We start from the raw sequence: 138866 nt of genomic DNA, 5'->3' as shown, positions 1-138866 counted from the left end.
CAATCCATGGATATTGGTACAGTTTTGGAGATGGAGACTAACTAGTTTAAAATGTACTAAAGAAGAATGATGTGATCGACTGGAAGTAGCTATAGAAATTGTTGTGGTGACCAGATGAACATTCTTTCATGAGCATTTATAGGCAAATTTACGCGTACAATTATTAGACCGGTCTTAGTGTCCACGTGTATGATCGAGCTCACATTTCACGTGAAAATTAAGGTCAGTCCCGCTACCAATCTCATGTACGTTCTCATGTAGGTTCAATAATTGAGATATTATTCCTTAACGCGCATCTAGCCACTCACATGTAGCAGAACATCTCAGTCACATATTTGGATATTTATGTCACACATACAAGTCATACATAAGACTAATAACAGGGCCATACTTAATTTACGTCCAAATCAAGGTAATATTATACGGCAAGCAAATATCAACGATTGAATATAAGAGTTACCTCTTTACGATTTAAAATTTAGACTAAATTGTATATGTATTCAAATGTGAAAAATACATATACATTCTCAAAACGATTTGGTGCACCTAGATTAGAAAAGTCTTCAAAGAGTGACAACCGAACGTCTGAACTCTTCTTATAACACGACTGAACCAAAATTAAACTTCAAAAAATAAATACAAGATAATTAGGAAGAAAATCAATGTGCATGAATGTCTTGTAGAGTGCCACTCTTGTCATTTCCTCATACAATGTTTCCGTTTTGTTGATATATAGAGGAAATAATCTTTCTCTTATTGTCAGATTTGCGTATCTACAATATGAACTAGCAAATAAGTTCATTCCATTCCAACTGTCTCATCATTTTTCCATATATTTGGATTCAAATCCAACGGCAATTAAGCATAACTAAGTGCATATATAACCAATTCACCACCGGATGTAGAGTCTTATGATAAAAGATAAAAAGATATTTAATCAGGGAATTTGGTTTTGCCCAAGAATCAAGGAGGGGGACAACTGTGTCTGGTTGATTGCGAAAGGACCCCACGCGCCGCCGTGATTAGTCGGAAGTTATGGAAGGGTTGGCAGTTGCATGGGGAATGCTGATAGGCTCCGTTATTGGGTTCTAATTGGCAGTGTTGGTAGTAATCAGAGCTCTCGTCAGGCGCAAATGCCGAACGACGGGGACAAGTACTGTGTCCGCGTCGCGGAGGATCATAGCCGCTAGCGCTGCCGAGTCGGAGTCCAACCTCGGCCATGACTCGTTGCGAAGTTCGGAGTTTAGCAATATGTCGATGTGGCTCGAGGCGCTCAAGAAAAAAAGTGTCGTCTCCACTTGTGGCATACCCAAGTATTCATACGGGTATGTATATAATTGTAAATTATTCACATACACATACGTATAAGGTATGTCTTTTTTTTTTGACAACAACGTATAAGGTATATGTTTGTTGATTGGGGTTTTGGCAGAGATATGAGCGACGTGTGACTTCACGACGACTGTTGGGCACGGGGAGTTTGGGCCTGTTTACAAGGCCCAAATGAGCTCCGGCGACACTTTTGCGGTGAAAGTTCTTGCTTCTGATTCCAGGCAAGGCCGGCATGAGTTTTTAGTTGAGGTAATAATTATAAATTGACTGGGTATGTGGTTTGTTAGTGTGTGTGTTTTGTGAGTAAATCTTATTAGTTTGGAGACAGGTTTTGTTACTGGCAACTGGCAAGGTTACACCACAACAACGTAGTGAACTTGATGGGATATACAGCAGAAATGGAGTAGCTTATGCTTCTTTATAAGTACATGAGCAACGGGAGTCTTGATTTACATTTACATGGTAAGCATCTTCATTGCTCGATCTCATAGTTGAACGCAGCTTACCAAAGCGGTGACCGGCCATGGAACTTTCCATTGGTGAATCTGTGCCTGTTTATGGTCTTTATGTGTCCTGGTGTGCCAAACGAGTGCCGTATTGTTAGAAGGGATGTGCACATTAACTGCGAAGCAGCTCAGAGGTGGCAGCTAGATCGATCGAGCTCACGATAAAATGATAGTAAAGTTCAGGATATCTGATGATACCAAAACAAATTTGCATACTACCACTTTGCGACAAATTTCTTTGCTCCTTTTATATGTAGTAGTGTACTACAGTTTTCATAGTTTGCTTGGAAATGCAGCTGATAATCAGGTGCCATTGAGCTGGGATTTGAGGGTTGCAATAGCTCTTGATGTTGCAAGGGGATTGGAATACCTACATTATGGGGTAGGCTTTCGAGCTAGCTAGTTTCCAGGTTAAGATGCCTGATTTTAAGTTTCTACTCATCCAGCTTCACTCTCCTTCCATATTGCAGGCTGTTCCTCCTGTTGTGCACCGTGACATCAAGTCTTCGAACATACTGTTGGACCAGTCAATGAAGGCCAAGGTACTTATGTGCTCTTTTGTTATTTGTGTCATTGTGTGTTGTTGAAATATTGTATCACCCTGAGATAAGAAAGTTCTGGTATTATAAAACGAAATAGATTCACTTGAAGTTGAATACTACTAAACCTTCAGTTAATTTCACGCTACACGATTGTTTGTCTACTACAAGGATTTTGTTATATAGTTCTGAATTCTAATGCCCACATGGCTCATGCATCAAAACTAGGAATGTGGACTGTTACATAGTTTTCATGTCCATTCCTTCTTCAAAGTGAAACAAATGGAACAGTTTTAGTTTCTGAGATTTCTTCTTACTGCTTATCTAAAATCGTCTCCTATTTCTGGTAGTATCTCTATTATCACCCTCTGGTCAGTAATTCTTACTAGTAAGAGCTTAACTATGAACTATCGTCACATTGCGATCAGGTTGCTGATTTTGGGCTTTCAAGACATGATAAGTTTAAATCACGTTCATCTGATATAAGGGGAACTTTGGGATATGTTGATCCCGAGTATGTGCTTACAAGAATCTTTACCAAGAAATGTGATGTTTATAGTTTTGGAGTGCTGCTCTTTGAGCTAATTACAGGCAAGAATCCACAGCAAGGTCTTATGGAATATGTGGACTATGTAAGTCGAGCGGATCTTCACTGCTTTTTTTGTAAAATATACCTTGTATATGATTGTTGACCTTGATTTTCACTCCAAGTCTCCAATTAGTGATGATGAAGCATGAACACTCACGTTATATGATTTCCATGGTGATGAGTAGGCCACAATGGATGCAGCAGATTCACTTGCGTGGGAAGAGATTGTGGATCTTCGTCTAAATGGAGAAATTGATGTACAAGAACTAGCTCAGGTTGCTGATCTTGCTTACAAATGTGTTGGTAACGTCTCCAAAAAGCGGCCTTCTATGAGGGACATAGTGCAGACATTATAAGGCATTTTGATAGAGAGACGTACTACAAGGAAATGCCAGCAAATCCCAACTACAGCAGCTGGAGAAACTTACATTGAAATAGAGCTGATTGAGAAGCAGGATCACTTAATTGAACGCTGAGGAGAGAAAGTAGACAGCAAAGTCATACAGTGAAGAATTGAACTTGTATATCAATCTTTACTTTTCACTTTTACCCATCCCTCTGAGTATTTCATGGGAATGGGATTCAGATTGAAACGTTGAGGCTCATTTAATTCGATTCAGTCAGTAGATCTCTTTGTTCTTAGTATATTGCTACATTGTGTTGTTGGAATCAAAAACTTGTGCTTTTCTTATAACTGAGCAAAGAGTACAAAGCTGAGCATGTTATTTGTTTTTTCCGATTCTTACTGATCAAACATTTTATTATCAATTAGGAAGATTCAGGTACACCATGCTAAAAAAATCTTATGATGCTATTATCTAGTAGCATTAGAAAGGAAAGAGCATAGCTAGATAAAAGCCGAGTACACATATGATCCATGCAAGCAGGATCATAATTAAACAACTGAAACCACCAGTTTCTAGTTCTAGTTCTGTAGCACCCCCTTAACTTTCAAGTACTCCACAGCTTGGTCGTATATATCTTCGATCCCATACTTGAAAGTGAACCCTTCCTTCTTAAGCTTTTCTGAAGAGAGTATGGTCTTGGCCTTGGATGGAAAATCTCCAAACCTGCATTGCAGAAGGGCTATAACTGTCGGATTGTGCAGTAACTAAATGAAGTGCTGTACAAGTTGTCTGCAAGTTCAGTCATTGTGTTAAAAGGGCCATTCCCCTTGAATAGAGGACTTACTCAGTTGGGATTTTGTAGTCTGGATATCTTTTGCTGAGGAACTTTGCAACCTCGGGAACACTACTATTTTCAGCACAGCATATGTACCTGCCAGAAGCAGATTCTTTCTCTGCCAAAAATATATGAGCTCGGCAGACGTCCTCCACATGTGAAATGGATATTGAACCTGAGAGCATTTGCATGCCTTTCAAGCCATTTATGAGAAATTCATTTCCTGTTAAGAGTCAGATGGAGCATTAGAATGCCGCGATCCAAATACCTCAACATATTTAGCTATAGCTACCGGGCCTCAAGCAATGGACTACAAATTCTAGCTTGTGGTTCGATACCTGTAATTAAAGCTGTGGCGAGGCCTATACTGCTGGGGATGTCTGGAGTGAGAGAAGCACCAGCCATGAGAGAAGGAATCACAGTGATGAGATCAATGCTGTTTTCTTCAGCAAATTTCCAAGCTGTCTTCTCAGCTAGTACCTTTGAAACAGGATACCCCTGCAATGTTGAGGGGAAAAGCTTTTGTTTAGTCACCTGATTCATTTATCTCAATATAGGTCGCGTATTATCTCATTTCAATAAAACAAGACATATACTCTTGTAAACTACAACAATTTTGGTGATTTACCCAAGTAGGTGGCTTGGCAGTGGTCAAGAATTCAACATCAGACCAATCATTTTCGTCTGCGATCAAGCCTGTTCCAGTAAGAGTATTGACAGTTACTGCAGCTGCTGATGATGTCAAAACGACTCGCTTAACTGATTTGGCTTTCACACATGATTTCATGACATTTAGTACTCCTTGGATTCCTGGCTTGATCATGTCATTCTGTATAAAGGGAAAAATGAAAAAAGTACATTCTTATTAAGCTGAAGCCAAAACATACCAAATGCTAGTTTTAGCTAAGCAATTCCTACGAATATGTACCTCTGGATCCGGAGAGCCAAAGTGGACTGGTGTGGCAACATGGAAAACAAGATCAGATCCTGCTATAGCAGCATCGAAGCTCCCTTCATCGGTTAAGTCACCACGAAAAATTGTTAGGTCTCCTAACTCTTGGAGTGCTGTGAGGTGCGAGATCTTTTTCAGATTATCTGTGGGAAAATGTACAAAATTAAAAGACAGTTCACATTTCACACCACCATAAGTATACACACTTTAATAGTAAACATTGTACTCTCAGTACTAAAATTCTGGCTACTGTTGTATCTTTCTTGGTGATCGACAACAACATTATACATTTTTTTCAAGGAATCAAGTGGTCGAGCACATGATGATCAGAAATTATAAACACGAAAATATTACTAGTACTTATCATTTTCCAAGCCAAGCAAAAATAGGGTTAGGTTTCAAGAAATTAGCTAGGAAGAAGATTAGAAGAAGGTACAAGATATAATTCTGACCAGGGTCTCTAGCAGTGGTTCTGACGGCATAGCCCTTCTCCAGCAAGAGCTTGATCAGCAGAGACGCCACGAAGCCGGTGCCGCCGATCACACAAGCAGTCTTTTTTGCGATGATGGGTTCCGTGGTGGCCATGGCTTAAACTATTCTTCTGCTGCTTTGACCTTAAATTTGATGGAAGCTAAGTGACAGTGGACAGTGGACTTGGAATAGATAACAAGCAGAAGAGGTAGGCAGGAACTCGTGTATGAGTGTGGTGTATCAGTGAAGAAGTGTAAGCACTTACTATATAGAAGAAGAAGGTTGTTGCTCAAGTCTTTCATTACTCTGAGAATAAGGTGAGCACGTGAAGCACCAACTCTCTCAAATAAGCTAATACTAGAATTCAACCCATGTCAAATTGAATGTTGATGAACTCTGTTCATTCTCTGCTTATCAATTTAGTAAAAGTTCGTTAAGAAGTCGTCAACTCCTTACATTAGACATTTGTCTTAAAATTGAAATTACGAACTAGTAGTGACTAGGCAACTAATTACTTAAAATGTTAGCTAAACAAATCATTAAGTGGTACATCATACTGTTTTCCCTTTACGTTATATAATGCTTACTATTGGATTTAAGCTTTAGACAATGGTTATGATACAAACCCAATATAAACACCGTAACAAAGTACTTTTTCTTAAAAAAAAAACTAAAAACAGGTTAAATCAATTAACAATGCGTTGCGCATTTTGTAATAAGAAAAAGGGGAGAGAATCTCATTTGATTTCCTCACAAATATTTATATGAATTAACTTATCAAATTAGTATTTAAAAAATCAAGCCTCAACCCTCGGGCCAAAGAAAGTCATTCAGGCATTCTGAATCTAGTCTTATAACCAAAACTCATTTTCTCAACCAAAATGGGTGTGAAAATACTTATTAGTTCATTCATCATATGTTAATTTGAAAATTTATTTAATGTTCAAGAGATAGAAAGGTAAATAACAAAACTAAAACATAAATTAAATTTTTTTAAAATAATCTTTTATTTTGTAGGTAACTTCCAAGCCACTATATAAGATGTGGGAGGTAATTCACGCCCATCAAGTGTGTTGATGACCTGGGGTGGATCTGTTCAGTAGTCAAACTAGACTGCAGCCCCCCAGATAGAAATCTTGATAGTATTTCAAAATTTATATGTGCATTACATGTGTGATGGTACATCAGTTGAGTTGGCTAAGGATGTTAATCCCCACCTAAGAGACTCCCCTTTTTCTTTGTTCATTTTGGCTTTTAGTAATACTATATATATATAATAGTTAAAATGATACGTACATATATATGTACCTGGCACCAATTACTACCATTTTCAATCTCTAGGGTTTAATGAGAATAATTATAGTCATTGACGATGTGTTGAACTATCATGTCATTATCGATCTCTCCTCTCATGCACTTTGACATGTGCATAAATGTTACGAAAACAATATTTGGTTTCGCCAAAAAACATACACATGAATTAGTCTACCTTACTCTTAGATCATGGATCCACCTCTGTTGATGACTAGTATGATTTAAACAAACTACCTTAGTTTTATATGGATTATTTCAATAGGGATCCTATTGAAATAATGTGGGAGTAGCTACATTTAGAATCTTTGCATCTAAGTTCCCACTTAATTGAGTAATTATTTTGTGCAAAGCCGATGGGAAAGACTTTCAATGAAGCTAGAATTAAGCATGAGACAGAGTGACTTCTGTTTTCGGGTCCCCAAGTCCTTTGGTTTTAGCTGAAACATGTCCTCCCCAATGCTTAATTATTTGAGTTAGGTGAGATTTTACGGGTTAGCTGCTCAGCTAAACCTCGTGCATCACGTGTGATACGCTCTCTAACAGTTTGTTATGTACGTGTTCCGTACATTGGAAGATGGAAGAGATCCTTGTATCTAAAATCTAAAACTATCTATATACATATACGTACATAGAAATTTCTTCCTCAAAATAGAAAGAACATTTTTCAATTTTCAAATTGTGGCAACCAATCACGTAAAATACAAAAGAAAAACAAAGATATTAATGCAACTGAGTTTAGCCATTCATGGCTTTCTAATCAGAAAAGAAATAAGAGTGCTAGCTATGTATCTAAGAAGTAAACAAAACTGAGAAACTCTTCTTTTAATTGCCTTCGTAAATCACCACAAAGCAAGGTAGAATTGCTCTGGAATTTTGTATGTATAGATCATGGTCGTTCATAGCCACTGTACTAAACTGATCAAGATCCTGATCCAAAGTAGGGGCAACCTTCCGCTGAGAGCACACCCTCGACTTATTAATCTTCCCAGCAATCACTCTGCACAGTGCACACTATAACTGCCTTCTTCTCCCCTTGGCGTAAGTACTTTGCATGCTTGTCCTTGAGCTTGGCCGCTACAGCCGTGGAGGTAGTCACTGCCTGCCCCAACCCCTGTTCGAGATTCGAGCATAAACGACATTGATCAGAATTGCATAACTCTATCGTAGAACTAGAACTATTCAACTTGCTGCCAAGTGAGCATGACACAGTTGTGCCATAGTACATTTGAAGCTCATTCCCATTAGCCCCGCAATATGCTGGTTCGTTAGGCGTTCACGCCCCTGGTTTGTTTTCCTCTTCAGACCAGGAGAAGTTTATATCAGCCTCGGAAGGTGGTGCATTCCTAGCTTTTTCCATCACCAATCGTCTGTATTCTTCGAACTCACGACAGTTCTTCGGTGTATTCTGAACTTCAAACACCCTCCTGATCTTCAAGGCGCCTTGGTTCTTCAGCCCTTGCTGGCAATCGTGTACTACTGCTTCCCTTTCATCTCCATATAGTTCAGTGAGATGTGGACGACGACGATCTTCTTTTTCCTGATTTCGGTAGCGGTCTTCTAGATATTGCACTTCTAGCACTATATCATCATCACTACTAGAACGAGGACTACCATGGAAGTAGCGTATCGTATCATCAATGCACTCCGACGGAACATTACTTGGTCCGGAGTATTTGTTACCGGCCGATGAGTATGTGGGAACGTAACTTGACCTTGTGGATTTGTTTTCACTGCCTTTACGAGCACCCTCATGGCATCTTTTACTATATGCCTGTGCTCGGAGGCGCCGCCTTCTCACGGTAATGCCTTTACCGTGAAGCAACTTGTCTAAAATTTTCAGAAGCGGGGTACAAGATACCATTATTTTGCAGGAGATTGTGTTGCGCGGTCTCAGCCCTTGTAACCAACCTATTAAATAGAGCCAACAATATAAGAATGACATTATACCTAGATCGACAAGGATAACCGTTCGAAGTAATTTCGTTTATGTTAACTTACCAATTATGAAAGTTTTCCAGTTTTGAGAAGGAAATTAAATAATAGAGAATCTAGTCTGGTTTTACTCAGTCTTGATGCTAATACTGAGGTCATGGGTGATGTAGGACCTATCCCAGTCGAATGGAAGAAAAATATGAAGGCAGAACAGAAGTCTGAGCCCTATATATGGTATTCAAATTTGAAGGGAACTTGATTGCACTGTGACAGTGAAGAAGATTTATTAATGTTACAGAGTACAGACTTTAGGATGAATACAAACTCTAAAGTGAAGAAAAATAAAATGAATAACATCACCAGCACAAACACACAAGGCAACAGGACTACAGATACAACAAGGGACACCCAAACACAGACGCACATGTTATGGTCACATTCTCCTGTTTTCAGGTTGATCACTGATCACAGAGTTTATAACAGAAAGACTGAAGAGCTCAACATAGATGCCTGGTTTCCACCTAAGTTACGTCCCCGGAGGCACTCCAGGTCCATCACTTGAGAGTGATCCACAAATAGATTTACCTGAAATTCAGCACAACATATAAATGAGAAAATGGTATATGAAAGAGAAATTATAAATGACAACGAATGTTAAAAGTAAGTTTTACCCTTGGACCATAATGCTGGATGAACCACTCTGAGGTTCTTGGACTCGATGCTTCAAACATGGTCTTCTCGACACCAAGGCGCCCGATGACCTTTGCAATTATGTCCGCCCGTATCGAAGCAGCTTGTTTACAGACATCATTAGCATCAATCATTATCATGTCAGCCCCAGCTTCTAAGCATCTCTCAGCCCTTCTAATCAGTAGATCAACATCTTCAACAAACTCTGCAGAAAACAATTAAAGCAATGCTCATGTCATAAGGTATAGAATTTTATTAATATACATTTGTGCCAACTCTCCAGCTTGGATCAGAACATCCTCAATATAGAATTTCGTCAACTTAAAATTTCATTATCAAAGTCAGAAAACAGTATTGAGAAACGTGGAATGCAAGAAACAACAATCACTACCAATAAGAAAAGCATGCAGAGAGTTCACGCAGACCATGTTATACTGTGAACAAATATTGTACCACAAAAATCATGATAGATACATGACCACAGATTCTAGCCCTCTGATATGTTTTGCTGGCCTCCAAAGGAATACTAATAGTTAGCAAACCCCTTTTCTTATCAACAGCAATTCTACATTTGTTCTTCGGTTATTCAATTATTCCACATTGAGCCCCATTTTCTTCCCTTTCACCGCATTGAATCCCATGCTTACGTACACCTCTCATGGTTATATACTTATATGAAGAAAGAAGAAACATTGATACGTAGGTCTGAAATCTGAAAGATAGGTAAGTGGCAAGTTTCTCGATTTACTTTCTGTATGTTCTAATGCTCAAATTATTAATCGTCCCCAACAAAAAAGAAAATTCCACCAAGTTCTCTTCTGTTCTCTGGTAAATATGCAGGTAAAAGATCAGTCATTTTTGGTCAGTACCTAAGTTTGAACTCACAACAATCCTGCAGATTCACTGAATTACACACATCAAACATGTCCGCTAACCCAATTAACACTAATTTCTCAAAGAACCTACACACTTTAGTTACCTAAATCAGTAAACGTCCCAGTGCTATAAAGGTTGAGTTGATAAATGAACCTGATCTCTTTTTATCCGACACCTCAGAAGGTGATAGATATAATGCATGTGACCAGCATAGAAAGATGCATATCGAAAGTTAGCTATTCTGGAAACAGAAACCAAACAATCACCAAAAAAGATCGAAAACTGTTTCAGGAAAGAGCGCATATCATACCAGTCTACCTTGGCCGCGGCACGACATAAGCTCCAAATGCTCTATCACCAACAGGAATGTCAGACTTGTTAACCTTAACCGCAAACAGAGGCTTCACTCTCAGTCCACCGCTCTTAATCAACCGCACAAGTCTCAGAAGCATATCCTCAGGCACTCCGAGAGACCCCACATTCAGCTCAACTGTGTCAAATCCCAAGCTCTTACATTCCTAAAAAAACAAACACACAGCCTTAAACAACCAAACCAACTCCCCTAACAAAACAATACATTGTTTTTTCAGCACTGATCCAAAAACTCACCTCCACATACTCTTTAAAAGCCGACGGGCCTTTTCGGAGCAAATCCTCAGCCCAATCCCCACTGCTTACATACACATCATGCTTGTGAGCCACATCAATCACTTCTTTAACAAACGACTTGGGCATCAAGCTATATGAGCCTCCAGCAAACTTCATCCCATCCACAACGTCCCCCATTGACTCAAGAACATCCTATAAAACAAACACCAAGGATTAATTGCTTGTACCAAAACCCTAATCCCTAAAAACAAAGATATTGTAACTAAAATTTCACTCAATTTCAACTTAATCACTTAAATCAATCGTATTAAACTCTATAATTAGCAATAAAGATAAAGATCGGGTTGATTTGAGTACCTGAAGGACGTTTTGGGCGAAGAGAGAGGGACTGGGGCCTCGCATTTCGGTGAGGCCGTACCGGCGAGGCTTCTCCGGCCGGTCCTCGTTGTCGTGGAAGGTCTTCCACCAGTACGCCGACATCGTTGGAGCCGCGAATTTCGGAGATTGGGAGAAGGAAATGGGAAATAGGATGGGGGTGGAAATTTGTAGAGGGTTTTGGTTTTAGATAGATGAAAATGGGGATTTTTCCATGATGGAAGAGAAGTGTTGAGCTCCTTCTAGAAATGTTCAGTGGTCATACAGAAGGCAACTGAAACTAATTGCCACTTGTCAAGCTCTTGTTTTCTCTTTTATAAAATATTAAGACTACAGCACCATGTCTTCGAATAAAATGCTATTAAGATAATATTACGTCGTCAATCATGTGATATTAGTTTGATAAAATTGATTTTCATATAAGAGATAAGAGACATATACTTAATTTCAAATGTAACTTATGTCGAACATAATGGAGAGTTAAGAGTATGTACGAGTGATTGTATTTCTATGTGCTCCAGTTGCATAGTAGATTACCGATTTCTTAACCACAGGTTATGATGAACTTATATCACATGCGAACAAACTCTAACAATGCATATATACATCAAGGTTTCTATGTAACGTCCTCTTCATAAGGTTTTCTACATTTCCTGATAACTGATCTGGTACAGCTATTTGAGTTTAGGAACAGGTGCTGGCCACTTTGGGAGCACAAATGGGAAGGAAGCTCTCCCAAAACGAACTGCACTATTATATGGATTCTTAATGGTTAATCTAGTCTATCTCCTTGTACTTCCTTTGACGAATGTTGCAAGACACTATATGCGATCAAGCAATTGTAGATATAAAACATCGTCATTACTTGGAACGAAAGCTAACACCACAATTGAGTTCATCAAGTAGCTTCCCCATTTAAGCTCAAGATCTGGTGGAACTCCAAGCATTCGGCTCAGAGAAATTTTGCCTGTCAAGCTACGCCATTTGTGGCCTCCCTCACTTGAATGAGATAATTATACTGCTTGATATTGATATTTTTGATTTGATACAAGTCTAGCTATTTATAAGAATTGATTTGAACATTAGCACTATCATTAATGATGAATCCTAGCTGTTCTAGCACCATGAGTAACATGTTTGTTGTTTTACACAACTCACACACAGCTCACTTATACTAACACCCTCATCATCTTTCAACTCCCAAACACTTAAACTGGGAAATGCAACGGCATGCTCATTGTGACAGAATCGCAGACGTCTCTTTGGCAAACACTTGAGTAGGAAAAAATCCTCCTAAAATTAAAACTGTTTCTGGCCCTGGTGCAGCGATCGAGTGAAAAATATGCTGGATAATTATTGTTTTTGGAAGAGAAGTTGTAGGGATCCAATCCAATAATGAAGCCATCATTAGCACTCCACCAATACAACATTCCCTTATAAGCAAGGCCTCGATCCACTGCGATCTATACTATCCAAGCAAAAGTCACGAGGACTTTTTACGACTGAATGTGTCCATCTAAAGAGAAGATCTCAACGTCAAATTCAGATGCACTGAAATACTGATCGGAAAGTGGTGGAATTATTCGCACAATGGCAAACCTAAAATCAGCGTCAACTTGGATGATACGCTCTTGTTTTCGATCAACTTCTTCGTTATAATAGGGGTCGCAAATGAAACCGGTTTACTCTTACATCCTTGTGGCATTGAGGGCTGGGAGGAATTTGGACATATTGCTTGGTGTATGGATTGCAAATGTAGTAATCGCGTTGAAACGACATGGTTGCACAGCACAAAACTAAGTCATTATGCATGCCTACGACTATTGGCTCCTCATCATCATCTGCTTCTATGTACTCTGGATCTTCAAAACAAGGGACGAAACGCAAAGAGAAGTTGTGTGTTTTGAATGTGGGAACCTCAAGCTCTGGCAAGATTACAAATTCGCTCTTGACTTTTGCATCCCTGTAGATAAGGGTACGTCCATTGGGCGCCAGATTTCCGTTCCGGCGACTTTGGTGCCATAGAAAACGTACAGCAACGGAATTCTTCATCAGAAATGAGAGACGACCAACGAGTGCACACACATTTGCATTGAAAAACCATCTTATTGTGAGGAAACCGAGAAACGATTTCACCTAGTACAACATCAGGGAGATCATCAATATTAGTCTTGGACTTGCTTGGCCATGGTGTTTCTGGTGATCTTTTTTGCTTTTTTTAACGTTTAACTGAGATTCAGATGATGGAACTATTATTTTTGAAGCACTAATAGCACAAGGACTCATGGCGTCTGCAGCCAAACTGTTTCCGCAACAGATGAATACCTGACATTCTTAGTAGCTAGTTATTACATATACACACACACAGGGCCGGCCCTGAGAGATTCAAGGCCCAGTGCGGGAAAAAAAATGGGCCTGCAAATTGTCCAGATTCTGAAAAAAATAGGTCATTTTACACAAAATCTTAATAAAAAATGGGCATTTTTACACCAAACATTTTAATTGATTTTCATGGGCCCAGTGCATGCACAGCCTGCCCTCCCTTAGGGCCGGCCCTGCACACACACAGTATGTGTTTATGAATTCATGTCAAAGTAGCATCAGGAGAGGAGTCTGCAGCTGCCAGCGTACGAGTATTCCAACACTAAATAGCCAGTTCCTTGTCGTAGAAGGAATAAAAACCCTAAATGGATTCCTGATACATGCATATCATTGTTTATTATCAATTCAGTGTAGGGGCGGACAAGGTGACAAGCGACTGAAGGGCTCATAAAGTTACTTGTATTATACGAAATCCTTACATAAATTATGTGTTACTATGCAGCTTTAACTAAAAATGTAGTCTGATCGATAAACTGTTATTAAACGTTTCATATATTCATGTTATTCTAGAAATAAATTCATTTTTGTCAATAAGAATACAATACAATAAACTGTGAAAAAAAAAACAATGAAGTAGTCATTGAATGATCATGCCGAGTTTACTAATGAAAGTTTGAGTGCAGCCGCGCCATCTTTTATTTAAAAAAAAATTGTCCACTAGATAATCGTCACCGATTTCTAACTCTCTGGGTCAAATGTAAATGTCATATCTTAGTCTAACAAGTTAGAACACATGCATTGTCTATAGGATCAAGTACTCGTGACCTGTCTATTGCTAAACAGTTTACATTTTCGGATTGGAAGAACAATCTGAAGTAGGATTCTTCTCGGCTGTCACACACGTTAACCCATTTCCCCACCTGGAAATGATTGTCCGCTTTCCTTCCTCCCCATGAAACGAATTTGAATTCAGAAAAGCAAGGAATACACAAAAGAAAGTATAATAAAGAGAAAATGTAGAGACAAAAGATGCTTTTCTCTCTAAAATCACAGCTAATTTCACTTTCTCTGTGTCACATTCTCCAGGCATACCTCTCCCTCATTTATTCCTATTCCTCTCTATAAGTTTCACAACCTTCTTCTCCTTCAACCCAAATCTTCGAAAATGGGAAGAAACATTGGTCCTCTCGTGTGTCTCTTGGTCATGATCATGGATGCTATCGCCGGAACACTCGGCATTCAGGCTGAAATAGCCCAAAACAAGGTAACAACTGCACACCAGGTAGCTTATGTGCTACATAACCTACATTTCCCGAGCTAAAAGTGACATTCACTAACACTGTATTGTCAACACAGGTGAAGCATTTGAAGGTGTGGATTTTCGAATGCAGAGACCCGAGTTACCAAGCCTTCAAACTCGGCTTGGCTGCGGCTGTGCTTCTCGCACTAGCACACACCATAGGGAACCTGCTTGGTGGGTGCATTTGCCTCTGGTCAAAGCCAGACTTCAACAACGCCACAGCTAACAAGAAACTAGCTTTCCTCTCCCTCATTCTCTCATGGTATGCATACTTCAACAACCAAACTCACTAATCACAAACTAATTCCACCCCTACTCAAATCCTAAAAGGTTGAATTTTGCAGGATAAATTTAGCACTGGCATTTTCGCTGTTAATCGCAGGCGCAATGGCGAACTCAAAATCACGAAAAGATTGTGCATTATCACACCATCGAATACTATCAATAGGAGGCATCCTCTGTTTCTTCCATGGATTGTTCACAGTAGCATTCTACGTCTCCGCAAAAGCCACATTCAGCGAAGAGAAGCTCAAGAACCCTACCAACCACAACAGCCATCCTCCAGCTTAAGCAGACTCAATTTCAGGACACAATTTTGCTTTGTAATTCAACATTCAATTGCGAAATCTGAACATTGACGAAGAAATAAAAGAAACAAATTTGGGACCAAAAGCACATCTCTGATTAGATTAAAATTCCAAGTCATTTAACTACAAATTTCCACCATAACCACCCCTTACAAATTACTCTACATTTCAATTTCTAAGCAAAAACCAAAAGCTCATGTAGGCAATGGGTTTCAATTTCAGTCCTCGTCGGCCGCCGCAGCGCTCTTGGAGGTCTTCTTGGGGAGAAGCATGTTGTGGATGTTGGGTAAAACGCCACCGTTTGCAATGGTGACGGATCCGAGAAGCCTGCCGAGCTCCTCGTCGTTCCTCACGGCCAGTTGGATGTGACGTGGCACAATCCGAGTCTTCTTGTTGTCCCTGGCTGCGTTACCGGCCAATTCCAAGACCTAAAAAATAGAGAGGAAGTAAAACAATCAGAATCAAATTAATTTTCGAAAAACAAAAAAATTGACTGGTGGTAAATTAGGGTTTAAATAATTACCTCAGCGGCGAGATATTCGAGGACGGCGGCAAGGTAGACGGGAGCTCCGGCGCCGACTCGCTCGGCGTACTTTCCGGATTTGAGGAAGCGAGCAATACGACCGACGGGGAACTGGAGGCCGGCCTTGCTGCTGCGGGAGGTGGCCTTCTTGGCGGCACCGGAGCCGAGAGACTTGCCTCTTCCGGCCATTGAGATTTTAAGAGCGGTGAAAATCCGGAGAGGTATCTGAAGATTTGAACAGAGAGGAAGTGAGGGAGTTTGGCAATAATGATTTTGGTTTTGGAGTTTGGGGTTTTATTATATAGAGGAGAGAGGGGTTAGGGAGCCAATGAGAGGGAGTGACGCGGATTGGGGATGGTGGCCGTTGGATTTGGGGAGGGGTGGAGGGTGGGATTGGGGTTATTGAGGACGAATGAGTAGTGTTCACGCGGATCGGGATCTGTGGCCGTTGGTTGGGGAATGTCTGGACAGGTAGATGGTTGTGAAGTGTTTGATTTGACCTGGAATTGTTTCGGGGAGCGGGAAATACGTAATTTAAACGGATAACGATGACAAATTCAATTTTATTTTTTTTAAATAACAAATTTTCAACTCAGGCAATCCTTTCAGGTTACATTACACAATAAATAATTAATTTTACTTGAATAATATTATTTAGAGTTCCTGACATGATTTCCGTTCTATGCCGCCCTATATTTCAAGGGGCGCTTTTGTTTTCAGACTTTCATTATCGATTCCGCTATCTAAATATGTATCTCAATTCCTTGTCGATGCAAATCCCTGTGCATCTAGACCTTAAAAGTTAGGAAAGTTGTGTACTCTAGAGGCTGAGAGTCTCAAACTGATATCGTTTTCTTCAATGAGAGAAAAAAAAAACTAAATTGCTTCAGATGGAAAAGATAATGTGACGGCCCAATACAAGTTAAACAAGGCGCTCAAGCTTCTGCGTAGGACGTTGGAGCTTGTAATAGTAAAAAAAAAACCAACTTTACCATGGCTTTCAAGGGCTTGAAACATCTCAAACAGCAAGGGTTGTGAGCATGAACTTAAAAGTTATAAGCAATCCGTTTATGGTTCGTACATCCACCAAGTGAAACTGAAGCATAAATTCTTACAGCACCGTTATAGGTGGCATGATTAATGAGAATGTAGTCTACAATCTCAAATATTATACTTCACAACATGATCAACTAACATCTGTATGTCCTTTGACAAAACAACCATCAATATCATGGTGCGATTTGAACTCTTAAGACAAAATGAAATCGTTTAATACACTTTTCATACAACTCTTTCCACAAAGCTACGATGCATACCCTGAAAATTTTCCAGCGACCTAAATCCCTACACCACCAAATTTGGTGGGACTACAATCTCTAACATTATACTGCCGCAGACGATAAAAAGGCATCACCATTTATGGTACTCCCTTGACATGTCAAGCATATGAAGTAGTCTAATACAGTAATACATTGCCATACAAGAACTGAAGAACCTACTCAACAAATACCTCATAATAAATTCGGCAGCACCTTGAAAGGGAAAAAGAAGTAATTTTATCATCAGCAATGATACAGAACAGAAGGTTGGACAAAAATCAAAGCGAGTCGAACAACCAAAAAAGCCCTATGTAGGTAAGTCATAATTGCTGCGGCACCTTAAACAATGCACACCTCCTATGATCATATAGATACGTTTCCGTAAGGAAGAGTAACTCACTGCATCTACTAAGACAGAACAATATTATACTAAAAGTTCCTGTTATTTTTCCTGAAAAAATCGCACAAACTATCACACAATCATGTAGACAATGAACCACAAGTAGTTACATCACATGCAGAACACTTCCAAACGCTAATGTTATACTATATGTGAACCTGCAACTTCGATAGTATGCAGTTCAACAAGTACAGCAAATAAACCATCTAAAGATTACTGCAACATAAAGTATCCTTGAAACCAATTACAACAGCAGTTTACCACTCGAATCAAAATAACATTAACATTAGGCAAAATCAGTTCAAATAGAGGAGCACAACAGTGGCCACTTATAACCAAGCAATGATAAACAAATTATGCAGATACTTGTTACACATAAACTGACACCTAAACAGCAAAACATAACCTAAAAATAGGGCTTTCTGGATCCTCTTGACTTATGGAGTTACCTGACCAGCGACCACCATTCTAATGATCCGACTTGAACGCATCCAAGATCAACTTCGCCTGATCCCTCATGAGCTCAGTTCTCTTGACAAAAACTTCCAGCTCAGCAACATGCAATTTGCTCCACTTATCCTTCAGCTCAGCGCATTTCGATCCACCAATCAACTCAAGCCCCTGCTGCACAATAGTCTCCGACAACCCCAGCTCCTTGAAGCCCTTATCAAACCCAACAACCTCACTCGACGCACTCCCACACGGCTTCAGAAAAGCTGCACTCTTCCCAGCTTCCTTTGAAGGCTCCGGGGACGACGACAGCAGCTCAGCCTTCAGCGAAGCCAAAGCCTTGCTGTTCCCCTTCTGATTACTCTTCGCCTTCGCCTTCCCATTCGACTTCAGCTGCTCCCCCTTTCCGAATGAAGCAATAGTAACCTGCCCGGCTAAATCATCCCCGCCTCCCCAGACCTTCTTCGACAGCTCGAATGTCTTCGAGTCGTGATCCTTCGTCGGCCTGTGCTTCTTCCTCACATTGTTCTCGAATTTCTTCCTCATCCTCCTAATCTTATCCTGCAATTGCGTCTTCGAAACTTCCACCTTCAGCGATCGCTTAATGAACTCATGAAATGCACTCATATCGGCATAAGGATCGACTCCCTTCTTCGTCGTGTACTCGTTCATCCCTCCCAGTATGATTATCTCATCCTCATCGCTCCACAGCCTCTGAAACAGTTTCGATTTCTTCGACTCCTCCTCGACGCCGTCCTCTTCTGGCTCGTCTCCCTTCTTCTTCGCCTTCTTCGAGTCCTTCGCCTCGCCCTCGCCGCCGGGAGGCCGCTTGGTGCCGGATTTCGCCGTCGCCGGAGACGCCGCGGGCTTCGATCTGGGCTTGGTGGCCTTCGTCGGCGGCGGCGTGACCTCCTCCATGGGCTTGGAAGCTATCGGCTTGACATGCACTTTGCTCTTGCCGTCGGATTCCGACTCCGACGCGGTTTCGGTCTCGCCGGAGGAAGAAGACTGAGCCTTGGCGGCCGCGGTATCAGGCTTCTTCGGCTGGGGCTTCTTCTCTGGCACGGCCGCGGCGGGCTTCTGCGGCTCGGAGGTTTCGGCTTCGGCTTCGGATTCGGACTCGTCGGATCCGGATCCGGATGCTGCTTCTTCTTCCGAGGAGGCCTCCGCCCCTTCGTTTGATGAAGAAGCTGCCGGCGGTTCGTCCAAGACAGACGGGCGCTTAGGTGCCATGGAGGAAGAGACTGGGGAGATTTAGGGCTTGGGCGTCGCTGCAAATTTAGGGTTTCTAATTGAGTGAAGAGTAGAGAGAGAGCTGGCTTGGTTTTTATGCCCGAGCTAACCGAGTGTGAGCGTTGGCTTTTCCTCAAGCGGGTCGGGTTCGATTTGCTGATCCGTTTTCAGGTTGGAGTTGGGCTTGTGTGGGTTTGGGTGAACCTATTGGGGACGTGGAAGGCCCAAAATTATAATCATCTAATCAAGTGTAACGTGTTTACCCTAAAATCGGAAGGAAATGTATGTGCAGAGTAATGAGAAGTAAAGCTCTCGATTATTGTTATGTTTCTTCGGATTTTAAACTATTCTGATTGATAAACATATTGATTTGAATGTGTGTGATCGGTTATATGCACAAGTATGTAAGAACATAAGGTAGGTTATAAGCTAGAAAATATATATTTGATTAGTTCGTTTGCACCACTAATATATATATATATATATATATATATATATAATTTTTATTCAAAGTAAACGTTCATCCTGAAATTAAATAGTGAAGTTTCAATTTATATATATATTATCTTCTGCTTGATTTATGTATGAGTTTGCTTATATCGAATCATATGTAATATCAGTTTTTAAAGATTAGCTACGTACTTCAGTCAATTATTTGTCTCTGGTTTCTTTTGTAGCTTTGCCCTCAACTTAGCAAGTAGAAAGAGGAGTGACGGACTTCAACCCTAAAAGTGTACGTATGAGCTTCCTTTTGAATTTTGATGATCTTCGAGATTTTGGCTTGGTTGCCCGGTAAAGTCTTTACTAATTACTACGGTTCAAGTGTGTCTGCAAGCAATGGTATACGGTGTTCCTTGATCAAGGAAGATCGCAAGTTCATAGTGAAACATATGAATCGGTCTGGCTAGCTAGAGTGAACGACTTTGGCTTGTTGCTGGAAATTGGTGATGATTACCTTGAAAATGCTAGTGATCGACATCACTTAAATGGCTTTCTCAGGTTAAGTAGTTTACACATATTAATCTGTTCTGATCTATCTTATAAAAGGGCGTACTGTTAGTCTGGCTTTTACAAAAAATTACCTTGATCGATCTGCTTGTGTTCGGATTGTTTCACAAATGTGGATGCACCGAGGCATCATGCATGCTTTCGATCACTTATCAGGTTGTATGTTACTACGTACGTACGAGTACTTCAACTTTAAAGTGTTTATGATATGTTCATTGTGGATGCATATAATTAACCTAGTGTCCTAATGAAAGAGCTTCAGTTTTTCTTCTCCATTTACTAAAGTCTTCTTCTATTTAGATCGATATTGGATATCGCTTGATGCTTTTGGACAACGCTGGCATGGTATATATCGTGGTATTGTACTCAGACGGTCAGACCTAGCTAGGATCTCTCCAAAGTGCAAATAGCATATATATGCAAATGAAAATCGTCTCATGCATGGAATGTCAAATAAAGCTTACATACATAAATTTGATTTAACCAAGCTTTGCAATAACATCATTGAGGGTAGATACAGCTTCGGCATAGTACTTCTCTGCTTGTGGGGTGCTTTTGATCTTGGCTGCATAGTCCAACTGCAAAAGAAGATGAAATCGATCATGTATTCAAGCATTGCAGCTTTCATTCTCAAAGTATTTGGTGATTTGCCAAAGTTTTTGATCACTCACATTGTCAAGGTCTTGGAAGAGCTTTCCGGTGAGAGTCTTGAATGACTCCTTCTCTCCCTTGGGCTTGGTAGCGAGGATTGTCTTGAGGTCATATCGGAGATAATTAGCCCTGAGACGAAGATCGTTCTGGACATATGGCCATGCCTTCTTGTCTATGAATGACTTGACGGCAAGGATTTCCCTGGCTGACTCCTTTGCCCTCGCGGCAGCCTCAGCCGGGGTCTGTGGCTGCAAGAAGAACCTCTTCTTCAATGGCAGATCAAGGTCTCTTGCCTCATCCGCGGAGTCAGTTCCAGCTGCAACACACCAATTACTCCCGCATAAGTTTCATTATATTGTGATCGACGCTAGATATAACATGTTCTAAATAAACTCTGATGCAAATTTCATTCCATTAGTTAATCGTGTAATCACATATGGCATCATTTTGCAGCCGTTGCCTGTGGTTAGAATATATAAGCTCTACTACCTTCGTATATAATTAGACTTTTTAATATATATTGTGACGTAAGTAAACTGTAATGCAAATTCCATTGCAAAAGTAAACATTTCACAGAAATGAGATAAATTTGTTATGACAAGAACAGGGTTCATCTGCTTACGTAGTCCACCGGATAGCGGGGGAGGAGGACCGACCTTGATGGGTTTAGCCTCAGCAAGCACAGCTTGAACAAAAGATCCAGAGGCCAAACCAACCGCCACAAGACCGAGCATAGCGCGACGGCTAGTCTCCGGCTCAGCAGACACTTGCTGGGCTCTAATGGCGAACCCGGTTCTGGTCACGGCTAGCCTGGAGTTGTTACCAACTATGTTCAAGCGAGATGAGCCACTTAGATGGAGGGTGCTGCCTTCCAACACAGCCTGGGAGGAACCATGTAGACCAGCCATTGAAGCCATAGCTTGTGCCATTTTTGCTCAGTCTCCTTTCTCAGTTTCCTATGTTGCAAGTGATAATTAAACTGAGGCACAAATGTGGAAATATATTTTTTGGTTGGATGATATTTGATCGAGTTTTGTTCCATGCTTCTGTGATGTAGAGTGATTTTGGGAAAGGGCCTTATCTGCCATTTTTCTGGTTGGATAAGTAGGATATGGGAACTGGCCAATGGGAATTCGACATTGCTACCTTGTGGCATTTTCTATTTGACAAGTTGGATAATGTTCCAGCAAGGACTGTGTCGTTCTGACACGTAGATTGCCACGGATTATGATTATGATGTTGCTTGATTTAGTATCTTCGCTATCTTGCAAAACTAGCAAAGCATCATCGTGCTACCATCCTCTTAGTTAGAGAAAACTAGAGTGAAAAGTTTAAGAAGAGTACCTGTTATATTGACCACTCTAAACATCAGTATATATTCTGTTATATGGTATACTGCCCGTCAAATTTTGTTGAGGGGCAAATATGTTTGTCTACTAGTGAAAAATAAAAGAAACCAACAAAAAAATGTACTCTCCTAAAACTCCAAACACAACTCGCACTCACGCCCCACTGAGTTGATGAACTAGAAGGAAAAGATTGGAACCACATTTACAAAACCACAAAAAAAATAGAGCTGTTGAGGTCTTGAGGAGCCCTCATATGTAAAGATCTCAAACCATGCTCAAAGGATTCAAGTCATTCAACAACCCATAATTCATAATACGATTAATACCGACCAACCACCATTTGTGTATCAATTAAACAGAATCATGGTAGTGTGAGTGCGTGTGCAAGAAGGAATTGCAAAACTAAAATACTCAAAGTGCAGATCAATCCCCCCCCCAAAAAAAATTCACCAATCATTTTCTCTAATTTCTTGAAAACTTGTGAGCTAGCTACCGAGATCGATCTTCGCCGCTGGAGCCAAGCCCAATCCGACCACCAAACTTCTTCTTTCTCAAATCATCATCAACCGACAGAGTACGACGTAGTTACCAACCCTCTCCGACTCCACAAACTCCTAAAGCTCCAATATCCGCCTCCTGCAAGTGTTTCTAATGTTGAACCAACTAGTGTGTAATTGGGCCAAAACTCTCATAGTTGAGATTTGAAATGAAGAGTAAACTCAGTAAAGGCAAGCTACATCTCAAATCGTTCCTTGGAATTTCACACACAGAGGGAGAAAGCACAAAATAGCCCTTTGCAAATTGAATAATTACGTATGTTTAACGGTGTAATTGACGTCATGTACTAAATATGTGTAGGGACTCGAAAGTCATGTACCAATTTGAATATTTTGGAAGTTAGTGTATACATTTTCGGAGTGAACCATTCCTGAGGTACTGTTCTCAAAAAATTCCTTTCATATATTGACATGGATTATGATTATGATGTTGCTTGATTTAGTATCTTCACTATCTTGCAAAACTAGCAAAGCATCATCGTGCTACCATCCTCTTAGTTAGAGAAAACTAGAAATGAAAAGAGACGACGTTGCTTGATTTAGTTTCAAGTTGAATTTTGCTATTGTGATGAAAAAGGGATGAGACATGAACTAGCTTGGGGTGGTTTACAAATCTTTTATAAGCTTCTAAGTTTGAATTTATATCTCGATTTGTATCAAACATATGAAGTTATATGATTTAGTAGTTCAAATGGTAGACTATAGAATCTGCTTAAAGGACACAAATTTTGTTGGGAACTTGGGCTAAGTGATGTTGTTCAATATATTAAGTTATCTTATCTTCCGTATGTAAAAATTTTCATCAGACTAAATAAACAACTTTTTTAAGTCATCAAATATGCGATTATCTTTTGATGCTTACGAAGAAGTAGTAATATCAGATCCTTTTACTTTAAACAGTAATATTTTCACTTGTGGTAAAACGTATTTTTAGTCTTCCCTATAATTGCAATATGTGACTTGAAATAGTTGTATGCCAACTTATATAGTTGTATTTAGGGGAACAAGTAACAAATGCATTCTTCTCGGGGAGAAGCTTAATGCAATTTGACTTTTGATTTAAAATTCAATGAGTTGGACAACCCATTCATATAGTTTGAGCCACAGTGTGCGAAAACTTTTACAAAGATGCTTACTTATGTAATTTATTTTGTAAACATGTATACTAAATATGTAGAATTTCTAATCAGACAAAGTGACCAGCTACAATTCACACGTAAAAGTCTATTTGAATTTTACAAGCTACATGTGGAATTAAAATTCAAAATGAAATTTATAACCATAAAAAATATAGGTTCCTTTTCGGATTGGAACCTAAATGGAAAATTAAAGAAAATCAATCAAAATTAATAAATGAAAAATGGTCCATTCCTTCAAGGCTTAATAGCCAATTTGCTACCCTATAATTCACATTGTTGTCAATTTGACAAAATTAATATTTAAGGTAGCAAATTGGCAAGTTTTATAAAACTAGGGTAGTAAATTGGCAGAAATAAAATCTAAAGTAGCAAACTAACACCAAGGTATATCCCTCAATTCACAAGGTTCTCTAATTTGCAACACATTACACATTGGAGTTGAAACTTAGGTACCACTTCTCAAATCAATTACATCACTCTCACTCTTTGTTAATTAACTTTTATTTAGCAGTGCTAATCCCACTCTTAAAAAGGTTGTATTAGAAAATCAACCACTTAATTACAAAAATTTCAAAAACTTGGGTCCCTATCTTAGTGCCTGACCCGACCCGAATAAAAGCCAACGTCTTTGTTTTTGAAGAGCGTGTTAGACGCGCCAGATCCAATTTCAAATCTCTCTCTGTTTCTCTCTCTTCATTTTCACTCTCCAAACTCAAAACCCTAGCCTTTCCCCCAATCGCCGAATTCGATTTCTCTCTGGACTCATTTGAGTTCATCGGAGATCCGAAACCATCTCACGGCCAAACCACCGCCGATTTCCTCAGATCCGCGGCTCAAAACGGCGCCGTATTTGTGTTTCTTGGTCTGAGTGATTGCTCCGATTCGAGTTCCCCGGCTTCGATTCGATGGCCTCGCGAAACCAGAATAGGCCTCCCCGTAGTCCCTCCAATGTAAGCCCTAACTTTTTTGTTGCTGTGTAATTGTAAAATTTTAAGCGATGAAGTAAAACGAAGCTCTAATTTTGGGTTGTGGGAAATTGGGGAAAAGTTGCAGGAAGTTAAATTCGCGAGGTGAATTTAGCGATTGTGTTTTTGGTTTTACTTGGGTTGATTTGGGTTTTGTAATCTGGGAACTTAATCAGTTTGAAAGATGCGAGGGGAATATATAGTGATTGTGTGGTAGATTTGTTTGTTCTTATCATTTTCGTGCTAGTATTTCGTTTGTTTCGAAGTCAATAAAGTGTTGAAATTGATACATTGGATTGATACAGTGACATATTGAGCTGCTGAATCGTTATGTTTGTGTTGATATTGGTGTTGAATTGTAATGTTTGTGTTGAAATTGGTGTTGTTTTTGTAGAAGAAGATTGGGGTGGACGACGTTCCATTAGACAAGCGGAGGAGGATTGCTGGGAAGGCGGACGGACATAGTAGCATGGGGCGACCACGGCTGCCGTTGACCTCTGTTAACAAGAGGCAGGAAGTTGGAGCTGGCAGTGAGGAGGGTTCTGAGTGTGCTGAGGCGGAGAAAGAGTTCACTGGAGAAGAGATCGAGGAGTTGTTGAACAAGAAGTATACAGAGAAGAAGTTTGATCATAAGGTTTTAATATTTTTACCAACTGTTGACTGGTTTCTCTAAATTAGGCATTGTACTTGCTCCAAACTATGAAGTGTTGTTTTGTTTACTGACCATTATTTGGTTGCATGGCAGGGGAACGCCCAACGGCTAACTGCATATCATAACAACCTGAAGGATTGCATCAAGTGGCAACGGAAGGATAGGGAAAACCTTCAGAATTTATTGAATGCTGCTGACAAGAAGTGTGCAGATATAGGTAGTTTAGCGCCTTATTATAGGAACTGTCTTCTATAGTATCATAAGTTAATTCCACTCAATCAAACTATTCATGGTATCCTGTGTATAAGCTTTGAAAAAAAAAGTATCATGTTTTTATTTAGAATCATATGTCAATAATGAAATGCTTTCCTTAGAATTTAAGTTCAGTTTTAATTGGTTGATCTTCGTATCAAAAGCAACAGTTTGGTAATATTTGATATTGTTTTCTTTCTTAAGAGGTGGAGCTGAAGAACGTGGTTGATGAGCGCAATGCCATAAGTTCAAAATTGCAAGAAAATATAGCTACCCTAGAAGAGAAACTCTTGAAGGAAGAATCAGAAAAGATGGTAAAATTTCTGGTCAAGGCATTTGTATTAATTTTTTGATATAGCTATTCATACAGTTCTTTTATTCATCCCTGTCTTCTGTTCAAAACAAGTATTCTCTATCTTTGGCATGTAGGATGCAATTCGTAGTCACAAAAATGAAAAGGAAGAAAGGGCTGCTCTATTAGTTGAGCATGAAAAAGTATGCGCTGAGCTTGAAAAAGTACGGGAACAGAAATTAGCTGTGGAGCAGAGGGTAAATCAATCCTCTTATCTTTCCAGAATCTTTTCTATATACTTCAATCCCCCTCAGGCTCACAAAAATTTGCATAATGTCCTCTGGCGTTGCTAATTTCTGTAGGCTATCAAGTTTGAGGATGACTATAATCGAACACAAGAGTATAACAAGAGCTTGCAACAATATAATAGCAAGCTGCAAAGTGATGTGAACACAATGGATGAGTCCCGGAAACGGGCAGAAAATGAGAAGCTGACTATGGTAGAGAACCTTAGCAACTTGAGGGGTCACAAGAAGGCATTAGAAGATCAAGTGGCTTCACAAAAAGTAATGATTCATCACATATATCAGCCTAAGTAACTTGGAACTGCTGTTGAAAGGGTATTTACAGTTCTAAACTAAACCACTCTCTGACTTCTTGCTTGTGTAGGCTTCACTAGATGACGCTTTGAAACAAAACGAATGTCTGCGAGGGCAATTGCAAGAGGTTAGAGATGACCGTGATCACCATGTTAAAGAGAATCATGATTTGAAGGCTGAAGTTGTGAAGGATTTAGCAGAGCTAGATAAACTGGTCAGGAAAACTAAAGACTTGGAGGTATGTGTTGGATAGTTGTAACCTGCATTGCCAGTTTCCCGTTGTGCCTGTTTTTTAATATTGTAGGCACTTTGTTGTTGCAGGAGACATGCTCATCTCAAACGATGCAGATAGATTCTTTAAAGTATGAGAGAGATCAATTAAGGCTTGAAAGAGATGTGTTAAAGCAGGAGCGAGATTGTGCTCATGAGAAAATTGAGGTACTATCAATGGTCATTGTGTTTTAGAATTGTTGGTCCTACAGAATTATCCCATCTAATCTGCTTTTATTTTCTTTCAGATGATTGATCTATCTGCCTCAGAAATAACGACAAGATTTGAGGAGCAAAAGAGAGTTAAGCGTGAACTTCGAAATCGCCTAGCTGAATTTGAGCAGAAAATATTGGAAGGAGAGAAACTGCGAAAAAAGCTCCACAATGATATTCAGGTAACTTTTTCAAACTCAATTCCTTATAAAATCAGCATATTTATTTGGTACTAAACTTCTTGTATTATAGGAATTAAAAGGTAATATTCGGGTTTTCTGTCGTGTGCGTCCAATGCTACCTGATGATGCTGCTGAGACGCCAGTCATCTCATATCCTACATCAACAGAAGATCTAGGTCGTGGAATTGACTTAGTACAGACTGGTACAGTTATATCTTTTTTTTTTTTTAGTTTAATCAATATATATTGTCTTCTGAATCATTTTTGGTGGAAATATTCACTTTTTACTTGGTCGTTGCTATATATTATTGCAGGGCAAAAATATCACTTTACATTTGACAAAGTATTTGATCATGCGGCATCACAACAAGATGTTTTTGTGGAGATATCCCAACTTGTACAAAGTGCACTCGACGGATACAAGGTGGATATTTTTTCTGCACTTTATTTCATGCACATGTTGGGTGTTCGATATTCATGATTTCTTTCTATTAGAGTTATGCAGTTTCACACATTTAGGACCTCCTTCGCTGTTATTTTTACCTTCCATGATGGCAGATATATGGACTAAAAAGTACTTGACTCTTTTCCTGTAGGTCTGCATCTTTGCTTATGGTCAAACTGGTTCTGGTAAGACATACACCATGATGGGTAGACCAGAAAATGCCGACCAAAAGGGATTGATACCTCGTTCAGTTGACCAGATATTTCAAACTAGTCAATCTCTTCAAGCCCAGGGCTGGAAGTATAGGATGCAGGCCTCAATGCTTGAGATTTACAACGAGACAATCCGTGACTTGTTATCCACCAATCGACCAAGTGGTGCAGAGTTGACCAGGACCGAAAGTGGTGTGGGAAAGCAATATACGATAAAACATGATGTCAATGGGAACACACACGTTTCTGACCTCACTATCATTGATGTTTGTAGTAAAAGGGAGATTTCCTCTCTTCTACAACAGGCTGCTCAGAGTAGGTAGGTTCGTTCTGGTTTTCTGGTATAATTACATTCTGCTTCCATCTTAGTAATCATTGCTAAATTATTCTCTGTTATGATGTATCAGATCTGTAGGCAAGACGCACATGAACGAGCAGTCATCGAGAAGCCACCTTGTGTTCACATTACGCATTACTGGTATCAATGAGGTATGAAAAAGATCAAGTTCTTTGCTTTTTATGATGTGGTAATTTGCCTTCAATCCCCTCATATGATCATTTTGATGATATACTTCATATAACTTGTCCTATCAGAATACAGAACAACAAGTTCAAGGGGTCCTTAACCTTATTGATCTTGCTGGTAGTGAGCGATTATCAAGAAGTGGTGCAACTGGAGAGCGTTTGAAGGAAACTCAGGTCTGTTCCTCTTCAGATAATTTGATGTGCTTTTGTTATTGGTTTTCAAGTTTGTCAGACCGTCAGCTCACATTTTTTCTGCAACAATCAGGCTATCAATAAAAGTTTGTCATCCTTAAGTGATGTGATATTTGCTCTGGCAAAGAAAGAGGACCATGTTCCTTTTAGGAATTCAAAACTAACCTATCTTCTCCAGGTATGGTGGATTAGTATTTTTTAAAACTCAACCCCTAGTCTCTTCAAATCATTCTGTATTGTACAGCAACCCCTAGTCTATTCAAATCATTCTGTATTGTAAAGCAATCAGTCTCTAATATTTGATTGTATTATGAACAGCCCTGTTTAGGAGGGGACTCGAAAACCCTTATGTTCGTGAATGTCTCACCAGACTCTACATCAGTAGGAGAATCTCTCTGTTCTCTCCGGTTTGCGCACAGGGTAAATGCTTGTGAAATTGGTGTGCCTCGCCGACAGACAACCGCACGGCCGGCGCCTAGTACAGATTCTCGCTTGAGTTATGGCTGATTATGATACTCTATTGGTTTGTCTGTCTGAGCTTGACTGCCTCAGTCTAGCAGACACAGAATCACTGTTTCTTGTAGCGAGGGCAAAGGTGGTCTAGCGTAGTCATGTGTATTAATGGATTCAGGGTGGGGTTTGTATTATGGGTACGCAGATCGTTCTGCTTCAGGTTTCTACTAATTTGTACTAGTTCCATATGCTTTTGTAAGTGTAACATTTTGTTTTGGTTTAACATGTTGTCAATTGTCATCTTATGATTCAGAAGCTGTGTATTCGTGCTTGCGATTCCAGTAAGAAAATCAGATGAATATCTTTGTTTAATGATTTATATATTTCAATGTATTATATGATGGTTCAGCTTGACAAAATAAAAATAATTGTGTTCTTAGAATATGATATTTATTGAATCCTCAAAAGATATTTGTGCACTGTTCTTTTATTTTCAGTATACGATGGATGAGTACCCAATTCTGGGGGCGCTTTGTCTATACTTCTAATCTAACATATTGAGTATGAAATGAAAGTGGGTCCGATCCTATTATCTTTTCATACCTATCCAAACAAGTATTCTTGAATCTGAAGTCTTTCACAGAAGAAATTATATAAGAGGAAGAAACTCAAGTTTTTACAAGCAGAGGAAGAAGAAAAAGATGGAAGGTCAGGTAGATGAAGAGCAGCTAAACACATCTAGGGTTATAAAGGTTGAAACTTTGGAGACATGGGAATCGTCTGTTATAAGAGGCAGCCCAGTAAGCGATCTCAAACTTCTCTGATTCCTCTATCAATTTGTTTAATTTCTTGTGTTGATTGGATATATACTGATATGAGAATATTAGGTTGTTGCGCACTTTACAGCTTCATGGTGTGTGCCTTCTGTTGCTATGAGCCCATTCTTTGAAGAATTGGCCTCAAGCTATTTAAATGTTCAGTTTCTCACTGTTGATGTGGATGATGTTCAGGTAATAAGCCTCACTAGTTCTAACTTATAAAGCTTTGTTCTTGGTTTATATAGTATCAAGTGAAAGTGTTTAACTCTAAATATATACATCAGCATGCTTATGTTGAAAGTATGCTTATGTTGAAGAAGGGTAAAAGTGATGACTGCCACTCACATCAATCCTTTTCTGGGTGCTCAGCAAGAATTTGAAGACTAGGCTTGTTCTTGAGGGACCAGAAACTCGTTTTCTGGGCAGTTACCAAATTGATATTTGTCTATGATGGAGAAATTGATAGTTATAGCTTGATAATTGTGATCATGAGCAGCACATAAAGTGATGAAACATCTTTTGGGGTCTCTCTAGTCGTGTGTTCACTGTTAACATAACACATTAGTGCTGCGCTTTTCGGTAATTATAATCGTCTGAAAACTATAGAGAGGGACTGAAAGCTCCTGCACCTGTAAAAGGTTGATATTCGTTTCTGTATAAATGCATCTCACTATCCCTCATTTTGTTTTTCGTAGGAGGTGGCGGCTCGGCTTGGTGTAACGGCTATGCCAACTTTTTTGGTGATGAAGGAAGGTAAACAGGTTGACAAGATTGTGGGTGCTAATCCTGAAGTGATAAGGAAAAGGATCGATGGACATGTTCAGTCCATACGTATGTATTCAACATAGCACTAGTATATACAGTGGGATATTATACGTGATCTCAACTTGTGGAATAAGTGGTTATTATGGTTGTGCACAGATAGTAGGCATGGATGATAAGTTCTTCTTTGGTTGCTGTAACATCTGGTGCTTTGTACTTTTCTACTGATCGATCATGCTCTTGAATTTCATCTTAGACTTTAGAATTGTAATTGCTTCTTGTAAATTCAGTAATATGGTAAGAAAGTTATGATTTGATTTTCAATTTTCTTGGTGATTCCTAATTTGGAGGAGAAAAAAAAATGGTGTAATGCCATGGGAAGCTTGAGAATTTCTTCCCAGAAACAGGTACTGTAACTTAGCCTCTCCCTCACCAACCCACCAAAGGCTTTCATTTGTTGACCACGTTGACCCCATTTTATAATTCGCTACATGCAAATGGGAATCACTGAATCAGTCCCTCCATTTTCACTAATTCCACTTTAATCCACTAAATCATTTTTTTGCTCGACCAAGTATCTCATTCATGTCATATCATCGATAAAATAGAATCCGTTCAAGATAACCCCCATACGGAACTCGAGTGCTCTTGATGTATTCCCAACACACCTCTTAGTTTTCAGGCAAACATTTGATCATCCCATCAAATCCATATAAAAATTTCTCAACAAAAATGGACAATATCAAACTAATAAATTTTATTAGTTTTATGTATCACTCTTACGTACTTAGATGTTTTGATTGTCTTATCGAAAATTAAACATCCTCTACACCAATGACGTAACTATACACAGGCTATGGTGCACTATAACTCATCTCAAATTACTAAAAAACTTATATTTCTAGTTAAATTTTAGTGTTAAAATTTAAAATTTAAATATTAGTTAACTTCAAATCTATATATATAATTCATAAATAATCGTTAATTTTTTTCTAACTCAACTCATTATGAAATCATTACTATGTCTTTACTCTACACAAACAAATTGTGAGGCTCAATCATTGCCGCATACCCTAAAACTTGTGGCAACCGTCCCACGCAACCACTACCCCGAGTTCCATCTTCCCCACCTTTAGCTTTAAGGTCACAAAAACATAAAACACTTCGACATTAAGGACGAAACTGCAATTTTCTCAAGAACCAGCAGCCAAATCCTTGCTAGTAATCATTATACCAAACCAAAGAAAATAACGAATTTGGAGCACATGCCATGTTGAGCGGTGGCTGTCCAGCGTGGGCAGAATCGGAAATAAAAAAAGACCCACACGAATCGAATTTGAATCTTTCTTCATTTATATTCCCCACGAATATAAATCATAAATCCGAACCACTCAAAATTTCTGTAACCCCAAACTTTTTTTACCAACATTCCGAAAAATCCGGCAATTTCTTCGAATCCCAACAACGGCGGCTCTGTCAGTCCCCGCCGGAAAACGAACCCTTTAGCTTTTCCGGCCGCCGGTGAACCATGGCTGCTTCTTCGCCGCCGCAGATTTGGGGCTTCGATTATGATCTCATTGAGAGCATCCCCGTTCCTGGCGGCGACTTGCCTTCTCTTGACCCGCCCGGTTTCTCGTGGGGCTCCGATTCATTTCCGGCTCCGACTGGCCCAAGGTGACGCCTTTTGATATCAGAGTTGTTGAATTCGAATTGGGTTTGATTTCTAAAGTGTCAATTTTGAGTCTTTTGATTAATCAGGTGGTGAGTTTTATAATGAAGATTTGGGAAGGTTGATTTAAATATTGATGGATTTATTGGTTTGTTGGTTAATTTAATCCAGCTATATTATTTGTATAATTTGATTACAAATTTAATGAAATGTTGAGAATCTCAGCTATTGTATTGATTATTGTGAGTTTTTCATCATTGATGTTATGAGTTTAGGTGAAGAATTGTTGTTCTGGATTTGTGAGGTGAGCTAGTTGTTTTCTACTTGATTTTATTATCATTAGAAAAATTAAAGTTCATATGAATGTGAGTGTGTGACTAAAAGGATGACATTGCTGTGGTTGTTTGTATATAAAGGCAGTTCATATGAGTCTGAAGATGTGGATAGAAGTAGACTAGCCAACTTAAATGGGGCTTTTATATCTTACGAGTATTATTGTTAATCAATGGTTTCTTGATGTTCTCAGAATCTCAGGGGTTGTATCTTAACAGCTGTCTATATGTTGACCCAGATAAACTAATCCTTGTGCCATGGAGAACTCATTTTGTTTGTTGATGATACCATTTCAGCATGGACTTTGATGGCTCATTTAGAAATTCCGAAATTATGAAGGAAACTGGGTCAAACAAACGGTACCTATCTGTTGAGTCTTATTCTCAAATTAGTTTTAAAATAGTAAGAGTTGGTGTAATTCTACTCAGGTTCAGTTTTTGAGTTTGGTTAAAGATGTGGGGTAAAAGTTGTGTTCAGCATGTCTTGTGCAGTTTTATGGTTCTTTTTTGCCATTTCTTCATGACACAATTTTGATTGATCTGGACTGTTTCCATCACAGTGCGAGGTCTGGATCATGCAATGTGTCTGGTTCCAAAGCCTGTAGAGAGAAAATGAGGAGGGATAGATTGAATGACAAGTATGCCCCAGTTTCATCCTTAGTGTTCATGCACTCTCTCTCTCTCTCTCTCTCTCTCTCTCTTTCTCTCTCTCTCATTTAACTTTTGCATATTTTTCAAGGTTCCTGGAATTGAGTACTATCCTTGAGCCTGGAAGGCCACCTAAAACTGACAAAGCTGCTATATTGGTTGATGCTGTTCGAATGGTGAATCAGTTACGTGGGGAAGCCCAAAGTCTGAAGGAGTCGAGTGAGAGTCTGCAGGAGAAGATAACTGAATTGAAGGTGTGCCCTAGTTTTACTTCATATCTGAATTTTAATAATCATAGAAAGCAGATGAACATTGTAGTTATGAATGGATGTATTCTTCAGCTGCACTCTTTGAGCAGACATCCAAAATTCTGGTGGTTTTGAGGAGTGATGTTTTAATCCGTTGTTTATTTGTATCTGTATAGGCTGAGAAGAACGAACTTCGTGATGAGAAGCAGAGGCTAAAAGCAGAGAAAGAGAACCTTGAGCGGCAAATTAAAGCCTTGGGAACACAACCAGGCTTCTTGCCTCACCCTGCTGCGATGCCAGCTCCATTTTCGGCCCCCGGCCAAGTTGTTGGCGGGAAACTGATGCCATTCATGGGATACCCTGGAGTTTCTGGATACCCTGGAGTTTCTATGTGGCAGTTCATGCCCCAGGCTGCAGTTGATACCTCACAAGATCATGTTCTCCGTCCCCCAGTTGCCTGAGATGGTGGCTTTTATTAACATGTGACCAGTGTTTAATCAAGCACGGCCAAATGTTTGTCCTTTTCTCTTCTTTTCCTTAGCTGTTAAAAGTGTTACATAAAATTTGATTTAGAGGATGACAAGGGAAGGGAGACAATAATGCATTGCTTTGGATAAGTTGTACTTCTCATTGGATCAATTTCGTTAATATAATTTGTCAATTTTGACCTGTTAACTGTGCCTATGCAAAGCTTTGTGTGTTCAAGACTAAGATTTGAATAATCTTTTTGTCATGAATTATTACGTATTGGTAAAAGAACTACGTTTGCAGTGACTATCCCAAATGTACCGAGAAGTATATCGTTTCAATACATACAGAGCTGTGCTTCTTGATGATTAGTACTTGGCTTGGAGAAACATTAATGGGGCTTGTTAACCCTCAACATTTAACATGGCAGTTTGAAGCCCATGTATTTGCCTGATTTATAGTCACTCCATACGTGAAGGACCCCAAAGCTAGTCATCAAAACTGTACTCAAAGCCATTACTAAGCTAACCGAGAATACAATGAGAGAAGCCCTTCCATAAACTTTGATTGCTCTCTGCAGCACTACCAGTCCAAGAAGTGATGCAACAAAACAAGTGACGGCGAAGATGAGCGCAGTGTCTGCGTTCTCCATGCCCAACAACAAGTACTGAAATGAGGACATGGAAGAAGAGAAGAACACCATGAAACAACAAGTTGCAGCCGTTACCTCAGGTGCTATCCCAACCTGAAGAAGAAGAGGGCTTATGAGCATTCCTCCTCCAATCCCAAAGACGCCCCCTAAAATTCCTGCTAATAGTGCCATTACTGGGAAAAGTAGCTTGTTTGGTGGTTCAACTTTAGTCAGCTCCTCATTATCCTACACAGAGTAACAAGAAAACATAACGCGATTAGTTGCTAATCAGAGTCATGTTTTTATTTTTCAGTTTTTGGTTAACTTGGTTGGCTGTGTTACCTTTTGGTTTGAAGTATGATTTTGAAGGTTTTCTTTTCTGCATAGGATCCACGATGTATAAACTATGGCAAGAGGAATCTGGGAAGATGAGAGAACCCAATATCCCACTCCACAAGGCTCTATTGCTATAATGCCCTGCAACGATTGAAGAGTCACAATTGTAATACACAATAAACATTCCAGTGTCCAATCTAGAAAATCCAATGCTTCAAGGATTGAAATTTTTATCACAGAACATTCATATTCTAGACCAACATGTAACATGAGCATCCCCAACTACAAATTCTGGTTTAGCATTTTACCTGTCCATACCGATTGCCACGAAGAAGGTAGACTAGGCAGAAAGAGCACCATATCAGAACCAAGACCCCCATTTTCATCCATGGAAATCTCTGCATGCAGTTATCTTGTGTTCCTATTCCTAATAGTGGCTCTGTAACACCTCTGTTCCCTTCTGCTCCATCACCTGCCCTATCATTCGTCGCCCCATTTTCCAATCTCTTACAATCATTCCTTATTTTCATCTCTTGTGACTCCATTTTCCAGCAGACCAGCCCATTTCTACAGCTCATTGAGGTAGTCCAAGCAAGAAAAAGTGCAAAAAGTATAGTGATCAACCACTCTGGGAACACAATGTTGCAAATCACTCCTAGGCTTACCCCTAGTAACATGCATGGCTCTGATAGAAGTGCTATGTCATAGTCAATCAGAGATTTACCACCAAATTTGGTGCTACCTTTGATGCACAAGTTGAACATGACATTCGCAATTGAGCCTCCGGAGACCATGAAAGCTGAGAGACTAGAGGCTGTTCTGAGGTCTAGACCTGCAACTAGGGTCAATATAGGTATGAACAACCCACCACCGCCGATCCCACCAGCACTGGATATAGAGGCAGCAATGAAACACAAGACTCCTGCTACCACAAGTGGAGTAAACAACTCGAGCTGGATTTCATAGGTGTTGCGGAGGACATCTGAGATGGGCTGAGTTTGTTTTGCTTGGGAAGTAGAAGTGATGAGAATGGAAAGGGATAGAGTTAACAATAGTGCAACCTTACAATTCTTCATCGCTTTGGGATACTTTTGGATGGTGCTATTTTTGATGAGGGTCTAATATATGCAATGGAGGAAGAGGACATAAATCTGGTAATCATGTTAAAAGAATGATGTTAGAATTAATTAAGAAAATATGAATTTTATTCTTATTTGATGTTTTTTGAAAATATAGGGGGTGAACTAATAAAAATAAAAATTTAATAAGTAAATTGATTTCAAGTGTAAAATTTCGGGGATAAACTGAGATTAATTCATAATATTATTAGGATTGATGTTTAGTATTCTGGCTTTTTGATAGAACAAAAACCAAATGGTAGGAGATCTGATCTGAGTTACTGTAAGTTCATACATAATCTCATTAATTTGGGCAACTAAAATCACGGTAAGTGGTTTGGTAGTTATACTGAGTCCCGCCACGTGAGTATTTGACTTGGAACCCATATCCTGTGTCTAACCGTGGATTCGCTCAATTTAATTCCTGAATTATAAATGTGGCCACGGAAGAGGCTGCAATGCACTCTTGGTTGTTGTGGCTCCCGACAGATTAGTCCTTACGTGCAAGACGTATTTGAGATACCGTTGATCAATCTGAAAGGAGCTTGTCAGTAAAAAAAAAAAAAGGTTTAAAACTTATTTGTGTAGCTTATTATGAACCAACGAAGAAACTTCTGGCTAATCCCGCAAGAAGTTGTAGAATGGAGCAAATGGACCACTAGGGCACTATAAGGTAAGTGACACATTCTGTCACTTCCTCCCGATATTGGTATAGAGCAGTTTGAATACGAACAAGTAGAGAGCATACGTGTTTCCATTGCTCTGAACTAAGCTGAACATGACATAAAAGTGAGTACCAAACTTTACCAATCGACCCAAAAAAACAAGCGAGTACCTCCAACGCCTGCAGCATCCATCTTCACGTGTTTCTTTGGAGCCATATATGAAGCTAGCTTGGTATCTCTACCTCCAACAGTTACATGCATAACATTATGAGCTATGCATGCAACTCGATCTGGAAATTACTGGCCATCTTGTTGTGGTTTTTGTCTTTTGAGTGACTTGTATGAATTGTATCGTTGGGATTCCAATTTCAAACAGGGAACTCAACGAACGTAATTTTTGGATTGTGAGAAGGATTTGGTTGGAACATCAATGGATTATTGAAAAGTCTGATGAATGTACGTGAGAAAGGGATCTGCTTGCTTGGGAAAATGAAGAAAAATTCAAAGGGGTGTTCACTAGTTCTTGTTTTGTTTAGGGTTTCCGATCTATATGTTTTGTAGGTGTAGTTATACATATACAATACAAATACATGTACGTACAATACGTGAATATGAATACCCCGAGTTTGGTTCGTCGAGTGCAGCTGCAATACGCCGGAGAGAGATGAGAGGTGAGTCAGAAAGAAGACGGCGAGAGAAAACGACCCAGAGTATTTTGATTTTCGTTTTTATTTTCAAAGGTGGGCCGTCTAACCCCGCTGAGGCCCAGGTCCCTCAGCTTCGCCTAGCCCGCTAAGACTCGGTGAGCAAAAGATATGGCAGAATCTTGTTCTCAAAAATCAAGATGGCTAGCTGCTTATTCTATGATCGCCAAAGTCTTTATTTACCTAAACAAATTAAATTATGTATTAATGCATAATATATTAATGCATCTTCACTCCGTTGATGCCATGCATTAGGGTTTCAAGGCTTAAGAATTTATCTAACCTCATGTCCTCTTTCACTGATTATTGTTTCACTATGGATTTGGAGCGACAGTGCATGCAGTAATTCATTTCATTATGAAGATATATACAATTCCAAAATTTTCATTTAATTTGAGAGTAAAGGAATTGAGGGGGTATGGGCCGTATGGCAGAATCAATTATTCAATAACAAACTACTTAAAAGTACTAGATAACAATTTAATTTACAAATAACTCACTACTTAATTTGATAAAGCAAATAAGAATCAAAATTTACAAATAAGGACCAAATAATGGCAAGTTGCCACATGTCATAAAGAATTTTACTGTTTTACCCCTCTTTGATCCATAGTAGCAAACAATATCAATGGAGAAGTTATCTGTTACCGTTGATTATAAAAACGAACTGCTACTGTCGACTATAAAAACGAACTGCTATTGTTGAGTTAAAAACTAGCTGCTACTGTTGACTTGGAAGACACATGCTACTGTTGACTTGGACGGTACCTGCTACTGTCGACTATAAATGTAGCTGCTACTGTCGACTGAGAAACTAATTACTACTGTGGTTTTTGGTGAGTAAAATTCAAAATTTCATTTAAAAAAACATATGCAATATGATACTTAAATGAAAGCCAATAACATAAAGAACAACTTTATATATTGGCACACCTCCAAATTGCCGATGGTTTGGTTGAAAAACTTAAATTTGTCGAAAAAAACTAAAAATTGAGAAGAGAGAAATTTGTTAGATCTAGGAGTAACATTTAATAATTTTCACGAAAATAAGAGTATTTTGAATATTTTTGTATTAATTAATTAATCTGTTTTGTTTTGTCCTGGCCCAAATAGAAATAAAATCTTGCAAATCTTATCTCAAAATGTGCTGCTTAATTATTCTGTCCTGGCCCCCAGGACTTGAATTAACTACCTAATTAAACGATTTCAATAACTATCTTACCCCATTTATATATCAATGCATCTTCACTCTATGATACCATGCATTAGGGTTTCAAGGCTTGTGAAATCTATCAAAACCACATCTCTTTTTTCTCTGTTTGTTTTCTTCGGTTGTTTCAGCATGGATTTAAACTGTCAATCCAGCAATAGATCTCACTCTGGTATGTACATGTTTACAATTACAGAATATCATTTGAATCAACGTGCTATTTTACCTAGGTTGTGGCCGACCTTAAGACCATGACTTGGCCTAGAAGTTGCACAGAATCATTGTATAGCTTGCTTCAGTAGTTTCTTCTCGATGTTCTGCACGTACTATGTAGTATTTGAAGATATCCAAATTTAGAGAGCTCTGTCTAAAGTCTTACATATTTGATCGATTAGTTTCTTCAAAGTAATATATTCATATGATCATATGTTAGGACAATCAAGCTGTGATAGTTCTGCGGAAAGGACTACTGAAAGGACAATGTTAAGAGAACTGATGCAACTGCCCTCGGACTGTGAATGTTGTAATACACCGAATTTTCGAGTTAAATTCGTATAATTTCTTATAAATTATTAAGTTTGGTAATTTGAATAAAATCGCATTTTACACATTTTCGTCAATGTATTTGCGAAACGAAACTGATTTTGGAAATTTAAGTTGAAAAATGTTACGTTTTCTGTGGCTCGAGAGTTGATTTTTATTCGTCGCTCATCTAAAAAAACATCATTTACGGAAGTTGTAGAACTCATCGATACGAGTTCGTGGAAATGTGTCACACCTTAATCGAATGTCATATACGAAAGTTGTTAGCAACGGAAATTTGGTTTCCAATTTTGGAAGACTATAAAAGGACTTTTTTGGAAACTTTCCAAAACCAATTTTTTTTCCCGCAGCTTCTCTCTCCTCTCTTCCGACCCTCCTTCGTTGATTCCTCCATCACCGATCTCCCACCTCCGGCCACTGTGGCCTTCACCGCCGGAGTCACAAGGATCGCACGGTCGGCTGCTCTAATCCGTGGAGATGGCGCGCCCCACATCGCCGCCGAGAAGTCACACCGACGATCTAAAATTTCTGCAACTTCCATCGCCGGTGAGTCCCAAACCTTAGCTTTTTGATTTCGACCTCCTAGCTTGGTTTATCACTAATTTGGAGCTCAAATAGGAGTTTTAACGACGGTGACAAGGTTGGATCTGCCAAAGCCTTCCGGCGACTTTTTGACCACCTTCCGACGATCTGGGTTGTGACACATGTGCAAGCGTGTTTCCCTCCTTGTGATCTACGTTTTTGTTGTTGAGAGTTTTACGATTTGGTGAACTTTGGATGGAGGAGTGGGTGGTGCGCGTTCCGCCGCATAGAGCGGCGCGTGGAAGGAAGTGGGGAGGCAGAGAGTCAGCGTTAGGCCGTAGTAGGAAAAAGGTGGGAAGAGGGGTGGAATTAGTAACCTCAAGCAAGCTCACACGCAGTTGTTTGGACCGACGTTAATAAGGTAGTCATAAGAATAGTGGTCGGCAAATTTCCTTCCGACTTTTTGGTGTGTATATCTAACTATCCCATTTCTTTTGTTTGAAATTGAAGAAATTAAAAAAAAAATCCTGTTCGTATGAGTTTCAACATCCATCTATAGATTGTTTTCCTTTCAAAATAACTCATGATACATTAAATTTTCAAAAAAAAAAATCAATAATGAGTTGCTTTTAATAGAATGAACAGACAATGACAATCAATTTGTTAACCACTGAAAAACGTATCTTAGCATTGTTACTGCTAAGCCGTAATCACTTGGCAACAACTTCATCAATCAAATTACTGCTAATTGAACTAATTAAGGAATTGAAGATCACTTTCGAAAAGTTTATTGTCCACCCTCTTTTCAATCTCCGACAATTTCCTTTTCAAACTCTCTGCTGCTTCTTTCGAAGTGTTACATGCCTCAACTTCGGAGTTCACCCAGTCCTTAAGTTCTTCTAAAACACCTATAGTGGTGGAAGAGCCAGGTCCAGCTGTGGTTGTAGATGAGCTAGTAGCTCTGGAGGAAGAGGCAGCCGTGGTGGTGGAGGCATAATATCGCTCAAGCAAGGTAGGAGAGCCATAATGATAAGGTTGACCGGTCTCAGAGATCACAACAATTGAAATTGTCTTTTTAAACTTTTCTTCGACGAACTTGGCTCTTCTAAAGAGACCATTTCGTCTCCTGGTGAAGGACACCATGCGAGACTGGTAGTTGGCGATCGGCTTTATGTCAATTTTCTTCTTTCCAGTACCCATCTCAAAACTCAAAGCAGATCAAAAGGAGATAGAACTGTGTTCTTTGAAGAAAAGTAGCGTTGTTTGCACAACAGGAATGTTGATGGGGTATTTATTCTGTCCTAATCTTATTTCCTATTCTGGATCGGATTCTTGCTGTCTCCTATCTTATCTGAAGTTTTATCGAAATAAAATTCACTCTTTCCTAATCTTATCAGGAATGTATTTTAATTATTGATTTTTTTTTTGTGTTTTGTTTTTTCGGCTTCGGACTTTACTCGATCTTGTCAAAGATACGACAGATTCAAAGCCGATCAAGAACACACACAAAACCATGAAATCCTGCATATCTCACCACTCTTTCTGGATCAGTCGATTTTGGCTTGCTTGTTATGTTTCTGCCCAGCGACTTTTCTTCCTTCCTCAAAACAATGTAATAGCATCACATTTGTATATCAATGCAGATTTACTAAATTTCTGCTAGGGGGTTTCTTAATTTGTCCAATTATCGAAATCACAGCTTCTATTCTTCTGTTTGCATTTCTGTCTCTATGGATTTGGATCGTCTATACACCTGCGACAAGCTCTTTCAGGTATGTATATGCAATAACGTTTTATATGAATCATTACATATCTGGCATGACCTATTGACTATTTGTAATATATTTAGGAAATTTGGGATGGAGATCATAGTGAAATTTTAATGTCATACCGGTGATGACTACTTGTAAAGTTGTAATTCAAGCACTTTGCTTCACAGTACTGTGAGATTCTTGTATGACTTATTTACCTGTTTAAGTTCATTGTGAGTTGTAACAAAGAAAGCATATATACTAGGCTAACCCTATTTTGTTAGGTAAATAGAATAATAGATATATATATTTTGGAAGTTTGGGTGCATTGCTCAACCATCTCATTCCAAAATTGGACCCATATATCAAGGTGTATATTATACTGACAGTTCGAAGAGGAATGGAGAATCAAGGGTATTACAAGTTGTATAATTGTAGAAATGCATGTACTCAAATGGTACTCATTAATGTTCTTATGTACGTCATTGTATTTTATAGTACTAGAATTGTAGCGACCTTAAATTTTGAATAGTAAAATTTCAAAATTTAGAATGCTAACACTCTACAATAATCTCAATGTATTTGAAATTACAATAGAACTGTTGAATATCGATTCTTAGTTTAAATAACAAACTCAGTTACAATTTGAATCCAACCGCACTATTTACAATTAAGTATAAAGTACAATTGTAGGATTCACTCGAGACTCACCAAAATTAAAGAGCTAAATCAAATAGCACGCTGCTGATAGCTGCTCGACTTACCAACTGCAACTACGTACAACCTGCAGTACTACCCCATGCATCATTGATTGGTACACCGGGATTGCAAACACAAACTCGGTCATCTTCACAGCTGGTATGAGTAAATTGAATATAACTACTCAACAGATAAACAACAACAATAACATGCAACAACGACAATAGATAATGCAACACATCTCAATCAAAGTTAAGTTCTCGACTTAACATTATCATCTCAACAACAATAACACTACTACCAACACACCTTCTACAACACTCTCCACCTCTTACTCAAGGTCCAACATACACCACTAAGCAAGAAAACAATTAGTGAATCCTGCAGGAAAGTATAGTTCAAGAATGCACGTATAACAAGAAAAAAAACACATAAGAAGATATCTGATTCCTGCATAATAGCATAGTTCAGAAATCACTTAACCATACAATAAAATACAACAGATAAGTAAACAAATAACAATCACCACATGAACATACAAACTGATGCAGGCCCTAATAGGATCTGAACTGGGGTTGGGTAGAAAATAACTAGAAGGGAAAGAAACTAAAACCCTTAAGCTAAAGATTTGAATAAACTGATTCTATTGAACTTCAAAAACTGAGAAACCAACATAAGTTACAACTTCTTAAATAACCTAGACTCAATTACTTACAATAAATGCTCATAAATTACTCAACCTTCCAGCTAAACACACAAAACACAAGATAATAATGACTAACACAAGTCAAGAAAACACATTTAATGTAACTGGACTCTATGATACTTTTTAGAAGTCAATAAAACACATTTATTCTAACTTTTAGACTTTCCAAAGAAATACTGACTGCTTCACAAACACCACTCAACACCACTAGCATCATCTTAGATGATATTCATTAGTACATATAATATATCAATCCACACATGATATATACACACCACAACAACACGTACAATATCAATCTACGCATGATATATATGCACACCACAACAACACGTACAATATATATCAATCCACGCATGATATATATGCACACCACAAACAACACGTACAATATATATCAATCCACACATGATATATATGCACTCCACAAACAACACGTACAATATGTATCAATTCACGCATGATATATATTGCACACTACAATGACACGTATAATATATATCAATCCACGCATGATATATATTGCACCTCAACTAATTCTCTGTCACCATAGTGACTGTCCGAAACTAAAATGTTTTAACATAACTCCAAAATTATAAAACATATGTACAATATATCAATCCACACATGATATAGGCACACCACTCCACCAACTCACAACAACAACCCACACGACACCACTACCACAACACACAACTCAACAAACTCACTCACATACGACATAAATGTAAGAAAACAAATAGTGAATCCTGCATGAAAACGTAGTTCAGGAATTCACGTCACAAGAAATGAGATAAGAAAAATGTAATCACTGCATAATAAATTAGTTCAGTAGATTACACTGCACATAAGAACAATTAGTGATTCATGCAGAATAACGTAATTCAGGAAATCACTTATCAAACAGATAAATCTAATAAATAAGAATCTTACATCACAATAATTTAACATAGTCCTTAACCATTAACCCTTTTAAAAACCATAACAATAAAATCAGGTTTTACTTACTCATGGACCGTAGTCGATCAAGTCCATATATTTTGAAAACAAAACATATTTATCAAGATTTAGTAGGTTAATAACTCCGAGACTATATCAACACCCTCACTACCACATATAACAAATAATATAAAAGAACTCATCTTTAACATGACCCTCTTATCCAACAACCTTTCATACCATTTTACTAAAATTCCATTTTTACTTACTCATGGACCGTTGACGATCAAGTCCACACATTTTTAATGCAAATGTATTTTTAGACTAATTTTAAGGTTGATGGATAAATGACCACGCTAATAGGCTCAACATCAAAATCAAACACCCACAATCCACGCAAGGCCCGACCCGTAAAAACCCGCCAAATAATAAAATATTATACATACATATTTTATTCGGTTTATAATAAAACTATCGCATTATGAAGCAACTATATGAACGAAACTTCTCGGGATCGATCGACACCAGTCGATATGATCAATACATATTTAGTGACCCTGTAAAAATTTCATCCAATATGGAGCTCGTTTGACCGTAAGAATTTTTGGTAAACCGAAAACAACACTACTATGTCATAAGGGAATACCCATTACCAAAATGCCAACACTGAAAACTGTTTGCATATTTGAAAGCACATAATTTTTGTCACCGATTGTGTGCGGTCGCACCAAGAAAACTCATTTGGCAAAGCCCCGGTCAATGAGTGTCACGACCTTGAAATTTCGAGTATGAAACTCGAATTCGAAGCCATGAAAACTCTAAAACAATCTCAATAAGTCGAAATCATTTTAATGTCACAGTGGATCATTACTGAGTTCATGGTACAACTCAGTTAAATTGATTATTACAAACCAAATTTATAATTCAAGCATTATATCAAATAGAAATGTAAAAATCCTCTCAATCCTCACCACAAGATAAAATAAAACAACTTCACAGTCTTCAGAATTGTCCGTCGATTCAGCTAATCCACACCTGCGGAACTATCCGCTACACCATCGAATAGGTGCACCGGGATTGTAAACACAAACCCGGTAAGCTTTGCAGCTCGTATGAGTAAAATAACAATATAACTCGCATATAAATACATAAGAAAATACATAAAGCATTAATCATAAATGCACTCATGAGTCATTGGACGACCCATCTGGTTGTCCAATAATATCTGAAAATATATGTGCTAATGAGAAATCGGGCAACCCCTCTATTTACCCAAATACATTTATAATACGGGTACACATGAGCGCTGGTACACCTCTGTTACCCCTCATGTTAATACGCCGCCCGACATTGGGCAACCACTTGCTACCTAATATCCAAAATATGGGTACTCATAAGCCGATAACTCATATGTTACCTCTCATGTAATACACCGGCAGACAGACTAGATCTCTAACTGTATCGTAACTGTCACCCGGCCAAGGCTAGGTTCCGACATACCAACACGTCCGAAGACAACAAAACGTTTTAACATCTTTCAAGTTAAAAGCACGTACAAAATAATCATCACATGATATTGTATAAATCAAAGTGACATGCTCAAATAAATAAATATCAACGCTATAATGAACTTATTCGCAAACGTAAATTACGACATTATATAATATATTAAATCATATATATGTACCTATTTTACCAATTATACACATACACAATCCACTATATTATATACATATCATAGTTCATTCTTCTTAATTTAGCGTAATTATGAATCTCCGCAAGGGTAAATTCGTCACTTTGAGATTTTACTCACCTTATAATCCTGAGCGTAATTTCCACAATTCCGCAAGTGAATCCTTTACTTGTTGGGTCGATCACCTAGAATAGATAAGAAGTGAATTTAGAAGCGTTACGTAAAACCTTAAATGCCGAAACAGTAATAATGTTTTACTGTTCAGTAATTTCGGGTTTTTACGAAATTACTGTTCACGTATTCACTATTCAAATACATACTGTCTACGTATTACTTTTCATATACGTATTGTTTACGTATTAATGTACATCAATGTAATATACATAGTGAATACTTTCAGTAAATACAAATCACTGATTTACCTTTTAGAAAGTACTTTTACAATTACTGTACGTAAATTATCTTTATATTTACTGTACGTAAATTCTTTTACATTTACTATACATGATTTTTTTTTTACATTTACTGTACAGAAATCACTTTTACAAAATTTACTGTTTTGAAAATCACTGATCACGCGCCACCTCCGGCGACAGCGCGTGGCGCTCACGCGCCTCCCCACAGTGGCAGCGCGTGGAGCTCACGCGCCGCTCAAACCGGCGCACGTGGCTTGCCCACCGCCGCCCAAATTTCCTCCTTTTCTTCCCCTCCCCGGCCTAAGGCCGCCTCCTACCATCCTCACGCTCTCTCACGCACCGCCTAAGGCGGCGGTGCTCCCTCCTCCTCCTCCGATTCTCCACAAAAACGCCACAAATTCAACAACAATCATTCCCAACAATCAATCAAACAACCCTTACCTAGATAGTACTTCGAAATCACCGGGAAACTCGTCGGTGAGGCTTGGACCGACTGTGTTCGATTTCTTGGTGAGGAGCGGTGCGATCTCGAGTCCCTCTCCGATCGCACGTGGTATCGAGGGCGAAGAGCGGTGGAGGAGTGCTTGCCATGTGCCCTGGCTTCGTCGGAGGAGAGCTTGGACGACGACGGGTTTGCTGCATGAAACGCAGGAGGTCGGTGTGGCTTCTCGGCGGCGAGGGTGGTCGCGTCTTGCCCGGAAGAGGGAGGAGTCGAGCTCGCGATGGCCTAGAGACCGGCGGTGAGAGCCACGGAGGCCGGAGCTGCTAGATCATCAGCAGTGAATTTTCTGAGGGAGAGAGGGAGAGGGAAGAGAGAGAAAGAGAGGGAGGCGGATGAGGGGTTTCCGAAAATGGAAACCCTAATCCCAAAATTCCCTTTTTATAGCCTCTTCTAAAATCGGAAACTAACTTCCGTCATTAATAACTTTCACGTACGATGTCCGATTAGAACGCGTGACGTGTCCATGAAATTGTATCAACGGGCTCTACAACTTTCGTGAAGGAAGTTTTCACAAACGAGTGATGGAATAAAAGTCGAATCTCGCGTCGCGGTAACATAACTTTTCATAATTTAGTTTTCCGAAAACGGTTTAGTTTTTTCGATTTCGACAACGTCGCGAAGCAATACAAATGCGTTTTATTAATTTAACGAAGTTTATTAATTTCTAAGAATGCATATAATCTAATCTCGAAAAAATCGGGTCATTACAATCTACCCCCCTTAAAGGAATTTCGTCCCGAAATTCAAGTGCTCTACTCAACAAACAATTGCGGATATCTTGTCTTCATATCCGACTCTAGTTCCCAAGAGGCATCGCCCTCATCATGGTGACTCCACAACACTTTGACTAACTCCACTTCTTTCCTCCGGAGCTTCTTTGTGGATATATCCAGAATACGAACTGGCTCAATAACAAATGTGGCATTTTCCTTCACCTCTATGGTGCTATGATCAATCACATGCGACTCATCTGGTACATACTTCCTCAACATAGACATGTGGAAGACGTTGTGAACGCCCGACATGCTCGGATGAACAGTAACCGAGTTGGGTTTGAAAAAAAAAACTGATTTTCTTAATTTCTAATCTTCTCTCCTTCATTTTATACTCCTTCTAAAATCGGAAACCAAACTTCCGTTGCTAACAACTTCCACATATGATATCCGATTAAAACGTGTCGCATGTCTACGAATTCGTATTGATGAACTCTACGGCTTTCGTGAAGGAAGTTTTCTGAAAAGAGTGACGGATTAAAAGTCAACTCTTGGGTCAAATGAATTCAATTGATTAACGACTTATTGGTTCATGAAACCAATTCTTACTTCGAATGAATGCTAATTTTAAAGACGTAGAATAAAAGTATAACCACTTTATTCATTCCATTAAACTCTGAGAATTACAAGAAATGTAAACGAATATTCGGGTTATTACAAGAATTATTGGACAATTTGGCCATCAAATTGATCAATATATGTATATCACAACTCACAATTCCAATATATGTTTCCTCACGTATATTTTACTTTGTAGTACTTTTGCGGATTCATTTGTGAAGGAAATTAGGACTAGTTTCCCTTAGATTTCAAACATTCAGCAGCTAGTGGTTCAACAGATATTTTCTGCTTTCCACTTGGTTTTGCTGCTTTATCAATGAACTCCCTTTCCCTCTATTTTTTTGTTTGTTTGTTTGTTGATGGTATATATAGATACCAGTCTATTGACCATTACTATAAGTTTCTGTAGGAGTTAGGGATGATGAAGCCGATTACCATGAAAAGCATAAAAAAAGAACTATATGAAGATGGCGACAAGGTGATATGCATGCGTTCTTTCTCTGATATTCATGAAATCGAAAAACATGTAGATAAAGAAATTTTAGTGACGAATTTAGGACAAGAAGAATCCACACTTTTGGACATTGGATTTAGTAACAATGAAATATGTGAAGTGGACAGTGATCATATTTCAGCTAAACCATGTTGTGTTGGTTCTACAAAGAAGACTACTGAAAGACGTCCAACGTTGAGAGAACTGCTGCAACTGCCTGCAGGTTGTGGATCCCCTTCAGAAATAATTTCTCAGCGTAAAATAATTAAGCATTCGGAGCACCAAGGTAGTTGTTAAATCTCTTGCCACAAGAGCTAGAATGCATAATGTACGTGTTGGTGTTTTAGTTCTACTGCAGGCTTTGAACTTAATGAAAGATATATATATATATAGTTTAAATAGAGCCTGTCATCCTTTGGTTGTTTGTTGATATTGAGACCTATGCATTGCGCGCAGAAGAAAAACAGTTGGAGAAGCAAAAAGCTGTGTCTAAATAATATAAATGGTGGAGAATTTTGAAAATTAAGGGACTTTCTTGGAGTTCCTTATTTAAATCTGGTTACATCAATCCAGAAGATAAAGAAAACAAGAGGTCTCAAAGGAAGAATAAACATGGTATTTTTGGCAAGGTAACAAAATCTGCAGAAAGAAGGAAACTTCTAAAAGCAAGTGATCACATAGCATGCAATCTTCATATGCTGCTCATCTGGTGTGTTCCAAGGAGGAATGAGGATGTACTATAATCAGTGACCATTTTATGGTGAGATTCTCCTTTCAAAATGTAATAACCCGATTTTTCGGGACAAGTTAATAGACTCATTCTAAGTTTTAAGTTTTCGAAAATATTAAATTGTGTTCGTTCCGTGTTCTGAAGTCGGAAATCGAAAACGAAAACGTTATCGGAACGTTTAATTCGAAAAACGTTACGTTTCCGAACGTATATATATCGATTTTTATTCCGTCGCTCGGTCGCGAAAACTTCCTTCACGAAAGTTGTAGAGCTCGTCGATACGAGTTCGTGGATATGTGACGCATTCTAATCGGACGAAGTATGTAAAAGTTATTAACGTTAGAAGTTGTTTCCGATTTTAGAATTTGGTATAAATAGAACATTTTAGGGATTAGGGTTTCCATTTCTGGAAACCCTTCACCCGCCCCCTTCATTTTCTCTCCCCCCCTTCGCGATCTCTCCCCGAGCTCTCTCACCCTCTGAAAACTCCCCACCGGCGATCTCGCCATCCAGCCCGCCGTGACGAACACCGCCCCTCCCAATCGCTTCGCACGGCTCTTCTCTACAAACCCCGAGGTCGACGCACCTCCTCGCACCGTCGTCAACCTCCACGCTCCAACCCGAGGCCGTACGCTTCATCGCCACTGAGCACCACTTCGGCGACGCGAGGGCTCAGCACCACGACGCCTATCCTCGCCCTTGGAGCCTCTGCAATCGACTTAGGGGCAAAACCCCACGATTCAAGTCCTCCCCGAGAAATCGAAGCACCACCGGCAATCCGACCTCTTCCGGCGCCAAATCGGAGTCCTTAGCTTCGAGAAAGGTAAGAATCGATGTGATTGATGAATTGGTTGTGAGACTTTGATTGTTTTGGGTTGATTTGGTGGAGATCGGGGGGAAGGAGAAAGGAGAGGTTACCGCCGCTCTAAGCGGCGCGTGGGAGTGCGTGGGGGCAGTGAGTGGCGGCGTGAGGCCATGGGGATGAGAAGGGGAAAGAATGGGAGAATTTTGGGGCGGCGGTGGCGTGCTACGCGCCGGCCTTAGGCTCGGCGCGTGTGCCCCACGCGCTACCACAGTGAGTGGCGCGTGAGCGCCACGCGCGGCCTGCCGGAGGTGGCGCGTGTACCCCACGCGCGGCCTGCCGGAGGTGGCGCGTGTACCCCACGCGCCGCCACGTGCGGCGGCGCGTGAACAGTGATTCCGAGAAGGGTATTTTGGTAATTTACTTAAGTACGATAAATGTAAATATAAATTACTTTCAGTAATTGTAAAAAGTATTTTGTAAAAGGGTAATTTAGTAAATTTTATTTACTGAGATTGTATTTACATTTAAACAGTACGTATACGTACATAAATACGTACAGAAATACGTATATAGTGTTTATAAGTACATAAATACGTATATAGTATTTATAAGTACAGAAATACGTATTAATTGTATATTTGTACAGTAACCGTGAATAGTAACAGTGAACAGTAACTTCGTAAAACCGAAAATTGCTGAACAGTAACCGATTATTACTGTTTCGGCATTTAAAGGTTTACGAAACGATTCTAAATTCTTATCTTATCTTTTCAAGGTGATCGTTAAATCAAGGAAATGAATTATCTTCGGGAATTGTGGAATTACGCTCGAGTCAATAAGGTGAGTAAAATCTCACATATTTACGAATCTACCCCTCGCGGTGATTCAAGATTTTTGCAAGAGTATTTAATAATGAATTACAACATGTATACAATTTAGTGGATTACATATATACTGTATAATGGTAATAAGTACATATATATATATAATTCATTATATTATATACTGTTATTAATTCATTAGAAATGGTCATTTCGATGACAGAAGTTTGTGTATTGAGCATGTGTGGTGAAATATGACATGTATAAGATATAGTGGACAATATATGTATTGTATAAATGGTAAATAAGTACGAATATATATAGTTTGCTATATAATATACTGTTATGATTTTATTGTGATTATATTCAGCATGTGATTTTGATTTGTACAATATGATGTGAGATTATTGTACGTGATTTTAACATTGAGATTGTTAAAATGTTGATTTGTCTTTGGACGTGATTTGATACAATATGATGTGAGATTATTGTACGTGTTTGGCAAGTCGGAACCTAGCCTTTGGCCGGGCGAAAGTTACGATACAGTTAGAGCTCTAGTCTGTCTGCCTTAGTACTGCATGTGAGGTAACGGGTGGTTATCTGCTCATGGGTACTCAGATTATTTTGGATGTTGGGTAGCGGGTGGCTATCCAATATCGGCGGTGTATTACGAGAGGGGTAACAGATGTGTACCAGCGTTCTTGGTACCCGTATTATAAATGCATTTGGGTAACCAGAAGGGTTACCTAATTTTCTCATGAGCGTTTCATTTCATATTCCTTTGGGACAACCAGATGGGCTGTCCATTGACTCATGAGGGCATTTATATTTGTTGATTCGTGATTTTTCGTATATTTTGATATGCGAATTATATTTTGATTTTACTCATACGAGCTATAAGCTTACCGGGTTTGTGTTTACAATCCCGGTGCACCAATTCGATGGTGTAGGGGATAATTCCGCAGGTGCTGATTAGTGGAGATTGAGTGACGGCTCCGGAGGCTTGAAGTCGTTCGTATCCTGCTTGTGGTGAGGTTTTCTAGCGAGGATTTGTGTGTGAGAATTGATGTGATTTTATTTGTGAGTTTTGTGAGAGATTGTGAGGATTATTACATTCTATCTTATGTAATGTTAAATTATAAATTTGGGTTGTAATAATTGGTTTTCTGAGTTGTATTGAGAACTCAGTGATGATCCGCTGTGCACTTAAATGATTTCGATTTCATTGAGATTGTATTTTGTGTTTAACGACTTTAAAATTTTGAGTTTTTAGGCTCAGAATTTTGGGGTCATTACACAAAATCTTTTATTAACTTTTCCTATACCATTTTGTTCATATATATGCTTTTTTTCTTTCTTTTTTTTTGTCTTATGTTTTTGACTTGAGTGGAGTGACATGCACGTTTTCCTTATGACAGAGAAAAAGCATAAGGACTGCATGTGATTTATTCTAATTCTTACTAAGCAATCAACGAATTTCATCATTTCCTTCTAAGATCGTTCTATTTTGTAGGAATTAATAATATACAGATTGATATACAGCTAAAGTAGCGAATTCTTCAGAAAAAAATTGTGTCTTCCACAATGGAATATTAAAAAAAATAAACATCTATAAACTACATAGTATTACAGACAAGTTACACGAAGAGGACTATCCTGATGGCATGAAACTTTGAGAGTGCAAGCTTTGTGGATCATTCGCGCACTAGCGATGGAATATTTCAGTTGAATCTTCATTAACTGATGCATTGATCAAGGCGGCTTCTGCTTTTTGAAGTAGTCCACTGCCCAGTAGTGGATTAATCCTGCTCGTCATAGACAAGTTGGGTGCTAAGAGTAATGGGAGAGAGAGAGAGAGAGAGAGAGAGAGAGAGTAGCTAGTCCGCACGACACTAATTGAAGTCATGGTTGGACTATCAACTATAATTTCCTATACACATAATAATGATAATATTGATCCAAATACGAAAAAATACGAATGCATCTCATGTTTCCAGATTTTGAGCCATTTTTCAATCTAGGTGAAAAATAGCACAACGCTATTATTAGTATTATATTGATATACACTGTATTATGCATGTCTTTTGTACGTTCTTTTTCTTTAAATTAAAATGAAGTGAATTATATATGTATGTGCCGATATGCGTAGCATATATTATTTCAAAGTAAATAAAGTTACAACGTACTTCTGCTTAATTCAATAACAAAGAATAGGACATCTCATTTCTCACGACTTAAGATTCCACATCCAGACAATAACAAATACGTGCATGCACAAATCTAAACTTCCATGTTTGGCCCTTCCCAAGCCTCTTGTCCTAAACCAAGGCCAGTGCTGATGATAAGCATAATACTAACAACAGCAATTGGAAGAAGGACGATGGTGACACTTTTATCGTGATGTTACTCGTGCTATTCCCTGAAAAAGAAAAGAGACAAGATAATTAAATCTGTAATCTGCATGAGTTTCGTACAGAATTCGGAAAAGTCAGATGATATTTTTGCATCATTTAATCAACCAATTAGCAAATTAAGAAATTTAACTGTTCAATACCTTCTGCGGCCGTCGGTGTTGGAGTGGTAGGTGTTGGAGTGGCTGATGGTGTCGGAGTGGTTGGTGTTGGAGTGGCTGAGGGCGTCGGAGTGATTGGTGGTGGAGTGGCTGTAGGGGACGGACTGGCTGTAGTAATATTTACCAGCGAATCAGCTCCAGGCTCATAGAACATTCCTTTCTCAAACCTCAAAATACAGCTAGGTTTAAGAATCCTCGCTCCATCCTTTCCATCACAACATTTGGGAATATCCTCAATAGAATCTTCAAGGCAGTCGCTGCATGTTTGCTTGTCCAGTTCAGGACTGCACTGAACAGATGCATATATGGTTTGATTTGTTGCGCTTCCTGCAGGCACAGGCGCATGCCCTGCTGCAAATTTCTTCATCGAATCCCCCGATGATGCATTTTGGACCAAAGCTTTCAACAAGGGATTAAGCACCAGCTTGAAGTCTGCAGCGTTTGGCACACCGTTAGGGCTCGACAGCAACTGAAGGGGCTCGTCTTCTTCGATTCCGAATATGGTGCTGTTGGAGTAACGAACAGTGCAACCCTGCGCCCATATGATACCTTCGTACAGCTGATTAGTGCAGTTCTGCGAGAGAATGATGCTGGCTTCACTGTAACAAGTACGGCACTGGTTTTGGGCAAGGTCTCCTCTACAGAGTGCCATAATGTTCACTTTGTTGGTGCCAGTTCCCATGGTCAAGTTCAAGAAGCCATAGTTGTTGGATTGGTTGTTGGAAGACAAAGAGAGGAGGAGTGTGTTGAGGTTTTGTTTGTAGGCGGTCGTGGCATTAGTAGTATTACTACCGGAACAGCTCCAGCAGTAGTCAGCAGTGGGAGTGCATTTTGTGATCTCGACGTCATCGTCAGCTATCGCCGGAGCAACAAGGACAACGATAACAGTGGCAAAAAAGAAAAGTAACGATGTTGAAGCATTCATTTTGGTGTTTTAGCCTCTACCAGTATTGTTTCAAGCAATGGCGGAGTGCTCAGTTTTATAAGCACATACTCCCCTTGACGTACTATATTGTTTATTACTTATACGACTAGTTATCCAACACTGATTCTAGATTAGGTGTTTTTTGATGACTGATTCTAGAATAGGTTGATGTGACATCAATGATAATTTTTCAATATAGACATAAGCGATGTTTGTAAATTCTATGCTGGAACTTCATAGGAAATTACGTTAATCGGTTTTTTTATCCCCTCCCTTAATTATACCCTCTTGGTCTAATAAGGCAGCTCAACGTGTAAGAAATTAAGAGTAGACTTTGACTGTGCGCTTATGCAGTCACAGTTCCTTTTCTGCGCTTCTAGGCCCTACTTGGGCCATCGATCATTCTCAAGAGACGACCTTGACTAGGAGTCTTCTAGTATTAGTCTTTCAGATCTTTCTATCAGAAAAAAAAAACCTACTTTGGGAGTTGGGACTACCATCCTCAGAACGAGAGTGTATTCAGCACACCATTAGAGTGTTAGCACCGGCAGCACGTGACCACGTGCACCGTACTTAAAACGGACGTTATCTCCGATGAGGAAGACAGTCACCGATATATTGAAATTTGAGTTATGTTCTTTATAAACCTTTGAATTCCTCTCCTCCTCACAGCCTCAAACAAACAACTCGATCTTATCACACTTCCTCCATTGAGTAGATATCAATATTCCATAATTTTCCATTTATTATTTGTATTTTATACTGTTTGCACTCTCTAATAGTCTAATTGGTAACCCCAACCCAAAATCCCTCGATGGGTAGAGGACAAGATGACTTCCTCTTAGTCTCTCACTGACCCGATTTCTTTCCGATGGACACACGTCATCAGTCTTAGGGAAAACCCATAAAAAAGCGAATGTGAAGAACATAAAATCTGGTATGATTTGTGTTGGTGAATCCAGGGATTAAGGAAATTTTTTTTCCTTTTTGTTGGGCTTCAGAAACATGAAGGCTACCCAGAAACAAGCTTAATTAGATGAGGATCAGAAGTATGCAACCCCTTTCTTTCCCTTCTAATCCAAATTTTTCAGTCCCCAATGCTCGATCAACCCCATAACCGAAGAATCGGCGAACATTATGAATGGCTGATAAAGTTGAGCGTTCCTATACTTTTATGATGACACGCGGAATGGTATGAATGGCTGGATGTTATTATTTTAATAGGCGCGTAAAACCACGCGCGCTAGGGAGAGAAATCAAGATTGCACTACGGTTTTAACACTGAAATCGTAAAATGATATAACAACACGAGAGGGGATTCTTCTGTTTCCAGTAATTTCTTTTCGAGAAAATATTTTAATCACCAAATATATATTTTAGTGTATATAGTTTGTAATGTATCGAATTCATAACAAACATTACCATCGACTAAAACTATCTACCGTTTTCACTTTTGAATTTGGTTTTTGAATCAGTGATAATTTCATAATAAAAGCGCATAAATGAATTACATATCCATCCCAGAACTTACAATGGACAGAGAAAAACAAAACTGATTGTGGAGCATCATGAATTTAGTTAGTCCTCACGTATGGTTTTGTGTAGAATTCATGGCCTATCACAATATTATTTTCGGAATACAACCGGAGATGATTTTTCAACACCATAATCATCTCTTCTACCTCTAGGTGATTTCGTAGCGTTAATTTCTTTCATGCACGTACAACAAACATCGTGGACAAAAGCATCACTGCTACAACAGCAACGTATGGTCTGTATTTCTCCCTTCGTCCTGCACATGTAAATTGTTAAAATTACGAATCAATATAATAGTACGTAATTTAAAGATTGTCTAAACACGACCGGGAAAACCCTAGGTCCTCTATGGCAGTATTAACCTCACAATCTCACGTCAAAGTGTAAGAAATGGAAGACCTATATATGTATGTGTACTTACCATCACCAGCACTCTTTGGGGGTCTCTCAGACTTCATAAAAGCGCTTATAGTATACCGTAACTGACAACTAGGAGCGAAAATCATCGCCCACATTCTTCCGGCGCAGACCTCCTGGTAACTGCCGGTAGCCGCCTTCAAACATTTCTGGCAATCAGTTTGATTTATATCAGGAGTGCATTGCATCAAGCCATGCAACCACGACGTACCGCTACCACCGGTTTTCGTATTTTCTTCCCCGGTCGAGAAATACATGGGTGTTGTATTACCAAACGCGGCCTTATCCACAAGCCACCCCATCAACTTGGATACACTCTGATTGAACTGATCGGCGACCTTGTCGGAAACCATGTTCACGCTGCACCAATATCGAAATGGAAGCTCCTGCTCTGTGGCGAAAATGGAACGATTTGAATATCGCAACATGCACTCCTCATAATACACGGTGGTGTCTAGGGAGTCTGTGCAGTTGTCCCGGAGTGTTTTGGCTGCATTGTCTATGCAGTTGTGGCAAACTTGGGAGTCAACGTCGCCTCGACAGAGGAAAAGGCCGTTCACCTTTTCGTCGTTTTTGTCTCCGGCCGTGGAGTTGTAGAAGCTGGATTTAGAAGATTTGGAGGTGAGATCGGAGAGAAGGAAGTTGACATTGTCGTGGAACCCCTTGTTCTTAGCGTGAACATATTGGTCGGAACAGTAATGGTGGATGTAGTGAAGTGGGTACGTCTGAGTTTTGGAATCGCAAGAAACAAATTTGAAGAGGGAGATTATTGAAAGGAAGATGATTAAAAGCAATGTGATTTGTGAGTAATGCAGAAATACGTTCATCTTTCTTAATTTGCTTGTGATCAATCATTTATATTTAGTAATCGCTGTATTAGTGGTTTAAGAGGGCATAAGTTCCGATTTAGTGAGGGTAAATAATAGGAGGTACTCCCTGATTAGCTCTAACGATTCGCGTTGACATGTTCTACATCATCTTCTATCCATGACTGGTTCGTTGCCTCGTTGCCTCGTTGGTATTTGGTATTTTCTGCAGGGCAACAAAATTGTGAAAGATCCTAATAGTATCGAATGGAACAATATGGATAGTGTTAAGCAATCAAACACAGATTTTGTTAACTATAGTGGAAACATTCCTCAAAGTAAAAATCATTGAGATTTTTGACGTAGTCCACACGACATTAAATTCACTAATATCAATAGAGATATAGAATACACAAGTAGAGATTTTTCAATACAATCTCTTTACAAGCATTATAAGCCAACTTGGTTAATACTGAAATTAACCTAAAAAATCAATTTAGATCTAATCTATGAAGGACTAAACACGTCATCTTCTTAATATTAAGACTGAATACACTCAAAATTCTCACACAATTTTTTTTACTTCAAGCTCTCACACAGCTTTTGTAAATCAAGCTCTCACACAGCCCTATAGCTCTCACATAGCTCTTACAATCTGACTAACACTCACACTGCTAATCATCAACTCTCACTTAGTTGATCCTCAATCACTTTGACACTACTTAAAATGTCACAGCCTCGAAATTTCGAATGATAAAAATTCGAATTCGAAGCCATGAAAACTCTAAAACAATCTCAAATATATTGAAATCATCTTATAATAACAGTGTATCGAAACTGAGTCCACAACACGACTCAGCCGACTTGAATAATACATAACCAGTTTATACCTCAGTATTATAACCAATAGAAATGTAAAATTCACTCAATTCTCACCACAAACAGAAGAAAGAAATCTTCAAAGTAAGTCATCCGAATCTGCTAATCTCTACATGCAAATCTATCCCTTACACCCAAGGTTATAAAAAACGCTAGGCGTTAATCGGGCGGACAGCTGAAAACCAGCGCCCAGAGGATTAATCGGAGATTAATCGGATTTGTATTTTTTAAAAAATTTTAAATTTTTAATAATAAATATTTATATAAATACAATTAAAATAAGAATATAATACATGAAATTAATGTAAAATATATATATAATGTATAGAATATTGAAAATACATATGTTATTAATCCTTAATCCTTAGAAATGTTCAACAATATTGATCTAATTATCTCAGCCTCTTAAGAAAAAAAAAATACAATTCAACAACAATGAACTTAGGAAAATCAATAATAAGAAACATAATTCACCAACCCTGTGGAAAATAAGAAAAACAATTCAAACAACGGGAATGCATTCTTGCAAGCCTATTCCTCAGAGCTCATCAAATTCTTCTTCTTCATATCCTTTAAGTACTTCTTCTGTATCCGAATCAAACTCAAAATACAGAACTAAAAAAACGCCTAGCCACCCAGCCGCCTAGGCGGGTAAAAATCGGCCAGCCGCCTAACACAGTTGTTTAGCACAAAATCGCAGTGGCCAGGTGTCTCCGGGCGCCTAGGCGGCAATTTTTAGAACCTTGCTTATATCATCGAATTAGTGCACTGAAATTGTAAACACAAACCCGTTTTTCAGCCCATATGAGTAAACCAATAGTACAACATACATCGCATATAAAGAAAATATGACATAAAATATTTAAAGACAAACGTACTCATGTGACACTGGGCAACCCATCTGTTACCTAATATCATTTAAAAATATGTGTAATCATGAGACACTGGGCAACCCATCTATTACCCAAAATCATTTAAAAACATGGATACTCATGAGACCTAGGCAACCCATATGTTACCCCTCATGCAATACACCGACAAACACTGGGCAACCCATCTGGTTACCCAAAATCATTTAAAACATTGGTACTTATGAGACCCAAGTACCTATCTGTTACCCCTTATGCAGTACACTGACGAACACTGACGAATATCACTCAAAACATGTGTACCCATGAGACCCATGAGACCCAGGCAACCCATATGTTACTCCTCATGCAGTACATTAGCAGACATCTAGAGCTCTAACTGAATCGTAACCGACACCCGTCCAAGGCTTGGTTCCGATTACTGCCAACAACGTCCGAAGACCAGAAAACGTTTTAACAAGACTCAATGTTAAAACCACGAACAATATGATAATTCACACATGTTATTATACTACAACCAAGTGACTCTCACACAACAATATTTATATAGTCACCCCAATAATAAATTATATCGGAAGGTACATTATCTCACTTTCGGTCTCATCCGCCACAATTAATCAAAAACATTACCATCTCATAATTTAAGTAGAAACCGTAACATTATATAGTACAACAACCCATATATATGTATTGTATTTAAATTTTTTTGTACACATACACAACCCACTATATTATATAGATGTCATACTTCACACTTTTTAAGAAATCGTAAATATGAGTCACCGCCAATGGTAGATTTGTCATAGTGAGATTTACTCACATTCACCATAGTCCATAATTACTAAAACCTTTTAAAATCATTTACTAAAATAGCGTTTCACTTACCCATGAACCGTAGACGATCAAGCTCACGTAACTTAAACCAAAACATATTTTTAGAACAATTTTTATAAGCTAGTGATGCAACGACTATGTTAACAACTCAAACTAAATTCAATAATTATAACACTACTGTGATCATGATGATCATTGTGAGGTTTACTCACCTTAGCTCCCGCTGCGTCTTTTACTAAAAATAAGGAAGGTACTAGATACCACAATCACTCCATAACCAAGCAATAAGTACCTAATTCATATCAAAGTTGCAAGTTAGTAACACTTGAGACACGACACAACAAATTCAACCTAGAATCGCCAAACCTTTAACAATAACTAACTTACTCAAGAATTAACCTAACACATGAAAATGACCTATGTAAATGCTCGTATCGATGAGCACATCACAATGGAGTAAACCATTACTCTGAAACATGACCCAACACATCGCCACATGCCGCCAATATTGGCGGCACTGCCACTATTCTGGTGACCACCAATGATCACCAAAATTTACCACCACAATGTAAACAACATATTCAACAATTTTCTAGTTCACACCAAAGTCAAAATCGAAACCTAAACAGTCAAATCGACGAAGAACATAAAATCGACACTATTCATAGACCCTAGAACAAGAAATCGTCGATTCTCCTTGTGTGTTTCGAAATACATAAAACTATTTTAGAGGGTTGATAAACATCCTACAAGCTTCAAAACACAAGAAGAATCACCTTAATTGGTTGCTGGAGGAGGGAGTTCTCCTCACTTCTTCAAAACGGGATAGTTGCCTTATTCTTCATTTCTGGGCTCCAAACAGCTCGAATCTCTCCCAAACACTAACGCAGATCAATAGGGGACGAAAATACGGTTTCAACGCCAATGGTCTCATTCAATTTTGTCATTGGACGACGAAGATATGGTCGGAGAAAGATCCGACAACAAAGAGGGAAAAATCGCGTGAACAATACCCGATCTTGGGTGAACAGTATCCGAGCTGATTTAGGGAAAAAACTGATTTTCTTAATTTCTAATCTCCCTTCCTTCCTTTTATACTCATTCTAAAATCAGAAACCAAACTTCATTTGCTAACAACTTTCACATACGATATTCGATTAAAGCGTACGTGCGTCTACGAACTCGTATTGACGAACTCTACGACTTTCATGAATGAAGTTTTCTAAGATTCCTAACAGATAAAAAGTCAACTCTTAACACCTCACGGTAACGTTTTTGAGTATAAATCGCTCGAACACTTTCGTCTTTTCCCTCATACTATATAATTGGAGCCAAAGTCCAATCGAAGCCTAAACAGTCCAATAGACGAAGAACATAAAATCGGCACTATTCACAGACCCTAGAACAAGAAATCGTAGATTCTCCTTGTGTGTTTCAAAATAAATAAAACTGTTTTAGAGGGTTGATAAACATCCTACAAGCCTCAAAACACAAGAAGAATCACCTTGATTGGTTGTCGGAGGAGGGATTTTCCTCACTTCTTCAAAACGGGACAACTACCTTGTTATGCATTTCTGGATTTCATAAAGCTCGAATCTTTCCCAAACATTAACCCAGATCAGTAAGGGATGAAGAGACGGTTCCAACGCCACCGGTCTCACTCAATTCCGTCGCCGTACGACGGAGATTTAACCGGAGAAAGATCCGGCAACAAAGAGGTGAACAATAATCGAGCTCATGTGAACAATAACCGAGTTGATTGTGAGAAAAAACTGATTTTCTTAATTTCTAATATACCATCCTTCTTTTTATACTCATTCTAAAATTAGAAACCAAACTTTTGTTGCTAACAACTTTCACATACGATATCCGATTAAAGTGTGTCACACTTCTACGAACTCGTATTGACGAACTCTAGGACACTTTCACAAGGGGCAATATTGTTGAACACCATCTTTGGCTTTGGTAGCAACATATTCTTGACACAGCTGAGGGGTGAGATCTCCACGGTATAGGAAGAACCGTAAAGTACTTCTGTAGTGAAATCTTGCTCACCTGTTGTGGTGTAATAGAACCCTTATCACGTGTGGCGTTGGATGTGAGAGACGAGAGGATGAGATTCAGGTTAGACTGGTATGAGCTGTTGGGAGTGAAGCTAGTTGTGTTTGAACAGATATGAATCGGTAAGTTGGTGCTTGAGCTTCAATGCTAAGGAAGCCAAGAATGGGAAGCACCACAAGGACCGTTAACAGATTAGAAGACATTCTGATTGCTATTCCTTTACGATGTAGTGTTAGAAGGGAAACTGTACTTGTAAACAACTTCAGCTTCGATGCTGAAGCTAAGGAAACTAAGAATCGAGAGCAACACGAATGGGATGGACATGAGGATAAGGCATTATGATGATCTGAATCATTGTGATCACTCCCTTTTACCATATATGAAAAGAAGGTTTATCTGCCGTGTTCGGAAAACGTGTAGCTAGAAATTGACAGGAGTGAATACCGGGGATTGAAAGTCATTGAGGAGTTAAAGTCTATTTGAAGTATAGCTGTACAGATGCGGTAGTGTGTAACTCAACACTAGCCATGTATTTCTGTCATGCATATGAGATCTACTTCAGAATATTCAACGGAGACCCACAAAAGCTAGAGAAATATTTTTCCAAGACACATGCCTTGAAGGATCAGACCGTGTCAATCACGGTATTTTGTAGGAAAAGATGAGTTTTTCTTTAATTTCCTATCACGATCCCAAAATTTCGAATATGAAACTCAAATTTTATAGTCATAAAAAACTTTAAAACATTCTTAATAAAATTGAAATCATTTTAAGATCACATCGGATCATTACCGAGTTCAAAATACAACTCAGTCCAATCAATTATTACAAACTAAATTTATAATTCGATATTATATCAAATTGAAATGTAAAAATCCTCACATAGATCCACACAAATTCTCACATAAATCAACACAAATCCTCACCACAAGATAGGATAAAAACAACTTCGAGTCCTCAGAGTGGTCCGTCGATTTCCGTTAATCCACACCTGCGGAATTATCCCCTACACCATCGAATAGGTGCACCGGGATTGTAAACACAAACCCGGTAAGCTTTACAGCTCGTATGAGTAAAATAACAATACAACTCGCATAAAAATATATACGAAAATCCACAAAGCAACAATCATAAATGCACTCGTGAGTCATTAGACGACCCATCTGGTTGTCTAATAATATGAAAATATATGTACACATGAGAAATCGGGCAACTCCTCTGTTTACCCAAATGCATTTATATTACGGGTACTCATGAGCGCTGGTACACATCTGTTACCCCTCATGTAGTACGCCGCCGACATTGGACAACCACCTGTTACCCAAACACGTCCGAAGACATAAACACGTCCGAAGACAAAAATGTTTTAACAAAACTCGATGTTAAAACCATGCACCAACAATCATCTCATGATATTATAAAAATCGAATCGACATGCTCAATACATAAATCTCATCACCAAAATGAACTTATTCGCAACGAAATCAAGTGTAATAACCCTAAATTTCAAACAATTTTAAGTTTGATTTGAATTCTATAAAATTTGGAATTTTAATTTGAATGAATATGATTGGTTGCGATGTTATAAAACGAGTGACGGATACGTTCTCGGAACGTTTAATTTGAAAAATGTTACGTTTCCGAGCGAATTTATCGACTTTTATTCCGTCACCTGTTTGCGAAAACTTCCTTCAGGAAAGTTGTAGAGCTCGTCGATACGAGTTCGTGAGTATGTGACGCGTTCGAATCGGACGTCATACGTGAAAGTTATTAATGTCGGAAGTTAGTTTCCGATTTGGAAACTAGTATAAATAGGATAATTGTGTTTATGGTTTCCATAACAGGAAACCCACACTCTCTCTCTTCTCTCCGCCTCCCTTCCTCTTTCTCTCTCCCTCGGTTCTCACTCTCTCTCCCGACTCTCCCTTCCCTCTGAAACGCTCACCGATCCGCCGCCTTCCGAGCAACGTGGCCCTCACCGCCGGCCTAGGAGGCACCGCACCTACCCCTGCAAGCAACCCCAAGGAGGACGCACCCTCTCGAGTCGCGCCGGAGCTCCACGGACAGCTCCAAGTTTCTGCGTTCTCCACCGCCGTGTCAAGCCGAACTCCGGTGATTTTCGAGCTCCGATCGAGGTGAGGATATCCTAGGTTTGTTGATGAGATGTTGTTGTTGAATTTTCGTGTGGTGTTGTGATGTTTTGGTGGAGATCGGAGGTTGGAGAGGATGGAGGGGTACCGCCGCCTTAGGCGGCGCGTGTAAGGAAGTAGGAGGGTCTAGGGGCGGCGTGAGGCCGTGGCGGAGAAGAGGGGAGAAAAAGGGAGAGAAATGGGGCGGCGGTGGCGTGTTACGCGCCGTCCCTGGGCTCGGCGCGTGTGCCCCACGCGCGGCCTGCCGGCGGGTGGCGCGTGCACCCCACGCGCCGCCACGTGCGGCGGTGCGACAGTGTTTCAGATATGAGTATTTTGGTAATTTACTTAAATGTAAATGTAATTTTATTTACTACGGTAAATGTAATTAAATTTTACCTTCGGTAAATGTAATTATAAATTACTTTTCAATAAATGTAAAAAGTAATTTTGTAAAAGGGTAATTTAGTAAATTTTATTTACTGAATTTGTATTTACATTTAAATCGTACGTATACGTACAGAAATACGTATATAATATTTATACGTACAGAAATACGTATATAATATTTATACGTACAGAAATACGTATATAATATTTATACATACAGAAATACGTATTAATATTTATACGTACAGAAATACGTATTAATATTTATACGTACAGAAATACGTATATAGTATTTATACGTACAGAAATACGTATTAATATTTATACGTACAGAAATACGTATATAGTATTTATAAGTACAAAAATACGTATTAATTGTACATTTGTACAGTAACCGTGAATAGTACCACTGAACAGTAACTTCGTAAAACCGAAAATTGCTGAACAGTAACCGATTATTACTGTTTCGGCATTTAAAGGTTACGAAACGCTTCTAAATTTTTTTCTTATCTTTTCAAGGTGATCATTAAATCGAGGAAAGGAATTAGCATCGGGAATTGTGGAATTACGCTCGAGTCGATAAGGTGAGTAAAATCTCACTGAATTACGAATCTACCCTCGTGGTGATTCAACATTTTTGCAAGTGTGTTTATCAAATGAATTACAACATGTATATAATTTAGTGGACTACATATATACAGTATAATGGTAATAAGTACATATATATATAGTTCATTAAATTACGTACTGTTATTAATTCATTAAAAATAGTCATTTCGGTGACGGAAAATTGTGCATGAGTATGTGATTTAAATGGTACAATATGATGTGAGAATATTGTACGTAATTCTTCAGGTGTTTGTGAAATATGACATGTATAGGATATAGTGGACTATGTATATATTGTATAAATGGTAAATAAATACGAATATATATAGTTTGCTACATAATGTACTGTTATGATTTTTATTGTGGTGATATCGTGAAAGTTTTAAAACGTACAATATGATGAGTGATTATTGTACATGATTTTATCACGGAGAATGTTAAAAATTGTGATTGGTCTTCGGACGTGATGTGTGGTACAATATGATGTGAGATTATTGTACATGTTCGGCAAGTCGGAACCTAGCCTTTGGCCGGGCGAAGGTTACCATACAGTTAGAGCTCTAGTCTGTCTGCCTTAGTACTGCATGTGAGGTAACGGGTGGTTATCTACTCATGGGTACTCAGTTTATTTTGGATGTTGGGTAGCGGGTGGCTATCCAATATCAACGGTGTATTACGAGAGGGGTAACAGATGTGTACCAGCGTTCTTGGTACCCATATTATAAATGCATTGGGTAACCAGAAGGGTTACTTAATTTCCTCATGAGCGTTTTGTTTCATATTTCTTTGGGTCAACCAGATGGGCTGACCATTGACTCATGAGAGCATTTATATTTGTTGTTTTGTGATCTTTCGTATATTCTGATATGCTATAAGCTTACCGGGTTTGTGTTTACAATCCCGGTGCACCAATTCGATGGTGTAGGGGATAATTCTGCAGGTGCTGATTAGTGGGGGTTGAGTGACGACTACAGAGGCTCAAAGTTGTTCGTATCCTACTTGTGGTGAGGTTTTAGCGTGATTTGTGTGTGAGAAGTTGTGTAATTTCATTTGTGAGATTTGTGAGTGATTTGTGAGGATTATTACATTCCATTTTATGTATGGATTATAAATTTGGGTTGTAATAATTGGTTGACTGAGTTGTATTGAGAACTCAGAATTGATCCGCTGTTACACTTTTATGATTTCGATTTATTTGAGATTATTCAGTGTTTAACGACTTTAAAATTTTGAGTTTTTAAGCTCGAAATTTTGGGGTCGTTACATCAAGACAGTATATAATATAGCAAACTATATATATGTACCTATTTACCATTTTTACACATCCCACTATATCATATACATGTCATATTTCATTCTTTAAAATTCAGCATAACCCTGAATCTCCGCAAAGGTAGATTCGTAAATGTGAGATTTTACTCACATTATGATCCTGAACGTAATTTCCACGATTCCGAAAGTAAATTCTTTACTTGAAGTATCGATCACCTAAAATAGGTAAGAAATATTTTACTGTTCAGCAATTTCTGGGTTTACGAAATTATTGTTCATGTATTTACCATTCACGTATTACCGTACAAATACATATTAAATTCGTATTCATGTACGCATACATACTATTTACGTATTTCTGTATGAGTACATAATATTTACGTATTTCTGTACGTCCATGTACTATTCAATTGTAAATATTGTCTCAGTAAATAATAATTATCGAATTACCCTTCCGAATTTACTTTTATAATTACTGTACGTAATTTATATTTACAATTACCATACGTAAAAGAATTTTACATTTACTGTACGTAAATTACTTTTTACGATCACCGTACGTAAAAATAAATTTTTTTTACAAAATTTCTGTTTCGAAAAATACTATTTACGCGCCGCCGCACGTGGCGCTCTCGCGCCGCTCACTGTGGCTGCGCGTGGGCCCAGGCGCCGACTCCAACACCGGCACGTAGCACGCCACCGCCACCCCAAAGCTCTTCCTTTCTTCCTCCTCTATCCTCCTACGGTCTCAGACCGCCTCTAGGCTACCTCACCTCCCCTCACGCGCCGCCTAAGGTGGTGGTATCTCCCCCCTCCTCCTTCGCTCCTCCTCCTCCGATCCACCACCGAAACCCCACCAAATCAACAAACAAACACACCAATCCAACAAACAAGAAAACCATTACCTCGTGAGGGCGTAGAATCGCCGAGAAGATCACCGGAGGTGGAGCTCGATAGCGGCGGAGCAATCGCAGAGGCTTGGAGACGTTGCGCGGCTTCACGGCGGCGAGGCAAGGTGCTGCGAGCTCGAGGGTTGCTGCGGTGGGCCGTGCGGTGCTCTTGGGACTGGCGGTGAAGGCCACTGTGGCCTGAGGGGAGATTGCCGGCGACGATTTTCTGAGGGCGAGAGAGAGAGAGAGAGAACTCGGGGAGAGAGAAAAAAAGGAGGCGGGGTGAGGAGAGAGGGGTTTTTCGAAAATGGAAACCCTAATCTCAAAAACTTCATTTTTATACTCGTTTCCAAAATCGGAAACTAACTTCCGACGTTAATGACTTTCACGTCCGACGTCCGATTCGAACGCGTGACGTGTCCATGAACTTGTATCGACGAGCTCTACAACTTTCGTGAAGGAATTTTTCACAAACGAGCGACTGAGGGAAAGTCGATTCTCACGTTGCGAAAATGTAACGTTTTTCTAAATAAAAGTTACGATAACGTTTCTGTTTTCGTTTCACAACATCGCAAAGCAACCAAATGTCATTTAATGAATTTCACAAACTTTATAAATTTAAAAACAATCCAATAAATTGATCCGAAAAATCGGGTTATTACATTTCCCATTGTACATGTGTAGACTAAGAACTCCATATTCTGAAACTCATGAAACAGAAATTTAATCGAAGTTTAGGAAAAATTGCATGTTTTTCATTTCATCTATTTTATATATACAAACAACTATAACGACGTACATATAACAAACAAATACAATGCTACGGTTTAGGAAGCTTAAAGTGGTGATGAGCACAAAGGCCACAAACACATTTATAGAAGGGAAATCCTGAATTTCTGATATAAATTCTGTTATATATGGTCGCCTTCTACTACGTATAAGAAGGATTCAGCTGATGTAACTGAAATTAGGCCATACGTGATTTTCGTTAAGATGTATAGCTATAAATTGATAGGAGTGGTCTCGTAACTTTGTTAGGTTGCAGTCGTCAAAGTAGGGATGACAATGTGGATGGTAGGGTCAGGAGATTGAAAAACCATATTCATACTCAATTCCATTTGCATCTTCGTACCCGCACTGATTTCCGTAATATGATACTGGTTATTCTTCGTACTCATACTTTTAGGAGATCAAGTTTACATATACGCCCTTACCCATTTCTGCAATCCGAATAGCGGAGATCTCCGTACCCATTACCCGATTATACCCAAAACACTCTCCTATTAAGGTTGAATACCCATTGGTACCATGTCCGTTGGGTATTTTTTTTCATCCCTACGTCATATTTGTGGTCAATATTTGTTCTTCCTGATCGAAGATTAAAGAACAAAGAAAATCCTACCGAGGTTTGGTTTGTGGAAATTAAAATTGATGAGGGTGCAATTTGCAGACAGATTACTGTGTTCTTGAATCTTGATCGGTTTACTTTTTCCTCTTTATAAGAGCATCTTTGATATACGTATTCTGTAATCTTGAGCTATTAACTGAGATCGAATTAGATGATTTTATCATACTTTTCTCACAATCTGATGCATATATTTTAGGTGTACTTGTGAAGTATAATTGAATTTTCAGCTTTCACTTGTCAGTATGGTTATTACATTTACACTCGATAGTTCAGAACTTCAGATATGGTACAATGTTCAAGCATCTTCAAAAACTATAAATACTTCATTCATCCGGAAGATGAGAAGGGCTTATATTCAAATTTTCAGCTAGTCATTTATAAGGCAAAGGCATTACATGTGACTCTGAGCAGAATTTTTCATCTAGTTATTGACTACATGCCAAAACTTAAAGAACAAGCACATCCTAATTAATAAACATATGTCACAACCTACTTGTAACGATCCTAAAATTTCGAGTATAAAAACTCAAAATATTAAAGTCGTACAACACTAAAACAATCTCAACAAATCGAAATCGTTTAAATGCACAGAGGATCATTACTGAGTTCACAATACAACTCAGACAACCAATTATTACAAACCCAATTTATAATTCAACATTTCATAAAATGGAAATGTATAATCCTCACAAGAAAGTCGCACAAAAATCCTCACACAAGCTGGAACTAAATATCTTCAAGTCCTCTGAGCGGTCTGTCAATTCCCGCTAATCCACACCTGCAGAGTATCTACTACACCATCGAATTGGTGCACCGGGATTGTAAACACAAACCCGGTAAGTTTTACAGCTCGTATGAGTAAAAACAACAATAAAACTCGCATATCAATATATACGGTAATCCACAAAAACATCAAATATAAATGCACTCATGAGTCGATGAACGGCCCGTCTGGTTGTCCAAAATATGAAAACGAAAGTGCTCATGAGAAATTGGGCAACCCTTCTGGTTACCCAAATGCATTTATAATACGGGTACTAATGAACGCTGGTACACATCTGTTACCCCTCACGTAGTACACCGCCGATATTGGGCAACCACCTGCTACCCAACATCCAAAAATATGAGTACTCATGAGCCGATAACCACCTGTTACCTCACATGCAGTACTCCGACAGACAGACTAGAGCTCTAACTGTATCGTACCTTTCGCCCGGCCAAAGGCTAGGTTCCAACTTGCCAAACACGTACAATAATCTCACATCATATTGTACAAAAATCAAATCCGAAGACAAATCAACATTTTAACAATCTCCATGTTAAAATCACGTACAATAATCTCACATCATATTATACAAAAATCAAGTCCGAAGACAAATCAACATTTTAACAATCTCCATGTTAAAATCACGTACAATAATCTCACATCATATTGTACAAAAATCAAGTCTGAAGACAAATCAACATTTTAACAATCTCCATGTTAAAATCACGTACAATAATCACACATCATATTGTACAAATTAAAATCACATGCTCGATATACAATCTCGTCATCAAAATGACATCATCACGATAAAATCACAACAGTATATTATATAGCAAACTATATATATATGTACCTATTTACCATTTATACAATATATATATAATCCGTTATATCATATACATGTCATATTTCATAAACACGTCCGAAGATAAAACGTTTTAACAAACACCATCTTAAAACCACGTACAATAATCACACTTCATATTGTACAAATTAGATCACATGCTCAATATTTAATTCTCGTCATCGAAATGACCAATTCTAATGAATTCATAACAGTATATAATATAGAAAACTATATATATATGTACTTATTACCATTTATACAATATATATGTAATCCACTATATCGTATACATGTCGTAATTCAATATTAAAAACTCTTGCAACATCTTGAATCTCCACAAGGGTAGATTCGTAAATATGTGAGATTTTACTCACCTTCCTTCCTACGTGCAACTTCCACGACACTGAAAGTAATTTCCTCACTCGTTTCGTCAGTCACCTAATAGATGCTTAGAAAATGATACTTAAAATATCAGGTGACGATTTCAGCACAGCTAAATGTTGTTCATAAAACATTGTTTACAGAACACTGTTCATGTGTTTACTAATCACTGTTTTTACTAAACCACTGTTCACAGTTACTGTTTTGACAAAACACTGTTCACATTTACTGCTTACCATGTCACTATTACAGTTACTGTTTTTTACCGAAACACTGTTCACATTCACTGTTACATACCACTATTCACAGTACTATTCATGCGGCGTCACTGTTCACCGACCGCCACCAATCATCACCAAATTTTACCACCACAACCTAAACAACGTTTCCAACAACTTTCTAGTTGACACCAATGTCTAAATCCAAGCCTAAACAGTCCAAACGATGAAGAACATAAATTCTACACTATTCACAGACCCTAGAAATTAAAATTCTTGATTCGGGTACTTACACTTCGATTTGGCTCGATTTCTTTTGTGGGAATGTTGCTGGGACTGAGACAAGCAAAACCCCCCAAGAATCTCGAGCTATGGTGGCCGGAGGAGGCGGTGCCGACACAGGAATAACTTCCGGCAGTTGCTGCAATGTGTGTGGTTGTCGCCGGAGTGCAAGGCGTAGCCCGAAAGATGGAGATCGTCGAGCCCGTCAGTTTGATAGGTGGCACAACACGAGGCGACGTCGATGGTGAAGAAATCGGCCGAAGAAGATTTTTGGGTCAGGTGAACAGTACCCGAGCTGATGTTTTTGAAAAAAAAAAACTGATTTTCTCAAATCAGAAACCAAACTTCCGTTACTAACAACTTCCACATACGACATCCGATTAAAGCGTTCTGTGCGTCTACGAATTCGTATTGACGAATTCTACGACTTTCGTGAAGGAAGTTTCCTGAAAAGAGTGACAGATTGAAAGTCGACTCTTGGGTTAAATGAACTTAATCAAATAACACACCTTTGGCTCTTGAAACAAATTTCCACTTCGAACAACGACAAAATAAAAGGCGTAAAATGTGAATTTAATTAAATTACCATTCCCTTAATTTCTGATAAATTAAAAGAAATGGTATTGAAAATTTGGGTTATTACACTACTCCATTTTCAATCCTTGGAGAAAATATAATCAAATACTACAACAGAAGGGTTCCTATATTACCTATTCTATCGAGGATATACTTCCGTGATAGATCCATCATAAACCGACGGACTTGGCTTGCTGATAGACTGATCAAACTCCAAAGACATATTTGGCATGAAGTCAGATCTAGTCCTATGGAAATATGCTGGCTCTTGAGGTAATGGTAGAGTAGCAGAGTAGCTGTTGAGCATGAGAATAAGTGATTGCATCGTAGGCCTGTCAGCCGGGTCTTCCTGAACACAAAGTAAGCCAATGTGGATACATCTGATAACTTCATTTCTAGAATAAGAATCTCTCAGACACGGATCCAACAATTCTAAAGGCATTCCATCTCTCCATAATTTCCAAGCCTGCATAAGTACATAGCTCTAGTTAGGTTATTCAGTTAGAAACTTAACAAAGAAGAGGAAAACTACATTTTTAGCTAAGTTTACATGGCTGACGAGGTCTTCCGCTGCATCCGTTTGAAAGTAGTAACCATTGTTCTTGCCGCTGATAATTTCTAGAATTAAGACACCGAAACTATAGATATCAGACTTGACTGAAAATTGTCCATGCATAGCATATTCTGGAGACATGTAACCACTGCAATCATAACCATCAGTAAAGATATATTAGCATAATGGTACAAAGAAACTTTCAATTTTCAACATGCAACTTTTAGCAATCATGTTCAATGAGACAGTTTATAAATGAAAACTAACAATGTTCCAACAACTCTATTTGTGTTTGCTTGTGTTTGGTCAACGTCGAAAATCCTTGCCATGCCAAAATCTGATATTTTTGGATGCATTTCTCCATCTAACAATATATTACTAGCTTTGAGGTCACGATGTATAATTCTGAACCGGGAGTCTTCATGTAGATAAATAATTCCTCGAGCAATTCCTGCAATAATCTTATAACGTCTCTGCCAATCCAGTTGTCCTTGTTTCTCAGGATCTGCACATCCATCATCAAAATCAAGTAAACAAGTTTTCATCAAGGAATTGAATTCAAATGAATATTCTCAGTTAACAGATTCTAATAGGAAATGTTATCATTTTTTCAGAGTAGAAACATTTTCAGATGCTTTAGCATATATACCAAATAAAATATAGTCGAGGCTTTTGTTGGGGACGTATTCATAAACAAGCAATTTTTCATCCCCTTCCAAACAAAATCCCAGTAGCCTAACCAGATTTCGGTGTTGAAGCTTGGCTACTAGTACCATCTCATTCTTAAATTCTTCTACTCCTTGGCCAGAATTTCTTGATAGCCTCTTGACTGCTATTTCTTCACCATTCGAAAGCAAACCCTAAGAACAACTTTAATCAATTGATGGAATTTTCATTCTTGAACAACATTTTAGATAACATCCTTGAAACGTCTAGGTTCTCAGATTATTCAGATCTAATTAGGTTTTACATTCATATGAAAATGAAACTTCTCGAACAATGCCTACCTTGAAAACTTCACCAAATCCACCTTCTCCTAACTTGTTATCATCAGAAAAACTATTTGTAGCGGCTTCAATGGTACCAAAATCAAATTGCAAAGACTCTGCACTAGAAATGTCATTCTCACCTGCAACAATATATCAATAATTCCATTAAACTTATGACTTAATTTAAGGAGAAATACCAAATAGTTTACTTTGCAAAGCAGGGTAATTATAATCATTACCACTTAGTTCTGCTACTGCGTTGTACTTCTTTCTTGCCCTCTTAGTAATGAGACAGTAGCCGATTACAAAAAGCACCAAAGAGACGGCAATTGCAACGGCAATGACCACAATCACTTTTCCGGAAATTTTGCTCTTCCCTGCATAAATAACAAGACTAATAAGCTGAAAGTTACTAGTCGAAAACAGATCTGCAAACCCAATTAGCCAAAAAATTGTTTAAACTACTCATAATCCCACCCAGATCAATCCAGTCCCTTTACTAACCCTTAATTCTGAAACACCATAGATTTTTACTAATCCTTAATTCTGAAACACTATAAATTCTTTAATCAAACAAAACTTGATGATGTCCCTGAGTCTTTTAATTTGATTAACATCTGGATTATGGAGCATCTATCATATGTTTTGTGAACAAGCATAATCAAAACAGAACAAAACTCTCGATCATATTATGTCATTTTTCCATCTGATTCAACACGTGTTGAACAAGCTGTATAAAAATGAATCTAATGTTAATACTCAATACTAGTCGTATTTTACCTTTCCTAGCTGAACTCGGCGGAGAAAGAGGGCGAGCCTCTGGTGCCGGCGCCGGTGCTGACGGCTTATTCTGATAAAAGGGTAATTGTTCAAACCTAACATTACAACTTGGATTCAGAACTCGTCCCCCTATCTTTTCGCTTTGCAACATCGCTATAGCTCCCCGAAGACACCTATTGCATTCGAAACTAGACAAGTCCTGCGTACACTGCCCCAAGCTGTACACGCTGATCAACTCCGTGAAGTTCGCCTCTCTCGTCGCGAACTTATCGACGTCGTTCGCGGCCTCTGTGGCCACCTCCGTCATGCTCTCCCCCAAGACCTGCTTGAACCGGCTCAGCTCACTGCTGACGTTGGCGGTGTTCCACATGAACACCGCTGGGGTTTCGGTGGCGACGGAGAAGAAGGAATTGTTGGAGTACCGGAGCATGCATTCGTCATACCATATAACGACCTCTTTCTCGACCGGGCACAGCTGCACCACCTCCGAGGTCGCGGTGGCCACGCATGCTTTGCAAACGTCGGTGGCGACGTCACCGCGGCAGAGGAAGAGTCCGTAAACGGTTTCGCTTGGGGAACGGCCGGCGGTGGCGTTGTAAAAGCCGGTGTTACGTGTGGAATTGGAGGAGAGAGTGGAGAGGAGTTGGTTTCGGTTGGATTGGAAGGTGGAGTTTGGGGTGAAGACGGTGGTGTTGGGGCAGATATAGGACAGGTTGTCGGCCTCTGTAGTTGGAAAGCTTAGCAGGGTGACTACTGACAGGCAGAGAAGGATCATTTCTGCCATGTTAAGTTGCTTTTGTTTTAGGATCTGTATACAGATCGTTGCATGTCTGTTATGATAATTATCAATGTATAAGGTGGTACGTGTTTGTCTTGGGGTCTTGAAAGAACTGCCAGTCAAGGAAGCTAAAAGCCAAGTTTAATGGTTTCTTGTTGAGATTGTCCATTTATCCATTCCAGAGTTCAAAGATATCACAGTAGTCATAATCGGAGGAGGAATAGACAAGGAAAATAGAGATTAATTTTGAAAACCGTTGAGTCGAAGATGGGGACGGGAGTGTGGGAAAATATCAAGGCTCTTCTTCAACACGTTACGTCATGATGTCACTACGTGAAAAATGAAACAGAGGAACCTTACGCAACCCTAAAGTCAAGTCAAGCCCATTTCCAGAAAAAGAAGAAGTCAAGTCTTTGGTTGTTTTCCAAATCCAATTAGATGATTTATTGGGTAAACCTCCTGATAGGATTTAATCTTCCTTGGATAAAGTGGTTGATGTCATCATATCCGTCACGTACTAGTAGAATTTTCCGACAAACTTAACTGGAGAGAGAGTTCACTTGGGCCCATTAAAGACTAAATGAACTAAATGAATACCCTCTATATGAAAAGTCAAAAGATAAAGCATAGGCCCAAGTGGGCTGGAGTTGGAATAAAGCCAGGAATATTGGGAGGTTGGGGTTAAAACGAAGCGGAGCATCAATGTAAATATATATTACTGACGCCTAGCAAAGTAATAAGGCTATACTGTATTACTGATACTGATACATATTGTTTTACATTATTTGAAACATATCAGTGGGACCCGTTTTAGCCATTGCTACAGATTAGTCAAGAGTCATACACGTATCTGAAACACATCAGTGGTCATGACTCATGAGGATTTATTGGTTGGTTTTTGAGAAGTGTTACAGAAATTTCAGAAAAATTATTATACTCTCTCAGCTCTTCTTGATGTCTGATCGAGATTCTATGTAAACCAGTGCTGTAACTGCTCTTTTACTCGCAATATACAGTATTTGACGCAATTAGGATCCTTTTCCACCGCCTCTTTCACAAAAGAAAAAAAAATCATTCTTGACACACGCTGTCCACATATACTGTTGATCGGCGCCCGGAGAGCAATAAGGCTTTAAAAATTAAAACTTCAAAATTATATCAGAACAACGTTGTGAATAATTCTAATTTATAACATTCGATTGCATGAAATTAGAAACAATAATTAATTTCTGCGTGTTGAAAGTATGAGTCGTCGCTAGTAAAATTCATTTCATAAAATAGACAAAGATCGAGGAAGTAGACTAAGATCGGAGGCAATGAAATTCCACGTATGAGTGAACTGCTGCAACTCAACGTGGAATATCATCTGAAACCGTTAAACCATTGACAGAGAAACCAGGTAAATCCCCTAATGTATGGCCGTGATCATTGGAAGATCCACCTGTAATGAAGGCAGGTCGCTCAGGTTTGGTTAGGCTGATACTTTCACTCTTTAACATTAGAAGAACGGACGACATGGTCGGCCTATCGTTTGCCTTTTCTTGAACACACAATAATCCAATGTGGATGTATCTCAAGAACTCAGTTGGATTGCATGCATCTTTCAGCAATGGATCCATCAACTCCAACACTTCCCCTTCATTCCATAATTGCCAAGCCTGCATGCGTGAGAACAATAATGAGTGTACGTACATGTAAAAAATTCGATTAGTTATTTCTAATTAATCAAATTTACTCCTATACCAAAATGATTAACTAAATTAAGACTTCCTATAAATGCATGTAAAACCTTACCTGACTGAGAAGAGTCGGTGTAGAAGTTGTGGGATGAAAGCCTGAAAAGTTCTTTCTCCCCGTTAGGATCTCAAGCAAGAGTATTCCGAAGCTGAAGACATCTGATTTTATAGAATACAATCCCTCCATGGCATATTCTGGAGCCATGTAACCACTAAAGTAGCAGCAAAAAACCACATAAAAGGTTAAAAGCATGAAGACTTAAAGAGTGTAATAGGTACATATGTGTATAGTTAGTACAACTTACTAAGTGCCTACAATTCGCCGGGTGTTTCCTTGAGTTTGATCATCGACTCCAAACATTCTTGCCATTCCAAAATCTGAAATTTTTGGATGCATATTGGCATCTAACAAGATATTGCTCGCTTTCAAATCACGATGTATAACTCGAAGCCTAGAATCTTCATGAAGATAAAGGATTCCTCGCGCGATTCCTACTATTATGGTGCAACGTCTTGGCCAATCCAATAGCTCTCTTTTTTCGGCGTCTACACTCGCATTCAACAAATATATTACAGTTCGATTTACAAATAATTATGTACTATATTTTCAAATTTAACTGATTATTGTGATACTGACTTACCAAACAGAAAATAATCAAGACTTTGGTTGGGCACATATTCATAGATAAGTAGGGTTTCCTCTCCTTCTAAACAGAATCCCAGAAGCCTCACAAGATTCCGGTGTTGAAGCTTAGCAACCAGTAAAACCTCATTCTGGAACTCTCGTACGCCTTGCCCAGAGCTTTTTGACAGCCTCTTCACAGCTATTTCTTGTCTATTATGAAGTGTTCCCTAATGAGTAATATATATAACATAGTTTAAGCAATCATTCCAGTCCCGATCGATCATGAAAAGTTTTAGAATATAATAGAATACAAGTATTCACCAGTGTATGGTGGTATAACCGGTACTATATAGGCGGTGAGCAAATTTGAATCTTACATACTATGTGGCGACATGATAGACCAATAGAAGATCAGTACTGTAGATAAAACTGCCATACGTACTTTACCTTACCTAAGAACTTCTCTTCATCGATATCTTTCATGCATTTTTTGTTTCTCATTTTCACCTAGCTTGATATTTCACAATAGCTTTTATAAAAAAGACATTTCGTTTCTAAAAAAAAAAAAAGACATTTTGATTACTCTCGAGATGTAAATGGAAATTTGAGTCGAACTACTAAGAGATGCTTTTGCATTACTGTGACTAAAAGAAAACAAATTGTGTGCAGTAAGTTGAATAATTTGTGAATTAAAATAATTTTGTGTTTTCGTGTTTGATAGATATATATATATTTTTAAAAAAATTGTTGTCGTGTCATAAGATATTATTTTATGTATATTCTACGAGAACAACTTCTAAACGCAATCTCACAGTTCTCAAATCTACTAGTGACCAATAATTTTGAAAAACGCTTTGTTCTGACTTGATTTACCGAACACAACCGAATTTATAAGTTCACATAAAATTTTTATGTGTAAAACACCCATAGCACCTCTTATAGAGGGCACTAATAATGATTTAGTGGCTGCACAGGTGCTAATGAGTATCCTTTGCCCTTAAAAGACATTGATGCTAAGAGTACCTATTGAGCAACTTTGTAGGCTTTAAAGCTGATTTTCGCTATACAAAAGTAACAAAACTAGGCCTAAGCTGAACAATACATTATCATTAGATTTATAAAAAAAACTTATACCTTAAAAACTTGACCAAATCCGCCTTCACCTAACTTGTAATAGCCGGAAAACTTTTTAGTGGCGGCTTCGATAGTTCCCAAATCAAATTGCAAGGATTCAACAGTTGTCATGTCAACTTGAGCTAATTAGATTAAAAGTGAAGATTAGAGTAAAAAAATCAAATTTAAGTGAAAATTTAAGAAAATTAGCTTGATCAAAGAAACATTTTTTTTCAAAATGTGCACCCTCCTTTACAAAATGAGAAGTCGTTAGTTCTAAACTTCAAACACAACAAACTAATTCCTCGTTTTTTTTTTTTTTTTTGAGAATGCAATTCCACGTTTATTTGATAAAAAAAATTGTGAACTCTCAAATTAATTTTACCTTTATTTCGTTGTCGTTTGGCTCTTTTTAATTTGGGAATAAAACATCTGACCACAACCACAACTGGCACACACAGAGCTGGAGCAAGAATACCGGCTATGACTATGGAGAGGAGTTTACTTTTTTTGGCTACCTTCAAGGCTGGCGGAGGAGGTAAATAATCCACGTAGAAAGGTACAACTCGAATATAATATTACTGTAACAACCCTAAAATTTCAAGTTTGAAAAACTCAAAATTTCAAATTCGTTAAACACTAAACAATTTCAATGAAATCGAAATCATTTAAAATGCACAACGGATCATTACTGAGTTCTCAATACAACTAAGAAAACCAATTATTACAACCCAAATTTATAATTCAACATTACATAAGATGGAAAAGGTAATAATCCTCACAAACTCTCACAAAATTCACAAATAAATCCACACCAATTCTCACTCACAGATCCACGCTAGAAACCTCACCACAAGCAGGATACGAACGACCTCGAGTCTCCGGAGTCGTCAATCAATCTCCACTAATCAACACCTGCGGAATTATCCCCTACACCATCGAATTTGTGCACCGGGATTGTAAACACAAACCCGGTAAGCTTATAGCTCGTATGAGTAAAATGAAAATATATTTCGCATATCAATATATATACGAAAAATCACAAATCAGCAAATATAAATGCCCTCATGAGTCAATGGACGGCCCATCTGGTTGTCCCAAAAATATAAGAAATGAAAGTGCTCATGAGAAATCGGGCAACCCTTCTGGTTACCCAAAAACATTTATAATACGGGTACTAATGAACGCTGGTACACATCCGTTACCCTTCACGTAGTACACCGCTGATATTGATAGCCACCCGCTACCCAACATCCAAAACAATCTGAGTACCCATGAGCCGATAACCACCTGTTACCTCACATGCAGTACTATGGCAGACAGACTAGAGCTCTAACTGTATCGTAACTTTTGCCCGGCCAAAGGCTAGGTTCCAACTTGCCAAACACGTACAATAATCTCACATCATATTGTACAAACATCAAGTCCGAAGATAAATCAATATTTTAACAATCTCCACGTTAAAATCACATACAATAATCTCACATCATATTGTACAAATCAAAGTCACATGCTCGATAAAATCTTGTCATCGAAATGACATCATCACGATAAAATCATAACAGTACATTATACAGCAAACTATATATATATATGTACTTATTTACCATTTATACGAATATATATATAATCCACTATATCGTATACGTGTCATAATTAGTAAACACGTCCGAAGACAAAACGTTTAACAAACACATATTAAAATCACGTACAATAATCTCACATCATATTGTACAATTTAATTTACATGCTCGTCATATAATTCTCGTCATCGAAATGACTAATTCCAATGAATTCATAACAGTATATAATATAACAAACTATATATATAAGTACTTATTTACCATTTATACGAATATATATATTCCACTATATCATATGCATGTCGTATTTCAATATTTAAAACTCTTGCAAAAATCTTGAATTCACCGCAAGGGTAGATTCGTAAATAAGTGAGATTTTACTCACCTTATCGACTCGAGCGTAATTCCACAATTTCCGAAGATAATTTCTTTCCTTGATTTATCGATCACCTTGAAAAGATAAGAAAAGAATTTAGAATCGTTTCGTAAACCTTTAAATGCCGAAACAGTAATAATCGGTTATTGGTCAGCAATTTTCGGTTTTACGAATTTACTGTTCGCTGTTACTGTTCACTGGACACTATTCACTGTTTACTATTCACGTATTCACTATTTTATGTATTTAATGTACATATACACATCCAATACGTATCTCTGTACGAATACATACTGTTTACGTATTTCTGTGCGTATAAATACTATTCGAATGTACATATTGTCTCAGTAAATAAAAATTACCGAATTACCCTTTCAAAATTACTTTTTATCTTTACTAAAAGTAATTTACATTTACATTTACCGTACGTAAATAAAATTTACATTTACTGTGTCGGAGTTACTGTCCACGCGCCGCCGCACGTGGCGGCGCGTGGGGTGCACGCGCCACCACCGGCAGGCCGCGCGTGGGGCACACACGCCGAGCCTAAAGCCGGCGCGTAGCACGCCACCGCCACCCTATTTCTCTCCTTTCTCTTCCTCCTCCACCCTGCACGGCCCAAGGGCACCCCCACACTGCCTCATGCTCTCACACGCGCCGCTTAAGGCGGCGGTGTTCAACCCATCCACTCCCTACTCCGATCGCCACAATTCGAACCAAAAACAACAACAATCCATTCACAACAATCAATCTATACTAACCCTCACCTCAATCGGACCCTTGGACCGTTAGATCGTCGTCGGAGAGCTCGAGATGCCGGCGGTGCCTATCGCGATTTTCGATCGCCAATCTTGTCACCGGAGGCACTAAGGGCGAGGAGAGATGGTGGTGGTGCAGTCCCTATGCCCTGGTCTCATCGGCGAAGTGCTTGGACGACGGGAGAAATTGCGAGGCTTCGGGATGTCGCGTGGGAGCTTATGGCGGCGAGGTGAGGAGCGTCGTGCACGAGGGTCGCTCGCGGTGAGGCTTGCGAGGGTCGAGGATGTGGCGGTGTCTGCCACGGAGGGCTGGGCGGCAAGACTCGGGGAGGGTGAGAGAGAAGGAGGGAGGCGCGGGGCGAATGAAGGAAGTGGGTTTCTGAAAATGGAAACTCTACTTCACAAAGTTTCCTTTTATACCCCCCTCTAAAATCGGAAACTAACTTCCGTCGTTAATAACTTTTACGTACGACGTTCGATTCGAACGCGTGACGCGTCCACAAACTCATATCGACGAGCTCTACAACTTTCGTGAAGGAAGTTTTCACAACCGAGCGACGGAATAAAAGTCGATATATACGTTGCGGTAACGTTACGTTTTTCAAATTAAACATTCCGAGAACGTTTCCGTTTCCGTTTCGTAAATTCGCAAGAAATCAAATTCATTTTAATTGAATTTCACAACTTTATAGAATTCAAATCAAACCAAACATTGTTTTGAAAAATAGGGTTATTACAATTACAACTTGGACTCGTAACTCTTGCCCCTGTTTTTCTAGTACAACAAATTTGAAGGTATGCTATGACTTCTGTAAGGCAACTACTGCAATCTGCGGTAGAGAGATCCTGCGTGCACCGTCCAAGTGTGTACAGCGTACTTGACGCTGTAACATTTGCATCTTTAGTTGCAAACTTATCGGCGGCATTGATAACCTTTAGGACTAGCCCTTCCACGGTACTGCTTAATAATTGATTAAATTCGGGTGCTCCATTAATCTCTGTCTGGTTGGCAACGACCTCAATCACAATCCCTGCAAACCCAATTGGCCAAAAAATTGTTTACGAGTGACTCATAATCACACCCAGATCAATTCAGTCCCTTTACTAATCCTTAATTCTTAAACACTATAAATTATTTAATCAAACAAAACTTGATGACCGGCTTGAGTGATGTTCTCATATTATCTTATATTTATACTTCTTATATCCTTAATTTATATATTTAGTTCTCTAATTTATGATTGATTTATGTTATTTTAGTTTATGTCAAATAGAGAAGAAAATAAACTAAAATAAGGTAACAAAGATTAAATAGCGATTATAAACTTCATTGTCATAATCTGCATGTGCAGAACGTCCAACTTTGCCGACCTCCTAAGAGAATTTCAGATCGAATCAGACCATGAGTCTTATATCATTGGAAATATGCATAAGCCTATTTTCTATAGGATTTTATGGATCTTAATTTTGATACTGAGTCTTTTAATTTGATTAACATCTGGATTATGGAGCATCTATGATATGTTTTGTGAAGAAGCATAATCAAAACAGAACAAAACTCTCAGATCATTTATGTCATATTTCCATCTGATTCAACACATGTTATGAACAAGCTGTATAAAAATGAATCTAATGTTAATACTCAATACTAGTCGTATTTTTACCTTTCCCAGCTGAGCTCGGCGGAGATAGAGGGAGAGTGGTCAATGGTCGCGGCGCCGGTGCAGGCAGCGCGAATGCTGGCGGTGCATAATACACCGGCGGCGGTGGTGGGAGCGCATTTGATGGCAGCTCCGGTGTGTAATACGTTTAATCCTTATAAAAGGGATATTGTTCAAACCTAACAGTACAACTTGGATTCAGAACTCGTCCCCCTATCTTTCCGCTGCAGCAAGCCGGCAAATACGCTATAGCTCCCTGGAGACACCGATTGCATTCGAAATTAGACAAGTCCTGCGTGCACTGCCCCAAGCTGTACACATTCATCAACTCTGTGAAGTTAGCCTCTCTCGTCGCGAACCTATCGACGTCGTTCGCGGCCTCTGTGGCCACCTCCGTCATGCTCTTCCCCAAAACCTGGTTGAACCGGATGGGCTCGCCGCTGACGTTGGCGGTGTTCGACAGGAACACCGCTGGGGACTCGGCGGCGACGGAGAAGAAGGACTTGTTGGAGTACAGGAGTATGCAGTCGTCATACCAGATCACAACCTCTTTCTGGACCGGGCACCGTTGCACGACCCCCGAGGTCGCGGTGGCTACGCATGCTTTGCAATCGTTGGTGGTGAGGTCACCGCGGCAGAGGAAGAGCCCGTAGACTGTTTCGGCAGGGGAACGGCCGGCGGTGGCGTTGTAAAAGCCGGTGGTGCGTGTGGAGTTGGAGGAGAGAGTGGAGAGGAGGTGGTTTCGGTTGGATTGGAAGGTGGAGTTTGGGGTGAAGACGGTGGTGTTGGGGCAGATATGGTAGAGGTAGACGGCCTCTGCAGTCGGAAAGCTTAGCAGGGTGACCACTGATAGGAAGAGAAGGATCATTTCTGCCATGTTAAGTTGCTTTTGTTTTAGCTAGGATTTGAATGCAAATCGTTGCAGGTCTGTTATGATAATTATCAATGTATAAGATGGTACGAACACGTCTTGGGTCTTGAAAGATGGTAGTCAAGGAAGCTAAAGCCAAGTTTAATGGTGTGTTGTTGAGATTGTCCATTTATCCATTCCAGAGTTGAAAAATATTACAGTAGTCAAAATCGGAGGAGGAATAGACGAGGAAAGAGAGATTAAATTTTGAAAAACGTTGAGTCGAAGATGGGGACGGGAGTTGTAACCAAAAAAAAAAAAACAGACGGGAGTGTGGGAAAATAGAGTGATTCATGTGTGTACCTGGGTATTCCTATACCGGGAAAATATCAAGGCTCTGCTTGAACGCGTTATGTCATGATATCACTAGGTGAAAAATGAAACAGAGGAACCTTACGCAACCCTAAAGTCAAGTCAAGCCAGGATCAATATGTCATCATATCCGTCAATACTCACTACTGACTCTAGATCACATGTCCTTCATCTCGTAGAATTTTCCGACAAACCTAACTAAAGAAATAAAGGAAACAAAACATAATTTCACTTGGGTCCATTAAAGACTAAATGAACTAATGAAGTCTACTTTTATATGAGAAATAAATGTATCGACCACCTTTTATTTGTCAATTTTGTATTCATCCTTATAAACTCATGTAATGTCATGTGTCTTTTCTCAAATCAAAATTAAACTAATAATTAAGCAATTTAACACATGATATGAATTTAGAAGGGTAGACACAAGGTGAGTAAATAAAAAGTAGTCGACAAATTTGTTTTCCTTTATATGAATGAGACAGAGCTTAGTACATCCTTGTCTAGGCTGTACAAAGATTTTTTTTGAATTTTCAAATAGAGTAGGTTATTATAGCCAATGTTCTAAATATTCCGATATATCTTCGATATATCCCTGATATTAAGAAAACGATACGATAAGTTGCTTATCGGTTAACCAAAAAAATCAAGTCAAATAACGATATATCGGTGCGTTTTAAAAAATAAAAAAAACACGTTGTTTTGAAAAAATAATTTAACGAAAATGAAAGTTTCGTTGATAGCATTCAATGACGAGAGAGTTTATGATGAATAATCACCTCTATTTAATAAAAATAATACTATTTATGTATTTTAATTGTCAAAACAATCAAATATTTTTTATGAAGTTTATTTAGTACATTTACTTCTATAAATTTTAATTTCTCAAGTTTATTTTGTATATTTTGACGTATATGTTTATAAATATATTAAATTTAATTAAAAATTAGTAAAAATGATAAATCCGATATAAGTTCGATATATCCCCGTTATATCCTTATTTTATAAAACCGATACGATGCCGATAACCGCTATTTAGACCATTAATTATAACTAACATATGTCTATCTCTAATTCTCTATAGAGATATCACATACAAAAAATTAAAATAAATCATCGTCTTAGTAAAAATAGACAACAGTAATAAAATAATATTATTATTATGGAGTCTTCACACACATGGACAAATCCAACACCTACACGCCACCTTATGCTCTAATCCTCTTTATATAACTTTTATATATTTAATAAGTTTTAGTTCTCCTTATTTTAATCATCGTACAAAACGAAAAGTAGGTCTAAAATGTTTCTTTTTCTAAAGTAGCAGCTGCCAGCAGTTTCTTTTTTCGAGAGACAGAGACTTTGACAACACATACTTTTTCCCCTAAATTTTTTTCGATCGACTGTCATATTCTTCTAAAATCAAAGCCTCAAAGGTATTCTACCATTCTCTTTCTTTTTTTAATTCTAGATTGATTTTTATAATAACGGATGCTCAGAAGGCAAACACGTTGAAGACGACGTCCATGTTCGATTTCTTCAAAAAGAATGTGGAATCGTCAAGAAACGAGTCTACAAACCCAAATACTTCTCTTATTTCTATTGCTCTAGTTTTTGTTGACCATAATCAATCTCCTCATCTTTAACCACAAAATGAAAGAGATGAATCTCATAGAGGTGAAGATAATCAAGAATTCGATATCAATTCACCGTGATCTAGGTGTACATCATCAAATATGCAGCTATCCTGTAAAACAACATGATAATTTTCAATTATCATATATTTTACTATGACCATATCAACCGGAATTAGAATAGTATCCATCCCACTTAGATGAAGATCAAAGTCGTCGGTTCAGTAAATCATGGTTCAAAAAATTTAAATGGTTGGAGTATTCAATAAAAAAAGATAAGGCCTATTGTTTTCCATGCTTCGTTTTTTTTATAAAGATAAGTCACATAAATCATTTACTGTTGAAGGTTTTCAGTTACTTGAAGAAAGTTGGTAGAGGAGGTTGTGCCTTCAAAATTCATGTGGGTGTCATCAAATCTGCACATCATCTTGCTATGCAACAATGGAAGGACCTTAGGAATTCATCAACACATATTGATAAGATGACAGATAGGGTACCACCAGCCAAAGTGATGGAGAATCGGTTGCGTTTAAATACAACTATAGAAAGTGTCAAATTTTTGGGAACTCAAGCATTGGAGTTTATAGGTAATGACGAGTCTCTAACATCAGATAATCGTGGAAATTTTAATTATTTACAGGAGGCTTTTAGTAAAAACAATCCAGAGATTAAGAGTCTTAGATAATGCTCTCATTAATGCTAAGTACACTTCACCAACAATACAAAAGGAGATTCTCAATATTTGGGCTAACAAAGTCACAACTACAATTCAGGAAGAAGTTGGGGATAATAAATTTTGTCTTCTTGTGGATGAAGCAAGTGACTCTTCTCATAAGGAACATATGGGTATTGTTCTACGATTTATTGGCTAAAAGGTTTTGTGAGAGAGCGATTTTTTGCTATTGTGAATGTTGTTAACATAAAAGCTCAAACTCTTAAAAATGAGATATGCAATGTGTTGTGTAAATATACGTGGCTCATGGAATGAATTACAAACATTATTTTTTTTTCAAGATTGTCCATATGCATATTATATACATTGTTTTGCTCATCGTGACACGACATGCCCTAAATATTATCTTAATAACTCGAATAAGTTGTGCGGGGATTCCTATTCAAGGAGATATACTAAAAATTTCGGTATAATCCCCCTTGAAAGTGACCAACCCTACCTACACGAAATAATACTTCTATAAACTCAAGACCAACCTCAACACCTGAATCCTCCTTACTCCCGATTCATCTACCAAACTCCACCATTGATAAATTTTCACGTAGCTCTATTGTTCTATCAATCTATTTTATACTACAAAGTATCAGAGCAGTGAATACAAATCACAACATATTTAGCAAAAGTGGCATGGTGGACTATGCCTTTGTTTCAGGTAACCTTGACCTCTTCTGCCTATTTTCGGAACTGGGTGAGTGAAACCGAAGGGCCCAGAGGAAAGTATTTAAAACAAATACGTTAGAGTGAGTGGACAAAAATAAAATAATAAATAAAATAAATAATTTAATATACTTTCTAATTTTTATAATAATAAAATCTCCTACATGCACGTGCTAACAAATTTTTTAATAACATTAAATGTTCTTACGTAAAACGGACTAGTCCCCACTGGTCAAAATAATACCAATAAGAATAATTATGGAAAACCGACTAGCCCCAGTTGTCAAAATAAAATCAATAAGTACAATTATGGAAAGCCGACTAGCCCCACTAGTCAAAATAAAATCAATAGTAAAATAAATGAGTAACCAAAATAGTAGACTAGCCCCGCTAGCTTAAATAATATAAATAAGAATATTTATAGAAAATGAACTAGCCTCGTTAGCCAAAACAAATATCAAAGCCATACAGTAATTACAGTGTCCCCCCCCCCCCCCCCGGGACAAAATAAGTGCTCCCCAAACTCTCAATATCGTCACGTCACGTTAATTGAAAGGGTATTGGGCTGTCGTGGTATTGCCGACTATACCACATTGCTTCCCAGGCGGAAAATGATACATCATACTCGCATAATCAATAATCTCAAAGTGTATGACATCAAAAGTAATCGAGGACATCATACTAGCATAAATGATCACAATGACCAGTGTAAAAGTTCAAGGATTCATGGTTTTGACTTTTGAAGGAGAATAGGAAAACTGGAAAAGCACTAATCTTTGTGCCGTTTGTGGCAGAACATAAATATTTTTTTCGACCAAGGCTCTTCCATAGTTCGCCCATGGATTCTGTAACTTCTAGATTTCCGGTCGCAGACTTTGCCACTGATCAAGTTGTAAATCTTTAACCTTTTTCCAGACTGTATGATTAGGCGGAGAAATATGGCAACTTTTGTTAAACTAATGAGCTTACAGAAATGGGCCTATCATAGACTTGAGTTTACATTTAGCTCACGGTACAGTAAACCTTACATTTACCTCGTATCACCTATTGCTGTAAACTACCTTGCAAGTTCAAATACATACATAAACACTAACCAAGATTCCTACTTTGAATTTTCAATTTTTCAGTCGGTAAATGCAGGAATTCTTTCACCTTGGCAAAATGATGGAAAGAGTGAGCCCGTTCGTAGTAGTAGGACTAGAAGAACTAGACTCATGAATTGGAGCAATTCTACTTGCTGCAAATATTGCTGGTTTCTTTGGCTCAGGGAGCTCAATTGAATCACTTCCCAGCAGCACAACCACATCTGACATTGTCGGTCTTTCTTCAGGGTCTTCCTGCACGCACAAAAGCCCTATATGCATGCATCTCAAAATTTCTTTTGTTGGGGATGATTCCAGCAAGGTAGTCTCTACAAATTCAACTTCTTTTCCATCCTTCCATAGATGCCATGCCTATAAGTTATTTAAGCAGATTTAAATTCACGTCAAAATAGGAGCAGAAATGGAATATATAGATAAGAACTTACATATGCAACGAGTGTCTTGGCATGTTCAGTGAGATAGAACCCACTATTTCTTTTCCCACTAATAATCTCAAGCATGATTACTCCAAAGCTGAAAACATCAGATTTTACAGAAAATAGACCCTCCATCGCATACTCAGGAGCCATGTAGCCGCTGATTAAGTATAAAGCATTAGCTTGATCTCTACTCCACACATTCAAAGAACTCAAAAAATTGGAAAAATAGAAAAAAAAAATGAAGCGTACTCACTAAGTTCCTACAACTCTGTTAGTATTAGCTGTGTTCTGATTTTCACAAAATATCCTTGCCATGCCAAAGTCTGATATTTTGGCCACCATTCCATGGTCCAACAGTACATTGCTGGGTTTTAAATCTCTGTGAATGATTCTGAGCCGAGAGTCTTCATGAAGATATAGAAGTCCTCGGGCGATTCCTTTAATGATGTTGTCATATGCTTCCCAAGTAAGTTCAGCATGTCGTTGTGAATCTGAAATTCACAACATGTTTAACTAAATGTGCTAGTATGATCTGATACAACTCATACAAGGCAGAAAGTACATGATAGATAGATAGTAGTTAGGCCTAACAATACCAAAGATAAAAGTGTCAAGGCTTTTATTTGGCATGAACTCATACAAAAGCAGCTTCTCCTCTCCTTCGAAGCCACATGCCAAGAGCCGCACTAGGTTTCTGTGTTGAAGCTTTGCAATGAGTTTGACTTCATTTTTGAACTCTTCTAAGCCTTGCCACGACTTCCTTGATAATCTTTTAACAGCTACTTCTTTCCCATCTGGTAGCACACCCTAACAGTAATTACAGAAAGATTAAGTGCAAGTTAGGGACAGATACAGATACCAATTACTACTTGGCCCATTTGAACTATGATAAATAGCAGCATTACCTTGTAAACAGTACCAAACCCACCTTGTCCAAGTTTGTTAGAATCTGAAAAGTCATCTGTAGCTGTCTTAATAGTTGCTACATCAACAAATGGAAGCTCCTCGGAAGTCACCAATTTGCCGCTTTCTGTAATTGTGACTTCAGTGGGACTTGCCTGATTATGTAATAATACATGCTCGCATCTCTCTTCATCTGCAAAAAGATACAAATGGAGATAAAATTATAAATTCATTAGCTAGGTAATCCTGCATAAACCTCAGAATAACCAATAACATCATCCTTGTACCTTTGACAGATTTTGATTTCTTTCTCAATCGAAAATGAACTGCACAAACTAATACTAGAACTGCAAATAGCATTACGGATGCAGATGTTACCACCACCTTCCAAGTCTGCCAGTCATCCCCTGCTAACAAGTGTCATAATGATCATGTATGAGCTGACAAGTTGTATGTTCTATGTAAGCAAGCAATGCAAATATACTTGTTTCCCTAATACTATTTATCTCCAATGTACTGCAACCAATGTATTCTAATATATTGCTAACAGTATGTCTGTATGTATGAGTATCAAAAGAAGATTTGAAGTCTCTAACCTTTCGAATTTGGATAAATTAACAGACTGCTTGTGCCATTAAAAAACTGGTAGACCTCAAACCTCACATTACAATTTCTACTGACAACAGTTCCACCTTGATAAGAGGAGCAGCATGATGAAAGATCCTCCAAAGCAGAAACAAGACAGTTATTGCATTCAATTTCAGATATATCTCTGGTGCACTGTTCCATACCATAAATAGATCTATTTCCTGGAAACTCAATTTTGCCAGTTGCAAACATATTCGTTGAAGAAGTAAACGCAGACTCTCTGGAGAGGTTATTCATTAAATACATCAAAACAGCACCAAAGTAATGTGCATCTGATACACTCTTATACTGATTATTCTGTTCGGGGTACTTCCCAGTATAAGACATTGATGAAAAGAACATCTGGTAGGAATAGCGAACTTGACATAGTTCATACCAAATCAATGCATCTGTAGAGTTACACTTGTTGAAGATTTCCTGGCTTGCATCACTCACACATTTCTGACAATCCGTGGAGTTCACATCCCCTCTGCAAAGTGTTTGTCCATAAACTTTATCACGGCTAGCACCAATTGTGGTGTTGTAGAAGCCACCAAAGATGGAAGTGTTGATTGACAATGACTCAAGAAGCTGCTTCAGATTACTTTCAAATTGGCTGCTAGGAGTGTAGTTCCTGGCATCAGTATTGCAAAAAGTGTAAAGAGGATCTGTACCAGAAACATTAGCTGGTAATAAAAGTGGTAGAATCATGAAAAGCAGAACTAAAAGTGTGTCCATTTTCTAGAAATGGGAAATACAATAGACAGAGTAATCCAATAGCATATTAGAAACAAAGACAGACTCATTAATTTAGTTCTCACATGATGCTTTGACTTCCAATATCCAATAGCAATGAAACTTCCTGGAGATAGAAACCAATGCAAGAATAAGTATTTGAAAGATTTGAATTGTTCACAATGAAAGAGACAGGCACATGGTTATGTCCTAATATTTTACTCGATTAATCAAAAACGTTGACACCTTAGTTATATTACATACTAATATTTCCAAGTTCAGTTAATCAAAACTATAATTAATTATCTACAATTTGGATCCAGACCAGTGAACAAACAAGTAGTTGGTAGGTGTAATATCTAGACTCCTCCTGGAGAGCCTCAAATTATGTGTCTGAAAAGTCATGCAGAAGAGTATAGCCATCAAGTTACTACTAAAGAGTTGGTCTTGGCATAAGTGACACAACATAGCAGACTTGACCAATAGACTTTTTAAAAAAATCTAAATGAAATGAAATTTTAATGTAACAATTATTATATAATGAATTTCCATAATTTACTGATATAAATGAGTTATCCAGCCATCATTCTGAATAAAAATCTACCTTAATGCATCCATCTTAGTGTCGAATAATACTGGTAAGAGAATATATAGAAAAAGGCATAGTAGCAGAGAACAAACTCAAGTTTCATATACAGCTTTCGTTGCTAATATCACAGCCTTTGTGTCAAGTCTTATAAAATTTGAAAGCGAAATTAAGGTAACTAAAAGAAAAAATCTGGGTTGTCACCTTCAGTGCACATTCCAGGTTGGTCAGACAAATTGACAAATGCCATTCAAAACACATTTAAAATGAGAAGCATGATCTTATCTTGTACAATATGAAGTCAATTTCTATGGATCTTATTCGTTACTCAAATTCTAGGTTTTTAGTGAAAAATTCATAAAAAATCAAACAATTGGATCTTAGCAGCAACCAGCACAAGTAGCTAACCACCTTAAATTTAATTTATCAGCATGGATTTTCTGTGTGTGTGGACAAAATTATCTTCACACCCTAATATATATATATATATATATATTATATATAGTTCAAGATGGAAGAAGAGAAGACGTATTCTTCAATTTTGAGTTAAGAATTTACATCAGAGTAATATGCACAATCTGAGGGATCTGTATAAATAACTTTACTTACTACAAAGTACAAATCAAGTAAAGTGAACAACAATCAAATACACAATCCAAGTATTATGTGCCTGGTAGGACAAAGCATCAGTGCATTACAATTTCCAATGCCATCCATGAACAATTTCATTAACGAGGCATAATATTAGAAACTGTTAATCCATTAATAGAACAAATATCAGCACCTCCCTCATTATGCTGATTGGTGAATCTTCCCATGTTGAAGGCGGGTTTTTCAGGTTGAGTGAGACTTACAGTTTCGCTTTTCAACATTACAACTGCAGAAGACATGGTTGGTCTGTCATTTGCATCTTCTTGAACACACAACAAACCGATATGGAGATATCTTAAGAATTCTCCTGGATCACATGAACCAACCAGTAACGGATCAACTAGCTCCAACCCTTTTCCTTCATCCCATAATTTCCATGCCTGCATATCGATCATCATACACCGGATAAGCACTCTGCAATATAACTTTGAGGAAGTGTGCATCTATGAAAGTTTTGTTACATAGACTTACATAAGCTATGAGGCTATGGGCGCGTTTTAAAAGATGAAAGCCAGTGTTCCTTCTTCCAGTTATAATCTCAAGCAAGAGTACTCCAAAGCCATAAACATCAGACTTGACAGAATATAGTCCCTCCATAGCATATTCTGGTGCCATATATCCACTGTTACATACAAAATTTCATGGTAAATGTTTAAAAACAGAACCAGAAGATGAAAACAAAGCATCGCAATTGGACCAACATATAAAAAGGAGCTAAAAACCTAATTGCTTCATTAAAACTAGATTGGATGATCAGACATTAAGAACTTACTAAGTCCCAACTATAGTAGCAGTATTAGCTTGGCCTTCATTTCCTGCAAAGATCCTTGCCATGCCAAAGTCTGAGATCTTTGGATTCATCTCATTGTCCAATAATACATTGCTAGCTTTCAAGTCTCTATGAATGATTCTAAGTCGAGAGTCCTCATGCAAATAAAGTAATCCCCTTGCAATTCCACTAATGATGCTCATACGACTGCTCCAATCAAGTTGTGCACGTTTCTTTGAATCTAACCACACATTATAAGCAAAGTGCTAGATTAAGATCCATCTTAAGAAAATCGTGAAAGATCCTCAGTGAGAAAATAAACTAACCAAAGAGGATGACATCTAAGCTGTTGTTTGGCATGTATTCGTATACAAGCAGTTTTTCTTCTCCATCGACACAGAAACCTAAGAGCCGAACAAGATTTTTATGCTGAAGTTTCATTATCAGTAGAACCTCATTTGTAAATTCCTCTGAACCTTGCTCAGAACAGCTTGAGAGCCTCTTGATTGCCACTTCCTTACCATCCCTCAGTACACCCTGAGTGATCAAGACCACATTGCTTTATCAACATACAGAAGATGCGAAACAAGCAGATACTACATACAAAGATATAGTTGAATACTGAATATTTACGTGAAACATTATTACTACCTTGTAAACTGGGCCAAATCCACCTTCCCCAAGCTTATTTGAACCAGAGAAATTGCAAGTAGCTGCATGTATCGAAGCCAAACTAATATAGGGGTACTCCTGAGCTGTTGTGTCATTTTGTTTATCGAACAAATCATGTTGTCCTAAAGTTTCTCTATTCCCTGAACAAAAGAAACCTGCTTTAAGAAAATGACTTAAAGGAAGCTGTTTGAAGTAAAATTAGAACAGTTGCTACCTCTTCTCTTTGCTTTTCTGAGATTTCTCATTGCAAGACAGACACAGGAAACTAGTAGTAGCCCCAGGAATGCTGGCAAAATTGTAAGGACTGCGATCAACCACTTCCTGCCTGCATTTAGGAGAAATCATTGGCAGTTTAAAATTAGTTTCCGTTGTGAGACATACAATAAGTTGCACAATTCTATGTCCAAATATAGACAACGTAAACAAGAACTTACCCCTCCCTTTGTTATTAGCAACAGGAGCTTCAGATGTTGATCCATTATAGAAGGGATAAAACTCATACCTCAGGTAACAACTACGACTGAGAAGTCTCGCACCAATGGAGAAATAGTATGCTCTTAAAACATCTTCTCTGGCTCTATCAAGACAGATATCACATTCATCCCCAGTTAAGTCTGTAGTGCACTGCACAAGAGCATATACGATTTTCTCTTGAAAGGCTACTTCTCCAGTGGCATACATGTTCAGTGAATGATTAAAAGCCGCCTGCTGAGTTAGTTTACTCAGTGTCTTGTTCACAACTGCCTCGAATTTTTCAGGGTCTGAAATATTCTTCGTGTTAGCTAAGGGGATGTTGTCATTTACATTCAATCTGCCAAAGAAATTCTGATTGGAGTAGCGCAGTTGACAGTTCTCCTCCCATACAACCGCTTCTTTGGAGTTGGGACATATGTTTGCAATGTCTTCTTGCGCCATGTTTATGCAAACACGGCAGGAATCGGGATCAAGATAGTCAAGGCACATGTAGAGAGCAAAGACTTTATCTGGCTCATTTCCAAAGGATGTATTGTACAACTTGGAAACAGAAGCATTGGAAGGTAACGAACTGAGCAAAGTATTGAGGTTTTTCGCAAACGTACTATTTTCAGAATAGATGGAAGTGTTTGAGCATAATTTATATGGAGGGTCAGCATAAGCAAGATTACAGAAGAGAGAGATTATGACAGAACAAAGCAAAAGCAGTTCTGGAAATTGAAACATAATTTGGTTTTCAATTCTTGAACTATGAAAAACCACCATCTACTACAAATCTACAACAACAGCAACAGATTCATACTAACTGGTCTAAGACTTTGAGCAGATTAATATAAACATATAATGAAACAAGTGACTTATTGTTTTGCAGTATTCTATTGCCAAGTAATTTCTGGGCCAGAGTGCTCGACTTCCAAGCATTCAATTGGCTATAATTTCCAGGAAAGTCATTGGTATGAGTTCGAATACTTCTTTGACTTGAGCTTATATAATAAACATTAAACAATGACAAAGACATCTTCAACATAAAAAAATAACTAAATCCATGGCTAAATGGGTAGTTTATGAATGTAAAAGTTAATAAAGGACTAACCTTCATGGTAGATTCAGTGAAGCTCTTCATCTCTTTCATCTCCAAGACTGCAACTTTGAAACTTCCCAAACCCCAAGTCCCCAACTTTGCTTATATGACCAAAAAGATTGAAACTTTAGTACTGGGCTTGGCCCATATACAACTAGACCAAACTGCCCTTCTACACAAACTCAACTATAACTTGGTTCAGGAAGTTAACCAAAAAAAACTTGGTTCAGGACTTCAGGTTGAGAGTAGGCACTTTCCTATCTCAACTGAATCAGTAGTGAGACATGGCATTAGTGCTTAGAAGAGTTGCAGCTGCATTGGGATACACGCCACAACAAGTTCGAGTCTTGTCTCAATTGGGCTTTGGAGCTTGTTACAGTTCAAATGCTTGCTCTGTCTCGTCTGGTTATGCTCACTACCTGTTTGTGAAAATGTCCCTGAGAGTTGTGGCTTTACTTAGTTACTTACCGTTTATGTGCATATATGCTGTGTTTAGCAAAATTAGGTGATGATGGGGATGGAACTAGGCCTCAAGGTTTCCAAAGCTGCCCTAATGGAGGTGGGTGTTTTCACAAGTTTGCCAGCATTGACCCAACAGCTTTTGTGGAGTTTGGTGCTGTTGTGCATTCGAAAGCCGTTGTGGGTGAACATGTTTGTATTGGTTCTGGAACTGTTATTGGACACGGTGTCTCAGTTGGACAATGGACGAAAATTGGGTAGTGAATCACATTCCTGAGATTTTGGACTCTTGTTTTGTTTTTAACTATACCTGTTTGATTTTGTTTTTGATTTTGATTTTGATAGAGTTTTCGGGTTTGTGATTTCTACAGCTACAATGTTTCACTTAGTAATTGCAGTGTAGGAGATTCGTGTATAATCCACAATGGTGCATGCATCGGTCAAGATGGTAATGCTTTATACTGTAGGCTTTGATACATATTGTGTAACTAATGTTTCACTTAGGTTGAAGTGACTTATGTTGTTATGATTTTTATGAATAGTGGTTTGATGTTGCCGTTTGATATTGACATCTGATCTTTGATGTTGGTTAACTACAGGATTTGGGTTTATGGTTAATGAGCATGGGACTATGTTGAAGAAGCCTCAGGTTAGTGATGTTTCTTTGTAATGTTTTTCTCTTTCGCTTTTTACTTGAGAGTGTAAATGCCATGTATGTATTTTGACTATTTTCAGTAGTGTATAGATATGGATGAATCTTATTGTACTTCTTTCTCGTTCTTCTATCCATGCCAAGATGCTGAATGCTAGGATAGGGAATTGTGTGGAGATTGGTGCAAATACATGCATTGACAGGGGAAGGTAAGACCTATGAACTTTGGGGCGGCTGAAACTTTGTATGCTGGTTTAAATACTGATATTTGGCTAGCATGGTTGATGCAGTTGGAGAGACACTGTCATTGGAGATCATTCAAAGATTGATAATTTAGTTCAGGTAGACCTTTGTCTTTCCTGGTCTAAAGAAGACTAGCCATTTCCTTAGTTAAATTTCCAGGGATCTATATTTACCAGTTTGCTCGGGTTTTACAGATTGGTCATAATGTAGTTATTGGGGAGAATTGCATGCTTTGTGGTCAAGTTGGAATTGCAGGCTCAGTGACGTATGTTTTTTTACTCCTTCTCCTATTTTCATTTCTCATTTATAGCCATGGTATAAGATTTACTTCTTCCATAATGGCTGAGTCTGACATTTGCAAAATGTGCCTGAAGCTAATTAATGACCGTCTTCTTTTTCCTGATGTAGGATAGGAGACTATGTCACTATGGGAGGAAGGGTAGCAGTTCGCGACCATGTCTCCATTGTATCAAAGGTATTTGCACTAAGAGACAGTCAAGTGCCTAAACTTTCATGACCTATAATTTGTCAATGACACTATATTCTAATTATGTATCGTATCAGATTTGCAATTTGCTATATATAGTTAGAAATGCCCAAAATAGTTACATTTTATTATGTATAGTCACCCCACCCATCTTTATTTGATCGAGGAGTATAGTTGTAAGATATAAGTATACATGGAATTTTCAGGTACGACTTGCTGCTACTAGCTGTGTCACGAGGGACATAAAAGAAGCTGGAGATTACGGAGGCTTCCCAGCTGTAAGTACTGTCTTGAAAATGAAAGAACTCAAAATCCTTTCTTCACAATGGTGCACGGTAATTGTTGTACAGTTGCAAGTGGTATGAAATTGATATGTGGATAATGTGGTTAGGTTTCTTTTCAGGTTCCAATCCACAAGTGGCGAAGACAAGTTGTGATCCACAGTCGTACAACAAAGTGGAACTCTTAGTATTACCTGGTGCTGCTAAGCCCTTGTATGGTGACTTGAACTTGTGAAGAAGAAGCATATTACTTGTAAGAAGGCTGAATGCGTTCACATATATCCTGGTAGGAAAATGTTGCCATTTGAACCTAACGGTACGCCAAAGATCTGATTACTATATGTAGGAGTTCTGACGATCACTACTGAAATTTGTTTGCTGTTCTACCTGTGTGCCATAGAAACTACATCTATTTTATCAGGGAATTATTTTCAGCAGATCTTTATTTCTCATCATTATACCAATATAGACAAGAAGCTCAGAAGCGATACTTCTATTATAGTAACAGAAGGTATGACCAAAATAGGATAAGATCAAGAACATTTGTAAACTAGGTATTTAAAATTACTAATAAAATCATAAAATACCTAATATCGAAAACTATTCATCCTCACTTTCTTGGAAGCCTGTCTTAGCTTGATTTTTTTCTTCTCACCAGTAAGCTTGCTGTCTTTACCTATTTGTTATGAACCTTGCAAGTCTAGTACATGATGCCTCTTGGTTCCCCATGTTTTGTACCGAATCCTGGTTAGTAGAGCCACCTTCAATTCCGCAGTGGAATTTGATATTGAACTGTGAAAAATTTTCCACACATGTGGATTCATATCCATATAATCAATCACTGTATGCCGTCTGCTTCTGCCAGTTCCTTGATGAAAAGGAGGTATGGTTTTCTCTGCAACTTTATCCTGTCCATAATAGAATGTCAAAAGTGACGTATCATAGTACATGCTGTAGTATGTGTTAGAGTTGCTAATTTCAAGGGCATATACGATAGAGCCATTCTGCTCCAAACCGGACTTTGAAATAGTGATGGTATAACTAGGGGATTTTGGGTGAAAGATTAGCCACAGAAAAAAGGCTATAAAACCCAGAATGGCTAAAGTTTCTAGAACACAGGCATAGAAATATGTCTTTTCATTTTCACACATTTTTTCAATTTAAGAGCAGGTCAACACCTGATTTAAGTCTATATGAGAAGTAGAAGAAGAAGAAGAGAGAGTTGGTGTATTAATCTGCGCTAAAAAAACTCACTACATAATTAAATGCAGTTACTTGATATTTCAGTTACAAGGGTTTATGTTATTTTCTTCCCAAGTGGAGCTAAATTATACTTGGCTCTTGCAAAACCTAAGAAGGATATTTGCTAAAGCCAGAATGGGTGGCCTTGGTCATGATGCAGAGAAAGAAAAGATTAATGCAAAGCTATTAATTTGTGATCAACCCCGAGATTAGGCTAGATTTCCAGCTGTGAGTATCATCATAAAAATGAAAGAAATGAACATTCTTTCTTCTTAATGGTGTAGAGTGATTGATGTACATTTTCTCGTGTTACCAAATTTATTTGCAGATAATGTACTTCCTTCTCTTTTCAGGTTCCAATTGACCATGACAAGTTCCAAACCACAGTTGAACATCAAACTAGCAGAGCGGCTTAGATATTTAAGTCGAAAGGAACCAGGTTACACCCTTATGCTATTAAATCCAGGTATCGTCATTATGAGCTTGTGAAGAACTTGTCTATGGTTAGTGATCAGGTAACTATCTAGGAATTGTGATATATAGTCTCTACTGTAAGGAAATATGTTGGCTGCATCATTATGAAGAAATTCATGAACTATTAGCTAAATTAAGGCTGTTCTTCTACTACAATAATTAAGATGTATCAGTATCAAACAAAACAAAATCACAAATAATTACTGTAAATAGTTTACATGCTACTTTGCCAGAAAAAAAAAATTTACATGATAACATCTAATCTAATAATCGGAGACTGCTCCTCCTCAGTTTCCGGGAACCATGGCTTAGCTTGATTTTCTTCTTCTTACCAGAAAGCTTGCCATCTTTACCTACTGGTATTGAACCTTGCAAGTCTTGCCCATGTTGCTTACTCTTGATTCCCCATGTTTTGTATCGGATCTTAGTTAGCAATGTCACCTTGAGTTCTGCAGTTGCATTCAATATTGAATTCCGAACAGCTCTCCACACCTGTGGATTGGCATCGATATCACCCAACTGTGGCTGTTCTTCTACTACAATAATTAAGATGTATCAGTATCAAACAAAACAAAATCACAAATAATTACTGTAAATAGTTTACATGCTACTTTGCCAGAAAAAAAAAATTTACATGATAACATCTAATCTAATAATCGGAGACTGCTCCTCCTCAGTTTCCGGGAACCATGGCTTAGCTTGATTTTCTTCTTCTTACCAGAAAGCTTGCCATCTTTACCTACTGGTATTGAACCTTGCAAGTCTTGCCCATGTTGCTTACTCTTGATTCCCCATGTTTTGTATCGGATCTTAGTTAGCAATGTCACCTTGAGTTCTGCAGTTGCATTCAATATTGAATTCCGAACAGCTCTCCACACCTGTGGATTGGCATCGATATCACCCAACTGTGAACGGGTCTTGTGTCTCCCTTGATGAAAAGGAGCTATGGTTGTCTCTGCAACTTTATCCTGCCCATAATAGAACGTCAAGTATGATGTATCATAATAAATTCTGGAGTCTTTGTTGGAGTTTCCAATTTCAAGGATGTATGCAATAGAACCATTCTGTGTCCCATTCTCCAAACCATAATTTGGGATGGTGATATCCACTATGGTATAAGTGGGGGACTTTGGGCGCAAACTTAGCCAAAGAACTAAGGCCAGAAGACCCAGAACGGCCAAAATTTCTAAAATGCACAAATAGAAATGCTTGTTTTCGCTTTCAAACATTTTCCCGAATAATGAGACAGATTGACATCTGCTTTTTATATAGAAATGTCAATCTGAGAGTTGTGAAGAAGAGAAAGTGGTGTGACTGCAGCAAGAAAGTTTGGTCGAGAGAATATTAAATGTGATTGCTTGCAATCCAAGTCACAACAGGATATGTTCTTTTCTTCCAAAGCGGGGTTTATGCCCTGTAGTTGCACTTGAAAAGCCTAAAGAAATATATTCTTCTTTTCTAAACTAAAAGGCAAAACCATATTAAACCTATTATCTCATCATCAACCTTTGCCTTCGCTTGTAGCTGTCCTAAACTCCTAATTATCTGAAACAGAGTCGATGTGACGACAAAGATGAAGAGGAAGCTAAAGGCCTAAAGCAGAACTGAGAGAGAGAGAAATTGAATACACTTGTATTCTTTTGCTTGCTATATACAATTTTGATAACACTAATACGTTGGCAATCTAAGTAATGATGAACTAGTAACATAATTAATCAAGGTGTCAAACAGATAGTCATGAAGGCAAATTAGTCAACCGAATTGACTATGCTGTTTATGCAACAAAGGAAGAAAATCACGACTTCTTGTGAAACTGCGCCAACTGGAGAGTCCTTCCTCCTTTCAGCAGTAATCTTCTCCGGCACTGCTCCTTTCTCCGTTATTTTCTTCTCAAACCTCTCTACCTTTCTGGCAGTGAAATGCTTTGATTTTGTCATGGTGCGTTGCAGGTTAGACTTTCCCCTTTCCTTCAAACTGCAAGAGCTTCTATGCAATTTAGAGAATGAAGAGAATCGTGTATCAGGTATTATTTCATTTTTCATGGGACTGGTGCGTCGCTCCTATTTATATGAAGGCTCTATCCTAATACCAGAAGAACTCCAATTTCAGATAGGATACCTCTTTTGTTCCGTTTTGATTTTTTTTTTTTTCGAAAGAATGATTCTTTTTTACTAGAAATCCTAATAGCTTCAGGATTCTATCATTTTGGAGAAACACTCTACTCTCTTCTCCGTAATCGTTCTTGCCGGTTTAATTTCCTTCTTAATTAACAACGCCCCTTGGATTGTATTTATATCTAACTCTTCCTATAGCACAAAAACAATATATAATTTGCTCTTGAAGTAACTTGGTATTATAAATTATTTCCCTCCATACAAAAACTTGATTGATTAATAGATTACCGAATGTACTGCACTCATGAATGAACATATTTTTAACGGATCTTTCTGGATGCCATCTTGGCCACAAATGCCACTACTAACATCAACCCCTTGGGGTTTAAGGGTAGAAAGAGCCTCAGAACCGTTGTCTGGTTTTACACCTCCCGCCAAAAGCCAACCGTGTTGCTTCTAATACTTGGCTGCTTAAACTGTCTCCAATTGAATGATTTGCCACTACCACCCTTTGCACTATCCACAAGAACCCAATCAACTAGAGAACACTTAAGCAGAAATTTGGTCCAAGAGAGTTCCATCTTCATTAGCATGAACAACATATATAATACGGTTACCTTGGACTAGTACCGGAAAAGCAGCACGGGAAGCATCTCCATGAAGCTGAACGAATTCAAGGCCTGCTGCAACAGAGGCTCTTAGTATTGTGTCTGCATCGTCATCCACAAACACCCCAACAGGTTGTGCCCCATAATCCCTTTGCGACCGAACGTGAAACAGATCGTTTAGAGTTGGGAAAAATGATCATCCGAATAAATTCAGCACCAGCTTTTGCTGCCATTGCCGCATCTCTTACAGAAGTGATGCCACACATTTTAACTAAAGGCCGATTCTTTCTGAGTTCCTCACTCTTATATATGGCACTGTCTTCCTTCTTGACTTCTCTGCAAGTAATTATATTTTTTCTACATAACACGGCACTTGAGTGACTTGGCAAGCACAATGAGTTCTGCTTCAAACCATAAATTTTCCTTCGATCACCAATTCTGATTACTCCAGGCTGATAGTGGCTTCCAGCAGTGAATCTTGTAAACATGGTTGACGGATATCTGCAGAGCAGGGTTGAAATGAAATTCCGATAAATCTTGTAATCCTTTTTTTTTTTCAAGCTGCGAGAGCGCTTCTATTCAATTAAGAGAATGAAGAGCAAAATTGTGTCGGGTACTATGTATTTCTTCACGGGACTGGTGCTAAGTACCACTTATCCTAGGACTAACAGAATTGCTACTTCTAATAGGAGACATCTTTTGTTCTGTTTTAACGTTTGACTTTTTTATATGAATCCCAATGTCTTCAGGGTTCCACTTGAATCTTAAATTCAAGTGAATCCTAATCTCCTGCAAAGTTCTTGCCGTTATCATCCATCTTAATAAACAGAAACCTTAATAACATCCAGAAAGGAAGAAATTTAACATCCAATAATTGAACCACTTAAATAATGCTTGAACAAATGAAGTCCCAACTTCTCGCACTATACAAATTTTTGAAGAACCAAAAGCAACTAAAAATCAATTACAAAAGGAGACTTAACTAAGTAAAATAGACGGGACATCTCTTGTCTTTAGAAGTGGCCAGGATCAGGCCATCTTGGCCTACGCCAATATCACAGTTGGTGTGAAGACGGTGGCGCTTACTATTCCAGGTCGAAATCTTGAACCTAATGGTCGACGTCAGATCCAGGCGAAACACAACCGTCCCTTTTGCACGATCATTCATGAACTCCATCCAACGCTGGCTACTTACCGTCAAGCTGGCACCTGTAAACGATCCTTCTACCTCGGTTGTGTTCTTGGGACCTTGATAAAATTCTGGCAGTATTGATGAGATTAAACCAATCCGCTGGTCCTTATAGTAAACTGCCGCGTCCATCGAATCATAATATATGCCGATATTATGGTTCGCATTACGGGCGCTGGCATTGAATGATATCACTGCATTTTCGAACCCCGTTGCTTGGTTCATACCGGGTACTGAAAATTGATGGATATGAAATCTGGGACGATGAGGACGGAGACTAAGCCATAGTATGAAAGTTATTAGACCAACAGCAAGAAGGAGAGCCAAGAATATGGAACATATAAGCTTGAAAACCCGAGTGGTGAGGCTTTCCTTGACGCGATGGGCGTAGTACCGGGCAGTGTGCTGACGCTTAATGGGTTGGGGCCGCGGGGTTGACACTGGCAGCCGGGGGGAGTACATTTTTTGAAGAGGTGGAGGATTCAATCTGAAGAGGCAAAGAGGGTTATGCAGAGAGCAATTTGATCATGAATAGGATAAACGTTTTAGTAGTGTACATTTTTGTAGTGAATAAGGGAAGTACGTGAAGGGAAATTAAAGCATTTTGGGTCTTTTTGCATGGAGGAAGCAAAGAATAATGCCAGACTGTCAATCGGTTTATGTTCGTGTACATTAGGACATAGGACTATATCATTTACAGTACATAAACTTGTATACGAGAAAGGTATAAAGAAGGTTTCCGGAGAACTGTGGAAGGTATATATACGAATTCTCATGGAGATTGCATGATGTCGTGAGCTGGTGGTCCGATGTATACGTAAATATGTACAATTTCATATCGCTAGTTGGAAAGATCGATATACAAGAATTGGGTAGCAGGCCGGCAGCAGCATATTATCTCTGTACGTTTACGTCCCAAAATGATGCTGAGATGGTATGGAAGAAAACAAAGATGCTAGTCTCTACTCTCTAGCTATATAGTATATATAGTGGAATACTCAAAACAAAGGTTTTTACTTTTTAGATTCTTGATTGGTCGAACATTATTGCCTAAAAGTACTCATAAATTTCCCTAAAATATTAATGCTGGTTGCTCTAAGATACCAATGATAATTGTAATTTTATCATTACCCATGATTATCTCCTCTTTTCTATACTTGTACTATCACGATTCCGAAATTTCAAATAAGAAACTCGAAATCGAAGTCATGAAAAACTCTAAAACAATCTCAATAAAACGAAATCATTTTATCATCACAGCGTATCGTTACTGAGTTCATAGTACGTCTCAGTTGAATTGAATATTACAAAACCAATTTATAATTCAAGCATTATATCAAATGGAAATGTAAAATCCTCTCAATCCTCACCACAAAATAAAATAAGGAAACTTTAAAATTTTCAGAGTAGTCCTTCAATATTGCTAATCCACACCTGTAAAACTATCTCATACACCATCGAATAGGTGCACCGGGATTGTAAACACAACCCGGTAAGCTTTGCAGCTCGTATGAGTAAATCAACAATATAACTCGCATATAAATACAACAGAAAAATACTGAAAACATTTAATTATAAATGTACTCATGAATCACTGGACAACACATCTGGTTGTCCAATAATATCTGAAAATATAAGTGCTCATGAGAAATCGGGCAACCCATCTGTTTACCCAATTACATTTATAATACGGATACCCATGAGGCCCAGGTACTCATATGTTACCCCTCATGCCGTACACCGCCAGACATTGGACAACCCATCTGTTACCCAATATCCAAAAATATGGGTACTCATAAGCCGATAACTCATATGTTACCTCTCACGCCAGTACACCGGCAGACAGACTAGAGCTCTAACTAAATTGTAACCATCACCCGGCCAAGGCTAGGTTCCGACATGCCAACATGTCCGAACAGAAAAACGTTTTAACATAACTCAAGTTAAAACCACGTACAATACATTCCTCACATGTTATTGTACAAAAAGAAAAATAATTCATGCTTAAATAAAATAAATATCAGTGCGATAAATAACCTCAGTTGGAAATAGAAATGTGATAGTATATAATATAGCAACTCATTTATATGTATCGATTTTACCATTTATACACATACACAACCCATTATACCATATACATATCATAGTTCGATCTTTTAAAATAAAACGTAACTATGAATCACCACCAAGGATAGACTCATCATAGTGAGATTTACTCACTTTATTTTCCTGAGCGTAATTTTTCACAATTCCGAAAGCAAATCATTTACTTGTTTCGTCGATCACCTAGATTGGATAAGATGTGATTATAAACGTTACGTAAAACCTCAAATGCCGAAACAGTACTAATATTTTACTGTTCAGCAATTTTCGGTTTTTACGAAATTATTGTTCATGTAACTACTATTCACATATTATTGTACAAGTACATACTATTTACGTATTCATGTACACCAATGTACTATTCACATATTATTGTACAAGTACATATTATTTACTGTCAGTAAATACTAATCACCGATTTACCTTTCAGAAATTTACTTTTACAATTACTGTACGTAAATTACTTTTACATTTAATGTACGTAAATTACTTTTACATTTAATGTACGTAAATTACTTTTACATTTACTGTTCGTAAATTACTTTTAACATTTACCGTACAGAAATTACTGTTTGGAATTCACTATTCACGCGCCACCACCGGCAACAGCATGTGGCGCTCACGCGCCCCCCCCCCCCCACAGTGGCAGGCGTGGCTTGCCCACCGCCGCCCAAAATCTCTCCTTTCTTCTCCTCCTCCCTTCCACAGCCCAATACTGCCTCCCAGCACCTCCACAACCGCCCACATGCCGCCACAGACGGCGACACACGCCACCTCCAACCACTCCGCTCAAAACTCAACAAAATCATAAACACTCAACATGAAAGATGAAGAACAAGCAGTGGTGATCCCAACCATACCTTCAAAGTAACCCAGATCGCCGGGGTTTGGCGGAAAGTTTCGGAAATCCGAAATTCTTCTCCGACGTCAAAACCTCCGATTCGAGCTCTAATATCGTGTTATACACCACCCAAACGTCGATTAGCGAGGATCTATGGCTCCATTCACCGGCGGCGGAGCTTGGATCGGTGACGGAGTTGTTGCAGGGATCGCCTCTTATCGGCGAAGCTTCTCGGCGGCGAGGGAGGACACGTCTAGCTCGGAGAAGGGCGAGGCTGAGCTTGCGATGGCCTAGAGATCGGCGGCAAAATTTTTTTGAGAGGGAGAGAGGCTCGGGCCAATGGGGAGAGCTGCGGGGAGAGGAGAGAGAGAGAGAGAGAGAGAGAGAGAGAATGAGGGTTTTCGAAACCCTAGCTCCAAATAATTCATTTTTATACTATTTTCCAAAATCGGAAACTAACTTCCGTCGCTAATAACTTTCACGTACGATGTCCAATTAGAATGCGTGATGTGTCCACGAAATCGTGTCGACGATCTCTACAACTTTCATGAAAGAAGTTTTCGGAAACGAGCGACGGAGTAAAAGTCGATTCCCGTGTCGCGGAAACGTAACGTTTTTCCAATTTAGCTTTCCGAAGACGGTTCCGTTTTCGATTTGACATCGTCGTGAAGCGAAAATTCGATTTATTAAATTTCCCAGGTTTATTCAATTCTAAGAATTCTTACAAATTGAATCCGAGAAATCGGGTTGTTACATGTGCGTAGTTTAATTTATTGGAGGATAGATATAGTGTGTGCCCTTTTATGCTTAGGGCTCTTAGCTACTCAATCTGATGAATAATTTGTTACGTCAATTTACTTCTATATATTACACTAGTTGTACTAAAAATTCAGTGAATTAGACTTAAAAGATGATAATTCACTGATGCAGAACAGTACTAATTCACGAATTGAATTTAATGCATGAAATATACTTATTTAACGTCAAATTAATCGAATAAAACCCCAGCTTATTAAGTGTTCACTTCAACTTTCAACTGTTAAACCAATGCCAAGCTGCTGAAAGACATAAAATCATCGAGAATTCATACAAATACAACATGGATCATAATGGTGGTAAATCGATAAGCTTAATTGAACGATCATGTCGGAATCGATTAATTAATTAATCTTGCTGCACACTTTTCTGATCTCTCCTGCATTCCCCGTGAGAACTTCGATCCTACCCATGTTCACCATTGAAACACCAAAATCCTTCAAGAAACTAGCTTCGCCCTTAGGTATGGCATGGTCTTTAACGTAAGCTTTGGTCTCACTGTCATCAAGAAGAGCTGCATCTGACTGAAAGAGACCCCTTCTCTTGGCCACAAGAGTATAATAAGAACCGTCAAATGTCTTGAAACTCCCGGGATCCATCTCGACGAGAGTCTTTTGGTCGTTGGGCTTGCATTTCATCTTCAACTTTGCAATGTAGTTATTATCCAACGTGGGATCGGTATCGCTGTTTCCGGTGAAGTTGTAAATACGGTTGTTGAAGGAAGAGCAATGAGACGTCCCTATGGTGTGACTTCCTATCAAGTAAATGATATATATATATATATAGTTAGTAAAGTTAATCGATTGACCTTAGTACTACATGGTGGTGGCCAGAGTAAATTCAAGGCTCTAAACAACGTTAGGCGCTAATCGGGTGGAAAACCAGGGACTAGCGCCCAGAGGACTAGTCAGGGGACTAAGATGTTTTATTTCTTTTATTTTTTCTAATATTTATTACATATAATCATCTACACTAAAAAAATATTAGATGCATTATAATGTTCGAAAGGAGTATTTTTACTCAAATATGACTAAAATGTTTAACAACAATGAGCCAATGAGTTCTTAAGACTTAGAAATTAGAAATCATAAACAATGAGTCAATTACACGGACTAGTCGGTCGATTAGACGGACTAGTCACTCGATTAGGCAGATTAATTAATCGGCTGATTTTCAGCCTAGCGCCTAACTTTAGGGACTAGCCATAATCGAAACGGTGAGACACCGCTTAGCGCTTAGGTGGGGATTAATCGGACCTAGTGGGGATTTTTAGAACCATGAGTAAATTAGGCATACCTGATAGTACTACAAGATCTTTAGCGCTTAGACCCTTTTGTGCAAAGCTTGACTTTAAAGTAGTGATGTTTGCACTGGGTGGTGGGAGATTGCGCAAGGCATCTATCATGTTTGATACATTACCATCTCTTCGTCCAGTTTCAACATCCCAATGTCCTCCCATGGCCTGATCCATGTCAATCAGTTAATGTTAGGAAATATAATCAACGATTTGTATCAAACTAAAACAGCCAAATAATGATATGTACTCCTTACCGCGACAACCACATCCCTAGCCACAATGGCTAATATGTCAGAGCATGAAACCACTCTAGGGCATGCTTTTTCCAAAGCAGACTTAACTCTGTCAATGACTCCGTATCCTCGAAGACTTAGGTTTGGAATTGCGTCCTTTTCGGCTTGGTTCGATGAAGAATTCAATAGCACTGAACCGTCGCAACCCTGCAAATTCAGAATAACTAGGTTGGCCGGCGAATAATCATTATATCGTTAGGGCAAAAAAAAAACAAAGAACTTAATGAAAATGGATGATCGAGTTATATTACTTATATATACATACCCTGACAAAGCAATCATGGAAATGCATTCTCAGCAAAGGACCAGAGAGTGAAGGTGCTACTGCCATCGTTTGAGCGATAACCTTCTTCACTACGGCCTCAGCTTTCGGGCATGACTTTGCATAAAACCCTACTTTCAGTCCCTGTGCAAATGCACAGTCTAGGACAGAAAGCAGAAGAATCCCTTGGATCAGAAGGAAGATAAGTTTTGAGGTAGCCATGTCGTAATCTTAGAAACAAAGAAGCTTCTAATTAGTAGTTGGGTTCCTCTGTAGCTACAATACTAGCTAGCAAGATTATATAGTAACTAGGATCCCGCTAAGAGTGGCTGTCATGACTTGGCGTTTCGATTAACTATTCATTGTTTTCAGCTGTCTTGTTTGAATCTCTTACTATATTAACAATCATATGCAATAATCAGATGAGAAGAATTATAAATCCAAGTTGATTCATGGGTAGGATTTGAATATCGCCACTAATTAAGCCTTTTGAGCATTTGATCTAGAATATATTAAGACGCTCAGGCTCTTCATTACTTCAAGGGCTCAAAAGAAGAGTTGACCTTAATTTGCATCTTACGATACTTCGGTTAAGAGTGGCAAAAATAAGTCAAACAAAACCGAACCAAGTCTTAATAACCGAATCAAGTAAGTTAGTTACCAAGTATTTCGGTTATCGAAATTTTGGTACGGTAGTACCGAACCGATTTCTTTAAGTTGGAACGGTAATGGTAATGGTTTTGGTGAAAGTTTGTATTACCATATCAACCGAGTTTTTTATTTTTAATTATTTATTTTTTAATTTATTATTACATATAATGATCTTAGTCGTTGATATATCTCAAATTAGGGCTCATCAACGGACCGCCCTTGCGGACTTGTATTAGAAAAAAACATAATACTTTTATTTAAGGGTTTGAAAAAATAAAAGAATTATTATAAAACATTCTTTAAAAAAGTCACAAATAAATTCTAATTTTAAAATATTATCGATCGATACCGATAGATGTGATCGATATATATATATTTAGAGACCCTGTAGAAATTTTGTCCGTTTTAAACATGGTTTGACAATCTGCACCCACGGTTAACAAAAAAGAGGCGTTTTGACATAATAAAACCTCATTGACCGGGGTTTTGCCAAATGGGTTTCCTTATTGTGACCACGCACAATTGGTGACAAAAATGAGAAATTAGGTGATTTCAAATGTGTAAACAGCTTTCGACATTCGCATCTTAGTAATGGGTCCTCCCTTAGGAAATATTAGTGGTCTTTTTGGTTTACCGAAATTCTGACGATCAAACGAGGTCCGAATCGGATGAAATTTTAAAATAGTCACTAAATATATATATATACCGATCACATCGGATGGTGTCGATCGATTCCGAGAAGTTTCCTTCATATAGTCGCTTCATACGATGATTTTATTATAAACCTGATATAAAGGTTATGATACATTAGTGGACACTTCGGCGATCGACAACTCCAATTCGAAATATGGTCGATCGACACCAGTAGATGTGATCGGTATATATTTAGAGAACCAATGTCTAAAGCTCCAGCTCAGTCCAAACCAATGTCTAGCACAATATGAGATTAAAGTCATCAATGTTACTATTCTGCATCAGTCCTTGAATTTGTTAACTTGTTTATGTTATGATGTTGGAGTGTTGGATAATACTATGTAATCGCATTAGCATTTGAGGGATATTATTGTATTAAGGAGCTCGGTCCAAAATTCAACTATGAACTATGAAGTTTGTTTAAATTTCTTTTGTCAGCAAAGAAATTGATCTGGGCCTTAAACTTAATTGGGCCGATATCATATTTTGGTAGAAAACTTGGTACAAAGGCTTAAGTGGTCGGTAATTGTACAAATTTTCTCATTACCAATTACAATTGGTTGGTAGATGGTAATGACAAAAATGAATTGGTAATGTACCGAATCCAGCCCTAGATATAGTAACAAAATGAAAGGAAGAATACATGTCATATTCGGATAACTAGCTGAACCACATGAGCATCTCCAACAGTTTTGGTAAAATTTCTTTAAAATGGAGAAGCAAATGTAAAAATCTTCAAAAAAATTATGCTCAAACTCTAACAGTTTCTTCATTTTGCATATTTATGCATTTATTACAAGTGAATAAAATATTATATAATCTTATTTTTATAACCATAAAATTGTTTTATATATTTAATTTGCTAGTTTGAAATAAATTATTCCAATTATTTATTTTTTAATTGGTTATTAATAAAGCTCGAGTTATTGGATAAAGTGTATGAGCATTATCTGCAAAATTTTACAGATTGTTACAAATTTGAAGAATTTCTTTTTCTCTCTCATCTATTTTTCTGTTTTGGAGAAGTTGATACAGAAGTTGTTGGAGTGAGAAAATACCCAATATTTTGCAAAACCCCACCTTTTAAAAAAAATGTCAAAGTTGGTGGAGATGTTTTGTACCCTAATTTTCCGCCGACAGTTAACAATAGCTGCTACAATTATCCTGCTCGGTCATATAACCAATTGAAACTGGGCAACATTGCCGCTCCAGCTAGCTGGTTGACTCCTCGTTATTTAATTTGAAGCAAAGAAACATGCTAGCAGGGTTTTAGTGTCTTTACCCTGACTCCAACATTATTCAATTCAGAAGGTTTTAAGAGATTCGATGATATATTTTTCCTTGAAACTCGATTAATTAATGAGGGAGCTACTGATTCCTTGATTGGTTAACTACTAGAACAATCACTTCTGGGATCCTGCGATCGAAAAATACACACACACAGAAGAAAATATCTAATTAATTGCTCCATGAATAAAGACTTTGATATTTCGCGTCTTGCATCCAACCACATTTGCTTCATCAGATGACCAAATGATTCAATTTTTGATTAACTTTTTGCAACGATGATCTCTGAAAACCACCGAATAGGGGAGAAAATCTTCTGTCCCCATTTCTCTATCTCCTTCCCTATCTCCCTTATAATTTTTGACATGTGGCAAATCTATCATAATCAGCTTTAACAGCTTCTAACCCCCTTAACCTTTAACCTCGTTTAACTCTAATCCTAACCCAACAGTAGCTCATCTCTAATTCACATTTTAATTTTATTTAGAAAAATCTTGTTATGTACCAAACGTCACCTTAAACCCGTCCTCCTCCTCTTCTTCTTCTTCAATTGCAATTCTTATTCATTTCGCTTGCTTTTATTTCATAATTTCATAGGAAAACGTCTGAGTTCCACCAGTGGTAAAAATTAAAAAGAATTAAGGATCATAAATTCTTGAAATGGCTATATATGTTATCAAAGTGACCGATTTTGAAATACATCTCTTTTGGTGATTAGAGAACAATGTTGTAAAAGATTAAGATACCCTTTAGACTTTGAATGGAACCGGTTCATGCCAAACTAGATTTGGCATCTCAAATATGTAGATTTAGTTGTAAATTTGTAATCTAGACATCCAGTTTAGATCTCCAAACGATGGTGTTGTGCCCAGATGGATTTCTGCGCAGGCCACATTTTACACCTGTTTTTTTATAGTATCAATCCAACACTGGTAATTGGAATTGATCAAGATGAAAAACATACACAGCAATTATGTGCTCAATCGATAGTATGATGTTGTACATAAACTATCACAACAGTTCTTATGTGTAATTACGAGTTAAAGTACTGATACGACCTTGCAAGATTTTATCTGGAAATGATCGACCAAGTTTGTGGCTCGATCTCTCTCTTATATCTCTACTAATTATTCATATACAAATTTCACTTCCATTGGTCTTCAAGTCATGGCCAAGATCCAAACAATTATTATTGTACTCAGTATATATAGTTTCATGGACAAATCAAGGAAAACTGAGAAGATGAAAAGGAACGAAGTCGTTGTTTTAGAGATAGGACGATGCATGGTATTCTTCCAGTAATATATTAAGAATAAAATTGAATTATATATATTAGAGATGAGTTAGAGTTGGGTTAGGATTAGAGTTAAACTTGAGTTAAACGAGTTTAAGGGGTTAGAGGCTGGGCAGCTGATCCTCTGTCCTTATTTCTCTATTCCCGTCCTTGTTCCCCATTCAAATGTTAACACGTGGTCTTCCACCTCAACCAGCAAACAACAATCTGACTCCGTTTAGGCTTGTTAAATGAAAAAAAAAAGTTTGAAAGAAATCCATCCTCGCTATCTATGCATATCTCTCTGTCTCTCTCTCAGAAATTAACACATATTCATATGAATTCATGGCCTCTACAACAATTATCCCTAACATCTAATTATTCAACTTGTTAGCATTGAAAATCTGTAGTACAAGCTGAATACTTCAATCCCTATATCAGTCTTTTAAGTTGGTCAGTGTGAACTCAGATTTCTATATATTCTAAAGTACAACATGAATCTTAGATTCTGATATGAACCCAGATTTATAACTACCTCTCCCATCTTTGCACACAGTGCAGCGAGCAAATAGGAAGATGATACGGGTCGGGGTTCGATCTCTTCAAGTAATCTTGGACGCGTGTGGTTTTGGCCGTTTTGCTACTTGGGTGTGGCTTTGTCCACATTTTGCGTTTTAACTTTATTATGGACAGGAGCTGAGCGGAGGAAGAAGAAGAGGATCTCGTGTTTTTTTTTTTGGTCTTTTAATTTTCACTTTAACGAGTTAAGTTAGAGTCTAGTGAGTTGGCATAAAATGACACATTGATATGTCTTAATGTCTTAATGGAGGAACAGGGAAGGGAATAGGAAATTTGGGAACAGAGGACTAGGATAGATTTACCACATGTCAAAAATTATAAGGGAGATAGGAAAGGGAATAGAAAAATGAGGATAGAAGATTTTCTCCCACCGAATAGATTCGTTCGATCATCAAGTGTGGCAAAATACATTATTAATTAAAATTAACTATTTAACTTCCTTCATTAGTGCTGGAACGTTCTTATAAAATGGCTAAGTTATTAATTAAGTACAAGTTTCTCCCCGGCCGGCCTTAATGTCAGACGTGTTCATATATATTACGAGGAATCACGACCGACGAGAACATGTTCTGGAAACTGGAATATCGTAAAGAACCAAAACTTCAGTAAACTATAATTATATATATATATATATTCGTCCTGATTTTAAGAAAAATAATCCAGCTATAGCTAGCAAAAACCAATCCTCATACGTACTCGAACATGCATGATGCTGCTTATATATACATTATAAATAGCAGAAGATCATAATAGGGTACTGATGACCTGTTGCCCAAAAGGTAATTAACATATAATGAGAGGATTCTACGTACATAAGTACATTGATATTTTTGCAATTCATACAGAAGAAGAGAGTTATTCATTGATGAGCGCTTGAGTTGTAGAAGAAAGAGCAGGCTAGCGCTATTGGAGAATTTCCAACAGCTTCATCTATTATATATATGGCAGTGAAGTAAACATGAAATTTTCATAAACATGTTCTGCTCCAACTTAAGAAATTTTCTATTTTTACAGATATCATAATTCTTTCATAAATCCTTCCCTCATATCTTAGAAATTATTGTAAACATATGAAACTGTTTACAATTTCTTTACTGGTTACTCTATTACATCTTGAGAATATATCGATCTATTACTCTTTTAGAGCAAGACAACTAAATTAATTAAAGTTCTTAAAAATACAAAAAAAAAATAAAACCCAATATTGGAGCCCATTTTGAAATTAAACGCACACCCCAATGTTTTTTCAATCTACACCCAAATTCTTTTTATACAATCTATTTTGCCCTTTTAATTATTTTAGCATATATTTATAAATTTTCATTTTACATGTCTAATTCAAACACTCCGATAATTTTTCATTACATTAAATTTTTGAAAGATTTGATTTCAAATTTTCTTTGAGAAAAACTTCTTTATATAGCTAATATCAAAGTTTCAGAACACAAACACTAGTCTAACTTTTATAGATCCTATGAGAGAATTCCAAATATTTGTATCATTTGTTCGTTTCAATTTTTTTAATCTACCAAAAGGTATGTATGTCGTTATTCATGCAGTATGTATGTATATATATTTTCTCAAAAAAAAATTGTATCGTTGTACATGAACTTTGTATGGCAATAAACTTTTGTTCTAGGTTTCAACTTTGATAGAAGCATGCATATCAGTATAAATTGCATATTCAACCTATGAAATAGATATTTGGAATGATGGATACCTAACAAACAAGTTGATATAAAAATTCCTAGAAAATATGTAAACATTCATATAGATACATACCTAATCATTAGGTTGTAATTAAAAATTAAAAACCTACTAGATAGGGGGGAAAACTTATATATATACCTCAAACGTAGGTTGCATTGTTGTTCATATGAAATCTACCTATGAAATAAAATGTTTAAATTGTTCAAAAAATGGAAAATTTGTGTCACCATTAAGTGATTTCGATATTGAATTGATTTAAATTTGAAAAGCTTCTGAAATCTAGATATGTAATTAAGGAATGTCCTATTATTTCTAAATTTATGATGAGTAAAAGAAAAATTGCAATTATTAAGGGATTATGAAAATCTATAATTAAGGTAGTAATTAGTAAATGAGAATATAATTTATTGATTGACTAATCAGCTTTTAATAGTGACATCTTGTAATTTAGATTTAAGAGAATAGTAATAATTTAGTGTATAATGAAGAAAAACTAGATGAGTTTTTTTTAAAAGAACTTTTAAAAATTGGGTGTATTTTGAAATATTTCAAAATCAAAATGTAGGAAATATGTTAAAGTCTTAAAGATGTTCTAACGTTTATTACATATCACACACTTGTATCCCAGAACAATTTTTCAAGAACAGCAATGTATCTAATGATATTGATAAGCCTACGAGTACGAGATATGAAGGCTCCACTTTAGCCTATAGGTAGCTACAACTTGCAAATAAGCTGCAACAGCATCCGGTAGTTACGTGATATTGATATACCACACGCAAAGCCGGATGGGCCTGGAATTTGTATGTCAATTGAGTATTCAACAAATTGTTAGCTGTTCATCTTTTTATTATTCTTGCTTATCTATGATAATGCAACTAGAAACTAAGCCATAGAACTAATAATCGTGCATATAAATCCAACTCTTTATGTGATGTGAAGGATCCATGACAGCAATGTCATTATCGAACGCTGTCGAACCAAGATCGCTCCAATAGTGCCATGTGAGAGTCGACACAAACACATATATATGGTGATATGTCATTATCAAGTGTTTTGTCAATGTGATCGACTTGGAAACCTAATGCTCTTATTTGAATTGTTTTCTGCTATTGCATGTATTTTTGCATATGTGCACGTACAGAACATCACTTAATTTGATATGCGGGTCTTAAAGATCTTGTAAACTGAATGACAATTGTTATAAGAGAACGATACCTTTTTCTGCAAGTTAGTTTGAAGGTTTTACTAAAGTGAATGACAATTATCTATAGCTGATCAAAACTCGATCGACAATACAAACAGTAAGTTTACTGAGGACATTTTCAAACGAGAGCTTAATGTTATAACAATGATGATCTTGTTTCTGTACGTTTATGGATCAGATCGAAACAATAACTCTTAACTACAACTTGTCATCAAAGTAAAACAATACCTAAAGGAACAATTTGTTTGAGAAAAACATTAATTCCGAACATTATCATATATACTGAATTTATTTCAGTTTAATCTTCAAGTTTGGCATCAAAAACTTGAATTGCAAGACGACATGAAATGATGTATGTACTTGAGAAACAACAGAAACATAGTGATCAATCCACTGCATGTATACAAATGGCAACGTGACATATATGACTGTATAAGAGCCCACTTTTATACCATCTCTCTTTCAATAATTCGAAGGGGACCTAACTCAATGGTATTCTAATTTTGTCACTTCCCTAGTCTTCTTGTACGTTCTTATATATTATCATCTCCAGTTCCGATATATCTCGATCTATAATTTCCCCAGAGTTCCTGCATGTCTCTCAATAATTAGGGTTACGGTTGGAAGAATTGGTTCAAACTTCGATGAGCATGGCCCGATTGCCGGGTGGTGGTGTATACTGTAGAGATGAAAGGGTCAATATCGTACTGTTCTCTATCTGCGCATCATTTGAAGTTACTCTCAACTCTGCCATGTTAAGATTTGAAGGTAGCTCTGGTTTTTGACTTTTGATCGAGGATGTCCAGCTTTAATACATAGCATCTCGTGCTTGTCCGTTTTCCACTGTTTGTTTCCGCTGTTCAGCAAAAACCATGTTAACTAGACATGAAGCTTTTAAGCTTGGCAATTTGGCATCACGAGTCAACATATTCATGGTATTAGTAAAGTTACTGCTGTAGATTCCTTCGTCCAACAGTTTAATCCGTTCAAAACTTAATACAACATTTTTATTAAGCCAACAAATAGAACTACGTACACCATGAATAGTAATAATATATCGCACCAACTCTACATGCGCCAATTCTACTTGAAGCCATATATAGGCTGCTGCCACCAATTAACATGTGCACTAGAAGGAAACACCAGCTTAATCTCTCGACCACGAATGCGAACCACCAAAAGGAAATCCACGAGTGCATGTGCATGGAAGGCTGGGGAAGCCCTCAGACCACCAGATTAATTATTGGCCAAGGCACCGGCCCCGAATCACTAACCAAACCCCTGAACATAATTTAACCACCAAACCATTGTCGGCACTTGGTAACAGTCTCCATTCGAAAGAAACAAAGATCAATCAGGGAGCGAGATAACAAAACGAAGAACAAAGATGGGCCTTCGGTGTTCCGACACAAGTGTTCTTTATCCAACAAATATACTAGTGATAGTAATCATCGAGACGATCCATTAATATCACTGTCATTTAGTATTCTAATCAAGTGCTAATGAATCCATGGATGATGGATCTACCTATAACACAAATAGTACCCCACATCCACTTATTCTTACATATATATGATCACCTTCTTGGTTATATATGCAACTACAAATACAAATAATTAGCAACCCAACAAATATAACTCAACCATATTAAAAAACAGGTTTTCTAATTTCTATGCTCATTATGGATGATGATAAAAAGTGGTGGATCTATGATTCAAATTCATATATGGTTGTCATTATGTATTATGAGGTTTGTAGGGGGATTCATCTTATGACACCTCCACACTAGTACCCATTGCATATCTTAACTTATCTATCACCAGCTCCGTGATACACCATGCTTTTTTTGAATAACTTTGTAGGGATATAAATTATGCTTCAATTATAGCTATTAAGGGAGAAACAAAAAAGGAAGCTCCCAATGTATCGTCCAGAGGGCCAATGGAGATCAGCAAAAAGATATTTTGACTAGCTAGTGTCCGTGGTCGCATATTAATTTTTATACGCCGACCCATTATAGAGGAAGATAACATTATGATATATAGTGACTGGCCGCCCTAGCTAGAACAATATTGGTATATATCTTTCGTGAATCATATTAGAGGAAGGGTTTTTGGGTTAAGGATTAGGAACAAACATTCTAAATTCATGGTACTTTGCAATTGATTGGACAGCACGTACTTTCATAACCATTAGCTCTCATTGTAGATTAAACAGAGACCTACCACATGCATCAAAGTTTTCCAGTTCAAACATTGCAACTTTCTATATATATTACGCTGTGGAAGAAAAAATATCCAAACACAAACGAGAATCTCGTTTTGCCTAATGGGATGACAATTAAATAGCACACGCTTGCAAGAGGAACACTATAGTACTTGTTGAGTGGCATGGGTTCAAAACTTCAAACATATGATCAATCTCCCTCAACTTATGTTTGTAAGTTGGTTTCTAATTACGATTGGTAGCCAATATACTTAGCTAGCTAGTTTTTTCAATAAGCCTAGCTTTATCGAGTCAAATTGTCAAGTTTACAACTTTACATATGTTACATGTTACACCACTCCTACTTCAAATCTTCAACTCCTAAGGTGAGAGGATCAACATCAAACTCTAAAAATGCCCGATAGATCAATGGCACAGCTAGTAAAGAAGTTGTTCTACTAATTACAAGTTAATTCAAATGAAGAGAACCCATATATTGTACAAATTAAGTGCAAGTTAACTTGATTTACTCCTAATTCAATAATAGAATGGGGTAGATTTTATGTTTGTCCGATCCTTTTTAGATGCACAGCCAAACTACCATGCATGTAAGGCTTGAAATGAGATAACAATATCATGTCTAAACAACGAGTACGTCTTCCCTTCTGGCCATACACGTTATTTCAAACTGCATCACTAGTTATCTGCTTTCTGCATGCTTCGAGTTGCTTCGACTCTTCTTAATTTGGGAGATGCCTACAACTTAAGATTTCTTTTTTTTTTCTTAATCGAATATCACAGGCAGCCGGGGACCAAGCTAACGATAAAAACAAAAAAAGGAATAATATCGAAGAGTGATTTCCTGCTTATGACTTGTAAGATAGTGACCATATAGTCTTTTTGCTATAGGCTAGCCAAGGGATCAACTTCAACTTTCCTCATATGTCAAAATAGAAAATAGCGGGGGGATTTATAATCCATAGACTTGTAAAATAGTGACCATATAGTCTTTTTGTTTTATCTAACCTATTGCCTCCGATGTCTGGTAAGGTTTCGTCTTTCTCAACTCTTTACAAGTTGCCAGATAAATCGAAATTGAATTTAATCTTAAGCTGACAAACTAACATACATGAAAGCTACCATGGAATCATTTCATGTATATGCAGCTAGCTGCAGAGAGCTTTAAGCCACAACATAATAACAAGTTTTAGTTTCTTCATTTTGGAGTTATCTGTTATATAGAACCATCAACAATAACTGATTATCGTCCAAATGTCAAATTTAAGCGCTACAAGTCGATAACTTGGTATGGAAGTCAATTAAAGTATAACGTCCTAGCTACATACACATAATCTGAAAGTAATGAGACTGTTATAGATAGCTAGGGTCCATTTAGATGGGAAATCTTTCAGGTAATTGGGTTGCGTCCAGTGGCGGATCTAAGGTCCAAAACTCCAAAAGTTAGGTGAGCGGAAAAAAAAATTATCAGCATTAATGAGAACTCTTAATGAGGTAAGAAACAGTTTTACATACTCTTTATTAATAATTCGAAAGAGATATAAAAATTGCAAATAAAAAAGAGTCATTAAAAACTGTTTCATAAAACGTTCTATCTGGGTTGCGCTCTATGATTTCTATTAGACTCAAAATGATCAATCACGGCCTATTTATACTATTTTTCAAAAATGTCCAAATACATTTTGATTCGTAACTTCTTCATACGAACTCCGATTTAGGTGTGTCACATGTCCATGAATTCGTATTGACGAACTCTATGACTTCCATGAGAAGTTTTCTGAGATTCCTAACGGATAAAAAGTCAACTATTGACCCGTCACGGTAACGTTTCCGTGTATAAATCGATCGAACACTTTCATTTTCTCCCTCGTACTATATAATCAGATCACCATCAATTTAAATATCTCTGAACAATAATTAGTAAATAATTATAAATTTCCGGGATATTACAGTCAATACCGTCTATATATTCATTTTCAATGTGAAGCATTATACAACCTTTTGAAAGGTATATGTCTTCCTTCTTGTTTCTCAACCAAGTCATTATAATTTTCATAGCTAAACATGCATGTAATGGTAGTAATAGTGGAAACTAGAAGTGTCAAGAGAAAAAGCTTTGCTAAGTTTGTTCAACTAATCGTCTACATAATTGCGCAAGAGAAAATAATTTCTCATAATATTTATTAAAAACTACGTGATATTTATAATGTTTTTAACTGATAGGTGAATTAAGTGATAGAAGAACTAAAGAACAATTTTGCTGGGAGTAAAGAAAAACATAGAGCAATAAACATGTGCCTTGAAATGAGAAAAGAGAAACAATTGGTTTTTGTTTAATTGTGAAGGAACAAGTGTTTATTATAAACAATAGAAGACAATTGTGATTTGTGAAGAGGAAGAGTCGAACATGACATCTGAAGCTTGTTAATTATGCAAGTATATGGGTTGGACTTGGGTAATAAACTAATAAGAGTAGTACAATTTTCTTTTTCTACCCAGCGGAATTTTACGTATAGCCTAGCTCCCATAATTTTCTCCCAACAGCCGCTGAGAACGCCGTAGCCAACATCCGCCACTGGTTGCGTCCACAAGAGCGACTAATTTTTATTTGCACAACAAGTTGATGATCATCTTATTTCATTGATTTATAGAAGAAACAAATTAGGTTGTTCTTACATAAGATAACGGATACCCGTGAAAACATGCAGAAGAATAAAGACTAATGTAATAGTGTATAGCTTTCTTCATGTACAAATTACTTCTTTTGACTTCTAACCTACCGAGAAAATGAAGTATAGCGATAAAAGATCATTCATCACACCAAAACATACTACTCGATCTTTTTTTTAATCAAAATATAACCATTCATTAATGATAAGAAAGGTAATTACAAACATTGGAATCGTTTTTAATCGATTCCATAAGCCCATCCTCAATACAAGTAAATAGAGATTGCTAAGTTAGAGCAAACTTAGCAACACAATGAGCAGCTAAATTGCATTCACGGGGTTGGAAGATAATTGTGTCTACAAACTGCATGCATGAGCACTTGAATGTCTTCAATATAATGATCGGCCCTTCTTCAGACCAATAAGTCTCAGAGGAGTTAATTATCTAATAAACTACGTATCCCTTGTAAGGCTGGTTATTTATAGGTAAAATCGAGAGTGCTAATTGATCAAAGTCATCAAACCGAACTGTTTCCGAAAGCATCCGTATGAAAGCCCTCTTTCTAAGATCAAATAGTGAAATCAGATGTTTGGAATTTTCTGTATTCCTCGTTGCTTCTGATCAGTTCATCAGCTCAGTCTGACCAAATGAATCCAACAAACCGGTTAAGTTTTGTTCCGCTCAGAACGTTTCATAACGGAATCGAAAATCCACCAATCAAGGAGAGATGGGTGATCGACTCGGTGAAGAGGAACCGATCGATATGAACTTAACGTACTGCATCCAACCACATCTGAACTCTGAAGAACTTAAAATTTGTTTACAATAACTAAAACATTTTCTATATGCAATCAACTTTAACTTTTACGTTTTCAAGCTTCCCTCTATTAAGAAAGAGAAAAATAGATAAATTAAGTTTAAGTGAAGCAACTGCACGTACAAGAAAACAAGTTCCTTCAATTCGACACTGTTTTGCTTCAATAATGAACACTACTTCCATTCCAAACCAGACAACTATGGAAGACAGATAGCTAGCTAGAGAGAGGAAGAAGCTAGCGTAGCTTCCCTGACCTCCGCCGCCCCCGCCCAGCTGCTTATTGCTTCTGCAGTTCTCCTTAATTGCTTCACCGGCCATGTGCTCAATTAGCAATTAACTTTCATGTTTAATTGTTTATAATCGTCAACATTCTCTTTGCACAATTTTTTTTAAGGTTAAATTAACTTCCACGCTGGTAGAGCCTTGAGTTCCAAAAAGAATGAGGACTTTTTGTGCATGATACTCCTAATCTTTGAGCCTAAAGCCTAGCTAATTGTATTAAGAGCATTAATTAACTATAACCTTAGAAAACATTCTTGTTATATACTTATATTATATAAAATGGTCCACCTAATAGCTTAGATTACAAAGTAGGGTTGATAGTATGCACCCTTTCTGACGTAACTGTAGATGAATTTTGTGAATATTAATTCCCCAACTTATTATCTTCATGTTTTGTATGATTGATTCATTGACACTAATTATACCAGCATGAAAATTCCACATAATAAGGGGAATTATATGTGTTTACGCATGAGTTTTTCTATGCACGACATATAAGTATAAGGAATATGAGTTTTTAGTCAAGATTTCAGTAATCCATTACGGCCAGGTACTCCCGTAGCTTAAAGTCTCGTTTGCTTTGCGGAAATGAAGTATTTTTTTTTAGTCTTTCCTACGGGATGGAAAAGAGATCATGGCGTTTGGTGACACAAAGAAAATTATTAGAAAAAACGTTGAATAATGTAATAAGATAATGTATTGTGAGTAATAAATGCGAGAGAAAATGGTTATATAGGATTTTGGATGGAACTATTTTCCTCTTTACTAGGGAATTAGGACATTGTCGCATCTTGACGCATGGTTTGAACCATTTTTCCGCTTATTTTATGCGAAACAAACGAGGCATTGCACGGAAATAAGTTCCTACCTTAGTTGTGTAGGTCTAGTCGGGCTTCGTGTCTGTGGGTGCACTTTTAGTGTCTTGTCTGCTCTAGGTAAGCGGCGAGTTTCTTGTTTTGTCAAATGGTTGTTGCCGGCTAGTGGCAGAGTGAAGTTAAGTGTTGTCGGATTTATTTTCTTACGACAACATAGTGGGAAAACTGTGTTATTGATAATTATCTTTCACCGTAATTGAGTTATCTTTCTAGTATGTCACCGCTATTCTAAAGCAAAAAGAGTAGCCGTTAGATTGAGCACTCTTTGCTAGTTTGTGCCTAGTTAAGTACAAATTTGTAGAGATGTCTAATATTATTTCACATCTTTATAATAAGGAATTTAGACTTTATGTCCCCATATTCGCTAATTTCATCAATCAAGGTACGATGGTAGCCTAACAAGCTCTCATTTTCACACACAAAAACGAGGCATTGTACTTTTAATCTGGGGTCTAGAGCACATCATGGACTCGCCCGTCTGTGATGTCCCCTCTATGAAATTAAACTACAATATAAACACCAAAATCGTTACGAAACTAAATTGAAGCACCAACTCATCGTATAAAATCCTCCCAGGATTGAAGTTCTTACCAATTCCAATCCTCACCGCATGTATCTCGCTTTACACACAATCACACTCTCACACTAATACATCATCACATTCCCTCGCTCTCTCCCCTTTTGTGGTCTTCTGTGCCCCCTTCTCCTTCTTCCTCCTCCTCCACTCTCCACAACATAATCTGAAACAGAATCTAACCTACCTTTCTAGAAAGACCAGTTGTGTTTCACTTTCTTCTTCATTTATGTTCTGCTACAAGATTTGGCCTTGAAGAATGAGAGAACAAGACAGAAAGACTTCTAACAATTCCAGGTATGTGTAGAAGAGAAAATATATGTTCTTTATTTTTAACCCACTGAAGGGGATCAAAAAGAAAAGTCTTACATAGGCATCAAGTCAGTTCCTTTCTAAACAATCACGGGGTTTGTTTCATTTGCCATTTGTTTATCTTCCATTTTTTGACTTATTTGTGTTCTGTTTTCCTTTTAGTTCTTCTTCTCTGATTGTTGGCTGGTAATTGTCTCTTTTCAAGAGGTTTCGTCTCTTCTTCATCATCTTCATCTCTCTGTTCTTTTTCGTCTGAGCTTCATAAACCAGACAGAAATGGCGGAAACTCCCAAGTTGGTGAGCACTAGTTTTCTTGGTTTCGTTCATCTTTGAATATCATTTCATGTAAACTGTTCCATTGGGTTCTCATATTTCCAAAACCGATGAACTTTACAGAGTCTGTTTTTGGCTTGTTGGCTTTGTTTTAGGATTTGGGTTCCATCGATGAGGTCCACGGATTAGAAGTGAAAATGGGCACACAGAAAATCTCAGTCTCGGATCATCTAAATGGATTTCACTACACAGCAGATAAATCTGATAATTTTGTGATTGACATGGAGAGTTTCAACCATGGCATCACAGATAAAGATGTCACTGCAAATTCTAGAATCTCGGTATGTGATTTCTTCATCATTAGCTACTTGGTTAATTTCAAAGTTTCCACAAAGGTTTGAGCTTTTTACTCTTTTCTTCTTAAAAAAGGACAATTTTTATTGGTTAAGCTCTCAAATGTAAATGTGTTTCTGAAGCAATGGCATCATTGCTTGGAAAGCGCAACTCTGTTCTTTTTCCTCTCCATTTTTATTGTTGTTCTTTTTAATTGAGAGTTGATGTTGGTGAGGAATTATTGGTGACAATTCTTTATGGTATGATGAAGTTGCAGAGAAATCATTCAAGGAAATGGTTACAGAGAGTTGGAGACAAGAAGATAAGCACTGATGGTAACTCAAATGATAGAGATATTTCAACTTCAGCTATAAGTTCACCCAAAGGTAATAACTGGGTAAATAATCCTCTTATCATCAAGTATCAGTTTGTTTAGGTTGAAAGTTGGTCTTTTCTGTGTCATAGTGTGATTTTATTTTTTTCGATAATGTGTCGTAGTGTGATTGCTGCTCAATGGTTCTGGGTTTTTTTGGTCCAGATATGAGATTCGAATGTGTTGGATTGTTGTAAATAATTAGAACAAAATAGAAATTTGACCGTACCTTAGTGTGTGACAGATTTGTGGTAATATATTATAGCTATCATCAACCTGTGCCAGCCTCACACTGATGTGGGTGACTCCGACACACTTGGCTTTTATGGATTCAAGTATTAATATTACTATTTATAAAACCAGTGAAGATTCCTATTAATTTTTGTGAGTGATTTGTTATGTCAAGATCAAGTTAAAACTTAAAACTTTTACTTGTAAGTTAGATTGTATTGGTGGTGTTTGAGATAGATATATAAATCTTGTTTAGTTGGTGATTAGTTAATCATAAACAAACCCAGAGCCTAATTCAAAGCAGGACCAACTCTCACAATTTTGTTAGGGGAAGTAAATTGCAGCTGTGACAGTGAAGTACCACCAGATTTTGCAGGGTCAACTTGAGTGTACAGTATCTTCATTTTTGTTAGTTTGGTGAAGGTACAGAGTGAAGGAAAATCTTGGTCCATGTTGCACTAGACAATATAGGAAATTTGGTGGTGAAATTCCAGATAGATCACTTATTCGATATGCAGATTTTGGTAGCTAGAAATTACTCAGTTGCAGTTTTTGCTCTGTATGTAGGGCCTCTTACGCCAAAAAAGCCGGCTGTGGTTGCAGGGATCGTAGATCACCCGGGCAGCCCGCAAGTCCACCATCAGATCACCGTCACAGCAACCAACATTGGTGCCACTGCTGATGGCAGATGTGTTGTTAGACGAAATAGTTTCCGGCGTTCTTCATTTTGGGCAGTTGATCCCAAGAGGGTTCTCTTCTTCTTTGCAACATTGTAAGCTTTGCATAAAACTCTAGCCGCAGCTTGTTGGTAGTGTGTTTTAGTTTGTACTCCAACTCAACTTAAAAGGTTTTTTTTTTCTTTGGGTACAGGTCAAGCATTGGTACAATCTTACTTATATATTTCACACTTGCAATTGGCAAGTACAATCTAGAGGAAAATAGTCTTGATTGGTAGCAATCACAGAAGGTTGAAGCAGGTGTAAGGTTAGTGGTGGAATTAAAGACAGGCAGCAATCCAACATGGAAGAGTAACTAGTTGAGGAAGTTGGCAGTTTTATTTGTGAAATCTGGGACAGAAATACAGAACAGAAAAGATGATTTAGTTCCAAGTATGGACAAAGCTAACAACATTTCCATCATCATGGTGTCATTGGTGTGTTCAGAAAGCAAATCCCAAAGCCAATTTGGGCAGCAGGAATCTTCTTCCCTTATACAGAATTTTAGAAGTGAAGACAAGGGCACACTCCACTTTGACAAAGAGAAGGAATCTTCTTCCTTTATATTCATGTAGATGGATGAGCTCTAAACACATAACGTGTTCTTCTTGTGTAATATATAGTTTTCTCTACACAGCTTAGTGGAGTTTTGTAAAGTTGCTCTTTTTCTCTCACTCCTCTTTTAGATTCCCATACCTTCTTCTGTTTGCTTGCCCTTTTAGCAAATCCAACTTCATGGCCCTTTTTGTTGTGTGTGGCATTGTGGCTTCCATGTGTGACTGAAATTGGAAGCAATAATAATAATGTTGTGGTGTGGATGAAGAAGCATGCGCACTTGAAGCTTTTTCTTTAAATGTTTGGCAGACCAGAAGAGCAATGGTGGAACTAGTGCTGACCTGGTTGTTTCTCTTGCCTTTAGAAAACAACAATCCCTTCCTCTTTGGAGCCTATACAATTCACGATTCCATCATCAATGCAACACAAAAAGAAAGATTCGTCCCCAAATCAATGAATATCAGCTCAAGCTTGAAGTGCAAATGCTGGGTAAAACATGGACCAACAATGGCATTATTGAACTTTGCTTAGTTTCTACCAAGAACGAACTTTAACGCCACTGAATCATTGTGATGGATAAATGCTCATGACATTTTCTTAGCCCTTTTGCTATTTCGATTTGAATAATAGATTACCAAATTTGGTGCACCAAGAATCTGGACTCTGGTTACCGAGTCTGGCCTTAATAGAGCTAACAATCAATTCCCTACTTGAGAAGGAACATGCCCACAAGTTTCCTTAAATATTTGAAATTGTCATCAGCCCTGCTAGGGAGACTCGTACATATCTAAATGACGACCTAGATAGTCCAATAAGAACTTTACTTGTTATAGGTTACTGGAGTTATTTCGAATATATTATATTCGTCACCTACTCTCAGCAACTCCTATCATCAGTCTTATGTAAAAGGAATCTGTCAGCAACATCAGCTCATTTTAATAGTAATTTCGTGCAGCATTGGGTAGGTAATCTATGACACTTCACCAGCCACATTTTTCCAGAGTTATTTTTATTACTAGGTAGGTAATGGTATTTCACCAGCCACATTTCCATTGCTCCAGAGTTCCAGTTGACACACTACAATATATTAAATACACTTACTTTGACAGTTTCTCCAATTACCTACTAACTTATAATGCAGAACCTAACAAATGACAAGGACTTGAATCAGAGACCAATGCTTTTTACCAAGTAGACATCTAGAATAACAAGGGCAACTTCAAAAATAGTGGGGCTTCCTAAAAGATCCTATATTAATATTAGAATTGGATGCTCAAGCTCACAAAGGTACAAATGCAGAAGCAGCAGAACAGTCTTTGCGTCAGAAATTTACATATACAAGTAGAGACTGGCTCTATCATCCTCAGCAGAGTACATATGGCAGATTTGTTGCATAAATGCAACATGTAATGTCATACAGTATAGGAAATTCAAACCGGCCATGCGGGTAATTCAGAGGATGCAGTTGCTTTTCTGCTAACTAATCAGAATAAAATGCAAATGATCATATACATACCGTTTTTAAAATGACAATTAGCATTCAATATTTATAATTGTGTTTTTCCATATACATGCTTCAGGGGTATACAAGTATGCAAGTGAAAAAGATATCACTAATCCCTAATATATACGTCAATGTATGGCAACAAATTTCCAGAAAAATCTGAAGTAGAGAGTATATATATGCACTATGCGACTATTTACCACTCTGTATAATCTACCAGAATGACTTATCAGTAGCGTTTTGATATTCTTGGCATTGAGCACTTGTTCTTCCTGTCATGATAAAGCCTCAATACAACGGCTGCAGTTTCTTCTATCGCTTTTCCTGTCACTTCTGCAATCAATATAACATGAACCAAGTTAGCCGCTCACAATTGATAACATTTTTATAGCAAATGCATATTAACAATTGAACTATACAAGCTAACAACATCACACTACTATTCCTATTTCTTACCAATTACAGGCCAGACGGATTTTGTGCTAGAATCTTTCGTGCATACTCAAGCTCCTCTCGAACATGATCCATCTCAGAATAGTTACTCCTCACTCCATCACTAAACCCCAAACTCTTAGCTCTCGCCCTCCTAATCGTTTGCAACACAACAGGATTAATAGTCAACCCGAAAACTTTCTCCGGATCAATCTCAAATAGAGTCATTGGCAAAGGAACCCCCATCACAATAGGCACATTAGCCACCTTGTACCCCTTCTGTGACAAATAAATCGACAACGGGGTCTTCCCTGTTCTTGAAACCCCTGCAAGCACAATGTCAGCCTTGTGCAAGTTCTGGGGCAATGCCCCATCATCTTGCTTAATGGTAAACTCAATGGCTTCGATCCTCCGAAAATAGTCATCTGTAAGTGGGTACCTCCTAGGACCCCCAGAAGGTGACACATTCAAATGTGAAGCTATGGACTGTGTAATTGGACCCAACATATCAATATTGGGTAATCCCCCAAACTTCACAAGCTTGTTTAGCAGACTCAGCCATTGATGGGTCAGCTAATGTATACACAACCATAGCTCCTTCTTTAGCTGCTTGCTTTATAACCTCCATTAACTGCCCCACGTCATCAATCTGCACAATTCACCCCTAATTCAATTAAAATCAAAATTAGGGTTAGGGTTTCCGAATTGGGGGTTTCTAATTGAACAAGAAAGCAATGAAATTTGAAGTACTACTCACCCCAGATAACAAATGGGTATTCACAGCGCAGTTCCGATCGACCAGGCAATGCTCGAATTGGCCCAACGCCGCCCCGACGGAGTGTTCCACCGTCCAGCCAGTTCCGTCGGAAACCATGTAAATCGACTTCCCGGCCGTCAAGTCCACGTCATCGACGCCGTTAGTCGACGTTAAAGTATTATCTTTTAGCTCCGGCAAGACATGTAGAGGAGGGTTTGGGTTGTTTAGTTGTGTAGATTGGCCGGTCCGGTCGAATTTCCGGCCGGACCGCAAGGACCGAGCGCGGGACCATCGGTTTAGCTGAGGGCTGGGTTTGAACTTCCGAGGCTGAGGCTCGGAGTTAGGTTCGTATGAGGATTTGGGAGGTTTGGGTGTGCCGTGGAGGTCGTCGAGTTTGGGACAGAGGTTCGGGAGAGTAAAGGTGGAAGAAGCTATCATTATTTTTATTTGATTAAATTCTTTTTGGTGATTTTAATTATTTTGCCCGGGTTTTGATGGGAAGGTGCAATGTTTTTTTGGATTCATTTTGGGTTCGGATTTTACTAACATCCATATGAGGTAGGGAATTAAAAGGAGAGCAAAATGAGATCGATGATGGAGTGGTATTCGAAATTAGAAAGATCAAAGCGATGTTAATTAACAGGTTTTGAAAAGTAAAAACAAAGATAATTACTAGAAATGAGAAGAACAATAAAAGAAATGAGAAGATGATCCGAGAAAATATAGAAGCACATGACATGTGAAACATGTAAAAAAGACAATGGAAATAGTAGACGTGCACCGTGGAGCGGTGCCGGTTAAGTCCCCAGTAGGAACTAGTTTACTCTTTCGTGTTTGGTTATTTTACAAACCATATCCGCATGGAAAATGTGGTTACTTGTTTCCAGATTGACCCAAATACTAAAAGATATGAAAAATAATGCTAACATGGTTAACCCTAGTTTGACCTGATTCATTCAAAGATACAAATTACAATAACAAGCCAAATGGAGGTAACATGATGCTAAGTTTTCACTTAGTTTACATGCCAAGTTTAACATCTCAAGTTTCAAATCTTAATTATATTCAACCTGGTTCGACCGTCATCACAATTGGTAGTGGGCTTTGGGTATGGGCTTAAGGAAAAGAAAAATACAAAGGTGGGTGGTTGGTTTGAGGGGGTGAGCTTTGTTAAGAAGGGCCGCAGCATTTAGCCCCGTTGCCTTGGCCTTCTAAGCAACTCATTCATTACCTGTCCACACATTGATTCTGCTCGAATGAGTTATGCAGATCTGCTTTTACTCTTCTTTCGTGTTGAAAAGGAAGGGCACAGTTGAATAGTTAGTTGAGTAACTATATTGGATTGCAGATTGAAGCAATTTATATGCATATGCAGTAATTATGGTCCAGATTCCAGAAGTGATTTCTCTTACTAAAAAAAAAAGAAGATATGTTTTCCCTTGTTTAGCTAATGCTTGCGATGCTGGCCTCCTGTTGATGGGAGTAGAGGACCGATTGCTTGGGTACTCTAGGAAAGATGCTAACTGAGTACGCATAACGCAGTCACATATATGCCCGGCCAGATACTGCTAGCTAGGATCGATCATTACTGTTATTGTGTATAAGCTCAAAACTGATGAACTTTCCCTAAAAATGGATACTTTTCAACTGTAAATTTCGAACAGTACGTATATCTTGCTAGTTGGTTGTACTGTTGTAGGGTCATGAAGTAAACGGTTCAATGATCTGCCAAGGGTCGATCGATCAGTACGAGACGGTGGCCGGTTAAAGAGAAAGACAATTTGCAGAAGAAATATGTTACAGATAGATATAGAGCAATGATCAGTAACAGGGAATACATGACTCGATCGATCGCGATTTCCATTATTGCAGTAGTGAAAGATGACAGTGATCAATCGATAATTAGTGGGCAGGGGAGGAGGGCTGGCATAGCAAGGCTAGCTAGGTCATCTATGATATAGACTTATAGAGAGATCGCCCCCGGCCAGTTGTAACCGGCCTCTGCTGGCAATAATCTGAAAAGACCTCACCGTACCCCTTCTCCTCTCGGCGGGCCTAGCAACCTCGAATTCAAAAGAGGAGAATGATTGATCGCTCGAATCTTCGAAAAGGCTTCCACAACGACGTGACGGGCGGATTGACGATGGCTGGTTACCCTCAAGTCCCCAACTCCAACTACCAGCGATCATATTATTGCTAAAAGCGGGCACACCACACGCACATATTTAGTACTTGCAGGGTTGCAGTAGTTATATATCTTGACTATCTTCACGTGCGTACAGTGATTTAGGGTTTATATAATTGCATTAATAGCATGAAAATGAAACTCTATATATATAGTACGTACTGTATAACTGAAGTAAGAATGGTATAGACTATAGAGGATTTTCATTTCAGTTTGCCTGTGTAGATCTAGCTCGACGAGCAAAACTCCTTTTATTTCAATTTCCTCTTAATAATTTGTACTGATCAAACAACCCGGTTAATTAGCATTATTTAGAAGCTAAATGCATCTCTATTCTTGATCATTTTGTGGATTCAACATTGTCGCAAACTGAGCACTTGCCTATCTTCAACATTGTACAGTTCAGCAATAATGCTGGTGTACAGTTTTTCTTTTCCTTTTGCCGATTGAGATTGTACAAGCAGGTTGATGATCATTATTGTTACTATAATAATATAATAGAAAAAAAGACTCGTAATGAGCATTTTGGCCCCCCACCTGCAAAGACCTTCAGGGATCCTTTGCGTTCCTTCGAAAGACCTCCTGTTGCAGTCGGCAAGCAGAACAAAGACTTAAATGGAGTTTGGCCAGATAAAAGTTATATATTTCAGTTCAACACATATCGAAAAATTATTTATTTTGCTCTTAAATTTATATCATATATATATATATATGCACCTTCCTTTTATATATATGCACCTTCGCTAAAAAGGGAAAGAAAAAAAAACATAAGGTATCATATGTGTTGTTCGATATGAAACTCGTCGAATCAATAGCAGTTGATATTTTCGCAATACATTATTGGAGAAATTATTATATATATTCGCCACATATTCCACGTGATGTATCATCTTAATATTATTTGTCAAGTTTTTACTGTGATTGTTTTTTATTAGTTCTTATATGTAAATAAATTTTAGTTATTTTCACCGCGTGTATTTTAATTATACCATGACGTAATATAATTATATCATAACGTACAGCACATTTCAATACCAAATAGTGGGCGAGATACACACAATAATTATTCTACACTATTGATTTAGGGGCGCATCACTTTCGATCACATTGGACTAACTATTTCTTAAATAAAGTTTTGATTTCAAAAAGAACCTTGCTAGTATACACTAGCATCTTGACTTGCACTTAAACAAACAAACAAAAAAGTCAGTAGTGGCCTAGTGGGCATATCTATCTGACATGAGTTTTACCCTTTGAACAAACACATGTTTTTCTTCAGCGTATTATTACATTACGGGCACAGCAAAAAAATTATTTTAAATAAAACCATTTAAAGATATATTGGCTTACTTATATATATATATATATATATATATATATATATATATATATATTTCTCAACTAAGGAGATCCGCACCAATGGTTTTGGTACAAATTTCTATTTTTTCACCACTTTTTGATTAAATTTTCTCATTTTCACTATCTTGTATTTAGATAATATTGTGTCAAAGCCCCGAATTTTAAAGTTCAGCCCGACCATCTATGTAAAATTTCAGTCAATTTGGTGATCGTTAAGATCTTCAAAATTGAAAAACAAATGGACGAACTGAATTATGTTAAATATAAACCGTTCAAATTTTTAACAGAAAAACACAATTTTGAGGGTTTTAGCGATTACCAAATTGGCTGAAATTTTACATATATAATCTACACGATATTATCTAGGTACTAGACGGTAAAAATGAAGAAATTCGATCGAAAAATGGTGGAAAAAAATTCGTAACAAAACATTTGTGCGGACCTCCGCAGCCAAAAGGGTTGTATATATGAGATATAAGAAGATGGCTTAGTTATAAAAGTATTAAAAGATATATATATATATATATATATATATATATATATATATATATATACGACCGTTGTCCCACATTCTTGTCCCATACTATGTATGGAACTTGTGTCTCATACATAGTACGATTATATATGGATTTGAGCACTGTTTTATATTGTGTCCCATACTATGTATGTAACTTGTGTCTCATACACAGTACGACTATATGTGGATTTGAGCACTGTTTAATATTATTTTGTAGATAATTAGGTATTATTGCTCAAAAGTCATGTAGTATCTTTTGTAAAAGGTTTAGCATATAGATCAGCAGCTAGCTGTCTATGTTTCACATTGAAATGCTAGACTGCACAGAATCAGGTATGGGTACGCGGAAGCGAAACGTTTGGAAACGCGGAAGTGTTTTTTCTAATTTTTTTAGGAAGTGGGTACGTTTTGGAAACATCGAAATAAAAATTATATATATAAATTATACAAAAAAATAAACATAATAATAAATTTTTAGTTTAAGTAACTCAAAGTCTCAAAAAACTTAAATAACTTAGTGTTCTACATTCAAAATAACACAAATATAATGAGAGATCTAAGTATCAACAAAAGGGAGTGAGGGTCGGTGACTCAGCGGGAGGTCGAAAATATGTCGAAATGAGTCATTTGACTCGACGAAAGTAGGTCTAGCCCTTCATTTTTTAGAGAAAAAAAAACATAAAAAATCTTATTTTATCAGAAACTCGCGTTTCCAAAACAAATTTTTCTGAAAACGCGTTTATGTCGCGGTTCCGTAGTGGTTCCGCTTCAGAAGCGGGAAACGCACATTTCCCGCGTTTCCGTGCTTCCTAGTTGAAAGGTTTAGTTTTTGCTCCAAACACAAAAACTATAGTCTTGGAGAAAGACAGAAAGTGAGAACCAATCTCTATAATGTACTGAATCTAATATGAATACAGTATTACAGTATTATTAGAAAATGGGAGGGCATATTGAATTCATAGTATGCAATTACTGTATGAATAGTTTCGCCGACGCGATAGGAAACCTAGCTAAAACCACCAAAATTACCTAAAAATTAAAAGAAAGACCTATATGTGACAAGCGAATCAGAGGTTACAATTAATCCGTTGGGTCCAACCCTAATCATGTGACTTGTTTCATCCGATTATGATCGTTGGTGACAGGTTAGGAATTTTCAAATCAAAATCTCATCTGTGCTGCTTTAAATTTCAGTAATGGCTCTCATTTCTCCAAGTCTTTTCGACCTTATCGCTCTCACCTACAGCCCATGATCGATGTTCTATTTCAGTAATCTCATCTGTATCCAGATTCTAAAAATGGCTGGGTGCTCCTTTAACACCCACAAATGGAAAATATCTGCATAAGACTCCAAAACGTTCACTGTGCACATTCCATTATGATACGGAGATCGAATTTGTAATAGTGAGACGAAAATTTGGGACCATTCTAGTTGATTCTCGTTCTCCTAATTTAAGTATTTTTCCGCATTGCGCGTTATTTTCATCTACTAATACGTACGCATGAGTTGGTTTCACGTATACTTATTTGATGTAGACTGATAATTTTATATACTGGTGATCACACCTGAGTAGTCCTTAATAAAAGTTGCATTTTTTTTTTCACTAAGAAACCATGTCAGCTGCTATATATCAAGGCGTCAAGCTTTAACTTCTGTGAGTGATGGCATGGAAGGTGGCGTGTTCCCACATTACAAATCAAGCATATAAGTGAAGAGAAGTTCTGCTATGGTGCATGCGCATCACGTGGCAGTGGGACAGGGGGTGTTTGGGTATAATGGTTGTTTAAGTGGGGTAAAATAGGAACGGAAAAATAAAATGCTGTATTTTTATTGGGTTTAGTGAAACCTCTTGAGATTATAACAAGATTAACAACCACGAACATGCATGTAATCGTTGGACCAAAAAAAAAACATGCATGTAATCTAAAAGAACAAAGAAAGCTCCTATTCTATTCACTTTAAAACTGGGGTGAAATGCCAGAAAAAATAATTTTATTACAAATAAGCATCAATGCCATGATCTCAGTTTTCCCTCTATGTAGCCGGCCACAGTAAGTTTAGTCATACCATTAGAAGATAACGATTATATGGCAAAGCAATAAGTCACTGCTAGTTAGACAAGATAATTTACTGCAACTATGGTTTATGACCTTTTAATCTTTGAAAGAAAGTTACCACCTATACGTACATAGGGCATACAAGACATACATGAATGCCCTGAAACAAAACATCGGCAAAACCGCAACTCTCCCATCAACAATGATCTGAATCAGTGTTGCAAGCAATCAAAGTCGCCGGTAACGCACTTCCTCGTCACCATGCGGAAGGTATGCAGCCACGCCATGGCGCTAAATCTTTACGCCACTAAGTCGCATTGCAATTGACACATACCCGACTGATATACGAAACCGAATGCCAAGCTCTTCCCAGTAATGTTGAGTCAATATATCCTATGATATCATAACTAGTGACTAACAAGCAACGCCACCTGACCTTGCTCATGATCAGAAAAGAAGCACCCGTTCTCCAATACGTTGCCGGCATGGATTCTACGAATTTGTTAATTTGTAGTTGTTTAAAAAAATTTATGAGGATATACATAACGATAAGGTAAATGAAATTCATCATAATTTTATTTACTCTTTGTCAAAATTTTGTTAAAATATGAGTTAAGATCATATTAAATATGTTATCAAAAAAGTCGTGAGATTATATGACGCTATATATAAGTCTCTTAATGTCCACTATAGTCATACTAAAAGAGCCGTGAGACTATTAAACGCTATACATAATCTCTTAATGTATACTATAGTCATATTGGCCTACCACTAGGTGATTCTTATCTTTACATTTTCTCTTATATAAGGGAACGACCTGCATCACTTATTTGGCTTGGAAGATCAGCTTGAATCTCGAAATGCACAAGTAATGATATCGAGATAGCCAGATATATATTGTAGTTGCTCAGAGGTTAACATGGGACAATTTAGGGCATAGAGAATTTGATTTGTTGATTCAGATAAATAGCAATTTGGAAGCTCATATCAAGGGTAAGACGTTCTATATCTATGAAAAGTACGTAAAAGGATCTTCAGGATTTAATATCTGGCCTTTGTTTTTATATCTATATTTCGATCGTTTCATTTGACATTTTCATATCTTTTGTTAATTCCTATATATGAAGGATCCTTTGATTGGGGTTAAGCTTTATAAAGTTTTCATGCGGAATATCTGATCGACCTGAATACCAGATCATAGATGGGTGATGTAATTTGTTTGTCGTATTTTGTTTAATTTATAAGATACATGTTCTTTCCTTAAAATAGTTATTACATCTGCTAGCATCAAATCAATCCATCTATATTGTGAAAACTCTCGATATCTCGGTCTTAATTTGTGTCATAAATCATTCCAAGACAATTTAGGTTATTCTTGTTTTCCTCGTCTGTATAAACTAGTCGATTTTTGAGATCTTCACTGAATATTGATACCAAAACATAACTGATATGCAACAATTCTCTGTTTTGTTGTGTTTTTCTTTTTAGGAATGCGCTGTTATTTACTAATCTTTGTACTTCTAATTATATTGTCAGACACTAATCTCTGGTGTCTAATTGCTTTATTCATCGATTTGATCCGTATTTTTATCATGGAACCTGTTGATTTTGAGATCTCCATTCCCTGAAACAGAAGGTGTTCATAATACCAACGATAGATCATTACAGATCGATAAATCATTAAAATTTGTAAAAGTTCTCTGTTATTGACTCATTTTTGCACATCTATTTTTTTTTCAAATATTAATTAGTGTTTAGTTGCTTTATAGATTTGATCCGTATTAATTATGAAACCAAAGTAACCAAGAACTAGACTGCGACTTGATTAAATCGATTTTTTATACATATGCATGCAAATGATGCAATATGTGAGTTATTGAGCTCTCATCAACTGTGCTTAAACGATCAATCATTAATTAAAGCCACCATATCTCTTTTGCTTTACACTTGAGAATTATTTGTGTTGTAATTGAATATTAATATGAATTCCCTCGTACATTTGTTCAGAACGGACCCTTATATATTACTGACATTGAATATCATTATGAATTTTATAATTGGTTTTGATTTGAATGCTTCATGTCCTACTTAATTAAGTAGTTAATATGTGCGACCTAATTTCCTAATCATGAGGTGCTTATATTGATAGATGGTTTTATATGTCGATACACAAATGAGTGAGATTCATTCGATCGAGCTAATGGCTAAGGAACTCAGGTGATCTCTATATTATATATGCCTTAATTAACCTAATCTAATCATATAAATCAGCAGGAACGGACGAATATGAACATTAATGGAGCATTCTTCTAACTAGCTAAGAGCCTAAGACTACTTAGTAAGAGAGATCGATTGTACGTAAATATAGTAGTTTCCGATCAATATATACTTGATGTGGTCTAGAAATCAGAATCGTGGTTTCTACTTGTATCACATGCATGCTGCATGCATATGGGAAAGAAGGAAATCTAATCTCAAAAACATTAATGCATTATATGCTGCCGACTGTGACTCTGTGAGATATAGATATTTTCTGATACCACCACGAGCCGCGTGTTCTTCTGGTAAGCATAGACTCTCAATCCTCTCATTATCTGCATGTACAGTATATAAACTAGTGATCGATGATTGATACCTTCTACCATCTCAAGAAAAGATGGAGGGGATGGAGACACAGTTCCACATCATATTTGTATATATATAGGACCACCATTCCATCTTCTGAACTCCATCTTCTCCCATGCCATTTACGATCTTCTTCAATATTTGCGAGCTAGTATGTGTTACATTTACACTGATTTTCTTGTTTATTACTTGATGCAGTTTGAGTTTTAGCTACGTAACCTATCTTCGATTGTAGAAGTGTTTTAGCTTAACAGCTTGTTATTTAGCTAGCTACGTACTTGTGATTACTGTTCTTCATACTAAATGAGTGCGCATGCACACTCGTACTTGGTTATTCGATCAATATCGCGATCTTCTGGGTTGCTGTTGCCGCTTTTACTTTCCTTACCAGCGACCATGGAATTGGAATCTACATGTTTAGGATAGATGTGGATATATATGATCGGATGATCCAATGAAACAGTACATATCATAGTCTTATCACTCATATATATGCCATGTTTTACATGTGAGTTATATATCGACTTTCTTGATGAGAATTCATCATCATGTCTATCAACTAACAGAAAGTGATAATCCGTAGCTTGGCTTTTTTTGCAGTCACATATAAGTGATATAACAGCAACAACAAGTACTTATATAGCGACTGTTAATCAATCACTCGAAGAAGGATGGGAATACCGATGTTGGTGGAGTACTAGCCATATCCGTTATTGAAGACTGTCGACCGAGTAATTGACTTAAGGTACACATATTTTCTTTGAAAGGTACATATTTGTTAATTGAGGCAGTTTGTTTTATGGAAACATCATTTCCTTCTAATTTCCTACACTGTTATTGATCGATTAAGCAACTAAATATAAAGAGATTGGGAGCAATAGATTCAGTAGATCACTGAACTATGTTGGTTTGTGAAGTGAATATGAAGTTTTGTTTTTTAATTTTATTATGTAGAAAGATTAAATAATTTATGCTTGAGCGAGCACAATCTTAACTCATGCCCTTTGGCGCGTGCATAAACGCTAATATATTATAATCTAGTTGAGCACTTCTACACTTACCGAATACATACACGTTTTATAGTTTTGTTTAACTTCTTTCAATAAACATTACACTAAACTACGTATGAAATGACTAACTTTTGAGTAGGGGTGACAATGGTACATAATTTCATTCCAACCAATTTATATACTAACCGTACTAAATATATTGGTATACCACTAAATTAGTATATGTTACACGGTATATACCGTACCATATTTTAAAAGATTGTCGGTAGGTGGTACAATTTTTTCGTGTATCATAGTATGCCGTACCAACCGAAATAGAAGTTTTATGAAAAAAAACCCTAATATATGCATCCATGGTGAGTCGAATTTGGTCTTCTTCCATGCAAGTTGAAGCCAACTACCACTAAGCTATCATTGCAATTATAACAACTTATGCAAAATAATATATATATTCTTAAAAACTATATATATCAATAAATATTTCAGCCGTACATTTAGTAAAAAATAAATCTCAAC

At 37.8% G+C, this 138866-nt stretch overlaps 23 protein-coding genes and 2 pseudogenes across 32 annotated transcripts in view; 7 read left to right on the top strand and 18 right to left on the bottom strand.

The window, feature by feature from the left end:
* LOC126789204 ((E,E)-alpha-farnesene synthase-like) overlaps positions 1–66 on the bottom strand; it is a 3228-nt gene extending 3162 nt beyond the window's left edge. The window contains exon 1 of the mRNA XM_050515297.1: positions 1–66. This exon is cut by the window's left edge and continues 163 nt beyond it. Coding sequence (XP_050371254.1) covers positions 1–8 — 8 coding nt within the window. The 5' untranslated portion in view covers positions 9–66.
* Positions 67–1035: 969 nt separating this feature from the next.
* Positions 1036–3442, top strand: LOC126788557 (calcium/calmodulin-regulated receptor-like kinase 1; annotated as a pseudogene).
* A 263-nt stretch (positions 3443–3705) lies between these two features.
* LOC126786175 (anthocyanidin reductase ((2S)-flavan-3-ol-forming)) lies at positions 3706–5822 on the bottom strand. Its single transcript, XM_050511923.1, has 6 exons — positions 5553–5822; positions 5077–5243; positions 4777–4977; positions 4487–4646; positions 4158–4371; positions 3706–4036 (listed from the first exon to the last, which is right to left on the bottom strand). Exons 1-6 carry the CDS (start codon positions 5683–5685, stop codon positions 3892–3894), a joined length of 1020 nt encoding a protein of 339 aa, XP_050367880.1. The 5' UTR covers positions 5686–5822; the 3' UTR covers positions 3706–3891.
* A 3207-nt stretch (positions 5823–9029) lies between these two features.
* LOC126788221 (protein HEAT-STRESS-ASSOCIATED 32) lies at positions 9030–11578 on the bottom strand. Its single transcript, XM_050514193.1, is given in 5 exon segments — positions 9030–9402; positions 9489–9712; positions 10694–10901; positions 10993–11184; positions 11350–11578. Coding segments are annotated over 5 exon segments (858 nt in total). The 5' UTR covers positions 11473–11578; the 3' UTR covers positions 9030–9291.
* A 3270-nt stretch (positions 11579–14848) lies between these two features.
* LOC126789622 (protein DESIGUAL 2) lies at positions 14849–15610 on the top strand. Its single transcript, XM_050515823.1, has 3 exons — positions 14849–14953; positions 15046–15251; positions 15334–15610. The coding sequence occupies exons 1-3, from the start codon at positions 14855–14857 to the stop codon at positions 15557–15559; spliced, it is 531 nt and encodes a 176-aa protein (XP_050371780.1). The 5' UTR covers positions 14849–14854; the 3' UTR covers positions 15560–15610.
* A 39-nt stretch (positions 15611–15649) lies between these two features.
* LOC126789623 (probable histone H2A.3) lies at positions 15650–16348 on the bottom strand. The gene is made up of 2 exons (XM_050515824.1): positions 16100–16348; positions 15650–16004 (listed from the first exon to the last, which is right to left on the bottom strand). The coding sequence occupies exons 1-2, from the start codon at positions 16286–16288 to the stop codon at positions 15795–15797; spliced, it is 399 nt and encodes a 132-aa protein (XP_050371781.1). The 5' UTR covers positions 16289–16348; the 3' UTR covers positions 15650–15794.
* A 1726-nt stretch (positions 16349–18074) lies between these two features.
* On the bottom strand, positions 18075–19573 carry LOC126786242 (STOREKEEPER protein-like). The gene has a single exon (XM_050512008.1). The coding sequence runs from the start codon at positions 19499–19501 to the stop codon at positions 18287–18289; it is 1215 nt and encodes a 404-aa protein (XP_050367965.1). The 5' UTR covers positions 19502–19573; the 3' UTR covers positions 18075–18286.
* A 1323-nt stretch (positions 19574–20896) lies between these two features.
* LOC126788405 (oxygen-evolving enhancer protein 3-2, chloroplastic-like) lies at positions 20897–22187 on the bottom strand. The gene is made up of 3 exons (XM_050514392.1): positions 21783–22187; positions 21181–21476; positions 20897–21087 (listed from the first exon to the last, which is right to left on the bottom strand). Exons 1-3 carry the CDS (start codon positions 22087–22089, stop codon positions 20989–20991), a joined length of 702 nt encoding a protein of 233 aa, XP_050370349.1. The 5' UTR covers positions 22090–22187; the 3' UTR covers positions 20897–20988.
* Positions 22188–24885: 2698 nt separating this feature from the next.
* LOC126786124 (kinesin-like protein KIN-14D) lies at positions 24886–29853 on the top strand. The gene is made up of 16 exons (XM_050511844.1): positions 24886–25155; positions 25565–25804; positions 25916–26039; positions 26279–26388; positions 26504–26623; positions 26729–26932; positions 27036–27203; positions 27287–27403; positions 27484–27630; positions 27701–27833; positions 27945–28054; positions 28227–28606; positions 28695–28776; positions 28882–28986; positions 29078–29182; positions 29323–29853. Exons 1-16 carry the CDS (start codon positions 25111–25113, stop codon positions 29509–29511), a joined length of 2379 nt encoding a protein of 792 aa, XP_050367801.1. The 5' UTR covers positions 24886–25110; the 3' UTR covers positions 29512–29853.
* Positions 29854–30023: 170 nt separating this feature from the next.
* LOC126786488 (thioredoxin-like protein CXXS1) lies at positions 30024–31361 on the top strand. Its single transcript, XM_050512324.1, has 3 exons — positions 30024–30257; positions 30345–30467; positions 30971–31361. Exons 1-3 carry the CDS (start codon positions 30159–30161, stop codon positions 31121–31123), a joined length of 375 nt encoding a protein of 124 aa, XP_050368281.1. The 5' UTR covers positions 30024–30158; the 3' UTR covers positions 31124–31361.
* A 1050-nt stretch (positions 31362–32411) lies between these two features.
* Positions 32412–34613, top strand: LOC126786487 (transcription factor ILR3-like). The gene is made up of 5 exons (XM_050512323.1): positions 32412–32711; positions 33336–33398; positions 33599–33676; positions 33778–33940; positions 34111–34613. Exons 1-5 carry the CDS (start codon positions 32566–32568, stop codon positions 34393–34395), a joined length of 735 nt encoding a protein of 244 aa, XP_050368280.1. The 5' UTR covers positions 32412–32565; the 3' UTR covers positions 34396–34613.
* A 207-nt stretch (positions 34614–34820) lies between these two features.
* Positions 34821–36445, bottom strand: LOC126786486 (sulfite exporter TauE/SafE family protein 5-like). Its single transcript, XM_050512322.1, has 3 exons — positions 35678–36445; positions 35376–35510; positions 34821–35279 (listed from the first exon to the last, which is right to left on the bottom strand). Exons 1-3 carry the CDS (start codon positions 36443–36445, stop codon positions 34821–34823), a joined length of 1362 nt encoding a protein of 453 aa, XP_050368279.1.
* Positions 36446–40884: 4439 nt separating this feature from the next.
* Positions 40885–41331, bottom strand: LOC126789544 (agamous-like MADS-box protein AGL29). Its single transcript, XM_050515734.1, has one exon. It carries the CDS (start codon positions 41329–41331, stop codon positions 40885–40887), a length of 447 nt encoding a protein of 148 aa, XP_050371691.1.
* An 11819-nt stretch (positions 41332–53150) lies between these two features.
* LOC126788327 (cysteine-rich repeat secretory protein 38-like) lies at positions 53151–54559 on the bottom strand. The gene is made up of 2 exons (XM_050514302.1): positions 53575–54559; positions 53151–53439 (listed from the first exon to the last, which is right to left on the bottom strand). The coding sequence occupies exons 1-2, from the start codon at positions 54515–54517 to the stop codon at positions 53339–53341; spliced, it is 1044 nt and encodes a 347-aa protein (XP_050370259.1). The 5' UTR covers positions 54518–54559; the 3' UTR covers positions 53151–53338.
* Positions 54560–56229: 1670 nt separating this feature from the next.
* LOC126789543 (cysteine-rich repeat secretory protein 58-like) lies at positions 56230–57297 on the bottom strand. The gene is made up of 2 exons (XM_050515733.1): positions 56475–57297; positions 56230–56309 (listed from the first exon to the last, which is right to left on the bottom strand). The coding sequence occupies exons 1-2, from the start codon at positions 57295–57297 to the stop codon at positions 56230–56232; spliced, it is 903 nt and encodes a 300-aa protein (XP_050371690.1).
* Positions 57298–71680: 14383 nt separating this feature from the next.
* Positions 71681–74856, bottom strand: LOC126785787 (cysteine-rich receptor-like protein kinase 10). The gene is made up of 7 exons (XM_050511430.1): positions 74013–74856; positions 73472–73609; positions 73251–73372; positions 72893–73103; positions 72511–72748; positions 72241–72391; positions 71681–72156 (listed from the first exon to the last, which is right to left on the bottom strand). The coding sequence occupies exons 1-7, from the start codon at positions 74794–74796 to the stop codon at positions 71830–71832; spliced, it is 1971 nt and encodes a 656-aa protein (XP_050367387.1). The 5' UTR covers positions 74797–74856; the 3' UTR covers positions 71681–71829.
* Positions 74857–75969: 1113 nt separating this feature from the next.
* Positions 75970–83552, bottom strand: LOC126785790 (cysteine-rich receptor-like protein kinase 25). Its single transcript, XM_050511434.1, has 7 exons — positions 82796–83552; positions 78650–78802; positions 78286–78407; positions 77168–77378; positions 76832–77072; positions 76585–76738; positions 75970–76448 (listed from the first exon to the last, which is right to left on the bottom strand). The coding sequence occupies exons 1-7, from the start codon at positions 83517–83519 to the stop codon at positions 76140–76142; spliced, it is 1914 nt and encodes a 637-aa protein (XP_050367391.1). The 5' UTR covers positions 83520–83552; the 3' UTR covers positions 75970–76139.
* A 4266-nt stretch (positions 83553–87818) lies between these two features.
* On the bottom strand, positions 87819–94704 carry LOC126785786 (cysteine-rich receptor-like protein kinase 10). Of its 4 annotated transcripts, none has more exons than XM_050511426.1 (15): positions 93788–94670; positions 93568–93678; positions 93333–93493; positions 93008–93218; positions 92685–92922; positions 92384–92534; positions 92116–92292; positions 90762–90802; positions 89910–90574; positions 89601–89723; positions 89316–89506; positions 89007–89217; positions 88664–88901; positions 88417–88567; positions 87819–88342 (listed from the first exon to the last, which is right to left on the bottom strand). In XM_050511426.1, the coding sequence occupies exons 1-15, from the start codon at positions 94590–94592 to the stop codon at positions 88037–88039; spliced, it is 3780 nt and encodes a 1259-aa protein (XP_050367383.1). In that variant the 5' UTR covers positions 94593–94670; the 3' UTR covers positions 87819–88036. The 4 variants fall into 4 exon arrangements, with proteins under 4 accessions (XP_050367383.1, XP_050367384.1, XP_050367386.1 ...); XM_050511427.1 differs by having other exon boundaries at positions 89601–89720; positions 93788–94669; XM_050511428.1 differs by lacking the exons at positions 87819–88342; positions 88417–88567; positions 88664–88901 and having other exon boundaries at positions 89036–89217; positions 89339–89506; positions 93788–94704.
* Positions 94705–94838: 134 nt separating this feature from the next.
* LOC126785797 (probable UDP-3-O-acylglucosamine N-acyltransferase 2, mitochondrial) lies at positions 94839–97467 on the top strand. 2 transcript variants are annotated; one of them, XM_050511446.1, is made up of 10 exons: positions 94839–95313; positions 95414–95624; positions 95739–95815; positions 95967–96016; positions 96164–96228; positions 96310–96361; positions 96457–96527; positions 96671–96737; positions 96956–97027; positions 97153–97467. In XM_050511446.1, the coding sequence occupies exons 1-10, from the start codon at positions 95193–95195 to the stop codon at positions 97216–97218; spliced, it is 852 nt and encodes a 283-aa protein (XP_050367403.1). In that variant the 5' UTR covers positions 94839–95192; the 3' UTR covers positions 97219–97467. The 2 variants fall into 2 exon arrangements, with proteins under 2 accessions (XP_050367403.1, XP_050367402.1); XM_050511445.1 differs by having other exon boundaries at positions 95405–95624.
* Positions 97468–99162: 1695 nt separating this feature from the next.
* Positions 99163–100070, bottom strand: LOC126785802 (protein NDR1-like). Of its 2 annotated transcripts, none has more exons than XM_050511456.1 (2): positions 99381–100070; positions 99163–99279 (listed from the first exon to the last, which is right to left on the bottom strand). In XM_050511456.1, the coding sequence occupies exon 1, from the start codon at positions 99973–99975 to the stop codon at positions 99391–99393; it is 585 nt and encodes a 194-aa protein (XP_050367413.1). In that variant the 5' UTR covers positions 99976–100070; the 3' UTR covers positions 99163–99279; positions 99381–99390. The 2 variants fall into 2 exon arrangements, with proteins under 2 accessions (XP_050367413.1, XP_050367412.1); XM_050511455.1 differs by having other exon boundaries at positions 99167–99282.
* A 1066-nt stretch (positions 100071–101136) lies between these two features.
* On the bottom strand, positions 101137–101752 carry LOC126785807 (N-(5'-phosphoribosyl)anthranilate isomerase 1, chloroplastic-like; annotated as a pseudogene).
* Positions 101753–102367: 615 nt separating this feature from the next.
* LOC126785799 (NDR1/HIN1-like protein 26) lies at positions 102368–103247 on the bottom strand. The gene has a single exon (XM_050511448.1). It carries the CDS (start codon positions 103117–103119, stop codon positions 102451–102453), a length of 669 nt encoding a protein of 222 aa, XP_050367405.1. The 5' UTR covers positions 103120–103247; the 3' UTR covers positions 102368–102450.
* A 3342-nt stretch (positions 103248–106589) lies between these two features.
* Positions 106590–108513, bottom strand: LOC126785794 (peroxidase 27-like). Its single transcript, XM_050511442.1, has 4 exons — positions 108273–108513; positions 107969–108154; positions 107714–107879; positions 106590–107171 (listed from the first exon to the last, which is right to left on the bottom strand). Exons 1-4 carry the CDS (start codon positions 108489–108491, stop codon positions 106762–106764), a joined length of 981 nt encoding a protein of 326 aa, XP_050367399.1. The 5' UTR covers positions 108492–108513; the 3' UTR covers positions 106590–106761.
* A 14620-nt stretch (positions 108514–123133) lies between these two features.
* LOC126785801 (uncharacterized) lies at positions 123134–125969 on the top strand. Of its 5 annotated transcripts, none has more exons than XM_050511454.1 (6): positions 123134–123407; positions 123585–123719; positions 123851–124036; positions 124306–124414; positions 125236–125404; positions 125503–125969. In XM_050511454.1, the coding sequence occupies exons 2-6, from the start codon at positions 123699–123701 to the stop codon at positions 125585–125587; spliced, it is 570 nt and encodes a 189-aa protein (XP_050367411.1). In that variant the 5' UTR covers positions 123134–123407; positions 123585–123698; the 3' UTR covers positions 125588–125969. The 5 variants fall into 5 exon arrangements, with proteins under 5 accessions (XP_050367411.1, XP_050367408.1, XP_050367407.1 ...); XM_050511451.1 differs by having other exon boundaries at positions 125200–125404; positions 125503–125968; XM_050511450.1 differs by having other exon boundaries at positions 123137–123407; positions 123628–123719; positions 124300–124414; positions 125200–125404; positions 125503–125966.
* Positions 125970–126934: 965 nt separating this feature from the next.
* On the bottom strand, positions 126935–129034 carry LOC126789542 (pyruvate, phosphate dikinase regulatory protein 1, chloroplastic). The gene is given in 5 exon segments (XM_050515732.1): positions 126935–127740; positions 127864–127878; positions 127881–128358; positions 128360–128488; positions 128597–129034. Coding segments are annotated over 5 exon segments (1164 nt in total). The 3' UTR covers positions 126935–127636.
* Between the last annotated feature and the right edge of the window lie 9832 nt (positions 129035–138866).

This window comes from Argentina anserina, chromosome 3 (assembly GCF_933775445.1).
Source record: "Argentina anserina chromosome 3, drPotAnse1.1, whole genome shotgun sequence".
In the NCBI taxonomy this organism is placed as follows: Eukaryota; Viridiplantae; Streptophyta; class Magnoliopsida; order Rosales; family Rosaceae; genus Argentina; species Argentina anserina.
The sequence above is the reverse complement of the archived record's forward strand: the minus strand, read 5'-3'. Positions and strand labels throughout refer to the sequence as shown.

Coding starts and splice junctions, on each gene's coding strand:
- LOC126788327 (XM_050514302.1), bottom strand. CDS start 54,517: ATGAATGCTTCAACATCGTTACTTTTCTTTTTTGCCACTGTTATCGTT. Junction 53,440..53,574: donor AACACCGACGGCCGCAGAAG/GTATTGAACAGT, acceptor TTTCTTTTTCAG/GGAATAGCACGAGTAACATC.
- LOC126785790 (XM_050511434.1), bottom strand. CDS start 83,519: ATGGCAGAAATGATCCTTCTCTTCCTATCAGTGGTCACCCTGCTAAGC. Junction 77,379..78,285: donor GATTTGGTCAAGTTTTTAAG/GTATAAGTTTTT, acceptor ATTACTCATTAG/GGAACACTTCATAATAGACA. Junction 77,073..77,167: donor TCTTGATTATTTTCTGTTTG/GTAAGTCAGTAT, acceptor ATGCGAGTGTAG/ACGCCGAAAAAAGAGAGCTA.
- LOC126785794 (XM_050511442.1), bottom strand. CDS start 108,491: ATGGCTACCTCAAAACTTATCTTCCTTCTGATCCAAGGGATTCTTCTG. Junction 107,880..107,968: donor CTAGGGATGTGGTTGTCGCG/GTAAGGAGTACA, acceptor GACATGGATCAG/GCCATGGGAGGACATTGGGA. Junction 107,172..107,713: donor AGATCTTGTAGTACTATCAG/GTATGCCTAATT, acceptor TTTACTTGATAG/GAAGTCACACCATAGGGACG.
- LOC126786175 (XM_050511923.1), bottom strand. CDS start 5,685: ATGGCCACCACGGAACCCATCATCGCAAAAAAGACTGCTTGTGTGATC. Junction 4,647..4,776: donor CTGCCAAGCCACCTACTTGG/GTAAATCACCAA, acceptor TCAACATTGCAG/GGGTATCCTGTTTCAAAGGT. Junction 4,372..4,486: donor CGCCACAGCTTTAATTACAG/GTATCGAACCAC, acceptor GACTCTTAACAG/GAAATGAATTTCTCATAAAT.
- LOC126788405 (XM_050514392.1), bottom strand. CDS start 22,089: ATGGCACAAGCTATGGCTTCAATGGCTGGTCTACATGGTTCCTCCCAG. Junction 21,477..21,782: donor CCCGCTATCCGGTGGACTAC/GTAAGCAGATGA, acceptor GGTGTGTTGCAG/CTGGAACTGACTCCGCGGAT. Junction 21,088..21,180: donor TCTTCCAAGACCTTGACAAT/GTGAGTGATCAA, acceptor CTTCTTTTGCAG/TTGGACTATGCAGCCAAGAT.
- LOC126789543 (XM_050515733.1), bottom strand. CDS start 57,297: ATGAACGTATTTCTGCATTACTCACAAATCACATTGCTTTTAATCATC. Junction 56,310..56,474: donor CCCAAAGAGTGCTGGTGATG/GTAAGTACACAT, acceptor TTACATGTGCAG/GACGAAGGGAGAAATACAGA.
- LOC126786124 (XM_050511844.1), top strand. CDS start 25,111: ATGGCCTCGCGAAACCAGAATAGGCCTCCCCGTAGTCCCTCCAAT. Junction 26,933..27,035: donor ATCAAGTGGCTTCACAAAAA/GTAATGATTCAT, acceptor TTGCTTGTGTAG/GCTTCACTAGATGACGCTTT. Junction 28,055..28,226: donor GTGCACTCGACGGATACAAG/GTGGATATTTTT, acceptor CTTTTCCTGTAG/GTCTGCATCTTTGCTTATGG.
- LOC126786486 (XM_050512322.1), bottom strand. CDS start 36,445: ATGAAGAATTGTAAGGTTGCACTATTGTTAACTCTATCCCTTTCCATT. Junction 35,511..35,677: donor GTGGCAATCGGTATGGACAG/GTAAAATGCTAA, acceptor CAATCGTTGCAG/GGCATTATAGCAATAGAGCC. Junction 35,280..35,375: donor ATCATACTTCAAACCAAAAG/GTAACACAGCCA, acceptor TACTCTGTGTAG/GATAATGAGGAGCTGACTAA.
- LOC126786487 (XM_050512323.1), top strand. CDS start 32,566: ATGGCTGCTTCTTCGCCGCCGCAGATTTGGGGCTTCGATTATGATCTC. Junction 32,712..33,335: donor CCGGCTCCGACTGGCCCAAG/GTGACGCCTTTT, acceptor ATACCATTTCAG/CATGGACTTTGATGGCTCAT. Junction 33,941..34,110: donor AGAAGATAACTGAATTGAAG/GTGTGCCCTAGT, acceptor GTATCTGTATAG/GCTGAGAAGAACGAACTTCG.
- LOC126789622 (XM_050515823.1), top strand. CDS start 14,855: ATGGGAAGAAACATTGGTCCTCTCGTGTGTCTCTTGGTCATGATCATG. Junction 14,954..15,045: donor CTGAAATAGCCCAAAACAAG/GTAACAACTGCA, acceptor TTGTCAACACAG/GTGAAGCATTTGAAGGTGTG. Junction 15,252..15,333: donor CTCTCCCTCATTCTCTCATG/GTATGCATACTT, acceptor TGAATTTTGCAG/GATAAATTTAGCACTGGCAT.
- LOC126785802 (XM_050511456.1), bottom strand. CDS start 99,975: ATGTTTGAAAGCGAAAACAAGCATTTCTATTTGTGCATTTTAGAAATT.
- LOC126786242 (XM_050512008.1), bottom strand. CDS start 19,501: ATGGCACCTAAGCGCCCGTCTGTCTTGGACGAACCGCCGGCAGCTTCT.
- LOC126785787 (XM_050511430.1), bottom strand. CDS start 74,796: ATGGCAGAAATGATCCTTCTCTGCCTGTCAGTAGTCACCCTGCTAAGC. Junction 73,610..74,012: donor GCCGAGTTCAGCTAGGAAAG/GTAAAATACGAC, acceptor TTATTTATGCAG/GGAAGAGCAAAATTTCCGGA. Junction 72,749..72,892: donor CCTCGACTATATTTTATTTG/GTATATATGCTA, acceptor ATGGATGTGCAG/ATCCTGAGAAACAAGGACAA.
- LOC126789544 (XM_050515734.1), bottom strand. CDS start 41,331: ATGGGTACTGGAAAGAAGAAAATTGACATAAAGCCGATCGCCAACTAC.
- LOC126785801 (XM_050511450.1), top strand. CDS start 123,699: ATGGCGGAAACTCCCAAGTTG. Junction 124,037..124,299: donor CTGCAAATTCTAGAATCTCG/GTATGTGATTTC, acceptor GGTATGATGAAG/TTGCAGAGAAATCATTCAAG. Junction 125,405..125,502: donor CTCTTCTTCTTTGCAACATT/GTAAGCTTTGCA, acceptor CTTTGGGTACAG/GTCAAGCATTGGTACAATCT.
- LOC126786488 (XM_050512324.1), top strand. CDS start 30,159: ATGGAAGGTCAGGTAGATGAAGAGCAGCTAAACACATCTAGGGTTATA. Junction 30,258..30,344: donor CTGTTATAAGAGGCAGCCCA/GTAAGCGATCTC, acceptor TGAGAATATTAG/GTTGTTGCGCACTTTACAGC. Junction 30,468..30,970: donor TTGATGTGGATGATGTTCAG/GTAATAAGCCTC, acceptor TGTTTTTCGTAG/GAGGTGGCGGCTCGGCTTGG.
- LOC126789623 (XM_050515824.1), bottom strand. CDS start 16,288: ATGGCCGGAAGAGGCAAGTCTCTCGGCTCCGGTGCCGCCAAGAAGGCC. Junction 16,005..16,099: donor TCGAATATCTCGCCGCTGAG/GTAATTATTTAA, acceptor TCTATTTTTTAG/GTCTTGGAATTGGCCGGTAA.
- LOC126785786 (XM_050511426.1), bottom strand. CDS start 94,592: ATGGTGGTTTTTCATAGTTCAAGAATTGAAAACCAAATTATGTTTCAA. Junction 93,219..93,332: donor GATTTGGCCCAGTTTACAAG/GTAGTAATAATG, acceptor TTGATCACTCAG/GGTGTACTGAGGGATGGTAA. Junction 92,923..93,007: donor CTTAGATGTCATCCTCTTTG/GTTAGTTTATTT, acceptor ATGTGTGGTTAG/ATTCAAAGAAACGTGCACAA.
- LOC126785799 (XM_050511448.1), bottom strand. CDS start 103,119: ATGTACTCCCCCCGGCTGCCAGTGTCAACCCCGCGGCCCCAACCCATT.
- LOC126785797 (XM_050511445.1), top strand. CDS start 95,193: ATGGCATTAGTGCTTAGAAGAGTTGCAGCTGCATTGGGATACACGCCA. Junction 95,314..95,404: donor TGCTTGCTCTGTCTCGTCTG/GTTATGCTCACT, acceptor TGCTGTGTTTAG/CAAAATTAGGTGATGATGGG. Junction 96,229..96,309: donor ACATGCATTGACAGGGGAAG/GTAAGACCTATG, acceptor TGGTTGATGCAG/TTGGAGAGACACTGTCATTG.